Genomic DNA, 144,179 nt, shown 5'->3' with positions numbered 1-144,179 from the left:
ACATCATGCGGCAGGCCAGGAAAATCTAGGGCCATTTCAGAAGATCTTACACGGCCATGGCTCGCCTTGCTGACATTCAGCGGCGACACAACCTGCCCGTCAGACGTCTTATTTGTGACTGCCCGACGCGATGGAACTCAACCTTGTATATGCTTGATAGTCTGCTCCAGCAGAAGCGTGCAGTTAACGACTACCTGTACGAACTCTGCGGCAGGACAGGTTCGGAGAGCTTGTTTTTTTTCCACCGCGCTAGTGGCTGCTTATGCACTACGCATGCAGACTTCTGCGGCCATTTGATGAGATCACCAAACTGGTCAGTCACAGCCAGGGCGCCATCAGTGACATTGTACCTTATGCCTTCTTTCTGGAGCGTGCATTGCATCTTGTCATTGATCAAGCCGTCGAGGAGCAGGAAGATGAGGAAGTCGCAATGCTGGATGAGGGGGCAACATCATCTGAGACAAGTCAACAACAGGAGTCTGAAGAGGAGTCAGATGAGGATGGTGCCAGGGAGGATGAGGAGGAGCAAGAAGAGCATGCTTTAAACCTTTCTGCGATCCCTGGTGTTGTCCGTGGATGAGGGGAGGAGAACGAGGACGACATTATCCTGGATGATGAGCAGGAGCCAGGCCACTACACCGCTTCCAGTTTAGTGCAAATGGGGTCCTTCATGCTCCAGTGTTTTAAGAGGGCCCCCCGTATTAAAAGCATAAAAGGCAAGGACCTGTACTGGGTGGCAACGTACTTAGACCCCCGGTACAAACAAAAAATGGTGGAAATGTTACCACCATTACAGAGGGCTCCAGGCCTTGCTTCGAGAAATGCTGCATTCTGCTTTTGTGGGCGCTGGCAGAGGAATTTCCAATCACAGAGTACCAAACCAACAGCGCCTACAAGAAAAGGGTGGTTTGAAGATGTGTTGGTCACTTCTGATATGAGATCATTCTTTCAGCCGACCCATCGACAGCTGTCCTCCGGATCCAGCCTCTAGGAATGCCTAGACCGACAGGTGTCCAACTACATCGGGTTAACAGCTGATGTGGACACTCTGAGGAGTGATGAACCCCTGGACTACTGGGTGAGCAGGCTTGACCTCTGGCCAGAGCTTGCACAATTTGCAATGGAACTGTTGGCTTGCCCCTTGTCAAGTGTCCTGTCCGAAAGGACGCTCAACGCAGCAGGGGGGATCCTGACCAATAAGTGCTAGCTCACGACAGTGTTGACTACCTCACATTTCTAAAAATGAATGAGGCATGGATCTCGGAGGAATTCAACACATGGGACCATTAGACCATGTTTGATTCAAATTCCTTATGACAGCCCACAATTATCCGCGACCATCCATAACAATTTATGATCCCTGTCTTCGGTAAATACAGCGGCATAAAAGGCATTTTATATCCGTTGAATGCCTAATTTTTCGGGCCTGTAATGGACGACACTTATTTATCCTGTGAATGCCTAATGTACCACCAGCCACAGAATAAAAAATGCTTTGCTGTCAGGTGAACGCTTGTTGGCTAATTTTTGTGGCCTGTGATGGCCAAAACTTGCTTCTGTATCCGGCGAATGCCTAATTTACCACCAGCCACAGAATAAAAAATGCTTTGTTGTCAGTTGTATGCCTGTTGGCTAATTTTTGGGGCCTGTACTGGCCGACACTTATTTATCCTGTGAATGCCTAATGTAACACTAGCCACAGAATAAAAAATGCTTTGCTGTCAGGTGAATGCTTGTTGGCTAATTTTTGTGGCCTGTAATGGCCAACACTTACTTCTGTATCCGGTGAATGCCTAATGTATCTCCAGCCATCAAATACAAAGTTCTTTGCTGTCAGGTGAACTCCTGTTGGCAAATTTTTGGGGCCTGTACTGGCTGACACTTTCTTCTTTATCCTGTGAATGCCACATTTTTCAGACTGGAATTGAAAATCAATGGGTCTGTAAACGTTCCGCTAAATTGTGGAACGGATGTGGACCCATTTTACAGATGTGTGAATGGACCCTATATGTATTTGACATGTATTTACCGGCTGCTGTCAGTTCTGGCTGATTTAAGCCAAGCTATTACACGAAAACAGAGAAATATTACAAAAAACTAAACACACGTTATAACTGTATAAACGATTTACATAACTTATTAGAATTTTTTTTTTAAATGTATGGCAACTTTTTCAATAACAGGATCATCTCCTGCACCCCCTTCATGGCCTGGCGTTGCCTCTCCTCTCCTGCATGGCTCCTAAAAGGCCCACATATTGTTGCGCTGCTCCTTGTGCATTTTGGACAATTTGGCCTTCAATGTCTTCAGTACTGTTTTAAAAAACAAAAATATGAGCATTATTTGCAATTCTTATTAAACCTTTAAACCTTTATTTTGTGGTGCATCTGACTTTATGATCGCTTGCTATTACACCTTTATGTGATAAAAGTTGTCCAAAAAAATGCCTTTTATGAGAGTTTTAAATTTTTGTTTTTAAAGATGTCCACCTGAGGGGTTAGTTGGTATGATATTTTTATACAGCTGGTTGTTACAGATGCGGCAAGACCTAATATTTTTTGTTATTTCTATTTTACACAATAAAAGCATTGTTGAACTAAAAACAATTCAGGTTTTACTGTCTCCATAGTTTGAGAGCCATATTATTGTTTTTATTTGGCGATTGTCTAATGCTAGAGTCAAATTTTTGGCAGAATGAAATGCCAGATTGTTACTATTTTGGGGGGCATATGCCTTTTTTAAAAGCTTGGTGTTGCACTTTTAGTGATGTTAGGTGACTAAATTAGTATTTTTTTTTCTTGCTTTTTTTTCTATTTTTACAGTGTTCACCTGAAGGGTTAGATCATAGGATATTTTTATAGAAACGGTCCATATGTACACGGTGGTACTATATATGTCTGTTTGTCTATTTTTTTTACATTTTTTTTATTTATTTAAAGTCTTTATACACATTGACGATTTAAATCTCAATACGTTAGTTTGTGATATTTATGATGATTATATAGTTTATTAGTTAGTGATATTTCAGTACAGCATAATTTTATTTTGTTTGTTAGCTAGTGATAGTTTTATAGAGTTTAATATTATTTATTTGTTAAGTACAGGGGCGTAACTAGAAGTGACTGGGCCCCACAGCAAATATTTGTAAGGGCCCCCCTCAGCGCGCTTCGCACCTCCCTCCTCCTGTGTAAACCCCACTCCTTTGGCACAGTGTAGCGGTATACTGTATATTGTGTGGCACAGTGTAGAGGTATACTATATATTGTGTGGCACAGTGTAGCGGTATACTGTATATTGTGTGGCACAGTGTAGCGGTATACTGTATATTGTGTGGCACAGTATAGAGGTATACTGTATATTGTGTGGCACAGTGTAGCGGTATACTGTATATTGTGTGGCACAGTATAGAGGTATACTGTATATTGTGTGGCACAGTGTAGCGGTATACTGTATATTGTGTGGCACAGTGTAGAGGTATATTGTGAGGCACAGTGTAGCGGTATACTGTATATTGTGTGGCACAGTGTTGAGGTATATTGTGAGGCACAGTGTAGCGGTATACTGTATATTGTGTGGCACAGTGTAGCGGTATATTGTGAGGCACAGTGTAGAGGTATACTGTATATTGTGTGGCACAGTGTAGCGGTATACTGTATATTGTGGGGCACAGTGTAGCGGTATACTGTACATTGTGAGGCACAGTATAGAGGTATACTGTATATTGTGTGGCACAGTGTAGCGGTATACTGTATATTGTGTGGCACAGTGTAGGCTATATGTGTATAACATAAACATACTCCACATGAACACTTACAGTTACATGGCTTGGCCCTTGGGGATCTCGGACGCCACTTCCACACTTTGGCCGGGGGCTCGGCAGAGCTGATGTTGTGTTTTATCCTAATGAGAAAGATTTTATAATAAGGATTTGGAGAAGGGGCAGAGGGATAGCAGAGCAGGGAGAGGCTGGTGCCGCTACTAGGGGGTCATACCATGGGGCAGTAATAAAACCCACCATAATGCCCCCCCCCCCCCAGTAGTAATAATTCTCCTTATAATGTGACAGTGCAAAAAATACCCCCTTGTAATGCCCCCAGTTGAGCTAATGTCCCCATAGTGCCCCAAAAAATGTGCCAGTATAAAATACCCCTATATAGTGCCCCCAGTAACTTCCCCCATAGTGCTCCTCTCCCCCCTTCCTGCTAGTGCCCCCCCAAAATGTACCAGTATAAAATGCCCCATATATAGTGCCCCAGTAGATGCCGCTCAGTGTCCGGCCTCTGATAGGCTGCCGGCCTAGTGTCCCCCATAATGCCCCCCAATAATGTGCCAGTAAGTGCCCCTATCATGTGCCAGTATCAAGTGCCTCTCCCCCCCCCACATGTCCCAGTATCATAGTGCCATCTCCCCCCATGTGCCAGTATCAAGTGCCTCTCTCCTTCCCACCCCCCATGTGCCAGTATCAAGTGCCTCTCTCTTCCCCATGTCCCAGTATCATAGTGCCATCTCCCCCCCCACTAAAAAGTGCCAATATCAAGTGCCTCTCTCCCTCCCCCCTCCCTATGTGCCAGTATCAGGTGCCCCCCCCCATGTGCCAGTATCAAGTGCCAACCCCCCCTCTCCCCTCCAGGTGCCAGTATCAGGTGCCTCCCCCCCCCCCCCCTATGTCCCAGTATCATAGTGCCATCTCCCCCCCCCCCCACCACCACCACAAAAAAAGTGCCAGTATCAAGTGCCTCTCTCCCTCCCCCCCCCAATGCCAGTATCAGGTGCCAACCCCACTCCCATGTGCCAGTATCAGGTGCCAACCCCCCCCCCCCCCAGGTGCCAGTATCAGGTGCCAACCCCCCTCCCCCCATGTGCCAGTATCAGGTGCCTTCCGCTCCCCCATGGCAGTAACAGTCGGGTATTAAAAAAAAAATAATAAACACTTCTACTTACCTCCATGTCAGCGATGCGATGCAGCCTCTTCCTGTGTCCCGCCTTGTATTCTGTCCCGCCCTGTATGCCCTTATATGGAGTCAGTGCTTGTATTTCAGAAAAGAGTCTGCTGGGATTCGAACCCAGGACCTTCTGCTTCAGAGGCAGAGCAGCTATCCACTAGACCATAAGAGCTGCCTTGAGGCTGAGTGAAAAAATATGAGACTTCTACTGTTATAGCTGGCTAAGTGTACATCTATACACATGGCAGCTGTTCATATATAGAGATGTAGCAGAGCTGAATGTGCAGGGACAGCTGTCATATACAGATATAGCAGTGCTAGGTGTGTTTGGGCAGCTGTCATGTGTATAGATGTATTTTTTTTTTTTTTACAGTCAGTTGTAATGCAGCCTTTATGGCTGTGAGGGTAAATGCTTTGCCACTGATTCACTTATAGATTGGAGGTTGTGGGTTCGAATCCCAGACCAGGAGACTTTTAGCAGACAGTAAAATTAGATCACTCTAGCGGCTGTGAAGGGGCCCTGAACACGATATTTATCTAACTTGAAAATAAACTGTCACACACGCTGCTTGGGGCGCCGGGCCCCCTTGGCAGCCCGGGCCCCGAAGCAGCTGCTTCCCCTGCTTCCCCGGTAGTTACGCCACTGGTTAAGTAATGGTTTTAATGTAGATTAAAGAGTTATTTTTGTCATGTTTATGTACAGTACAGACCAAAAGTTTGGACACACCTTCTCATTCAAAGAGTTTTCTTTATTTTCATGATTAGGAAAATTGTAGATTCACACTGAAGGCATCAAAACTATGAATAAACAAAAAAGTGTGAAACAACTGAAAATATGTCATATTCTAGGTTCTTCAAAGTAGCCACCTTTTGCTTTGATTACTGCTTTGCACACTCTTGGCATTCTCTTGATGAGCTTCAAGAGGTAGTCACCTGAAATGGTTTTCACTTCCCAGGTGTGCCCTGTCAGGTTTAATAAGTGTGATTTCTTGCTTTATAAATGGGGTTGGGACCATCAGTTGCATTGTGGAGAAGTCAGGTGGATACACAGCTTATAGTCCTACTGAATAGACTGTTAGAATTTGTATTATGGCAAGAAAAAAGCAGCTAAGTAAAGAAAAACGAGTGGCCACCATTACTTTAAGAAATGAAGGTCAGTCACTCCGAAAAATTGGGAAAACTTTGAAAGTGTCCCCAAGTGAAGTCACAAAAACCATCAAGCGCTACAAAGAAACTGGCTCACATACGGACCGCCCCAGGAAAGGAAGACCAAGAGTCACTTCTGCTGCGGAGGATAAGTTCATCCGAGTCACCAGACTCAGAAATCTCAGGTTAACAGCAGCTCAGATTAGAGACCAGGTCAATGCCACACAGAGTTCTAGCAGCAGACACATCTCTAGAACAACTGTTAAGAGGAGACTGTGTGAATCAGTCCTTCATGCAGGGGCGTCGCTAGGTTAAAACATTCGGGGCCTGGGCCCCGGATGTTTTGTCCCATGCCCCGAATGTCCTGCCTGCCTGCCTGCTAGATGCAACTGTATTGCCGTACACAGAACGGCAAATACAATTGAATCTTATACTGGGAACAGGCGAAGGACCTTTGGTGACATCACAGGCCATGTGATCAGCAAAACAGGCTGTGATAGGATGACCTGGATGATGTCACCATCCAGGTCATCCTATCACAGCCTGTTTTGCTGATCACATGGCCTGTGATGTCACCAAAGGTCTTTCGCCTCTTCCCAGTTCAGGATTGGACCGGAGTCAAGAGGAGAAGGAGCCTAATAGTGATGTCTGTACAGGCGAGGTAAGTGAAGGGAGAGGTAGAGAAATGCTGGGAGTTGTAGTTATTTAACTGGGATGTATTTTAGGGCTGAAGGGAGGGATGTTATTGACATGGAACTGTGTGCTTGAGGTGGCTGGGGGAGGGAGGGATGTTATTTACATGGGACTGTATGTTGAAAGTGGATGGTGGGGGGGAATGATGTTTATGTACATGGGACTTAATGTTTAGGGTCCGTTCACACTTGCGTTTGGTGATCCGCTTGTGAGATCCGTTTCAGGTCTCTCACAAGCAGCCCCAAATGCATCAGTTTAACCCCAATGCATTCTGAATGGATGCGGATCTATTCAGAATGCATTCGTTCGGCTCCGTGCGGTCCCCCGTTCCATTTTGGAGGCGGACCTCAAAATGCTGCAAGCAGCGTTTTTTGTGTCCGCATGGCCTTGCGGAGCCAAATGCATCCGTCCTGACAATGTAAGTCAATGGGGACGGATCCCTTTGCATTGACACAAAATGGTGCAATTGTAAACGGATCTGTCCCCCATTGACTTTCAATGTAAGTCAGGACGGATCCGTATTGGGACTTAGAAATTAAAATCTAATATAAACAAATTGGTCCTGAACGGATGCATTCGTTTGTATTATATCGGTGCGGATCCGTCCTGTACAAGTACATGAACGCAAGTGTGAAAGTAGCCTTAGGGGGTGATGTTTACATGGGATTGTGCGTTGGAGGCGGCTGGGGAAGAGGTGATGTTATTTACATGGGACTGTATGGTGGAGGGAGGATTATAACTGCAGGGGGCACTGCAAATCCAGGGGAAATTATAGGCGTTCTTATTACTACTGGGGGCTCTATAGGAGGGTCTTGTAGATCTGCCTTATTTCTACTAAGCGCACTATGGGGGCCTTATTACTACTGTGGGGTCTGTAGGGAGCTTTATTGCCACTGGGGGAACAATAGGGGGCCTTATTTCTACTAGGGACTCTGTGAGGGTATTATTAATATGGGAGGGCATTGTTGAGGAGCATTATCACGGTTGGGGCAGTGTTACTAATAAGGGCATTCTAGAAGGGAATTACTATTGGTGGGACTATGAGGAGCACTATTACTATGGGGGGCAGTAATGTTTCTTTAGGATAGTATTTGGGGGTATGAGAGGGGGGGGGGGGTTGAGGTTTTGGCATAGAAAGCAGCAGGATAACACTGTGGGGACTCCAGTTGGGGGATAATGATAGAAAGTGAGGAAGCTAAGATGTCTGTGTGTCACACTCTGCAGAGACGAGGCGGCTGAGAGAAGTTGTCCAGACCGAGAAGATGATGACAGAGAGGAGACGTCACCTGGAGGCCCTGGATGTGACAGGTAAGTGCCGCTGTATAGCAAGTACAGCATAGTGCGGGGGAAGGGGGGCATATTTATTGGGGCTTGTGCCCCGGATCTTTTGAGACCCTAGCAACGCCCCTGCCTTCATGGTAGAATATCTGCTAGGAAACCACTGCTAAGGACAGGCAACAAGCAGAAGAGACTTGTTTGGGCTAAAGAACACAAGAAATGAACATTAGACCAGTGGAAATCTGTGCTTTGGTTTTATGAGTCCAAATTTGAGATCTTTGGTTCCAACCACCATGTTTTTGTGCGATGCAGAAAAGGTGAACGGATGGACTCTACGTGCCTGGTTCTCACCGTGAAGCATGGAGGAGGAGGTGTGATGGTGTGGGGGTGCTTTGCTTGTGACACTGTTGGGGATTTATTCAAAATTGAAGGCATACTGAACCAGCATGGCTACCACAGCATCTTGCAGCGGCATGCTATTCCATCCGGTTTGCGTTTAGTTGGACCATCATTTATTTTTCAACAGGACAATGACCCCAAACACACCTCCAGGCTGTGTAAGGGCTATTTGACCATGAAGGAGAGTGATGGGGGTGCAGCGCCAGATGACCTTGCCTCCACAGTCACCGGACCTGAACCCAATCGATTGGGGTGAGCTGGACTGCAGAGTGAAGGCAAAAGGGCCAACAAGTGCTAAGCATCTCTGGGAACTCCTTCAAGACTGTTGGAAGACCATTTCAGGTGACTACCTCTTGAAGCTCATCAAGAGAATGCCAAGAGTGTGCAAAGCAGTAATCAAAGCAAAGGTGGCTACTTTGAAGAACCTAGAATATGACATATTTTCAGTTGTTTCACACTTTTTTGTTATGTATATAATTCCACATGTGTTAATTCATAGTTTTGATGCCTTCAGTGTGAATCTACAATTTTCATAGTCATGAAAATAAAGAAAACTCTTCGAATTAGAAGGTGTGTCCAAACTTTTGGTCTGTACTGTACATATTATGGATACATAATCATATTGCTATGTGCACATATTTACCCTCCTGGCGGGGGCTGGTGATCGCCTCCTTTTCCTCCGAGTCCTGAGATGGGGTGGTGCTGGAGGGTCCAGCACTTTCCACCTCCACCTCTTTAAAGGAGTATTCCCATCTTAATGATCACTGTTAAATCTGTAAATGATTTAACAGTGATCATTTTTCTAAATATATTTAATTAACAAATTCCCACCCCTTAGAAGAAAATAAACATATACTTACCTGACTGTTGTCTTCCGTCTCCCCTGGTTACGGCCACCGCTCTTCCCAGGAATCGCGGTGGCCGCGCATGCACAGATGACTTCTTCTCTTCTCTCTTCTTTACTTGCCAGGGAGAAGTCACCAGGGCGCATGCGCGGCCTCGGCGTGCACGTTCAGTACAGCGCACGGCCCGGCCGGGAGAAGACATCAATCAAGATGGAGCCCGCCCCCTGCTGAGTGCCGAAACCAGGAAGTGGACAGCGTGCCGGGAGCAGGTAAGTATCAAATAGCGTGTTGATAATACCCCTTTAACTTCTCCCACATCTGGTGTGGGTGGCTCAATAGGCTGGGAGGGTCCGGCTTCCTCTTCCTCCTCAACCTCCACCACCTCCACGGCCTCTGCCGATCGCTTTCTCAGAATAGAGGGAATAGGAACTGTGATCACAGAATGTTCAGATTTTAGATAAAAAACTCTGAAATCTTAACAACATTAGATATAAAGAAATTTAAAAAAGTGGCTACACATTGTCTTGATGAAACAATAGGGCGAGAGAACACCCATGGGATGGGATTATCTCCTGAGTGTATCATAGGATGATCTACTTCTCTACACCAGAGTCGGCTACTTCTTAATCCCATCACTAACACAATCCTAGAGAGTCTCCGTGCAGAGTTAGCATTTATTACGTTTATGGATTCACACCATGCAACTTTAATGGGGAATAGGAAAGATGTGGCCTATAAACTCAACTAAAAAATAATGGTTTATAGTTCCTTCTAACCCAAATAGGTCAGAGTGGGGGTCTTCATAGTCCTGGGTCAATAGCCCGTAGGAAGGAGGCTAGCCCTCAGGCTTCTACTGCAGACACAGTGATGGTTCAGTCCGTCACTTGTCTGGCACAAAGCCAACGCATTACATCATTCAAAGAACACCATCCCCACAATGAAACATGGTGGTGGCAGCATCATGCTGTGGGGATGTTTTTCAACAGCTGGGACAAATTAAATGATGCAAATCCTCAAAAATCCATGTTATTTCCAGGGGGTGAGACAACAAAAAAAAGAACGACGTCAAGGGGGGTGAATACTTTTGCTTAGCACTGTATACATTACAGAGTGTTGGCAAAACATACAAAAGTTATTTACGCATCTACCTGGGCATTTTTCATCCCAGATTCTTTTTATAAACCGGGGCTGTCTTCGCTTCATGTCTGACCATTTTTTTATAATGGCCAGACGGCGGTGTTTTACACTCGTTTGGCGCCAGATCTCATAGGCCAGCTCCCGCACAATTCGCTGCTTCTCAGCGTGGGACCGGGTGCGGTCATATCCCCGCCCCAACATCCGCTGCAAGATAAAAATGCAAGCATATATTCCTAATTTTTAACAATAATAGTATTGAAAATAATTTACTCAAGTAAACTGCAAAAAGTATTTACTGCTTTGAAGTGGAAATATTAGATTTAGGCCGCCTGCACACGGGAGTGTTTTTTCACAGCTACGGACCGTACAAACCCGTCCTGCAGAGTGGACGAGTGCACGGCATTATTGGTTGATATGACGACGTGTACTTCTGGCCACCACCGCTGTACTGTGATACACTTGTAAGATCTATACAAGTGTATTAATGTACAGCGGTGGCGGCAAGAAGAGCACGGCATCATAGCGAGTTAGCAACTAATGACGCTGTGTGCTCGTCCACTCTGCAGGAAAGCACCCCGGGTTTTTACGGTCTGTAGGTGTGAAAAAACACCCGCGTGTGCATGCGGCCTTACTATTACGGTTAGAAGATGGGATTGTATTACGACTGTAGGTGGGTGGGGTCTGATCTATCAGATATTGTCCAGCTAAGCAGCGATGTACCTGTCTAGTGAAGTGACGGTAAGGTATGGGGTGTACAGCTGGTTCGCCTCCCCGGGATGCACCCTGGGTAACTCTAAATGAACCAGCAAATACTGGCGGTCTGACAAGGAAGGCTTCTCCTGAGTCCTGACCAACAGGATACAAACTATAATCTATAGACTCTGTGTATGTGTGCAGTATATAGTGTGTGTCTTTATGTGTGCGGTATATAGTGTGTGCGCGGTATATAGTGTGTGTCGTATATAGTGTGTGTGTGCGGTATATAGTGTGTGTGCGGTATATAGTGTGTGTGTGGTATATAGTGTGTGTGTGGTATATAGTGTGTGTGTGTGGAATATAGTGTGTGGCATGACAATGAATGTGCAATGTGCATGTTAAATATATTTCTATGCTTTCCATACAAATATGCTACTAACATAATGGGTGTGATGCAAAAATCTATAATATCTAGTGAGACCTTATAAAATGTGAAGTTTGGTGCACTTAAGAAAAATTTGAATCGCAAAAGGTCGCACTGGAGATTTTTTGATAACACTCTTTATGCATATAAAGCGATTGTTCAGACATGCAGGTGAAATCTAATCAAATACACTACTTTAATGTAAGATTACTTACAGTCACCAGGAGTTCCTCTTCGTCGCTGAACTTTGTTCCAACCATCGCATCCATCTAATTGCTAGTCGGTGCAAACCAGTTGCTGTAGGCCACGCCTTCCTAGCGCATGTGCTCTTGCGATTAATACTTTGCCGAAATTTTGCCGATAAAAAAAGAATGCTTGTCGATTGCAGATTTGCTTAATACTTCTGGTATGTCAGTGTCCATGTTGTGGGACTGTGTCTGCGCATCTACTAAGTATTTTGCGGCTGCAAATATGACCTGGAGGTTTTTCATGTTCTCCTGCCATTAAAATGAATGGGAACCTGCAGTTCGCGAGCATTTGAGCGAGTTTGAGCCATTGCGTTTGCGAACCGTCCCATCAAATGTTCGTCCATCACTATGTAGGAGTCCCACTACCTGAACAATTGTACCACAATGTGAATTAGGCCCTCCATTATGTGATATACAGGTTGTAACGGAGTGCCTCTTCCTTGTAATTTTTGGCAGCACTTGCACTTTATATTCAAGTAAATATACAGGAAATAAGGTTCCCTAACAATTTTTCCTCTAAAATCGATTTTATCTTTGGTTTTGTGCGTATTGTTGTCAGTCTGTAAAAGTGGCATACTACTCGGACAACACCGTTCCCAGACGTGACCTGGGAGTCCAAGAGGCATCCAGACATCCTTCCCCATGCTGTTCCCGAACCTTTTGGTGGTGTTTCCATCAATTTCTGACCTTTTCCTATGAACCAGACACCCTCCCCTCTTTAGAGCAGGGGGTGCCTGGTTTAATGCTCAGGTTCTCCCATTGACTTCCATTGTGCTCGGTTGCTCGGTAGAGCACCCGAACATCCTGAGGTGTTCGAGCACCCGAGCACTTTGGTGCTTGATCAACACTACTCTTTACTAATTCTCTTCGATCCCTCTCCAGCATTCGAGACTGTAGACCACTATCTACTCCTCACCATTCTCCAATCTATCGGCCTAAGGCCTAATGCACATGACCGTTGTTTTATTCCGTGTTCGTTGTTCCGTTTTTCGTGATTTTCTGCGGACCCATTGACTTTCAATGGGTCCGTTGAAAACTTGGCTAATGCACAGTTTGTCATCCGCGTCCATGATCCGTGGTTCCAGTCCGTAAAAAAAATATAACCTGTCCTATTTTTTTCATGGAAAACGGTTTGCGGACCCATTCAAGTCAATGGGACCGTGAAAAAACGCGGACGCACACAAGATTGTCATCCGTTTTTTTCCTATCATTTGCATGGCAAACATGACTTGAACCCCATTTTGCGGAACGGAACACAACAACGGTTGTGTGTCACGGCTGGGGATGGGGAAAACCCTCAGCCATGCGATGCCACGTGATGTTAGTCGCTGCTCGGCCAGGACGACAGAATTAGGGAGCAGGTCACCTCCTAACACATCCCTAATCCGACCCTAACTCCTAGCTGCATGAGCCGACCTTGAAGGTAGGAGGGCCCATGCTCAGGAACCTCGGATCCCTACTCACCCTCCGCCGATCCCTGAACTAGGAGCTGGGTAGACCACCTGTTCCTCCTGGATGCGGAGAAACAGGAGTCTAAAACTGTCCGAGCTGCAATGGGATGTAACCATAAACAGACTATGGATATGGCAGGAGAGTGAAAGAGTTCCACCTCTACCTGCCACAGACACACTGACTGGATCCCTGGGCACAAGTGCTTGCTGTCCACACACAAACATAAAAGGACACAATACACATAAACACACAGGGACCCAGAACCATAGCTGTAATAATAACAGACACCACATAGACATAAACTTAACATCACATAAACATATAGTAACACAATTTATGACCACAAGGGTGGCCCTCACTGGCAGATGGTATATGGGACCAGGAGAGTGCCTCCAGCTTACTACAAGGCTGGAGTACCCCCCAGACCTCTGCTCTCAACTGAGGCTAAATAGCCCATGTAGCCACACCCACGCAGACACACCCAGTGTTCACACAAAGAAGGAGTTAACCCTTCAACACCAGGCAAGGGATGGAAGCCACTTAAAGGGGAAGTGTCCAAATGAACAACACACTGCTGCTGTTACCGCAGGCAACGACATGCGTGGCAACTATGTCCTGGGAGTCAGCCAGAAGGCCGAGACACTGCCACCACATGTACACAATACCAAATGTTGCCACGGGCAGCCACAGTGAAGGGAAGTGTCACAGTGCACACCTACATAAACCTCGTGCACACCAGACATACAAAGTGCATACATACACACACACCCAATCAGGTGTAACCGCATGCACTTGACAGCAAGCTGCCTAGCCACAGCTCAGGCTGCTATACTGCCAAGTACAATCATGTTACCAGCGGCAACCACACGTGAGGCAACATACCTGCAGCCCTCACCATGTGGTTGACAATAAAACCAAACCGCAGGCAACTGCATGCGTATCCTGAGTCACGACCATGACCATGGTCGTGACATCGTGTGCATGAGGCCTTAAGGACACTGTTCTTTCCTGGGTTTCTTCTTATCTTTCTTACTGCTCTTTCAGTGTATCATACGCTGGTTCGACCTCCCCTCCTCTCCCTCTTGCTACTGGGGTTCCTCAGGGTTCAGTCCTTGGTACTCTCCTCTTTTCTTTCTACACAGCCCCTATTAGACAGACTATCAGCAGATTTGGTCTCCAGTACCATCTCTATGCTGAATACACCCAACAATATACTTCTTCCCATAATATCAGCCCTGCTGTACTACAGAACACCAATGTCTGTCCACTGTTTCTAACATCATGTCTTCTCTCCATCTGAAACTGAATTTTATAAAAACTGAACTACTGGTGTTTTCTCCTTCCACAAACCTAACTAAACCTGATAACTCCATCTCAGTGTGTGGCACTAGCATTACAAGTAGACAGCACACCTGCCTGTACCTGTCTCAGTGCTGTGTCTAACACAGATTTTTCCTTTGCCCCTATATTCAATCTTTTGCCCACTCATGCAGTCTGTGCCTCAAAAACATCTCTAGAATCCACCCCTTTCTTACTGTGGAAACAACAAAAACTCTCATTGTTGCCCTGATCCATTCCCATCTTGATTATTGTAACTCATTACTAATTGGCCTCCCCTCACCAGACTCTTCCCTCTCCAATCTGCAGTATGCAACCCTGCAGGGTGAGCGATGGTGAGGTCACAGGGGTAGTTACTAACCGAGGGTGTTTTTTGGTACTCACAGTTTTTATATACCCTGGGCAGGTGTACAGCAGTGATGGAGAGGCTGGCACATGGATCCTCTGGGGCACTCTCTATGTATAGGGACAAGGCTGGGTGGTAGGTGAGGTGCCCTGGGTGTTGCAGGTATAATGTTCCAGTGGCAAGATCCCTTTAAGTTTGTGACGCCAGTGCCGGTAACGGTGGCACACCGATTTATTGAAGTAATAATTGAGGAACACAAGTTGCAGTAAACCATAACTTCCTTTTACTGAAACAGTTCAACTATTTACAGTCTTTAGTTGGTTCCATATGTAAAAAGGTTGAATACAGGCAGGCTTTATATAAAATGGCAGGCAAAGTCTTTGCAAGATACTCAGAGGGAATAAACACTTACAGATCAGGCTGCACTTTTCTTCAGATGCTGTCTGGCTTACTCCAAGGCCTGTATGCCCTATTGCTGGCTTTATCCTTGGGTAGGGAAACCTTCCTCTGGTATATATATATATCCTTGCTGTAGAATATCCTTCTGCCCCTTAGCTCTCTGTTTGGCTAGAATAAACTTGGCTCTGCACTGTACTTTTATAGGAACTTGGTTTCTCAGGAGGCAAACTCTTCCCCTGGATGGCAACTTCTGAGCTTCTTCTGCTCAGGAAACTCAGGCAGGCTATACTGCACTAACTAGCCTCCTGGACTATACTGCACTCTCTCTTTCCTGTCTGGGCCTAACTATATATACTAGGGGTTCCCTAGGTCCCTCTACTGTCTAGGAGGAGGAACTACCCTTAACAGGCCTGATACAGGAGATAGCAGGAAAAACACATAAAAACATCATATAAAATACAATGACCATGTGGAGAATAACGTGGCCATATTGACCCTTGTGTAGTGCCCACATTTACCTAGTGGGACACTACAAATCTATCCTCAATGCAGAAACCAGGCTAATCTATCTGTCTAGCCGTTACTCTGTCATTGCACTGGTGGTCCATAAAGTACAGGATTAATTTTAAAATTCTCATTCCCACTCACAAAGTCCTCCCAAGTGCTCCACCAGCCTATATTTCTAACCCCATTTCTGTCTATTATCCTACCCATGCTCTCCATTTAGCTAATACCTTACTACTAATATCCACCATTATCTGAACCTCTCACTCTGATCTCCAAGACTGTTTTTCGAGCTGCACCAGTCCTCTGAAATGCCCGCCCCAAGCAATTAGGTTAATTCACAACTTTAAAATTTTAAAGCGCTCCCTAAAAACATATCTTTTTAGATTATCCTATAGTATCCCCTGACCTAACCTTTCTTTATTCATGCCCCACCCCCTTCCGAATTATTCCTCTAAACTTGATCAATCAGTATCCATCACACTCCTATGCACTCAGAGGCACAGATATTGGATGGTGACTCATTCCTGAAAATATTTGCTTCCACACTTCCTCAACTGTGCTCTTGCAAACCCCCCTCCTTTCCCCCTATCGTTGATAGGGTGACACAAATACTTTAGTCGGGGCTATCTTGTTATATGCTCTTTTGTATATACACACACATGTGTGTAAGCATGTAGTCACAGTAACAATAACCTACAGTGACATACTGTAAATGTAATTTTACTCTTTTACAAGCTGTCCTTCTAAGGACAGGAAGCATTTTTTTTTTCAGTGAAGCAAATTGTGCTACAATTGCCTTGAGGGCCATTAAGGTAATTTCTTTCCAGGACTGGAGCTGTTCAATACAACTAGGTCAACTAACCTCTTCATGCATTTGGACTTAACTGTATGTTCAAATTGCATTTAACTTAATGAAATAGGGTGCATAGTTATGTCCAAACTACAACCCAGGGCTTTCACCTAGACCAGAGAAATGGGAGAAACTGGCAAGGAACCAATCAGAGTACTCCCTTGCCGGCGAGTGGTCCAATTAGTTATTCTGTGCAGAGTAGCCAACAGCAGTGCGGCAGTGTTAAAATGCCGGTTTCAGGCTCTGATGTCAACTCTGGTGCCCCCAATACCTCCCATGCCACTGATATCCCCTATGCCCATGATGCTAAGATTAGGCACTGATCTAGGCCATTTAAAAAACGAAGTTAAAAAAATTTTTTTTAAATAAAATAAAAAATTATCTAAAAATTTTAATAAAAATAAAAGAAATTGCCTTTTCCCATATCTGCTCACATATGGCAAACTGTTGTAATTCCTACACCGTTCACCTGATTTGGATGCAAATTCCCTGAATTTAAAGCTGACAGTCTGCAGTTAAAGCACATCTTGTTTGTTTAATTTCAAAACCATTGTGGTGGTGTATAGAGCCAAAAATGTTAGAATTGTGTCGATGTCCCAATATTTATGGACCTGACTGTATGCATGGACAGCAGAGAAATTTCTCTCACATGCACATTGCACATTTATTTTCCTGCCACACACTATAACCTATACTATCTAACATTAACTATATAGATTATATATTTCAGCTAACTATCTCTATAACCTACACTACACCCTGCACTGGACCATATCAGCTATTCAGCTACACAATTCCCTATTACTATATAACACTAACTATCTGGAATATATATATGCAATTTGGAATGTAATTTGAAAAAGCACAGCACAGTGTTCAAGCTCCTCTGTCACGGAATGGGAAAGCATGCACAGTCTTGAGCTCAACCCACACCTCTGTCCCTGCCTACTTGCACGGTCCGCCCTAGGCGACGGTGTACAACTGGACAACATTCCATAAACTACGTGCTTGGCCTTAAAGGAAACAATGAAACTGGAGAAAATAATAAACAAAGTGACAGGCAGGCACGGAAGGGTAAATACACAAACAATGCAAATATAAGCAGCAGTCAAAATACAGGACGAAAGATACATATAAAAGAGTAAGCAAGGTCAAAACAAGCCGAGGTCAGTACAGGAGGTCACGTCAGTACAAAAAAAACTAAAACGAATATTCGTCATTACGAATATATAGCAAAATATTCTAAATATTTGCAAATTCTCTAAGTGACAACCCTCTAAGAGATTGTAGGCGAGGGACTGAAGGTGAGCTAACCCTGTAAAAGATTTTAGGTGCGGATCTGCTGGTGAGCTGACCCTCTAAAAGGTTGTAGGTGAGGGCCTTCAGGTGAGATGACTCTCTAAAACATTATATGCGATGGCCTGCAGCTGAGCTGACCATGTAAAAATTTTTATGCGAAGGGCATATATGTGAGGGCATTATATGCAACGAATAAGCATGTGTTGATCTAATGGAAGAGGAGAAGTAGGATGAGAAAAGGAAGATTCAACCATATACCCTTGTTTGTGGTGGAAGGGGTGCATGGGAATACAGTGTATTGAGTACATTATAAACAACACATTTAAAGTGCCTTTATGTTCAGCCGCTTTCCTCTGGTGGAGTTGAGAAGTCATGGTTAAACCAGGCCTTGTTCATTTTTATAAGAATCAACCTGTCAGCATTTTCAGTTGACAGGCAGATTTACTTATCAGTTATAATTCCACCAGCAGCACTAAATGCCCGCTCAGACAAAACGCTGGCGGCAGGGCAGGCCAGCACCTCTAAGGCGTAGAGCGCCAGTTCGTGCCACGTGTCCATCTTGGACACTTAGTAGTTGTAAGGTACTGAGGGATCATTAAGGAGGCTGACATCTTTCAAAATGTTTCCCTCATTGTGACACTAGGCTGCGCATCAGGGTGAGGGTGCTGGGGGGATGTCATGAAACTGGCCCAGGCTTTGGAGAGTGTTGCCCTGCATCTGTTGGAACTGCTGTGTGTTCTCCTCTTATCACCTCCTTAGTTGACCAAGGAACTACGGACTCTGCCGCCAATGCTGTCAGATGGAATTTTTTGGAGTAATTTTTTAACAAGGATCTTCTGGAATTGCACTATTTTGCTTGTCCTCTCCATCAGAGGAATGAGAGATGAGAAGTTCTCTTTGTAGCGGGGGTCAAGAACAACCAGTAATCCGTGTTGTCTAAAATGCGTAAAACGCACGGGTCGCGGGAAAGGCAACCTAACATGAAGTCAGCCATGTGTGCCAGAGTACCAAAAGGCAAGACCTCGCTGTCGTCATCAGGAAAATCCCTCTCAATCTCCTCATCCTTTTCCTCCTCTTCTGCCCACTCATGCTGAACAGATGGAATTAAACTTACATGGGGACTACCCTCTGTAGCGGAGGCAACCGTCTCCTGCTCCTCCTCTTCATCGTCCAATTCGCAATGAGAAGACAAACTGAGGGTGGTCTGGCTATCACCCTGTGTAATGTCTTCCCCCATTTCCACCTCTTCCACATGCAAAGTGTAGTCCTTAATTGTGAGCAGCGAGCGTTTGAGTAGACACAGAAATGGGATGGTTACGCTGATAATGGCATTATCGCACCTCACCATCTGTGTTGATTCCTTAAAGTTTCTTAAAACCTCACAGAGGTCAGACATCCATGCCCACTCCTCGCTTGTGAATAGCGGAAGCTGACTGGAAAGGCGATTACCATGTTGGTAATCAGCTGGTATTCCACTTCTGCCCTCTGCTCCTCACAAAGCCTGGCCAACATTTGGAACGTGGAGTTCCAACGCGTGCTCGCATCGCACAACAGCCGGTGAACTGGCAATTTCAAGCGCTGCAGCAGCGTTGACAGACCGGGTGAAGCTGTCGATGACTTGCGGAAATGTGAACACACGCGGCGCACCTTCACCAGTAGCTCAGGAAAATTGGGGTAGGTTTTGAGAAACCACTGAACCACAAGGTTGAACATGTGGGCTAGGCATGGGATGTGTCTGAGCTTGTCGAGGTCCAAAGCCAACACCAAGTTACGGCCATTATCAGACACAACCATGCCTGGTTCTAGATTGAGTGGCGAGAGCCACAGCTCAGTCTGGTCTCTTATCCCCTCGCACGGCTCTGCGGCGGTGTGCTGTTTGTCCCCTAAGCATATCAGCTTCAGCCCGGCCTGTTGCCACTTCCCCACTGCAGTGCTTCACTGCTTCCAGCTACCGACTAATGACTGAATGGTGCTGCACGCGGATAAATCGGAGGTGGAAGTGGAGGAGGAGGCGGTGTCACGACTATGCTGATGGTCGTGACTCTTAGACTTCGCATGCACTTGCCAGCGGTTAGTTGGTTGTTCACCGCAGCTGAGGGCTGTAAGTTGTTAGCCTCACGTGCGGTTGCCGCTGGTAACATGGTGTTTGGCACTGTAGCAGCCTGAGCTTGTTGCTGGGCTGCTCACTGTCTATGCATGCGGTTGCCTATGGCAACTTGTGTTATATGTGTGCACTTTCCCTGTTTGGTGTGCACGGGGTTTATTTGTGTCTGCACTTTCCCTTTAAGTGGCTTCACTACCCTGTTTGGTGTTGGAAGGGTTAATTCCCTTACCAGTGTGTGTCTGTGTGGGTGTGGCTACTTGGGATATTTAGCCTCAGTTGAGACCTGAAGCTGAGGGCTACTCCAGCCTTGTGGTAAGCTGGAGTCATCCTCCTGGTCTTATACCCTCTGCCAGTGAGGGCCACCCTTGTGGTCATAAAAGTTATGTGTGATCTTTATTTTATGTTTGTGTGGTGTCTATTATCACTGCAGCTATGGATCTGGGTTCCTGTGTGTTATGTGTGTGTGCTGTGTCCTTTATGTTTGGTGTGGACAACAGCATGTGAGCACGGGATCCATTCAGTGTGTCTGTGGCAGGTAGGTGTGGAAGTAGTTTCACTCATCTGCCAAATCCATAGGCTGTTTATGTTTCCCCTTCCTTGCAGTTCGGGCAGTTTAGACTCCTGTTCCGTGTCTAAGAGGAACAGGTTGTCTTACCCAGCTCCTAGCTCATAGGAGGTGACCTGCTCCCTATTCTGTTGTCCTGGCCGAGCAGCTTCCATATACGTGTAAAATCGCACGGCTGAGGGTTTCCCACATCCTCAGTCGTGACAGGCGGAGGAGGAGAAGTGGGGTTTGGAGCCACTAACGTATGTGCTGGCGGAAACCCTGATCGACATAGGGCTGGCAATCCTTGGCGTCGGTAGCACCTGTGCCATCCCAGGCTACGACTCGCTCCCGGCCTCCATAACATTCACCCAGTGTGCTGTCAGGAAAATGTAGCGTCCCTGGCCGAATGCACTTGTCCATGTGTCCGTGATTAGGTGGACCTTCCCAGTCACTGCATTGGTCATGGCACGTGTGATGTTATGGGACACATGTTGGTGTAAGACGGGGATGGCACACCTTGAAAAATAGTGGCAGCCGGGGACAGCGTAAGGCGGGACGGCAGCCTACATTACCCGTGTCCACATGCCTAAATGGCAACATTTCCAGGGCCAGTAATTTGGAAAGCTGCGCATTTAGTGCTATCGCCTGTGGGTGGGTGGCTGGGTATTTTTGCTTGCGTTCAAAGGCCTGGGATAAGGACATTTGGACGCTGTGCTGGGTCATGGAAGTGGATGCGATCGCTGATAGTGCTTGCGAAGATCCAGGTGCAGGTAGGGAGGCATCCAGGCCTGCACCTTTGACAGGGTTTGGCCAGCACGTAACGTAGGGGAAGAGGAGGCAGTGGTGTGACCCGCAGACACAGATTGTGGACACAGGCATTTGTCTCATTTATTATGGTGCTTGGATGCCTTGTGGCGGATAATGCTGGTGGTGGTGAGGTTGCTAGTGTTCACGCCCCGGCTCATTTTCGGATTGCATAGGTTGCAAACTACTATTCTTTTGTCTTCTGCACTGTCCTCAAAAAAGTGCCATACTGCGGAACATCTACCCCTTGGCAAGGGAGATTTCCACAAGGGGGTGCTCCGTGGAACAGTCGCAGGCCTGTTTGGTGTGGCCCGCCTTCTCCCTTTTGCCCACCCCACTGCATCTTCCAGCCTGTTGTGGTGCTGCAGATCCCTCCCCTTCTGTACTGTTGTCCTAGCTTGGCTTTCCACCTTCCCAGGTTGGGTCAGTGACCTCATCGTCCACCACTTCCTCTTCCACTTCCTCACTCTGATCATCCTCCTGATTTGGTGACCTAATCACAACCTCAGTGATTGACAACTGTGTCTCATCCTCTTCCTCAACCTCTTGAAACAGTAATTGCAGTTAACTTATTGGCAACTGTGTCTCACCATCATCCACCTAATTAAACACTAATTGCCATTCCCCACCGTCATGTTCTTGTAACTGTGGATGCTCAAGAGGTTGGGAATCAGGGCACAAGATTGTATGTCCTTCTTCAAGCGTGCTTGGTGAGAAGGCCCAATAATGGCAAAGAAAAGGCCAAGTAATGGCGAAGAAAAGAGGTCCTCGGATTATCCAAGTGTGGGATCACTTTTTTGGCCAGACTGTAGATGGTGAGAGGAAGGAGGATCAGTGAGGATTGTGTTGACCAGTCTCCTGGCTACTGAGACTGGACTTGGTGGAAGACAAGGTGGTGCTTAAACAACTGGAAGCATTATCTGCTGCAATCCAACCAACCACCTGGTCGCACTAGTCTGAATTGAAGAGTGACGTCCTGCACCGCCCTGCAAACTGGGACATGAAGCTAGGTATCGTGGATGATTGTTTTTCTTATGCTCTGGCAGCAGGCACAGTTTCTCCGCACCCACGGCCTCTGCGTGCACCATCAGCATCACAGCCACTTCCCCGTCCCTTACTGCTCGCCTTCTTCATTTTAAATGTGATATATGCTTGAAAGTATGTCACACGTACAGTAGCATAGGATTTGGAAATTTATGCGCCAAACAATTTACAAAGGTATTTGTGATTAGGAAACATTATATAGGACAGGTACCACAAGTATTTTCACTGTTTGCAGTGTCTATGGAAAAAGGTATACTGGATGTCACTGATATTTTAGGGATGTGCACACTTTAACCACTTCAGCCCCGTTAGGTGAAACCCCCTTCATGACCAGAGCACTTTTTACACTTCGGCACTACACTACTTTCACCGTTTATCGCTCGGTCATGCAACTTACCATACAAATGAATTTTACCTCCTTTTCTTCTCACTAATAGAGCTTTCATTTGGTGGTATTTCATTGCTGCTGGCATTTTTACTTTTTTTGTTATTAATCAAAATGTAACTATTTTTTTGCAAAAAAATGACATTTTTCACTTTCAGCTGTAAAATTTTGCAAAAAAAAACGACATCCATATATAAATTTTTCGCCAAATTTATTGTTCTACATGTCTTTGATAAAAAAAAAATGTTTGGGCAAAAAAAAAATGGTTTGGGTAAAAGTTATAGCATTTACAAACTATGGTACAAAAATGTGAATTTCCGCTTTTTGAAACAGCTCTGACTTTCTGAGCACCTGTCATGATTCCTGAGGTTCTACAATGCCCAAACAGTAGAAAACCCCCACAAATGACCCCATTTCGGAAAGTAGACACCCTAAGGTATTCGCTGATGGGCATAGTGAGTTCATAGAACTTTTTATTTTTTGTCACAAGTTAGCGGAAAATGATGATGATTTTTTATTTTTATTTTTTTCTTACAAAGTCTCATATTCCACTAACTTGCGACAAAAAATAAAAAATTCTAGGAACTCGCCATGCCCCTCACGGAATACCTTGGGGTGTCTTCTTTCCAAAATGGGGTCACTTGTGGCGTAGTTATACTGCCCTGGCAATTTAGGGGCCCATATGTGTGAGAAGTACCTTGCAATCAAAATCTGTAAAAAATGACCGGTGAAATCCGAAAGGTGCACTTTGGAATATGTGCCCCTTTGCCCACCTTGGCAGCAAAAAAGTGTGACACATCTGGTATTGCCGTACTCAGGAGAAGTTGGGGAATGTGTTTTGGGGTGTCATTTTACATATACCCATGCTGGGTGAGAAAAATATCTTGGTCAAATGCCAACTTTGTATAAAAAAATGGGAAAAGTTGTCTTTTGCCAAGATATTTCTCTCATCCAGCATGGGTATATGTAAAATGACACCCCAAAACACATTCCCCAACTTCTCCTGAGTACGGCGATACCAGATGTGTCACACTTTTTTGCTGCCAAGGTGGGCAAAGGGGCACATATTCCAAAGTGCACCTTTCAGATTTTGCAGGCCATTTTTTACACATTTTGATTGCAAGGTACTTCTCACACATTTGGGCCCCTAAATTGCCAGGGCAGTATAACTACGCCACAAGTGACCCCATTTTGGAAAGAAGACACCCCAAGGTATTCCGTGAGGGGCACTGCGAGTTCCTAGAATTTTTTATTTTTTGTCACAAGTTAGCGGAAAATGATGATTTTTTTTTTTCTCTTTTTTCCTTACAAAGTCTCATATTCCACTAACTTGCGACAAAAAATAAAAAATTCTAGGAACTCGCCATGCCCCTCACGGAATACCTTGGGGTGTCTTCTTTCCAAAATGGTGTCACTTGTGGCGTAGTTATACTGCCCTGGCAATTTAGGGGCCCATATGTGTGAGAAGTACTTTGCAATCAAAATCTGTAAAAAATGACCGGTGAAATCCGAAAGGTGCACTTTGGAATATGTGCCCCTTTGTCCACCTTGGCATCAAAAAAGTGTCACACATCTGGTATCGCCGTACTCAGGAGAAGTTGGGGAATGTGTTTTGGGTGTCATTTTACATATACCCATGCTGGGTGAGAGAAATATCTTGGCAAAAGACAACTTTTCCCATTTTTTTTTATACAAAGTTGGCATTTGACCAAGATATTTTTCTCACCCAGCATGGGTATATGTAAAATGACACCCCAAAACACATTCCCCAACTTCTCCTGAGTACGGCGATACCAGATGTGTCACACTTTTTTGCAGCCTAGATGCGCAAAGGGGCCCAAATTCCTTTTAGGAGGGCATTTTTAGACATTTGGATCCCAGACTTCTTCTCACGCTTTAGGGCCCCTAAAAAGCCAGGGCAGTATAAATACCCCACATGTGACCCCACTTTGGAAAGAAGACACCCCAAGGTATCCAATGAGGGGCCTGGCAAGTTCATATTTCCGCTAACTTAGGACAAAAATTTTAATCTTTCATGGACTCAATATGCCCCTCAGAAAATACCTTGGGGTGTCTTCTTTCCAAAATGGGGTCAGTTGTGGGGTGTTTGTACTGCCCTGGCATTTGAGGGTCTCCGCAATCATTACATGTATGGCCAGCATTAGGAGTTTCTGCTATTCTCCTTATATTGAGCATACAGGTAATGAGATTTTTTTTTCCGTTCAGCCTCTGGGCTGAAAGAAAAAAATGAACGGCACAGATTTCTTCATTCACATCGATCAATGTGGATGAAAAAATCTCTGCCCAAAAAAAAAAATGGAGGGGAAAGGCGTCTGCCAGGACATAGGAGCTCCGCCCTACATCCATACCCACTTAGCTCGTATGCCCTGGCAAACCAGATTTCTCCATTCACATCAATCGATGTGGATGAATAAATCATTGCCGGGATTTTTTTTTTTTTTTTTATATATATATATATATATATATATATATATACAAAGTGCTTGCCAAAGCATAGGAACGCCGCCTCCTCCTCAGCTCGTATGCCTCGGCAAACGTATCTGTCACTGCAGAGGAGAAAATCCCGTCTTGCAGCGCCGCATACACCGACTTGCGTGTAATCTGACAGCAGCGCAATGCTTCTGTCAGAATGCACATCGGTGCTGCAGCTAGTCAATCGGTTGGTCCACCTGGAAGGTAAAAAAAGAAAAAAAAAAAAAAAAAGAAAAAACCAGGCCGCAACGCAATAATTTTATTAACTTTGGAACAGAACATGTAACTTTAACTTTTTTAACTGAACATTAACGTGTTTGCTTACTAGTGTGTTTTTTTTTTGTTTTTTGTTTTTTTACCTTTATAGAACAAACCTCTCCTTCCCCATGGGTCAATGTGCAAAGCGCAAATCGCCCAAAGATGTGGCGAAGTGCGTTATGCACTTTGTCCCATGTGAAAGGAGACGTTTGCAGCAGCAGTGAGTGAATGGGCCCTAATAGCCCTGTGTGCCTGTCCTGGTGAGATGATCCCTATGCTAATAGTGTACCTGTGAGTGGTACTTCCGGAAACACTCTCCAAAGCATAGGGCAGGGTGGTCCGGACAGTCAGGACAGAAATAGCGGGTGTCACGCCTTATTCCACTCCTGCTACAGACACGACATCTTTTTCGGGGTGACGGTTGGGTTGAGGTACCAGGAACGACATTGGGGAAATGTCGCTCGTGTAGACGGCTAACTACACTGGTGGTTTGGGCCACGGAACCTCCTGGATACAGGAGGTTCTCGATGATCTCTTCCTGAAATTTGAGGAAGGATCCAGTTCTCCCAGCCTTACTGTAGAGAACAAAACTATTGTACAGAGCCAATTGAATTAAATATACAGACACCTTCTTATACCAGCGTCTGGTGCGTCGGGAAACTAAATACGGAGACAACATCTGGTCATTGAAGTCGACCCCTCCCATGTGGAGGTTATAGTCGTGGACTGAGAGGGGCTTTTCAATGACACGGGTTGCTCGCTCAATTAGTATTGTCGTGTCTGCGTGAATGGAGGAGAGCATGTAAACGTCACGCTTGTCTCTCCATTTCACCGCGAGCAGTTCTTCGTTACACAGTGCGGCCCTCTGCCCCCTTGCAAGACGGGTGGTAACGAGCCGTTGGGGGAAGCCCGCGCGGTACCACAGGCGCCAATCCGTTCTAGAAACAAATGCCTAAAGAGGGCCACACTTGTGTAAAAATTGTCCACATAAAGATGGTACCCCTTGCCGAATAAGGGTGACACCAAGTCCCAAACTGTCTTCCCACTGCTCGCCAGGTAGTCAGGGCAACCGACCGGCTCCAGGGTCTGATCTTTTCCCTCATAGACCCGAAATTTGTGGGTATAGCCTGTGGCCCTTTCACAGAGCTTATACAATTTGACCCCATACCAGGCGCGCTTGCTTGGGATGTATTGTTTGAAGCCAAGGCGCCCGGTAAAATGTATCAGGGACTCGTCTACGCAGATGTTTTGCTCTGGGGTATAAATATCTGCAAATTTCTGGTTGAAATGGTCTATTAGGGGCCGAATTTTGTGGAGCCGGTCAAAAGCAGGGTGGCCCCTGGGACGGGAGGCGGTGTTGTCACTAAAGTGCAGGAACCGCAGGATGGCCTCAAAACGTGCCCTGGACATGGCAGCAGAGAACATGGGCATGTGATGAATCGGGTTCGTGGACCAATATGACCGCAATTCATGCTTTTTTGTCAGGCCCATGTTGAGGAGGAGGCCCAGAAAAGTTTTAAGTTCGGAAACTTGGACTGGTTTCCACCGGAAAGGCTGGGCATAAAAGCTTCCCGGGTTAGCGGTGATAAATTGTGTGGCATACCTGTTTGTTTCGGCCACAACTATGTCTAAAAGCTCCGCAGTCAAGAACAGCTCAAAAAATCCCAGGGCCGAACCGATCTGAGCCGTCTCAACCCGAACTCCAGACTGGGCAGTGAAAGGGAAAACTACAGGTGCGGCTGAAGTTGGGGACTGCCAATCAGGGTTTGCCAGCACCTCTGGGATTCTAGGGGCTCTACGGGCACGTCTTTGCGGTGGCTGCGACGGGGTCACTACTGCACGTGCCACCGTACCAGCTTCAACTGCCCTTCTGGTGCTCGCTACTTCACCAGGTTGTACGGCAGTGCTGGTACTAGGTCCAGGGAGGGCTGGGCTGCTGGTGTATGCCTCACCACGTAATCCGACAGCACCAGCCCCACTCTGCTGCTCTTGAAGCGGATCCTGCGCAACCTGCGGTCTAGCGACACGGGGCCGGGTACGCCTGGTGGTATCAGGGACCTCAGCCTCCTCGTCCGAACTTTGGGTCAGAGAGCCACTGCTTTCTACAGGTTCGTATTCTGACCCGCTGGATTCATCAGATGAGGGTTCCCACTCCTCATCCGACTGGGTCAGAAGCCTGTAGGCCTCTTCAGAGGAATACCCCCCGTTAGACATGTGGGCAACTAAATTTAGGGGTATTCCCTGAGACTACCCAAGAAAAAAAAAGCAAGCCTGTCTTACAAATGGGAGGCTAGCGAAGTACCGGAGGCCGCTGCGGTTGATAAAAAATATCAAAACTGATTTTTTTATCGCCGCAGTGCGTGTAAAGTGAATGTGCAGTGATCAAAAAAAAATTTTTTTTTTGTCACTGCGGTGGGGCGGGTGTGGGCGAACGCACGTGTGGGCGACCGATCAGGCCTGATCGGGCAAACACTGCGTTTTGGGTGGAGGGCGAACTAAAGTGACACTAATACAATTATAGATCTGACCGTGATCAGTTTTGATCACTTCCAGATACTATAAAAGTACAAATGCTGATTAGCGATACGCTAATCAGCGAATAACGGACTGCGGTGCGGTGGGCTGGGCGCTAACTGATCGCTAACTACCTAACCAAGGGACCTAAACTATACCTAAAACCTAACGGTCAATAACAGTGAAAAAAAAAAGTGACAGTTTGCACTGATCACTTTTTTCTTTTCACTTGTGATTGACAGGGGTGATCAAAGGGGTGATCAAAGGGTTAATTGGGGTTCAGGGGGGTGATCAGGGGCTATAGTGTAGTGTTTGGTGTACTCACTGTGAAGCCTGCTCCTCTGCTGGATCCAACCGACGAAAAGAACCAGCAGAGGAGCAGGCAGCCATATAACAGATCATATTTACAAATATGATCTGCTATCTGGCACTTTGATTGGATTTTTTAAAAATCAGCAACCTGCCAGCCACGATCATTGGCTGGCAGGTTGCTGACGAAATACTTCTCGATGAAATGCCGGCGCGAACTGCGCACGCGCGGGCGCATACTCGCGTCATCTCGCGTCTCGCGAGATGACGCGTATATGCGTGACTGTGCGCAGCGCTGCCACCTCCGGAACGCACATGTGCGTTAGGCGGTCCGGAGGTGGTTAAACAAGAGATGTGGCGGAGATAAATTAACACTCTACAGCGGACACAGTCTACAGAAAAAGTGCACTGGATGTCATTGATATTTTAGTGATGCGCACACTTTAAACAGGAGATGTGGCACTGATAATTTAATTGTCCGCAGCGGACACCGTCTATGGAAAAAGATACACTGGATGTCACTAATATTTTAGGGATGCGCACACTTTAACCCCTTAAGGACTCAGCCCTATTTCACCTTAAGGACTTGGCCATTTTTTTGCAAATCTGACATGTGTCACTTTAAGTGCTGATAACTTTAAAACGCTTTGACTTATCCAGGCCATTCTGAGATTCTTTTTTCGTCACATATTGTACTTCATGACACTGGTAAAAAAAAAATACTTTTTATTTATAAAGAAATTGCAAATTTACCAAAAATCTGTAAAAAATTGCAAATTTCCAGTTTCAATTTCTCTACTTCTATAATACATAGTAATACCTACAAAAATAGTTATTAGTTTACATTCCCCATATGTCTACTTCATGTTTGGATCATTTTGGGAATGATATTTTATTTTTGGGGATGTTACAAGGCTTAGAAGTTTAGAAGCAAATCTTGAAATTTTTCAGACATTTTCAAAAACCCAATTTTTAAGGACCAGTTCAGGTCTGAAGTCACTTTGTGGGGCTTACATAATAGTAACCAACCAAAAATGACCCCATTCTATAAACTACACGCCTCAAGGTATTCAAAACTTATTTTACAAACTTTGTTAACCATTTAGGTATTCCACAAGAATTAATGGAAAATAGAGATACAATTTCAAAATTTAACTTTTTTGGCAGATTTTCCATTTTAATATTTTTTTTTACTTTTACAATGCAAGGGTTAACAGACAAACAAAACTCAATAGTTATGACCCTGATTCTGTAGTTTACAGAAACACCCCATATGTGGTCGTAAACTACTGTATGGGCACACGGCAGGGCGCAGAAGGAAAGGAATACCATATGTTTTTTGGAAGGCAGATTTTGCTGGACTGTTTTTATTTGCACCATGTCCCATTTGAAGCCCCCCTGATGCAACCCTAGAGTAGAAACTCCATAAAAATGACCCCATCTAAGAAAATACACCCTCAAGGTATTACAAACAGAATTTACAAATGTCATTAACCCTTTAGGTGTTCCACAAGAGTTATTGGCAAATGGAGATAAAATTTCAGAATTTAAATTTTTAGGCAAATTTTCCATTTTGATCCATTTTTACCAGTAACAAAGCAAGGGTTAATAGCCAAACAAAACTCAATATTCATGGCCCTGATTCTGTAGTTTACAGAAACACCCCATATGTGGTCATGAACAGCTGTACGGGCACACGGCAGGGCGCAGAAGGAAAGGAATGCCATACGGTTTTTGGAGGGCAGATTTTGCTGGGCTGTTTTTTTTGACACCATGTCCTATTTGAAGCCCCCCTGATGCACCCCTACAGTAAAAACTCAAAAAAAGTGGCCCCATTTTAGAAACTACGGGATAGGGTGGCAGTATTGTTGGTACTAGTTTAGGGTACATATGATTTTTGGTTGCTCTATATTACACTTTTTGTGAGGCAAGATAACAAGAAATAGCTGTTTTGGCACAGTTTTTTTTTATTTTTTTATTTACAACATTCATCTGACAGGTTAGATCATGTGATATTTTTATAGACCAGGTTGTCACGAATGCGGCGATACCTAATATGTATAAATTTTTTATATTTATGTAAGTTTTGCAGAATTATTTCATTTTTTAAGCAAAAAAATTCATGTTTTAGTGTTTCCATAGTCTGAGATCCATAATTTTTTCTGTTTTTGGGCGATTTCATTGGGTAGGGTATGATTTTTGCAGGATGAGATGATGGTTTTATTGGCACTATTTTGGGGTGCATGTGACTTTTTGATAGCGTGCTAATACACTTTTTGGGATGTAAGGTGACATAAAAAGGCTTTTTTTACACCGTTTTTATTTTAAAAGAATTACGGCATTCACCTGTGTCGGCAGATAAGAACCATTTGGCCCATCTAGTCTGCCCATATACTGAATACTATGAAAAGCCCCTGGCCCTGTCTTATATGAAGGATGGCCTTATGCCTATCCCATGCATGCTTAAACTACTTCACTGTATTTGCAGCTACCACTTCTGCAGGAAGGCTATTCCATGCATCCACTACTCTCTCAGTAAAGTTATACTTCCTGATATTACTTTTAAACCTTTGCCCCTCTAATTTAAAACTATGTCCTCTTGTAGCAGTTATTCTTCTTCAAAATATTCTCTCCTCTTTTACCTTGTTGATTCCCTTTATTTATTTAAAAGTTTCTATCATATCCCCTCTGTCTTGTCTTTCTTCCAAGCTTTACATGTTAAGGTCCTTTAATCTTTCCTGGCAAGTTTTATCCTGCAATCCATGTACCAGTTAAGTAGCTCTTCTCTGAACTCTCTCCAAAGTATCAATATCCTTCTGGAGATATGGTCTCCAGTACTGAGCACAATACTCCAAATGAGGTCTCAATAGTGCTCTGTAGAGCAGCATGAGCACCTCCCTCTTTCTACTGGTAATTCCTCTCCCTATACTCATCTTGAAACATAAGTGGTTGGGCATCGGTGCACTCAATCTCTTCCACTTCTGGGGCAGGTATAGGTGGATGGCCCTGGGGAACCCTGCTAACAGAGTCATCAAAAAGCAGAAGAGACTGCTGCATGACTTGGGGCTAAAACTGCTTGGCTGATTTGCAAGGGGGTGAGGTGAAAGACTGATGGATATGGGCTGCAGGTGCCAACTCTGATCTTTCAGCAGGAGACTGGGTAGGAGACAATGTGAAGGAACTGGAGGCACTGTCAACAACCCAATCTACTATCGCCTGTACTTGTTTAGGCCTCACCATTCGTAGAGCCGCATTAGGCCCGACCAAATACCGCTGCAGGTTCAGTCGCCTACTCGCACCTGAGGAAGGGGCTTCACTTGTGTGTGTAGCTGGCACAGATCGACCACATCCTCTCCCTGCAACAGGAGCTCCACCAGCAGCACCATGACTTGGGCCACGTCTCTTATTTGACGCTCTCTTCATATTTCTCGAATTTAGGATCTTAAACCTAAATGGGTGTTTAATTAATAGTAGAAAAGAACAACAGGTGTATGTACAGGGTGTATCTCACATGCCCTGAACCAGACTAGGCCTCAATTAAATTTGTTTGCCCAAAATGGCTGTATTTCAAATACCTGAATAGAACCCCTGTATATAAAAGGTCTATCTCACAAGCTCTGACCCACATTAGGCCGCAATTAAAAATTTATGTCCAAAATGGCTGTATTTCAAATAACTGAATAGAACCCCTGTATATAAAGGGTGTATCTCACACTCCCTGACCCAAACTAGGTCACAATTAAGGATTTATGCCCAAAATGGCTGTATTTCAAATACCTGAATAGAACCCCTGTATATAAAGGGAGTATCTCACACGCCCTGACCCACACTAGGCCGCAATTAAAGATTTATGTCCAAACCGGCTGTATTTCAAATAACTGAATAGAACCCCTGTATATAAAGGGTCTTTCTCACACGCCCTGACCCACACTAGGCCGCAATTAAAGATTTGTGCCCAAAATGGCTGTATTTCAAATAACTGAATATAACCCCTGTATATAAAGGGTAATTCTCACACGCCCTGACCCACACTAGGCCGCAATTAAAGATTTGTGCCCAAAATAGCTGTATTTCAAATAACTGAATATAACCCATGTATATAAAGGGTGTATCTCACATGCCCTGACCCACACTAGGCCGCAATTAAAGATGTATGCCCAAAATGGCTGTATTTCAAATACCTGAATAGAACCCCTCTATTTAAAGGGTGTATCTCACACACCCTGACCCACACTAGGCCGCAATTAAAGATTTGTGCCCAAAATAGCTGTATTTCAAATAACTGAATATAACCCATGTATATAAAGGGTGTATCTCACATGCCCTGACCCACACTAGGCCGCAATTAAAGATGTATGCCCAAAATGGCTGTATTTCAAATACCTGAATAGAACCCCTCTATTTAAAGGGTGTATCTCACACACCCTGACCCACACTAGGCCGCAATTAAATAGTGCACCAAATGGTGGTATTTCAAATGTCGGAATATAACCCAAATATGTAAAGGGTGTATATCACAATGACATCTGCAGCAAAGGCTGCCAAATATTTTTTTTTTGCCCAAACGGGTGTTTGTTTAATAACTGAATATGACAGCAGTACACTCACCTAAAAAATTATTAGGAACACCATACTAATACAGTGTTGGACCCCCTTTTGCCTTCAGAACTGCCTTAATTCTACGTGGCATTTATTCAACAAGATAGCATTCTTTAGAAATGTTGTCCCATATTGATAAGATAGCATCTTGCAGTTGATGGAGATTTGAGGGATGCACATCCAGGGCACGAAGCTCCCGTTCCACCACATCCAAAAGATGCTCTATTGGGTTGAGATCTGGTGACTGTGGGGGCCATTTCAGTACAGTGAACTCATTGTCATGTTCAAGAAACCATTTTTCCAGTCTTCAACAGTTCAATTTCGGTGAGCTTGTGCAAATTGTAGCCTCTTTTTCCTATTTGTAGTGGAGATGAGTGGTACACTGTGGGGTCTTCTGCTTTTGTAGCCCATCCGCCTCAAGGTCGTGCGTGTTGTGGCTAGAGTTGAGCGGACACCTGGATGTTCGGAACCCCAACCCCATTGAAGTCAATGGGGACCCGAACTTTTCGGCACTAAAAAGGCTGTAAAACAGCCCAGGAAAGAGCTAGAAGGCTGAAAAAGGCAGCAACATGTAGGTAAATCCCCTGCAAACAAATGTGGATAGGGAAATGAATAAAAATAAAATAAATAAAAATTAACCAATATCAATTGGAGAGAGGTCCCATAGCAGAGAATCTGGCTTCACGTCACCCACCACTGTAACAGTCCATTGTCAGATATTTAGGCCCAGGCAGAGGAGAGAGGTCCCGTAACAGAGAATCTGGCTTCATGTCAGCAGAGAATCAGTCTGCATGTCATAGAAGAGAATCAGGCTTCACAGTCAGCCACCACTGCAACAGTCCATTGTCATATATTTAGGCCCAGGCAGAGGAGAGAGGTCCCGTAACAAAGAATCTGGCTTCATGTCAGCAGAGAATCAGTCTGCATGTCATAGCAGAGAATCAGGCTTCACATCAGCCACCACTGTAACAGTCCATTGTCATATATTTAGGCCCAGGCACCCAGGCACAGGAGAGAGGTCCCGTAACAGAGAATCTGGCTTCATGTCAGCAGAGAATCAGTCTGCATGTCATAGAAGAGAATCAGGCTTCACGTCACCCAACATTGGAACAGTCCATTGTCATATATTTAGGCCCAGGCACCCAGGCAGAGGAGAGAGGTCCCGTAACAGAGAATCTGGCTTCATGTCAGCAAAGAATCAGTCTGCATGTCATAGAAGAGAATCAGGCTTCACGTCACCCAACATTGGAACAGTCCATTGTCATATATTTAGGCCCAGGCACCCAGGCAGAGGAGAGAGGTCCCGTAACAGAGAATCAGTCTTCATGTCAGCAGAGAATCAGTCTTCATGTCATAGCAGAGAATCATGCTTCACGTCACCCAACATTGGAACAGTCCATTGTCATATATTTAGGCCCCGGAACCCAGACAGAGGAGAGGTTCATTCAACTTTGGGTTGCCCCGCAATATAATGGTAAAATGAAAATAAAAATAGGATTGAATGAGGAAGTGCCCTGGAGTACAATAATATATGGTTAAGGGGGGGTAGTTAATGTCTAATCTGCACAAGGGATGGACAGGTCCTGTGGGATCCATGCCTGGTTCATTTTTATTAACGTCAGCTTGTCCACATTGGCTGTAGACAGGAGGCTGCGCTTGTCTGTAATGACGCCCCCTGCCGTGCTGAATACACGTTCAGACAAAACGCTGGCCACCGGGCAGGCCGGCACGTCTAAGGCATAAAAGGCTAGCTCTGGCCACGTGGACAATTTAGAGACCCTGAAGTTAAATGGGGCCGAACCATCAGTCAGTATGTGGAGGGGTGTGCACACGTACTGTTCCACCATGTTAGTGAAATGTTGCCTCCTGCTAACACGTTGCGTATCAGGTGGTGGTGCAGTTAGCTGTGGCGTGTTGACAAAACTTTTCCACATCTCTGCCATGCTAACCCTGCCCTCAGAGGAGCTGGCCGTGACACAGCTGCCTTGGCGACCTCTTGCCCAGGGGTAAGGACAAGCTGTCCTCTGTGGGAGGCGTATCGTCATCGTCCTGCGTTTCCCCCCAGCCACGCACCAGTGATGGGCCCGAGCTGCGTTGGGTGCCACCCCGCTGTGACCATGCTTCATCCTCATCCTCCTCCACCTCCTCCTCATTCTCGTCCTTCTCATCCTCCAGTAGTGGGCCCTGGCTGGCCACATTTGTACCTGGCCTCTGCTGTTGCAAAAAACCTCCCTCTGAGTCACTTCGAAGAGACTGGCCTGAAAGTGCTAAAAATGACCCGTCTTCCTCCTCCTCCTCCTCCTCCTCCTCCTCCTCCTCCTCCTCCTGGGCCACCTCCTCTTCCATCATCGCCCTAAGTGTTTTCTCAAGGAGACATATAAGTGGTATTGTAACGCTGATAACGACGTCATCGCCACTGGCCATGTTGGTGGAGTACTCGAAACAGCGCAGCAGGGCACACAGGTCTCGCATGGAGGCCCAGTCATTGGTGGTGAAGTGGTGATGTTCCGTAGTGCGACTGACCCGTGCGTGCTGCAGCTGAAACTCCACTATGGCCTGCTGCTGCTCGCACAGTCTGTCCAGCATGTGCAAGGTGGAGTTCCACCTGGTGGGCACGTCGCATATGAGGCGGTGAGCGGGAAGGCCGAAGTTACGCTGTAGCGCAGACAGGCGAGCAGCGGCAGGATGTGAACGCCGGAAGCGCGAACAGACGGCCCGCACTTTATGCAGCAGCTCTGACATGTCGGGGTAGTTGTGAATGAACTTCTGCACCACCAAATTCAGCACATGCGCCAAGCAAGGGATGTGCGTCGAACCGGCTAGTCCCAGAGCTGCAACGAGATTTCACCCATTATCGCACACCAAAAGGCCGGGCTTGAGGCTCACCGGCAGCAACCACTCGTCGGTCTGTTGTTCTATACCCCGCCACAACTCCTGTGCGGTGTGGGGCCTGTCCCTCAAACATATGAGTTTCAGAATGGCCTGCTGACGTTTACCCCGGGCTGTGCTGAAGTTGGTGGTGAAGGTGTGTGGCTGACTGGATGAGCAGGTGGAAGAAGAAGAGGAGGAAGCTGAGTAGGAGGGGGTGGCAACAGGAGGCAAAGAATGTTGCCCTGCGATCCTTGGCGGCGAAAGGACGTGCGCCAAACAGCTCTCCGCCTGGGGCCCAGCTGTCACTACATTTACCCAGTGTGCAGTTAGGGAGATATAGCGTCCCTGGCCGTGCTTACTGGTCCAAGTATCTGTGGTTAGGTGGACCTTGCCACAGATGGCGTTGCGCAGTGCACACTTGATTTTATCGGATACTTGGTTGTGCAGGGAAGGCACGGCTCTCTTGGAGAAGTAGTGCCGGCTGGGAACAACATACTGTGGGACAGCAAGCGACATGAGCTGTTTAAAGCTGTCTGTGTCCACCAGCCTAAATGACAGCATTTCATAGGCCAGTAGTTTAGAAATGCTGGTATTCAGGGCCAGGGATCGAGGGTGGCTAGGTGGGAATTTACGCTTTCTCTCAAATGTTTGCGAGATGGAGAGCTGAACGCTGCCGTGTGACATGGTTGAGATGCTTGGTGACGGAGGTGGTGGTGTTGGTGGTACATCCCCTATTTGATGGGCGGCAGGTGCCAACGTTCCTCCAGAGGCGGAGGAAGAGGCCGAGGCGGCAGCAGCAGAAGCGGCCGAGGCGGCAGCAGCAGAAGCGGCCGAGGCGGCAGCAGCAGAAGAGGTCGAGGCGGCAGCAGCAGAAGAGGTAGCAGGGGGAGCCTGAGTGACTTCCTTGGTTTTAAGGTGTTTACTCCACTGCAGTTCATGCTTTGCATGCAGGTGCCTGGTCATGCAGGTTGTGCTAAGGTTCAGAACGTTAATGCCTCGCTTCAGGCTCTGATGGCACAGCGTGCAAACCACTCGGGTCTTGTCGTCAGCACATTGTTTGAAGAAGTGCCATGCCAGGGAACTCCTTGAAGCTGCCTTTGGGGTGCTCGGTCCCAGATGGCGGCGGTCAGTAGCAGGCGGAGTCTCTTGGCGGCGGGTGTTCTGCTTTTGCCCACTGCTCCCTCTATTGATACGCTGTTGGCTCGGTCTCACCACTGCCTCTTCCTCCGAACTGTGAAAGTCAGTGGCACGACCTTCATTCCATGTGGGGTCAAGGACCTCATCGTCCCCTGCATCGTCTTCCACCCAACCTTGATCCCTGACCTCCTGTTCAGTCTGCACACTGCAGAAAGATGCAGCAGTTGGCACCTGTGTTTCGTCATCATCAGAGACATGCTGAGGTGGTATTCCCATGTCCTCATCATCAGGAAACATAAGTGGTTGTGCGTCAGTGCATTCTATGTCTTCCACCGCTAGGGAAGGGCTGGGTGGATGCCCTTGGGAAACCCTGCCAGCGGAGTCTTCAAACAGCATAGGAGACTGCTGCATAACTTAAAGCTCAGACAGTTTCCCTGGTATGCATGGGAGTGATGTGACAGACTGATGGGCTTGGTTTTCAGGTGCCATCTGTGCGCTTTCTGCAGAAGACTGGGTGGGAGATAATGTAAACGTGCTGGATCCACTGTCGGCCACCCAATTGACTAATGCCTGTACCTGCTCAGGCCTTACCATCCTTAGAACGGCATTGGGCCCCACCAAATATCGCTGTAAATTATGGCGGCTACTGGGACCTGAGGTAGTTGGTACACTAGGACGTGTGGCTGTGGCAGAACGGCCACGTCCTCTCCCAGCACCAGAGGGTCCACTACCACCACCACGACCATGTCCGCGTCCGCGTCCCTTACTAGATGTTCTCCTCATTGTTACCGTTCATCACAATAAGAAAAATATTATTTGGCCCAATGTATTGAATTCAAATTCAGGCCTTTTTTAACAGACACCTAACACTATCTGGCTCTCTATTTAGGTACCATATTACACTAATACAGGCACAGCAGTAACGACAGATTTAGCTAAATATAAATTTGAGGCCTATTATTTAGGCGCTGGGTGACAGGTATAGGTTTACTGACAGAATTAGACTTGGAAATGCACAGTAGCGTGTGTGTGAAGTTATTCAGAATGACCCTATGTGCACCTTGAATCTTATATACCCTTTTAGGAATAGATTTAAAATAGCTCTGATACAGCAGAAACCACTAAATTAGGAAATTGCTAAATTGGGAATTGTATTTCAACCCAGAACAAAAACTCTGCTTTGACGGACACTAAATACCTTGACCAGCCACAGCAGTAACGATAGATTTAGCTGAATATAAATTTGAGGCCTAGTATTTAGGCGCTGGGTGACAGGTATAGGTTTACTGACAGAATTAGACTTGGAAATGCACAGTAGCGTGTGTGTGAAGTTATTCAGAATGACCCTATGTGCACCTTGAATCTTATATACCCTTTTAGGGATAAATTTAAAATAGCTCTGATACAGCAGAAACCACTAAATTAGGAAATTGCTAAATTGGGAATTGTATTTCAACCCAGAACAAAAACTGTGCTTTGACGGACACTAAATAATTTGACCAGCCACAGCAGTAACGACAGATTTAGCTGAATATAAATTTGAGGCCTAGTATTTAGGCGCTGGGTGACAGGTAAAGGTTTACTGACAGAATTAGACTTGGAAATGCACAGTAGCGAGTGTGTGAAGTTATTCAGAATGACCCTATGTGCACCTTGAATCTTATATACCCTTTTAGGGATAGATTTAAAATAGCTCTGATACAGCAGAAACCTCTAAATTAGGAAATTGCTAAATTGGGAATTGTATTTCAACCCAGAACAAAAACTCTGCTTTGACGGACACTAAATAACTTGACCAGCCACAGCAGTAACGACAGATTTAGCTGGATATAAATTTGAGGCCTATTATTTAGGCGCTGGGTGACAGGTATACATTTACTGACAGAATTAGACTTGGAAATGCACAGTAGCGTGTGTGTGAAGTTATTCAGAATGACCCTATGTGCACCTTAAATCTTATATACCCTTTTAGGAATAGATTTAAAATAGCTCTGATACAGCAGAAACCACTAAATTAGGAAATTGCTAAATTGGGAATTGTATTTCAACCCAGAACAAAAACTCTGCTTTGACGGACACTAAATAACTTGACCAGCCACAGCAGTAACGACAGATTTAGCTGAATATAAATTTGAGGCCTAGTATTTAGGTGCTGGGTGACAGGTATAGGTTTACTGACAGAATTAGACTTGGAAATGCACAGTAGCGTGTGTGTGAAGTTATTCAAAATGACCCTATGTGCACCTTGAATCTTATATACCCTTTTAGGGATAGATTTAAAATAGCTCTGATACAGCAGAAACCTCTAAATTAGGAAATTGCTAAATTGGGAATTGTATTTCAACCCAGAACAAAAACTCTGCTTTGACGGACACTAAATAACTTGACCAGCCACAGCAGTAACGACAGATTTAGCTGGATATAAATTTGAGGCCTATTATTTAGGCGCTGGGTGACAGGTATACATTTACTGACAGAATTAGACTTGGAAATGCACAGTAGCGTGTGTGTGAAGTTATTCAGAATGACCCTATGTGCACCTTAAATCTTATATACCCTTTTAGGAATAGATTTAAAATAGCTCTGATACAGCAGAAACCACTAAATTAGGAAATTGCTAAATTGGGAATTGTATTTCAACCCAGAACAAAAACTCTGCTTTGACGGACACTAAATAACTTGACCAGCCACAGCAGTAACGACAGATTTAGCTGAATATAAATTTGAGGCCTAGTATTTAGGCGCTGGGTGACAGGTATAGGTTTACTGACAGAATTAGACTTGGAAATGCACAGTAGCGTGTGTGTGAAGTTATTCAGAATGACCCTATGTGCACCTTGAATCTTATATACCCTTTTAGGAATAGATTTAAAATAGCTCTGATACAGCAGAAACCACTAAATTAGGAAATTGCTAAATTGGGAATTGTATTTCAACCCAGAACAAAAACTGTGCTTTGACGGACACTAAATAACTTGACCAGCCACAGCAGTAACGACAGATTTAGCTGAATATAAATTTGAGGCCTAGTATTTAGGCGCTGGGTGACAGGTATAGGTTTACTGACAGAATTAGACTTGGAAATGCACAGTAGCGTGTGTGTGAAGTTATTCAGAATGACCCTATGTGCACCTTGAATCTTATATACCCTTTTAGGGATAGATTTAAAATAGCTCTGATACAGCAGAAACCACTAAATTAGGAAATTGCTAAATTGGGAATTGTATTTCAACCCAGAACAAAAACTGTGCTTTGACGGACACTAAATAACTTGACCAGCCACAGCAGTAACGACAGATTTAGCTGAATATAAATTTGAGGCCTAATATTTAGGCGCTGGGTGACAGGTATACGTTTACTGACAGAATTAGACTTGGAAATGCACAATAGCGTGTGTGTGTGAAGTTATTCAGAATGACCCTATGTGCACCTTGAATTTTATATACCCTTTTAGGAATAGATTTAAAATAGCTCTGATACAGCAGAAACCACTAAATTAGGAAATTGCTAAATTGGGAATTGTATTTCAACCCAGAACAAAAACTGTGCTTTGACGGACACTAAATAACTTGACCAGCCACAGCAGTAACGACAGATTTAGCTGAATATAAATTTGAGGCCTAGTATTTAGGCGCTGGGTGACAGGTAAAGGTTTACTGACAGAATTAGACTTGGAAATGCACAGTAGCGTGTGTGTGAAGTTATTAAAAATGACCCTATGTGCACCTTGAATCTTATATAGCCTTTTAGGAATAGATTTAAAATAGCTCTGATATAGCAGAAACCACTAAATTAGGAAATTGCTAAATTGGGAATTGTATTTTTACCCAGAACAAAAACTGTGCTTTGACGGACACTAAATAACTTGACCAGCCACAGCAGTAACGACAGATTTAGCTGGATATAAATTTGAGGCCTATTATTTAGGCGCTGGGTGACAGGTATACATTTACTGACAGAATTAAACTGGGATATGGCCAAAAGATAACCACATTATTGATGGTTAAATGCACTTGGTGTGACAGCTTGACCAACCACCCTATTGAGGGTTAAATGCACTTGGTGACAGGCTCAGCTTGCCCCTGATGTAGTATATGGCCAAAAAATAACCAGACTATTGATGGTTAAATGCACTTGGTGTGACAGCTTGACCCTGATGTAGGATTTAGCCAAAAAACAACCACACTATTGTGGGTTAAATGCACTTGGTGACAGCTTGCCCCTGATCTAGTATATGGCCAAAAAATAACCAGACTATTGATGGTTAAATGCACTTGGTGTGACAGCTTGACCCTGATGTAGGATTTAGCCAAAAAACAACCACACCATTGAGGGTTAAATGCACTTGGTGGCAGCTTGTGCTGGCGCACCACAAGACACAAAATGGCCGCCGATCACCCCAGAAAAAAGTGACTGAAAAACGCTCTGGGCAGCCTAAAAACAGTGAGCAATTGAATAGCAGCAGTTCAATCATCCACAGCTGCAGATCGATCTCTGAATGAAGTCTTTTGGAGGAGATAATCACTGCCTATTCTCGCCCTAACGTTGCAGCTGCAACCTCTCCCTATGCTGATCAGAGCAGAGTGACGGGTGGCGCTATGTGACTCCAGCTTAAATAGAGGCTGGGTCACATGCTGCACTGGCCAATCACAGCCATGCCAATAGTAGGCATGGCTGTGACGGCCTCTTGTGGCAAGTAGTATGACGCTTGTTGATTGGCTGCTTTGCAGCCTTTCAAAAAGCGCCAAGAAAGCGACGAACACCGAACCCGAACCCGGACTTTTACGAAAATGTCCGGGTTCGGGTCCGTGTCACGGACACCCCAAAATTCGGTACGAACCCGAACTATACAGTTCGGGTTCGCTCATCCCTAGTTGTGGCTTCACAAATGCTTTGCTGCAAACCTCGGTTGTAACGAGTATTTATTTCAGTCAACGTTGCTCTTCTATCAGCTTGAATCAGTCGGCCCATTCTCCACTGACCTCTTGCATCAACAAGTCATTTTCGCCCACAGGACTGCCAGCATACTGGATGTTTTTCCCTTTTCACATCATTCTTTGTAAACCCTAGAAATTGTTGTGCGTGAAAATCCCAGTAACTGAGCAGATTGTGAAATACTCAGACCAGCCCGTCTGTCACCAACAACCATGCCACGCTCAAAATTGCTTAAATCACCTTTCTTTCCCATTCTGACATTCAATTTGGAGTTCAGGAGATTGTCTCCACCAGGACCACAACCCTACATGCATTGAAAAAACTGCCATGGGATTGGTTGACTACATAATCGCATTAATGAGAAATAGAACAGGTGTTCCTAATAATTCTTTAGGTGAGTGTATAAAAATTTTAAACGTCTTGATACTGCAAGGGCGCAACAATTATGTATTTTGCCTAAAAAAGGGTGTTTTATTAGTAGAGGAATATAACCCCTGTATATACAGGGTGTATCTCACACGCCCTGACCTACACTAGGCCACAATTAAAGATTTGTGCCCAAAATGGCTGTATTTCAAATAACTGAATATAACCCCTGTATAGAAAGGGTTTATCTCACACGCCCTGATCCAGAATAGGCCTCAATTAAATTGGTTTGCCCAAAATGGCTGTATTTCAAATACCTGAATAGAACCCCTGTATATAAAGGGTTTATCTCACAATGACATATGCAGCAATGGCTTCCAAATAAACATTTTTTTCCAAATGAGTGTTTGTTTAATAACTGAATATAACAGCAGTATATAACCCTTGAATTTCACACGTGCTATTGATTCAAGGGCTGTAAAATGGTGTATTTTGGCCAAAAAGTGAGTTTTTTTTAAAAACCCAGAATATTATGGCTTTATTTCTAGCTTAAATTGCACACTGACTAATCCAGATGTTGTATATTGCCAAAAAAGTGTGTTTTTTTACTAACAGAATAGGAAAGCTGTATATATTAAACTTGAATTTCACGCTTGCTGTAAAATAGTGGATTTTGGCCCCCAAAAAAGTGTGTTTTTAAAAACCTAGAAAATGATGGCTGTATTTCTAGCTTAAATTGCACACTGAATAATCCAGATGTTGTATATTGCCCAAAAAGTTTTTTTTTTACTAACAGAATATGAAAGCTGTATATAACGTTTGAATTTCACGCGTCCAGATGCAGCTAGGAATTTAAAATAGTGTATTTTGCACAAAAAGGGTGTTTTAAAAAACCCAGAAAATGATGGCTGTATTTCTAGCTCAAATTGCACACTGACTAATCCTGCAAATGCATCAGATGTTGTATATTGCCAAAAAAGGGTGATTTTTTACAACCAGATTATTAGTGCAGTTTTCAAAGATTGGATTTCAATGTCACAAAAGCTCAGATGCTGCTGCACTGAGCTTGCATAAAATGGCTGCCGCCGCCGCCCACCTAGCTAACAGACAGATAAAAGGTGTTTTTTTCAGTCACTGGGCTCAGGGCAGGGTAAAAAGACTAAATGTATGTCGATCGCTGCGTTAGATTCACGTTCTGAACCAAAGATTCTCTCCTATTCTCTCCCTGAAATCACCAGCAGCATCCTCTCCCTACACTAATAACAGCAAAGTGACTACTACAGAGGGATCTGGATAGATTGGATGCTTGGGCAGATAAGTAGCAGATGAGGGTTAACACTGACAAATGTAAAGTTATGCAAATGGGAAGGAATAATGCAAGTCACCTGTACATACTAAATGGTAAAACACTCGGTAACACTGACATGGAAAATGATCTAGGAATTTTAATAAACAGCAAACTAAGTTGCAAAAACCAGTGTCAGGCAGCTGCTGCCAAGGCCAATAAGATAATGGGTTGCATCAGAAGGTGCATAGATGCCCGTGATAGGAACATAGTCCTAACACTTTACAAATCGCTAGTCAGACCACACATGGAGTACTGTGTACAGTTCTGGGCTCCTGTAAACAAGGCAGACATAGCAGAGCTGGAAAGGGTCCAGAGGAGGGCAACTAAAGTAATAACTGGAATGGGGCAACTACAGTACCCTGAAAGATTATCAAGTTAAGGGTTATTCACTTTAGAAAAAAGATGACTGAGGGGAGATCTAATTAATATGTATAAATATATCAGGGGTCAGTACAGAGATCTCTCCCATCATCTATTTATCCCCAGGACTGTGACTGTGACGAGGGGACATCCTCTGCACCTGGAGGAAAGAAGGTTTGTACACAAACATAGAAGAGGATTCTTTACGGTAAGAGCAGTGAGACTATGGAACTCTCTGCCTGAGGAGGTGGTGATGGTGAGTACAATAAAGGAATTCAAGAGGGGCCTGGATGTATTTCTGGAGCGTAATAATATTACAGGCTATAGCTACTAGAGAGGGGTCATTGATCCAGGGAGTTATTCTGATTGCCTGATTGGAGTCAGGAAGGAATTTTTTATTCCCCTAAAGTGGGGAAAATTGGCTTCTACCTCATAGTTTTTTTTTTTTGCCTTCCTCTGGATCAACTTGTAGGATAACAGGCCGAATTGGATGGACAAATGTCGTTTTTTCGGCCTTATGCACTATGTTACTATGTTATTCCTAATCCACTATATGTCTTTAGGTAAGATTTTTATTTTATTTCTCTGGAAAAAGTATCTCTGAAGAGTTTTATAGTTATGAGTTTAAGTTAGTTTTTGCAGATGTAAATGTCTTAGGATTCCCAATAGTATTTTGTGCCTTTTATCATTTTAAAAATGTCTTAGAAAGCCTCATATTTAAATTAGCCATTAACGTTACAATACAACTGCATTCATTATGGGTTGAGCAAATAAATGCATTCATGTATATACAGCAAATAAATCATTACAATTGTATTTTAAAATGTCAAATACCCTATTAGAGAACAATTTTCTTCTTAAAATGCAGTTGGAATATAGTACCGTTAATTTAAATATATTCAAGTTTTTTTTCTTTTTTTTCTTACACTAAGCAGTTTTTAACCTTTTGGGCATTACATTTAATTTTATTTAAAAAATTCTCATCAATTGAATGACTGCATGAAACACAAGTAATGTTTCTAATGGGTTTCAATGTTCATGTGACTTTATTTTGTGGAGTTCACTTGCCCATATTCCAGTTTTGCTCATTTTATTGTAATAACTTATAGCATTGTAGTATAGTAATGCATTTATTAGAGCTGTGAAGCATAAAAAAAATCATATTTAGAGATGAGTGAATCAAAGCTAACAAAGTGGAATTTGTTCCGAATTTTAAGAAAAATTCAATTCACACCGAACTCGAATTTCTTCGCATGTCGTGGTAACGAATCGCATTTTTTCCTAAAATGGCTGCTGCACATGTGAGGACATGGAGAAAGAAACTCTGGTAATATGGGGATCACCCATATTGCCATGCATGCAGCCAATCAGCAGCCAGCCAGCCCTGTGATGTCACAGCCCTATAAATAGTGTCAGCCATCTTAGATTCTGCCATTTACCAGCGTACATAGTGCAGTGAGAGATGTCTGCAGGCGCTAGGGACAGTCATAGAAAAGACTTGATTGTGGTAAAAACGATTAAGTGCAGGGAAAGGATAGGGAGGAATCATTCCACAGCATTTATGTAGAACAGGGTTCAGTAAGAGAGGTTACAGACTGGGTAATAGGAACAATCCTGTTACCCCTTGCTACACTGACAGGGGATCCAAATTGCCATTATACAGCTCTGTCATTCCAGCAAACTGCTCTTGTTATTGGGCTGCAAGTGCTGTTTGATATAGCCATTAAAACCCCTGGCCCTGCCTACTTGCCTCACGAGTCCTGATGACAGGGGACAACTGGACGTCAGTCCCTAACTTAGAATACATGTGGAAAGGACAGACAAGACAAATAACGGATAGTGAACGGACCGGGTCAAAACCAAGAGGACAACGCAGTACAGAGGGATGAGCAAAGAAAGGCCAGGAGAAGCCGGCGTCATAAATACCAGGAGAGTCGAGAAGTACCAAAGGAGTCCGCAAAGAATAGTCAGGTGGAAGCCGAGGTCAATATACCAGGAAGGATGCGCAGTACAGGAGGAGCAGGCAAAGGATTGTTAGGGAACAGGATCAGGTAAGTACACAGGTATCCAACAACTGCCAGGAACCTAAATTTACAGGCAACCTGTGGCCAGCAGGCTGCCTGTATTTATAGTGGGGAGTGAGGGCTATATGACGTGGCCAGCGGCACATGACCGACAGACCGACCAGTCGAGCACCGAGTGATGAGCTCGGCGCTCAAGGCAGACCTAGGAGCAGGGAGCCTCCCAGCTAGCAAAGCCGCCCTGGGAACGAGGTCAAACACAGATCCTCCCTCCCGAAGCTAAGCAGCAGGTCTGCAGCTGATGGGAGACCGAGTGCACCTTCGGAACCCCGTTACACAGTAAGAGAGGTTACAGACTGGGTAATAGGAACAATCCTTTTACCCCTTGCTGCACTGACTGGGGATCCAATTTGCCATTATACAGCTCTGTCATTCCAGCAAACCGTTCTTGTTATTGGGATGCAAGTGCTGTTTGATACAGTTATTAACAGGGTTTATTACAAGGACATATTTCTACAGTACATCTTAATTGCCCTTGTGCACTGCAGTTATATGTTGTAAAGCCCATTTTGCTGTGTATTAGTGGCAAAAGAAAAATATATTTGCCCTTGTGCGGTACAGTGGCATATTCTACAGCCCTGTTTGCGGTGTATTTGTGACAAAATAAAAATATATTCGCCGTTCAGTGTTGCACTTATCTGTTGAAAAGCCTTCTGTGTAGTGTAAAAGTAGAAAACAATTAGGTCCTAATTGCCATTCAGCGGTGCAGTGATATATTCTACAGTCATGTTTGCAATGTATTAGTGGCAAAATGAAAATATATTTGCCGTTCAGCATTGCACTTATCTATAGAAAAGCCTTTTGTGTTGTGTAAAAGTCGAAAAAAATTAGGGCCTAATTGCCGTTCAGCGGTGCAGTGATATATTCTACAGCCCTGTTTGCAGTGCATTAGTGGCGAAAAAAATATATATTCGCTGTTCTGCATTGCAGTTATCTGTTTAAAAGCCCTTTTGTGTAGTGTAAAAGTAGAAAAAAATTATCACAACCAGGTGTTGAATGTCAAGATATTTATTAGAAGACAACGCGTTTCGGGGTTCAGCGGACACCTTTTTCAAGTCTAAAGGAAGGTATAAACTAGAATAACATGCTAATAGAAAATAATAAATAATAATATAAATATTCACTAATAATTACATAAAAAATATAATATAAAAAATATAATATAAAAATAGGCACGATTATATAATATTAAAAAAATTATATATATATATATATATATATATATATAAATTCAAGAGAATCCACGGCACTTCCTTGCATAAAATATGCAATTTATTCACCAAACAGCAACGTTTCGGTTCGCACACTGGAACCTTTCTCAAGCAGTGATACAAAAAGGGGAGGTGCATATAGTGTATATATAGCATGTTACATATCAATTAATCAGTGAACATAATTAAGTATAAAGCTTGATAAACTTCATAATATCTGCTGACAGAACATGAGTGGCAGATCACAATTGTGCACTAAAAGGGTCTTCAACATCTGATGACATCGCTAAACATCACCAGTTGTATCAGTAGGTGGCTCAGGCCATACCGCACTTGTCCCCAAGCTCAAGTATTGTCGCGCCAGCCAACCCCCCATAAAAGCGCAGAGTTAAACTGTAAAGACAGAGCGGAATTGCCCCAATGCCTATCTCTCCGAACTAAGTTCAGAGAGAATATCAGACGGCCATATCCCAAACTGTCCAAAGGGGATTGTTTAGAGTGCGCAAGACTCCCGTTCCTAGGAGCTCCTGCCCACATCATTTGCATCCCACTCATTGCTATAGTAGTTATCTGCCACTCATCCCAGTCAGAACCAGGTACAAACCATACAAGACTAAGTCCAAGATTCCAAGGAAGGAGCACCCATATATAAAATTGTTATCATATGTGTGATCTTGTCAATGGTATACATTCCCATTTAACAAGTGTCCAGCATCTTCATATGTTGCAGGGATACCAATCGGTATTTTTTTATCCTCCAAACGCCCAACTGTACATCATCTGCAAGTAAAACAAAGTAAACCATTTAGAAAATATATATATTTTTTTTAAATATCTTTATTAATATATAATGGAAATACACAAAGAAGAAATTTGTATATATACAAATTATACAATTAATACCTTTTTTTTTCTTATCCCTCTTTTGGTGAGGGGGTTCTGTTTAAGGCCTCTTTCACACGACCGTTTTTTTTTTCCGTTTTGCGGGCCGTTTTTTGCGGTCCGTATACGGTCCGTATACGGAACCATTCATTTCAATGGTTCCGCAAAAAAAACGGAATGTACTCCGTGTGCATTCCGTTTCCGTATTTCCGTTTTTCCGTTCCGTTTAAAGATAGAACATGTCCTATATTTGGCCGCAAATCACGTTCCGTGGCTCCATTAAAGTCTATGGGTCCGCAAAAAAACGGAATGCATACGGAAATGCATCCGTATGTCTTCCGTATCCGTTCCGTTTTTTGCGGAACCATCTATTGAAAATGTTATGCCCAGCCCAATTTTTTATATGAAATTACTGTATACTGTATTTGCCAAACGGAAAAACGGAACGGAACAACGGAACGGAAACGGAACCACAACGGAAGCAAAAAACGGAACAACGGATCCGTGAAAAACGGACCGCAAAACACTGAAATGGACATACTGTCGTGTGAAAGAGGCCTAATTAAGCTGCATATGTGCATGATTGCTGCAACAATACCTAAGGTGTGGCAACAATTTACCTGTGTGTATTAAGGTGAAATTGAACGTCAAGTCTCAATTGTCTGTTTATTTAGTTTCCACATGGTCACAATTTTTTTTTTTTTGGCAGGGTTCAATATAGTTAAGCTGCATATATACGTGAGTACTGTAGCAATACCTAAGGTTTGGCAGCAATTTATCTGTATGTATTAGGCCCCTTGCAGATGAGCGTGTCCGGATAGGGTCCGGATACGTTGATGCAAACCCACGCGAGTAGGTACCCAATTGCAGTCATTTTTGACTGCGATTGTGTTCCTTTGTTCAGTTTTTATCGCGCGGGTGCAATGCGTTTTGCACGCGCGTGATAAAAACCTGAATGTGGTACCCAGACCCAAACTTCTTCATTGAAGTTCAGGTTTGGGTTAAAGGTTGTGTAGATTGTATTATTTCCCCTTATAACATGGTAATAAGGGAAAATAATAGCATTCTGAATACAGAATGCATAGAATAATAGGGCTGGAGGGGTTAAAAAAATTAAAAATTATTTAACTCACCTTAATCTCTTCTGTCTTATTCTTTGAGGAATAGGACCTTTGATGACGTCACTGCGCTTATCACATGATCCATCACATGATCTTTTACCATAGTGATGGATCATGTGACGGACCATGTGATGAGTGTAGTGACATCACCACAGGTCCTTTTCCTGTGCACAGCAAAGATGAAGACAGAAGAGAAGCCGTGCTGCGCGAGCAAATGGATTAAGGTGAGTTAAAAATTTATATATTTTTTTTAACCCCTCCAGCCCTATTGTACTATGCATTCTCTATTAGGAATGCTATTATTTTCCCTTATAACTATGTTATAAGGGAAAATAATAATGATCGGGTCCCCATCCCTATCGTCTCCTAGCAACCGTGCATGAAAATCGCACCGCATCCGCACTTGCTTGCAGATGCTTGCGATTTTCACGCAGCCCCATTCACTTCTATGGGGCCTGCTTTGCGTGAAAAACGCACAATATAATACATGCTGCGATTTTAACGGCAACGCACAAGTGATGCGTGAAAATCACTGCTCATGTGCACAGCCCCATAGAAATAAAAGTGTCTGGATTCAGTGCGGGTGCAATGCGTTCACCTCACGCATTGCACATGCGTGGAAAACTCACCCGTGTGAAAGGGGCCTTAAGGTGAAATTGAACATCAAGCCTCAATTATCTGTTTACATATACAGGTCCTTCTCAAAAAATTAGCATATTGTGATAAAGTTCATTATTTTCTGTAATGTACTGATAAACATTAGACTTTCATGTATTTTAGATTCATTACACACCAACTGAAGTAGTTCAAGCCTTTTATTGTTTTAATATTGATGATTTTGGCATACAGCTCATGAAAACCCAAATTTCCTATCTAAAAAAATTAGCATATTTCATCCGACCAATAAAAGAAAAGTGTTTTTAATACAAAAAAAGTCAACCTTCAAATAACTATGTTCAGTTATGCACTCAATACTTGGTCGGGAATCCTTTTGCAGAAATGACTGCTTCAATGCGGCGTGTCATGGAGGCAATCAGCCTGTGGCACTGCTGAGGTGTTATGGAGGCCCAGGATGCTTCAATAGCGGCCTTAAGCTCATCCAGAGTGTTGGGTCTTGCGTCTCTCAACTTTCTCTTCCCAATATCCCACAGATTCTCTATGGGGTTCAGGTCAGGAGAGTTGGCAGGCCAATTGAGCACAGTAATACCATGGTCAGTAAACCATTTACCAGTGGTTTTGACACTGTGAGCAGGTGCCAGGTCGTGCTGAAAAATGAAATCTTCATCTCCATAAAGCTTTTCAGCAGATGGAAGCATGAAGTGCTCCAAAATCTCCTTATAGCTAGCTGCATTGACCCTGCCCTTGATAAAACACAGTGGACCAACACCAGCAGCTGACATGGCACCCCAGACCATCACTGACTGTGGGTACTTGACACTGGACTTCAGGCATTTTGGCATTTCCCTCTCCCCAGTCTTCCTCCAGACTCTGGCACCTTGATTTCCGAATGACATCCGAAAAAAGTACTTTGGACCACTGAGCAACAGTCCAGTGCTGCTTCTCTGTAGCCCAGGTCAGGCGCTTCTGCCACTGTTTCTGGGGAATGCGGCACCTGTAGCCCATTTCCTGCACACGCCTGTACACGGTGGCTCTGGATGTTTCTACTCCAGACTCAGTCCACTGCTTCCGCAGGTCCCCCAATGTCTGGAATCGGTCCTTCTCCACAATCTTCCTCAGGGTCCGGTCACCTCTTCTCGTTGTGCAGCGTTTTCTGCCACACTTTTTCCTTCCCACAGACTTCCCACTGAGGTGCCTTGATACAGCACTCTGGGAACAGCCTATTCGTTCAGAAATTTCTTTCTGTGTCTTACCCTCTTGCTTGAGGGTGACAATGATGGCCTTCTGGACAGCAGTCAGGTCGGCAGTCTTACCCATGATTGCGGTTTTGAGTAATGAACCAGGCTGGGAGTTTTTAAAAGCCTCAGGAATCTTTTGCAGGTGTTTAGAGTTAATTAGTTGATTCAGATGATTAGGTTTATAGCTTGTTTAGAGAACCTTTTCATGATATGCTAATTTTTTTAGATAGGAATTTTGGGTTTTCATGAGCTGTATGCCAAAATCATCAATATTAAAACAATAAAAGGCTTGAACTGCTTCAGTTGGTGTGTAATGAATCTAAAATATATGAAAGTCTAATGTTTATCAGTGCATTACAGAAAATAATGAACTTTATCACAATATGCTAATTTTTTGAGAAGGACCTGTATTCAGTTTCCACACAGTTGCAATTCAAATGTTTATAGATTTTTATTTATTTTTTGGGGGGTCAATTTAATTAACATGCATAAATACTTGATTACTACAGCAATACTCAAGGTGTGGCAGAAATCTACCTAAGTGAAATTGAGCGTCAAGTATCAATCGTCCGTTTACATATATTCAGTTTCCACATGGTTGTAATTAAGCTGAATATATAAGTGATTACTGCAGCAATACCCAAGGTGTGGCAGCAATCTACCTGTGTTTAGTAAAAGGGTTTTCCGAGATTTTTTTTACTGGTGACCTATACTCTGGATAGTTCATCAGAATCTGATCAGTGGGAATCTGACACCTGGGACCCCCTCACCAATCAGCTGTTTTGAGAAGGTAGCAGCACCTTCTCAAAACAGCTTGCAGCTTACCAAGCACAGCTCCATACATTGTATTGTAGCTGTGCTTGGTATTGCACTTATTCCCATTCCCATGTATGGGACTAAGCTGCTCCTAGGCCACGTGGTCGATGAATGTGTCCTCACTAGCCTACCAAAGGTAGAGAGAAGGCTCACAGGAGCGCCGATGCCTTCTCAAATAGCTGATCGGCGGGGGTGCCGGGTTTCGGACAACCACCTATGAGGCACTGATGACCTATTCTGAGAATATGTCCTCAGTATTAAAATCTCGGAAAACCCATTAAGGTGAAATTAAGCGTCAAACTTCAATCGTCCGTTTATGTATATTCATTTTTGGGGGGTGATTAATTTAATTATGCTGCATATATACGTGATTACTGCAGCAATACTCAAGGTATGGCAACAATCTACTTGTGTGTATTAAGATGAAATTAAATGTTAAGCCTCAATCGTCTGTTTATGTCTATTCAGTTTCAACACTGTTAAAATTTTTAATTTTTTTGGGGGGAGTCAATCTCTTTATGTAGCATAAATGTATGTGAATCATGCTTTAATACCGACATTTTCTGAAACCTGGGGCTGATTCTGATAAATACACCTTACCCGTTGCCCCATTGTGCCACTATTGCTGTCTGCCTGCCTACCATCATGTTCTGTACGGCGGCATCATGCTAGTAATGCCTCAATCGTCAGTTGAAGTTTATTCAGTTTCCTACGGTAATTTTTTTTTGGGGGGGGGGTGATTTATGCCTTAATACCAACATTTTCTCACAATTCAGGTTGATTCAAATGAATACACATTGCCTTGCTGGTGGTGTCCCATCTTTCCAATATTGTTGGCTGCTGCTGCTATGGCCTGCATGATGCCACTAATAATTCAATCGTCAGTTTATGTGAATTCAGTTTCCACAGTTGAAATTAAAAAAACAAAAAAAAAAAACTTGGGGGGGTTAAATTTCATTAAGCAGCATAAATGTGATTCTTGCATCAATATCGACATCTTCTTAAAGCTCAAGATGATACTGATGAATAGACCTCGCCTTGAAGACTGTGTCACATCTTGCCACTGTTGCTGTCTGCCTAACTACCATCATGTTCTTTACGGCTGCAGCTGTGGCCTGCATTGAAATGTACAATTTTTTTTAGGGGGTTTACATTTCTTTAAGCAACATAAATGCACGTTATTCATGCATCGATACCGGAATTTTCTCACAGCTGAGACTGATTCTGATGAGTACACATCTCCTTGCTGGCAGTGCCCCACCTTGCCACTGTTTCTGTCTGTCTGCCTAGCATCATGTTCTGTACAGCTGCATGCTACGGCCTGCATCATGCCACAAATGCCTCAAGTGTCCGCTTACGTGTATTTAGTTTCCACACTGTTGAAATTTTTCTGGTGGGCTTCAATTTAATGAGTAGTGATGGACGAACATCTGCCGGGACGGGAATCAAATGTTTGCGAACCGCAAGTTCGCGGCGGGTCCCATTCATTTTAATGGCAGGCGAACCTGAAAAACCTTCAGCTCATATTTGCAGCTGAGAAATAATTACTAGAAGTGCACAAATAGTCCCACAACATGGACAGTGACATACCAGATGTATTATTCAAATTTGCGATCTCCATTCACAATTTTTTTCAATGCAAAATATTGGCAATATAATTTTCGCGTACGCGCATGCGCAAATGCACTATCCAGTACCCAAATGCACTATAAAGAAAGTATATTGGAATATAACACCCCGCTTCTATCAGTTTTTTGGGGGGACGACTGGTATATCACACCAGTAGAAATTATTTGTTCCAATAACGCTTGTCCCTCTATATACCTGCAGTATCACAGCAGAACCGCACACAACTGCCGCACAATACAAATGCACTATAATATACTTTCTAACATAGAAAGTATATTATAACATTGTACAAGGAAGGCAATCCATTAGAATATACATAAAGATAAAATGTAACCTTTAATAATGTTACTATGAGGGTCCATTCACACCTCCGTAAGTGTTTTGTAGATCCGTAAAACACGGACACCGGCAATGTGCATTCTGCAATTTGCGGACCGCACATCGCCAGCACTATAATAGAAAATGCCTAATCTTGTCTACAATTGCGGACAAGAATAGGACATGTTCTATTTTTTTGCAGAAACAGAAGCACGGATGTGGAAGTGTGGATCCGCAAATGTGGATACGGACAGCACATTCCGGCCCCATTAAAAATGAATGGGTCTGCGACCCATTTTGCAGATGTGTGAATGGAAAAGATATCCCTCAAAATGAAAATAAATTAAATTATTAAAGTTAAGCAAAAAGCATAGATGTGGTAGGCAATAACAAGTGCTCGGTGGCACTAAATCAGGTGCTCTGCGGCACCAACTGAGAAACCATATGTCCTACCACAGGCTGATAGCCTAACCACAGACCACCTGCCCTGATAAGAGCGACCTCGTCTGGAACCTTACCCTATATAAAATGGCCCTAGTAAGTCCTAGGCCCCGGACTTCCAGGTGATCACTATATAGATCTATGTGTTTTTGACTCATTATCAAAGTATATTATAAGTATATCGCACCCCTCTGTGTATCACACCTATCGATAGCACACCTATACTAGTCCTTAAAATGACTTTTGTGGCCCTATTAGCTAGTGTTTGGTGTCCCTAACAGCCTGTCCCTGCTCCACACAGCACCCTCTCCCTACACTGGAAAACACTGAATGTAAAATGGCGGCCAGATCAGGTTTACTTATAAGGTAGGGTGTATGTCCATGTGCTGAAATGTCTCAATTGGCTGTCCTGTACCACCTGATGGATGTGTCATGGGTCAAAGTTCTTCACAATGTAAAAGAATATGGCAGGCGCGAATATCTCCATATGTTCACATCTTCGGTGAATTGCGAACACGCAAAGTTCGCCGCGAAACGACTGCCTGGCGAACCGCGAGGCCTTCTCTCCATCTCTATTCATGAGGCAGCATATGTACTTAATTACTGCATTAATACTGACATTTTCTCACAGCTCAGACTGATTACGAGGAATACACATTGCCTTGCTGGCGTTGCCCCATCTTGCTACTGTTGCTGTATGTTTGCCTAACTACCATTATGTTCTGTAAGGCTGCTGCTGTGGCATACATCATGACACTTATGCCAACCATCAAGTTCTGTATAGCTGCTGCCACCGTCTCGATCATGCCACGGCAACGCTATACTGCTCATGCTGCTGCCACTCTTGTGGCCACATGCCATTTTATCCATACCCTATGTAAAAATAAGTGGGCACACCTCCACCTGGATATATTGGACCAGACAATTCACATTAAATATAAACAATTTAATAGTTATGTACAATAAGCAGCAGCATGCTTGCTGATCACAAATTCTTATATAAAAATATATATAAAAAATAGCTCTCGTATATGGTATGTCCTTGTTGCAACAAAGTCTTAAATAACATATGATATTTTTTTACCACCTAGAGCTACCCAATCCTCCCATTTAGTTATTATGTAGCTGATCCAGTCCCTGATAAGGAGCAATTTTTGGAAGGGACAGTGCGGTGTGTTTTTATCACACACTGTATGATAACGCTGTCAAACATGCATTTACCCATAGCTATGTTTGTCAGTCTCACTCAGAAAGGGGGATGGTGGAAGGGAAAAAAAATCAGTAAAAAATGAATTAAAAGAGATAACAAGTTTTCCTAAAAAAATATGAGTCCTAGGAGGCTAGAGGGGGTTATACAGTATACCAACTTTCAAGGCAACTGGAACAACTTTGATTCAGCAGAAATTAATTCATGTCCAAACTGAACTTTAAAAAAATGTGGCGAACCGGACCAGAAACAAATCTCGACTGGATCGCTCATCTCTAATTCTCATATCATACTTTGAAATACCATCTGTGCCAAGGACTTTATAACCTGGCACCTGGATGGTACTCCTCCTATTGTAGTGCGGGTGGATAAAGCTGTGGCACATAATGCAATATTAAAGAAGATCCTAGCACTAAAAATTATTAATTTAAATTATTTAGCTCTTTTTTTAAAGCCTCTTTTTATTAAAATATTGCAAATACAGGGTAAACATACAACAAAGTTGCTTCTAACAAAAGGTTAAATCTTTCCCCCTTCCCCCTCCCATGCAGCTTCGCAATGACAATAATAATGATTAATAAGAGTAATAATTCACCTAAGTGCATATGGTGTCTCATAGTATTCTCCGTCTTCCCAATGTGCCTTTGAGGTCCTCTGCCTCTTCGGTATGTCGAAGAAGTTCCATATGAGAATGTGTCTCTTTCCAGTGAGAGGTAAAGTCTCCATGTTCTAAACAAGGTAGTACTTTATGTTGAAGAAGGTGCATCCAATCAAGTTATAGAATAATTTTTAAAGGGAACCTGTCGCCTCCCAAAACCATCCCAAGCCGCCAGCAGTACCTGCGGGTAGCCAGCAGTGTGTTTCTGATGACGTCTTTCTTCCTGAAGGCAGATGCAGCAAAAGTACTGAAACCGTTGTTTTATCCCCTGTCCGGCACACTTCTCCACACATGCTTGAAGTCAAGGGGGCAGTGGCCTCCTTGCTTCAAGTCACGGTAACCACACCACCCTCCCTGCCCCTTCGCCTGTGACTAACAGCGCTCATGCACAAGAGTTTGGCTGCCTTTGCCGAACAGCCGGCTGTCAGTCACAGTGAAGGGGCAGGGAAAGAGTTGTGGTTACTGTGACTTGAAGCAAGGAGGCCGCTACCTCCTTGACTTCAAGCATGTGTGAAGAAGCGCGCCGGGCAGGGGATAAAACAATGTTTTCAGTACTTTTGCTGCATCTGCCTTCAGGAAGAAAGACATCATCAGAAACACGCTGCTGGCGACACGCAGGTACTGCTGGCGGCTTGGGATGGGTTTGGGAGGTGACAGGTTCCCTTTAAGTAATTCTATCACAAAGTTTTGAGATCTCTGTGTTATGTAATATGGTGTCTGAGTTGTCAAATAGCAAATAACCAACATGTTTTGGAGTGGACACTTGAATATACTGACATGTATAATCCCCGCAAGTTCCTCCCAATATTTAGTTAATTTGGGACATAACCATAGACCGTGATAAAGGCATTTCGGACATTGTGTAAGCCTGTCAGGCTTTTTTGACGTACAGTATATGGGAGATTGATAACATATATAGCATGATAAATAAACTTTACATGCGTTTCCCTCCAATTTTCTTTGACTTCCTGTTTCCTGAGTGATCGGAGTCCTTGTCTGAATTTAGTTTGGACATTGGACAATCCCAGTAAGCCAGGACTTTCCTTGAATTCTGGATCCCAGTTAGGCCTCATGCACACGAACGTATTTTTTAACGTCCCGCAAAACGTGGTTCCGTTGTACCGTGATCCGTGCCCGTTTTTTCTTCCGTGGGTCTGCCGTGATTTTTGGAGGATCCACGGACATGAAAGATGAAAAAAAAATCTAAGTCAAGTTTGCCATTGAAATGATAGGAAAAAACGGACACGGATCACGGACACGGATCACGGACACGGATGACAATCTTGTGTGCATCCGTGATTTTCACGGACCCATTGACTTGAATGGGCCCGTGAACCGTTGGTCGTGAAAAAAATAGGACAGGTTATATTTTTTTCACGGCCTCGAAACACGGGTCACGGGCGCGGTGTAAAAAGGGTGCACAAGCCGAGTTTTCTACGGCCCCATTGAAAGTCAATGGAGCCGCAGAAAAAAAACGGAAAACGGCACAACGGCCACGGGTGCACACAACGGTCGTGTGCATGAGGCCTAAACCAGGACTTTTCTTGAATACTGGATCTCTATTCCAAGTATTCAATCCCTGAGTGAAGAATAAAGGGTTGAAATAGTCGGTTTACCCTTGTGAATGAGAAGTGTATCAGAGGCATTAGTTTTCCACTTTTGTGTCATATCTGCTACTTTGCTCTTTTATTGCTTCAGCAGATACACATGGCTCATTTCAGCCCATTCCTCAAGCCTTTATCAATTGCATAAACATACACAACAGAATGTGTGGAATAAATAGCTACAGAGTCGGTCGTTTATTTATGGCACCAAAAGCCGTTATCTCAGCAATGAAAATAAATAATACTCAGGGCGACATTAGCCGATGCGCAGCATCCATACCATAATAGATAAATTCCTTCAGTTCAGCGATTCTGCAGGGTCTAGAAGTAAAAGGAAAATTTGAAGTAATACATAGCAATGTAATGCTTTGCATCATAATGTTAACCACGATAATTTACCATAACATTTTACTGTGACATATGAGCTATTTCATATTCCTGATTTAACCTATTGAGTCCAATGTTTGCAATGTGTACATCCGCAATGCCTCTCAGTAAATTAATTGTCTGTTCAATAACTAGGCTCCTGAGTTTCAGTAAAAGGAAATCTAAACGTTTTACCATACTAAGGCATTTTGGGCAATTGTATGCTTCCAACTTGCAGAAACAGTTTGGGAAAGGCCCTTTTCTGTTTCAGGATGAGTGGGCCCCCATGCAGAAAGCAAAGTCCATAAAGGCTTGATTGGGTGAGTTTGGTGTGGAAGAACTTGACTGGCCTGCATAAAGCCCTGACCTCATCTCCATTGATCCCCAATGGGATGAACTAGAATGAAGATTGCGAGCTAAGCCCTCATATCCAACATCAGTATTTGACCTCACAAATGCTCTTCTGGAGGAATGGGGAACAATTCCTGCAGACAAACTCCAAAATCTTGTAGAAAGCCTTCCCAGAAGAATGGGAGCTATTTTAGCAGCAAATGGGGGAGCATCTCCATAGTAACTCCAAGGGGGCAATATAATTTGTGACAACTTAGAAAATAAATGTGCATCCTGTTTAAAAGGGATTTTTTTTTTTCATAAATGCGTTTTTGCAGCTAGAAGGTATTGGTTGGGTGGTTCCCTTAAGGTACTTTCACACTTGCGGCAGGGGATTCCGGCAGGCAGTTCCGGACGCAAACTGATAGCATTTGTCAGACGAATCCGGATGCTGATCCGTCTGACAAATGCATTGAAATCCCGGATCCGTCTCTCCGGTGTCATTCGGAAAAACGGATCCGGTATTTTTTTTATTTTTAAAGGTCTGCACATGCGCAGACCGGAAAGCCAGGTCTGTTTTGCCGGAACACTTAATGCCAGATCCTGCACTAATACACTTCAAAGTAAATTAATGCTGACATTCCGGCAAGTGTTCAGTATTTTTGGACGGAGATAAAACTGCAGCATGCTGCGGTATTTTCCCCATGCAAAAAACGTAAAAGGGACTGAACTGATGCATCCTGATGCATCCTGAACGGAATGCTCTCCATTCAGAATGCATTAGGATAAAACTGATCATTTTTTTCAGGTATTGAGCTCCTGTGACTGAACTCCATACCGAAAACAAAAACGCTAATATGAAAGTACCCCTATTACTGAAGTAGATAGAAAGTGGTGGCTTCCCTTTCCATGGAAGCAATAGTTGTCATTAGTGTAATAAAAAGCTGATTATGGAGAAGAAGCAGGGAAAAGTAGCTGATGCAAACCATGCTGTTACTTCTGGTGTGGCCATTCTTTTCATCATTTTTTGTATGACTTTATCAGTCTCTCACAGCATTTTGGAGGAAAGAAAGCCTCTACCTTCTGCAAAGAACATGGCAACTTGGCTTAAGTTTCCAATATTGCATCTGAACAAACCATAAGACTTATGGAAAATATCCTTTGGGCAGAAAAGACCAAAGTGTAGATGTTTGGCCATAATGCACAGCACCAAGTTTGGCGACAAAATTGGGGTTTGACAAGACTCCCCCCAATGTGTCCTCACTATTGTTCACACAGCCTGACAGAGAGCCTGCAGCTTGCTCCATCCCCTGGTTTTGCATCTGACTGCTAGTAGTCAGCAGGGGGGGGGGGGGTCAGCAGACAGTGGGGATACACAGGAGAGTAATAACACTGTCCTGCCCTTCCCCCATGGTCGCCCTCAGCTGAATTCCTGGGATGTCTGGATTTAGATGTTCAGCCATCTACAGGAATGGTAAGCGTAATGTGTGTGTACCGTGTCATGTCTATATGTGTGTGTATGTGTAATATGTATGGCACAGTTATAATATATCAAGCCGACTGCTGAACATATTACCCGGCCCTGACAGTCTTGTGCCTGCGCTGCTGCACTGAGTAGTGGTGCAGACGCTTGAGGCTCTACTTCAGGAGCAGTGACTAGTGTTGAGCGAACTTGTGTTTTAAGTTTGGTGCCCAAAGTTTGGGTTATCTAAGAGTCCCGTTATGGATTTCGCTACCACGGACCTTAACGGAATTCTATGACGGCATGCACCACGGAAGCCTATAAGAGACATTCCGTATTGCATTCCGTCATAATAGAAGTCTACGCTGATCAGATGCATGGCAGGATAGACTTCTATTATGACGGAATGCCTCTCATAGGCTTCCGTGGTGCATGACATCATAGAATTCCATTATGGTCTGTGGTAGCGAAATCCATAACGGGACTCTTAGATAACCTGAACTTTTAAACCTCCCTTTTTTTCAAACAAATAATAAATAAATACATTTCTATAAATGTGGATGGGTATCGCAGACCACATTTAGAGTAAATCGGTCCTATATCTGCATGCGGTGGTCCCACAAACAGATGATACACAATGAATGTTAAAAAGGGACACATAACAAAAATTCAAAAGAAAAATACACTTCACATTCAAATATTACACTATACACACTTATTACACTTTTTTAACTGATTCCTTTTTTTTTACCTTTTCAACTAATATTTTTCCTTCTTTTTTCATCTTCAAAAAGATTTGTCATCAAAATTGGGTCCATGTTTGCCATCTTCTCTCAGGCGCAACTGATAATGAAGTAAATCTTGCGACTTTTCTGTCAGAAACCTATAAACGTGCAACATTTTTAAAACCACTTACCAAAGGATAAACTGCTACCGTCAAACCACATTTATCACAGTATTAAAGGACCATTAATAAATCTGACTTAGCCAAAAGTGACTTTGGACATATGTACAAGTGGAGTAAGATGTAAGTGTAATGATAAATCTGGCCCTGGGTCTTGCCAAAAGAGGGCATAAAAGTGCTTCCTCCACTTCCCTATAAAAACACTCTCAGAGGATACTTTTGGATAAAAGTAAGAGGAAAATAGGGGCTGGTAGAGCAGGCTTTATTGGTGGCAAAAACTATGTATTTTGGGATTTCAACAATCCCTTTATCAAGTCAGACAAAGGAATTGGTACATTTTCCTCTTAGTTTTATCCACTTAAGTTCCGGATCTGCCCATGACCGGAGGGACAGCAAGTAGCAGACAAAACTCTCATACCTTGTGCTGCAGACTGTTATGCCTTGAGCCCAATTACTAAAAGTAAATGGTCACTTTAGAATTGTCATACATTTTCAGTCCTGCCTATTATGCTCTCCTATTATTCTATCTTATGAGAGGATATTTTTGGGTAGTGAATAGTGATCCTCTTGGTAAGAGATTGTTAACTGACCAGCTGACAGACTTTGAGACGAGCAAACCACAGAGAGAAGTAGAATGTGCATCTCAATGAATTGCCCACCATCTAGGTTTTCCGAAATACCTGTGAGAAGGTGTTGGGAGCAGGTATTTTGTAGAGAGGGTTGGTAGCATTTGGGATCATTCATTAAAAATGGACCAAGAAAGCAGACCTGGCCAGTATTTGTCCCAGATGGAAGCCCCAGACCCCCCAAACTAAGTAGTACTGAGGTGGTGACACATGTAAAAAGGTGAGATCACAAACAAGAAGGTAGAGATTATATTTCAGATATTGCTCACCTATAAGCTAAAGTTTTTTAGGGGTGACCACAATATAATAAAGTTGGTGTTAAAGAGAGGCTTAGAGTAAGTAATAAACAAAAAAAAAGTGATAAAAAAATATTGATCCAAAATATTGTTTGCTCACTTCACTGGGGGGGAGGTGGGGTTGCCGGATAAGCTCAAGACACCAGCAGAACCTACTACCCCCGTAGCCAGAATTGCTTATAGAGTGACAGGTATTGATGGCAGCCAGTTCACAGGTAGCTTCAAATCAATTCCTTAATTGTAAATTCGGCTCAACGCATTTTGGGGTACAGAAATGGGGACCCCTTCTTCAGGAGCTTTACATATATAATAGTGGTGAATACACATACCTTAATATATATTGCTTAAAATTGCCACCAAAAAGAAGAGGGCATCGCTCAGGGCCTGGCCAATGTGCGCTGTTGCTCAGTTCCGGTCCCGTGCCATGCTTGTCACGTAACTTCCAGTTTCTATGCGTTCCACCGTGGAACGCATTTCCTGCAATCATACCATATTTGAGGGGCAACATATAAAACTGTTTAAAAGATAGATTATTTGGCTACTTGGTTTAGAGGTCATAACTCAATAAATACATATTCTCATTACTAAATAAATCTTTGTAGAATGTGGGGGTTATAGGATATATATAAAAACATATATATAGAAACATAGGTACAATTTTTTTTATATATATATATATATATACACACACACACACACACACAATAAAATAGAAAATCTATGGACTATTCTTTGAAGAATAGATATGTATCAAATTATATATAGAAGACACATATACAGAAAATGCATAATAACATGATGGAATAAATAGATAAGTATAAATAAATTCATATATACATATTTAATACTCTATACTCAAGGGTATTTCTGACTCATTCAAAGCGCTCCCTTATTATATAAAAAAGTCTAAACACCCCTGGAAAAATGTCAGGTTTCTGTGCTGTAAAAACATTAGACAAAGATAAATCATTTCTGAACTTTTTCCACCTTTAATGTGACCTATAAACTGTACCACTCAATTGAAAAACAAACTGAAATCTTTTAGGTGGAGGGAAGAAAATAAAAAATAAATAAAATAATGTGGCTGAATAAGTGTGCACGCCCTCTTATAACTGGCGATGTAGCTATGCTCAGAATTAAAGCAATCACATTCAAAATCATGTTAAATAGGAGTCAGCATACACCTGCCATCATTTAAAGTGCCTCTGATTAATCCCAAATAAAGTTCAGCTGCTCGAATTGGTCTTTCCTGAAATTTTCTTAGTCGCATCCCACAGCAAAAGCCATGGTCCACAGAGAGCTTCCAAAGCATCAGAGGGATCTCATTGTTAAAAGGAATCAGTCAGAAGAAGTGTACAAAAGAATTTCCAAGGCATTAGATATACCATGGAACACAGTGAAGACGGTCATCATCAAGTGGAGAAAATATGGCACAACAGTGACATTAACAAGAACTGGATGTCCCTCCAAAATTGATGAAAAGACTAGAAGAAAACTGGTCTGGGAGGCTACCAAGAGGCCTACAGCAACATTAAAGGAGCTGCAGTAATATCTGGCAAGTACTGGCTGTGTGGTACATGTGACAACAATCTCCCGTGTTCTTCATATGTCTAGGCTATGGGGTAGAGTGACAAAACGAAAGACTTTTCTTATGAAGAAAAACATCCAAACCAGGCTACATTTTGCAAAAACATATCTGAAGTCTCCCAAAAGCATGTGGGAAAAGGTGTTATGGTCTGATGAAACCAAGGTTGAACTTTTTGGCTATAATTCCAAAAGATATGTTTGGCGCAAAAACAACACTGCACATCACCAAAAGAACACCATACCAACAGTGAAGCATGGTGGTGGCAGCATCATGCTTTGGGGCTGTTTTTCTTCAGCTGGAACTGGGGCCTTAGTTAAGCTAGAGGGAATTATGAACAGTTCCAAATTCCAGTCAATATTGGCACTCGTAATGTTTGGGTTGTGCGACCTACGTAGTATAAATTACAGGGACACTGCAATAGATATATCACATTCGTGCTGCAATAATTCATATGATGTTATAAAGTGATTAGATTTTTTATATGTAATAGTTGGATTTCCCCGGTTGTACAATTAATCATCTTGCAACATTTGCATCTACGTAACCCACTGTCACAACCAGACAGCTGAGAAGCTCTGACAGAGGCCTTTCAGAGCCTCCTCCTTGAGTTTCTGTGTTGTGGTATTCAGCTCCTCCTCTCGTCAGCCTCTCTCAGCTGTTATGTGTTGGACTTATTGCTTCCCTTTAAATTCTTCCCCAGAAGGCTTTTCTGAGCGGCTTAAACTACTTCCTGGAGTGTGTGTGCACGCTGATCTGTCCTCCTGTTTGCTTCAAAGCTAAGTGTACCTTTATCTGTTAATATCTGTTTGCTGGATCCCAGGTGACCCTGACTCCCTCCGTATCTTGTGTAGGGAGCCGGTGGTCGTGTCCCCTCACTATTGTAGGGTGCTCAGGGCTTTATAGTCAAGGTTCGTGGATATGCAAACCTCCACCATTCGGATCTTTGCATAGGCTGAGCAGCCAGGGAAAGTGCCAGGTCTTCTGCAGGGGTCTCCCTTGGTTCCTTAGTTTTCGGATCCAGCGAGTCGTTTATACATGTTGCTTTGCCTTATTTCCTGTACACCGTCCGTGACATTATAAGCCGCCATAACCGTCTCAAGCATGGATCCGGTTTCACTTTTGGCTGAACGCCTTCAGGGTCTTTCATTGGAGGTAGCTGATCTCCGCAGGACTTTTTCTCAGCTTCAAGTGACCGGTTCAGCTGGCGTTCATGGAGTTTGCTCTGAGCCTAAGATCTCGCTCCCGGATACGTTCTCCGGGGGTAGTGAGAATTTTGTGCGTTTTAGAGAGGCTTGCAAACTCCATTTTCGCCTTCTTCCCCAGTCTTCTGGTGATGAGGAACGGAGGGTGGGGATCATTATATCGCTGCTCAGGGGTAACGCTCAGTCCTGGGCCTTTTCGCTGCCGGAGGGGGCACGGCCCCTCCGTTCAGTGGATGAATTCTTTTTAGCCCTGGGTCAGATATATGATGATCCGGATCGTATTGCTCTGGTGGAGTCTAGACTACGTCTCCTATGCCAGGGTAAACAATCCGCAGAAATATACTGCTCAGAATTTCGGAGATGGGCAGCTGATACTGGTTGGAATGATGCTGCACTCCGAAGTCAATTTTGCCATGGTCTTTCAGAGGGATTGAAAGATGCATTCGCCTTTCATGAAAGGCCTATTTCTTTGGACTCTGCTATGTCTCAGGCCGTTCGTATTGACAGGCGTCTTAGAGAGAGAGGAGAGATCTCTCCTTCCTGTCATACTCGGTCCCAGGACTGTGCAGCGGTCCCATTCTCTGCGCAGGGGTCTCAGTCGCTGTCAGCCCCTTCTGAGCAGGAGCCCATGCAGCTGGGGTTGATTGCTTCTGACAATAGAAGATTCAGCCCGCATGGGAGGGTTTGTTTTTGTTGTGGAGGTATTAATCATTTGGCAAATATTTGTCCCTCTAGGAGATTCAGGCAGTTCTCTGGGTATAATAAAGAAACAAAGAGGAAAAAATCTTTGAAAAATGTTCCGTCTGTTACTATTGGCAGGGTTGAGGCGGAGATTGAAGGTTTTCCGTTTGCTTGTAGTTCCCGTTTTGTCCTGCCGGCTAGGGTGGCGCTAGAGAGCAATAACATTTTTTGTGAGATTTTTGTGGATAGTGGAGCAGCGGTCAATCTCATTGATAATCACTTTGCGATAACTCATGGTTTCCAGGTGTGCGCTTTGAGAAAGGATATTCCTGTGTTTGCTATCGATTCCGCTCCACTTTCTCAGAAATCATTAAAGGGCATAGTTCACAATATCCGTTTAATTGTGAGTGATGCTCATGTTGAGGATGTGTCATGTTTCGTCCTTAGCGGTTTGCCGACTCCTCTAGTGTTGGGGCTACCCTGGCTCACTAAACATAACCCCACCATTGATTGGCAAGCGAGGCAAATAAATGGTTGGAGTGACTTTTGCAGAGAGAATTGCCTCACGACATCTGTTTCTGAGGTTGCTACTAAGACTGTACCATCTTTTCTCTCTGAATTTTCGGATGTCTTCTCTGAGAGTGGAGTTCAGGATTTGCCCCCACACAGGGAGTACGATTGCCCTATTAATCTCATCCCAGACGCCAAGCTGCCTAAATCTCGTTTATACAATCTTTCCCAACCTGAGAGGATCGCTATGCGTGCTTATATCTCTGAGAGTCTGAGAAAGGGACACATACGACCCTCAAAGTCACCTGTTGCCGCTGGTTTTTTTTTTGTTAAGAAAAAAGATGGTTCTTTAAGACCTTGTCTGGATTTCAGGGAGCTGAACAATATCACAATTCGTGACCCTTATCCGCTTCCTCTGATCCCGGACCTATTTAACCAGGTTGTTGGGGCTAAAGTCTTTTCCAAATTAGATTTAAGAGGGGCATACAACCTGGTCAGGGTCAGAGAAGGGGACGAATGGAAGACGGCCTTCAATACCCCTGAGGGCCATTTTGAGAATTTGGTTATGCCTTTTGGTTTGATGAATGCCCCAGCCGTTTTTCAGCATTTCGTGAACAGCATTTTTTGTCATTTGATGGGAAAATTTGTATTGGTGTATTTGGATGACATTTTGATTTTTTCTCCCGATTTCAAAACTCATAAGGAACATTTACGTCAGGTCTTGCTCATTCTGCGGGAGAATAAATTATATGCAAAACTGGAAAAATGTGTGTTTGCGGTTCCAGAAATTAAATTTCTGGGGTTTCTTCTCTCCGCTTCTGGTTTTCGCATGGACCCCGAGAAGGTCCGCGCTGTGCTTGAGTGGGAGCTTCCTGAGAATCAAAAGGCGCTGATGCGTTTTTTGGGCTTTGCCAATTATTACAGGAAGTTCATTTTGAATTATTCTTCTATTGTTAAACCACTCACTGATATGACCAGAAAGGGGGTAGATTTTTCTTCTTGGTCAGTAGAGGCGCGTAAGGCTTTTTCTGATATCAAGGAGAGTTTTGCTTCCGCTCCCATCTTGGTGCAACCTGATGTTTCGTTACCCTTCATAGTTGAGGTTGATGCTTCTGAGGTGGGTGTGGGGGCGGTCTTGTCTCAGGGTTCCTCTCCTGCCAATTGGCGACCGTGTGCCTTTTTCTCAAGAAAACTCTCCTCCGCAGAGAGAAATTACGATGTGGGAGATAGGGAATTGTTGGCCATCAAGTTGGCTTTTGAGGAATGGCGCCCTTGGCTAGAGGGAGCCAGACACCCTATTACCGTATTTACTGACCATAAAAATCTGGCCTACTTGGAGTCAGCCAAGCGTCTGAACCCGAGACAGGCCAGATGGTCGTTGTTCTTTTCTAGGTTTAATTTTGTTGTCACGTTCCGCCCTGGAGTTAAGAATGTGAAGGCAGATGCCCTGTCACGTTGTTTTCCGGGAGGCGGGAATTTTGAAGACCCGGGTCCCATTTTGGCTGAAGGTGTGGTGGTCTCTGCTCTTTTTCCTGAATTGGAGGCAGAGGTGCAGGCAGCCCAGTCAGAGGCTCCTGATCTTTGTTCTCCTGGGAGGTTGTTTGTGCCTCTCGCTTTAAGACACAAGATTTTTAAAGAACACCACGATACGGTCCTTGCTGGGCACCCGGGGGTAAGAGCCACACTGGATCTCATCGCTCGGAGATTCTGGTGGCCTGCGCTTCGTAAGTCGGTTGAGGGTTTTGTGGCAGCCTGCGAGACTTGCGCTTGTGCCAAAGTCCCTCATTCACGGCCATCAGGTCCTCTCCTTCCCTTACCCATTCCTTCCGTCCTTGGACACATCTGTCCATGGACTTTATCACGGACCTGCCTCGTTCCTCGGGGAAGACTGTGATTCTGGTGGTGGTGGACCGTTTTAGCAAAATGGTGCATTTCATCCCTTTTCCTGGTTTGCCCAATGCTAAGACGCTGGCGCAGGCATTTGTTGATCACATTGTCAAATTGCACGGTATTCCTTCAGACATAGTCTCTGATAGGGGCACGCAGTTTGTTTCCAGATTCTGGAAGGCTTTCTGTTCTCGCTTGGGGGTTCAGTTGTCATTCTCTTCTGCTTTCCACCCGCAGTCGAATGGCCAGACAGAGCGCGTCAATCAGAATCTGGAGACATATCTGCGTTGTTTTGTGGCGGAGAATCAAGAGGATTGGTGTTCTTTTTTGTCCCTTGCTGAGTTTGCTTTAAATAACCGTCGTCAGGAGTCCTCTGATAAGTCACCATTTTTTGGTGCATATGGGTTTCATCCACAGTTTGGGACTTTCTCGGGAGAGGGGTCTTCTGGTTTACCTGATGAGGACAGATTCTCCTCGTCTTTGTCATCTATTTGGCAAAAGATTCAAGATAATCTAAAGAGCATGAGTGAGAGATATAAGCGTGTGGCTGATAAGAGACGTGTGTTTGGTCCGGACCTGAATGTTGGTGATCTGGTGTGGTTGTCTACCAAGAATATCAAATTGAAGGTTCCTTCCTGGAAGTTGGGTCCTAGGTTTATTGGGCCTTACAAAATCCTGTCTGTCATCAATCCTGTTGCATACCGTCTTGATCTTCCTCAGACTTGGAAGATCCATAATGTTTTTCATAAGTCCTTATTGAAACCTTATGTTCAACCCATTGTACCCTCGCCTTTGCCTCCTCCTCCGATTATGGTTGATGGGAATCTTGAATTTCAGGTATCTAGGATTGTGGATTCTCGTCTTGTCCGCGGTTCTCTTCAGTACCTTGTTCAGTGGGAGGGGTATGGTCCTGAGGAGAGGATGTGGGTCCCAGTGACGGACATTAAGGCCTCTCGTCTCATCAGGGCTTTCCATAGGTCCCATCCTGAGAAGGTGGGTTCTGAGTGTCCGGGGTCCACTCGTAGAGGGAGGGGTACTGTCACAACCAGACAGCTGAGAAGCTCTGACAGAGGCCTTTCAGAACCTCCTCCTTGAGTTTCTGTGTTGTGGTATTCAGCTCCTCCTCTCGTCAGCCTCTCTCAGCTGTTATGTGTTGGACTTATTGCTTCCCTTTAAATTCTTCCCCAGAAGGCTTTTCTGAGCGGCTTAAACTACTTCCTGGAGTGTGTGTGCACGCTGATCTGTCCTCCTGTTTGCTTCAAAGCTAAGTGTACCTTTATCTGTTAATATCTGTTTGCTGGATCCCAGGTGACCCTGACTCCCTCCGTATCTTGTGTAGGGAGCCGGTGGTCGTGTCCCCTCACTATTGTAGGGTGCTCAGGGCTTTATAGTCAAGGTTCGTGGATATGCAAACCTCCACCATTCGGATCTTTGCATAGGCTGAGCAGCCATGGAAAGTGCCAGGTCTTCTGCAGGGGTCTCCCTTGGTTCCTTAGTTTTCGGATCCAGCGAGTCGTTTATACATGTTGCTTTGCCTTATTTCCTGTACACCGTCCGTGACACCCACATCTAAAAGAGACATTTTTATTTATCTCCCCACAGGGCACTATCTGGGTCTGAGTTTTTTGTGATGGTTTTGGACATAAGAGGGTTAATATATTTTTTTGAGTTTTAGCTCTGCGGAAAGTTAGTTTGGGTTGTGTTGGAATATATTTACCCAAAATAAGATATTTTTGTAGGATTGGCCAATGTCTAGTTAGAATTTGTCTAATCAACTTGTGCCTAGAATTGTATTATGTAATCAGGCCAACATTCGATGGGTGTAATGTGTTGTGTTTCATTTTCTGTTTTAGACTGTCCTTATGATTTTCCTTTATAATTCTATTTTTTGATTATTTTATGAGCTGTGGGGGGTAACCCTTTTCAGCGAATCTGGTGCTCAAAAGTTCTATCTGTTTTATCATAGTTGCATTGTCTGAGCAGTTTCTCCTGGGAGCAAGGAGCCACACTCGCAGTGAACAGGTTTCAGACAACATAGACAAACCACCAGAGAGGAACTGAGCAGCACCCACAGTTTCATTGTCCACCATCCAGACACAGGTGGCACCTTCATTACATACCCCTGTCGATGCTGAATCATTATCAGATGCTTAGCAGAAGTTCATTATCAGGTGCTTAGCAGAAGTTAATTTGATGTCATGGTTCCCATTACATGTCTTGCGAATGACAGTCACAATTGCTTTTGTTTGCAGTGATGTAATGAATAAGAATCCTGTGCGGCTACAGACTGGAATAGTATTTTCTTTTGCAATGAATCCAGGTTCTGCTGGTGTAATGATCTGGGGAGCCATCGCATATGACAATTGGTCAACCATAGTAGTGATATGAGGGACACTAACACCTCAGCAGTTCTTGCAGGACATGATAGCCTCTTATGGCAGGGCTTCTTCATTAAAAACATATTTCATCAAGCTAATGCCTGCCCACATGCAGCAAGGGTTTTGCAAGAATGTCTCTGCTAGATTGCATCAGTTCTTTCACCTGCCCATTCTCCAGATTTATTGCCAATCGAGCATTTATAGGACAAGCTGGGATGCCAGCTTCAGCAACCTACAAGTGTGCAGGATCTATAGACCCAGCTGCAACATCTGTGGGCAAATGATCTGCAGGATACCATACAGAACCTGGTTGCCTCTATGCCCATCTGTATCTCATCTTATATCCAGGCTAGAGGCGGCCCAACAGGATACTAGAGACTCCTTTCCGTTGTACAGTTTTCCCCAATAAACTTATCTTTTCACTCTAATATTGTAATTACTTACATAAATCATCATTGCATTCACACCAAAAATTGAATTTGATTCTAACAACTCCTGTGTGGTGCAATATTTATTTATTTTCTTTTTTCATCAATGAGCATGTATTGAGAAATATGGTGTTCAGAATGAATGCTCTATTTATGAAGCAGCAGTTTTGTTTTTTCTGACCTAGAAGGAGGATAAAGTGGGTGAGGAGGAGGACAACTTTTTTTAAATTAGTTTTAATTAAAATTTCTAAAAGGGAGTCTGTCACCTCTTTTTCACCAATATATCTAAGAGCACTGTACCACAGAAGATTGAAAACGCATTCCAAGCATACCTGTGTGCACTTTGTGTCTGTATTCCATGTCCAGGAAAAGCACTTTTATTCTGCTGGAAAACGGCTCCTAAGTGCCCAGCTCTGCTGTTCCAAGTGCCCAACGCAAACCAGACTGAAGAGGGGAGGGCTGCTTTAGCTGCTCATATCTTAGGATTGGTACCAGCTAGAAACATGGCCTTAACCTGATCTTGTATGAAAGCTGGCATTCCAACCTTTCAAGCTATACAAGAACCACAGCATTATATCCAAAATATCAGAAGATATAGCCGTTAGAAATCGAGTCAGGAGTGAAAGCTGTTTTTGCTTTCACTTTCAGCTGGGCACCCTCTAGCTGTTTTTTTAGCAGAATAAAAGTGCTTTTCCTGGACATGGAATACATATAGTACACACAGGTATGCTTGAAAAGCGTTTGCAATCTTCTATGGGGAAGTGTTGTTAGTTATATTAGTGAAAATGAGATGACAGACTCCCTTTAAGTAAAAAAAAGGAACTTTGCCAGAAATCTGCACTTTTCTTCTGTGTTGCTTAGGTGTTTTGCTATAGGGCCCTTGAGATCTGTGTATTCTCCAGGCTCCTGACTCTTCTGACAGATGATCTAAATATTTTCACCTGATCTTTCAGTTCTCCCAACTGACAACACAAAACACTTGGCCAAACTGAACATGTATGTGTAGAGACGGAGTCAGGAGAAAGTCAGGAGAGAATGAACATTCGGCTGATACCTATTAAATGCCACTTGCTGAAGTGAGACAAATCCTTTATCATGTAGAGAAAGTTAATACAAGACACTTACTAATGTATGGTTATTATCCATACAGCTACCTTTGCTGGCTTGATTGAATTTTTCATCACATTATACACTGCTTGTATCCATGCTTACAACCACCCTACAATCCATCAGCAGTGCCCTTTCTATAGTGGCACACTATAGGAAAAAGCACTGACCTCCCTGGTGGCTGGGACTATGGGAGCGCAAATAGGCTGGTGCTTTATCCTATAGTGTTCAAGCACGGCCACCACTGCTGGATTGCATGGTGGATGTAACCATGGATACGAACAGTGTATAATGTGATGGAAAAATTAATCAAGCCAGCAAAGAAATCAATATGGATAGTAACAATATATTAGTAAATGCCTTATATTAACTTTCTCTGCACGATAAATGCTATTTGCTGAAGTGAGAAAACCCCTTTAACACCTTGGTGAGCACCCATACATGATTTTATGGTTGTCACTAAGGGGCCTCTTACAGCCTGGACTGGCAGGAGTGCTGATCCTGGCTAATAAACACTTTACATGCCGCAGGCAATGGCACCCGCCACATGTAAAGTGCTGGCAGAGGGAGTGGACTCCCTCTGTCTCCCATCGGCATCCCGCAAATGCTATTGCAGGGTGCCGTTGTGTGTGAAGGCTGGCTGGGGTCTCATGTGAGCCCCAGACCTGCCTTGAGTAATTTCCAGCAGGCTGCACCTCTCTGGCGCAGCCTGCTGGTCAATGTTGGACTAGCATTGCCATTATAAGCATAGTGCAATGCATTTTAAAAGCAATCAAAATGCTGTCTGTTATAGCCCCCTTGTGGGACTATTAAAGGGGTTCTCCAGGAATTAAGAAAATGAAAATACTTAAATATTACTTTATTATAAATATATACCGAAATACATTTCATTAAGTATGATTGCTAATTTTGTCTGGGCAGCAATCATTAGGGGAAATAAAATGGACACCACCCTATTAGTAGACACAAAACCCGTCCTAATCACACAGGAGGACAAGTTACTTCACAACACTGAGGTAAAGAGCTGCCTCATCCTCTCTGCTCTGCTTCTCAGGGATTATGGTCCTGAATACAGATGATAAGATCTTCAGCTGAATCTCTGTAAGAATGGAGTTTATGAAAAGACATGAAATACAAAGGGGACGGACAGGACAGACTGTGGTAATGGAGACTGCATACAAGTGCTTCTGCTCATTACCCCCACCTTCTCTCCTCAAGAACTCCATTCCCAAATATTCATCTGAAGATCTTATCAACTGTATTCAGGACCATAATCCCTGACAAGCAGAGCAGAGAGGAGGATGAGGCAGCTCTTTATCTCAGTGTTGTGAAGTAGCTAGTTCTGCTATGTGATTAGGACAGGTTTTGTGTGTACTAATAGGATGGCGGCCATTTTATTTCCCCTGATGATTGCTCCCTAGACAAAAAGAGCCATTATAACTAATGAAAGGTATTTGGGAATATATTTACATTGAAGTAATATTTAAATATTTTCATTTTCTTAATTCCTGAAGAACCCCTTTAAGTGGCAAAAATAAAATAAAAAACACATTAAATAAAAAATTCCATTTAAAAAACACTTTTTTCCATTGAAAATGCGCTTTTCAATTAAAAGAATTGCAAAAACAAAAAAAACTCCCCCATATGTTTGGCATTGCCGCATCCGGAACAACCTGGACTATATAAATATCACGGAAATTATCCCCTACGTTCAATGCCATAAAAAAATATAATAAATTGCTATTTTTTTCTTATTTTCCACCAAAAAAACTTAATAACAAGCGATCAAAAAGCATCATTGCTATAGACTTGCTGAGGGTCTTTGTTACACTTTCCTGGTAAAATAGAAATTTACATAATTTTCATCTCAATCCTGTATAGTGTGTGTCAGTGAAACCCTAGTGTGAGAGCATAATTTTTATTTAAATGTTGAACAGAGAAATATTTCCAAGCTTTGATTTATTGATTATATAGGTGAGCAGAATCTAGTTCAGCTATGATTAAGTACATCTTAATTGCTCTTTGAACTCTATCTTCTTATTTCCTCCCGTCGCTGTTTTATTACTTAAAGATACAACTGTGCACAGCAGGAAAAGTGTTCTCACGCTTTCCGTTTAGCAAATGATATTTTGCACTTATGTCAAGATTTAACAGAGAAAGTTATCAAATAGGCTAATTCTGTTCTCGTACGAGTTTTTAGAACTCATGATACTATACCTCCCACCTTCTACATCAATGCAGTTAGAAACAATTGCATGGAAAAAAAAATATTATACACCAAAAAATTGACTTAGAATTTAACTTGTGGAAATCAGCAAGAATTACATGTAAAGACATGAATACTACTAATAATAGTAATTATAGTAATGCATTATTATTCTTTTGGCATACGCAACAAAAACTGTATTATTTTGTAGTGGAAAATTGACACGTGGTATAAAATTAATTTACTAATTCCTTCGAAGGTGCCTTCTGCTGATAGTATAAAAAATACGCTTTTTTTTCATTGAAAATATTTCCCATATGTTTGGTATTGCCACTTGTGATAACAACCCAAACTACATAAATATAATGGAAATTACCCTCTATGGTAAATGCCATTAAAAAAAAAATATAATAAATGACAGAATTGCTAATTTATTCTTAGTTGCCACCAAAATAACTAAATAACAAGCGATCAAAAAGTGTAATTTGCTTGAAAATGATACCAATGAAAAATACAAGTCGTCCCACAATAATTAAGCCCTCACACAACTCCATAGAAATAAAAATAAAAATCGGTCTTGGAAAGCAGCGCTGCATTTTTTTTTCCATTTTAGGAGTTTTATTGCAAAAAGTAGAAAAACGTTAAAAAAAACTATATACATTTGGTATAACAACCATACTGAAAAATTAACTCCGTAAAATTTATAACATAAAAATGCTGAGGTAGAATTGCTGTTTTTCCCAACTCCCTCCCAGAAAGAGTTAATAAAACTTAATCATAAATGAGTACCCCAAAATTGTGTGATTAACCTCTTGGGGACACATGACGTACCGATACGCCATGATGTCCTGGTACTTAAGGACACATGACGTATCGGCGATTGCTGCAAACCGCAGGTCAATTCAAACCTGCGTTTTGCAGCGCTTTCGGAAGTTTCTGATCCCTGCGGTCAGGATGGCCGAGCGGTTAGCCAAGTGTCAGTACATTGCTGACACTCTGCTTGAAACGACTGACATATGCACACAGATGTCATCCGTTTAACCCCTTCCATGCCGCGGTCCGGAGGGAGCTCCCTCCCTCTCCCATCGGGGGCTGAAATAACACAGCATTAACATACAGCTGACACTCTGCTTGATAACTCCTTTCATGCTGCGGTCCTTAGGACCTTTGTATGGAAGGAGCTAACCATTGTGCCTGGAGAAGGAGCCTGATCAGGCTAAGTGTACTTTGCAAATACACTGCAGTACACTATACAGTGTACTGCAGTGTATTGTAGATGCATCATACCAGGGTCGGCTCCAGGTTCATGTGGGCCCTTAGGTGATAAAGTCTCAGTGGGCCCGCTTGTGGCATTTTGCACGGCGCTTACAGCAATGAAACTGCATGTATTATAGATTAAATACCTTACACAGAGCTTGCTACAGAGCGGATATATGTGATTCAGTCCTTATGTGCCTACTTTTATTTTTTACCAAGTGTTTCAGTCCCTCAGGTCTACTCATAGATGTGTGTCCCCTCACAGTAGATATGCCAAGATATGTGCCCCCTTGCAGTAGATATGCCAAGATATGTGCTTCCTCACAGTAGATATGCCAAGATATGTGCCCCCTCACAATCACATATACCAAGATATGTGCCCCCTCACAGTACAAATGACAAGATGTGTGCCCCCTTCACAGTAGATATGCTAACATATGTGCCTTCTTACGGTGGATATGCCCAGATATGATCCCCCTTCACAGTGGTTATGCCCAGATGTTTCCCCTTCATAGGAAGTGAAAAAGCAAACAATAAATACTCCTCGCCACAGTAACTTGGCTTCTGCCATGATCTGCGCTACCCATCAGCAGCAGAAGGATACTGTGACACATTGTGCTGCTCTGTAGTAGGAGTAGAGACTGATTCCCAGCCTGCCACACTCCTCCTCCTACACACATCAGTAGGACGATATGCGGGGACATCCTGCTGCTGTGGAGTGATGGCGGCTCAATGGTGGAACAGGGAGCAAATAGTTCCCTGCTTCAGTGGCGTGCCTACTGTGTTTGGCACCCAAGCCGGGTCCTTTCTCTGGCACCCCACCCCAATGCTTTAAAACTAAATTACCCCCTCACAGTAGTATTGCCAATTATTGTACAACCTTCACAGTAGTTTTGTACAGATGTGTTCCCCCTCACAGTAGATATGCCCACATTGTGCCCTCTCACATTTGTTATGCCCTCTGTGCCCCTTTTGCAGTTGTAATGCCCTCTCTGTGCCCTCTTCACTGAAATAATCCCCATTGTGCCCCCTTCATAGTAATAATCCTCATTGTGCCCCCTTCACAGTAGAAATCCCCATTGTGCCCCCTTCACAGTAATAGTGCCCACTGCGACCCTTTCATTGTAGTAATGCCCTCTGGCTCTGTGCCCCCTCCATAGTAGAAATGCCCATTATGCCCCCTTAACATTAGTTATGCCCTCTGTTCCCCCTCTAGAGTAGTAATGCCCTCTGTCCCCCCTGCATAGTAATAAAGACCTCTGGGACCCCTCCATAGTAATAAAGATCTCTGTGCCCCTCCATAGTAATAAAGACCTCTGTGCCCCCTCCATAGTAATAAAGACCCCTGTCCCCCCTCCATAGTAATAAAGACATCTGTGCCCCCTCCATAATAATAAAGACCTCTGTGCCCCCTCTATAGCAATAAAATCCCCTGTGCCCCCTCTATAGTAATAAAGACCTCAATGCCCCCTCCATAGTAATAAAGTCCTCTGTGCCCCCTCCATAATAATAAAGTCACCTGTGCCCCCTCCATAGTAATAAAGTCCTCTGTGCCCCCTTCATAGTAATAAAGCCCTCTGTACCACCTCCAAAGTAATAAAGTCCTCTGTGCCCTTCCATAGTATTAAAGCCCTCTGTGCCCCTTCCATAGTAATAAAGTCCTCTGTGCCCCCTCCATAGTAATAAAGTCCTCTGTGAACCCCTCTGTATTAAAAACAAAAAAACACAGTAACTACTCACCTTGTCCCATTCCTGAAGCTCACATACAGTACCTCTCTTCCCTGCAGACACAGATCGCTCTGCAGCAATGTGTGGGCGTAGCTTATGCAGATTACCGGGCTGTAGGCTCTGCCTACACTGGCTGGCAGCGCGATCTGTGCCTGCAGGCTGAATGGTGGGGAGGAGTGCTGGAAGCTGAGTGGTGAGTGACAGGACCCAGCTCCCAGCAATGAGCGCTTCTATGAGTAATGAACAGCGCCATCTATTGGTTTCATAGTCTTTTTTTCTTAAATACATTTTATTAGGTTTTAAAATAATTTGTACATTTATATTCAAAGGTACATATTGGATCAAATTACAGGTCATATCCCTTTTTTAGAGATATGTGCAGTGAAAACATTACAATAATCCTTTACCTAAACATTTCCCTCCCCCCCAACCCTCCTCCCTTCTATACAGGTGATGTGGTTTAAAGTTTTATTTTTATTATAGGTATTTCTGGAGGTGTACAGTGTCTCACTTCAGAGTTCATGTGGATTTATTGTCATGTAGTCTCATGGTAGTGCGTCTTTATGTAAGGATTGATGAAGCTTTATATGTTATTGGTTTCACAGTCTTATGACAAGACTATGAATCCAAACGATGGCGCTGTTCATGAGTAGTGTAGATTGCGAATATTCTAATCACAAATTTTTATCGCAAATTTTCCATGCAAGTGGTTTTTCAGCTGAAAAATAAGGCAGGTTCTGCTCATTTGCATGTCTTTCCCATATGTCCATGTTTATGCAAATGAGTTTACATGACAAAACTGTATAGAAAGGTTATTGAATATTATGTTAGGACAATCAGAAAACTTTTTGTCAACCTAATGATAATGAACTAGGTGTGCAGGTCCACCCAAACCATCCAACAGTTATGAAGCAACTTTGAGGCTTACTGGCTCTCAGACGAGAGTTGTTTTTGAATGTCTCATAGTGCACAAGGCTGCTATTGTAAGGTATGCGGACTGTGTCTGTCTCATGGATAGATTAATGGCCTTTGTGTGGTTGTCTATTATATGTCATAGGTAATGGGAGTCCAAGATGCATCCAGACATCCTCTCCATACTGTCTCCAAACCATTTTGGTGGTGTTTCCACCAATTTTTAACCTTTTTCTGTGAACCAGACACCCTCTCTTCTTCAGAGCAGGGGGTGCCTGGTTTAATGCTCGGATCTCCCATTGATTTTCATTGTGTTCAATTGTGCTTGAGCATACACAGTATTTGGCCGAGCACTGTGATGTGCCGAGCATAGTGATGCTCGAACTGAACTGCTGTTGGGCCGAGCATGATTGCTCAACACTAATGGGCAACTAAGCCAGTTCTACCTTACACCAGTTTGATAAATGACCCCATATTTGTATACACTAGTCCTGGCATGGTAGACACCAGAGGTCGCAATTTTTTTTTCCGAAGAGTAAAAATACTCCTCTTACAATTTTTGAGGAGTATTTTTATCCAGGGAGGAGTACTAATTTTGCAGTAATTCATATACAGTACAGACCAAAAGTTTGGACACACCTTCTCATTCAAAGAGTTTTCTTTATTTTCATGACTATGTAAATTGTAGATTCACACTGAAGGCATCAAAACTATGAATTAACACATGTGGAATTATATACATAACAAAAAAGTGTGAAACAACTGAAAATATGTCCTATTCTAGGTTCTTCAAAGTAGCCACCTTTTGCTTTGATTACTGCTTTCCACACTCTTGGCATTCTCTTGATGAGCTTCAAGAAGTAGTCCCCTGAAATGGTTTTCACTTCACAGGTGTGCCCTGTCAGGTTTAATAAGTGGGATTTCTTGCCTTATAGATGGGTTTGGGACCATCAGTAGCGTTGAGGAGAAGTCAGGTGGATACACAGCTGATAGTCCTACTGAATAGACTGTTAGAATTTGTATTATGGCAAGAAAAAAGCAGCTAAGTAAAGAAAAACTAGTGGCAATCATTACTTTAAGAAATGAAGGTCAGTCAGTCAGCCGAAAAATTGGGAAAACTTTGAAAGTAAGGGCTATTTGACCATGAAGGAGAGTGATGGGGTGCTGCGCCAGATGACCTGGCCTCCACAGTCACCGGACCTGAGCCCAATCGAGATGGTTTGGGGTGAGCTGGTCCGCAGAGTGAAGGCAAAAGGGCCGACAAGTGCTAAGCATCTCTGGAAACTCCTTCAAGACTGTTGGAAGACCATTTCAGGGGACTACCTCTTGAAGCTCATCAAGAGAATGCCAAGAGTGTCGAAAGCAGTAATCAAAGCAAAAGGTGGCTACTTTGAAGAACCTATAATATGACATATTCTCAGTTGTTTCACACTTGTTTGTTATGTATATAATTCCACATGTGTTAATTCATAGTTTTGATGCCTTCATAGTCATGAAAATAAAGAAAACTCTTTGAATGAGAAGGTGTGTCCAAACTTTTGGTCTGTACTGTATATTTACATATATAATACATAGGCCCACATAACGTTATGAGGCTGCTATTTCTGCAGGGAAAATGTCTTCTGTGCAGAAATAGCAAATGTAGACAATTTTACATTTATCCAACATCATACAATAAACATAATTCCACTGCTGCTATAACACTGCCATACATAGTGCCCACATAATGCTGCCATACACAGTGCCCACATAATGCTGCCATACACAGTGCCCACATAAAGATGCCATACACAGTGCCCAGATAACGCTGCCATACACAGTGCCCACATAACATTGCCATACATAGTGCCCACATAACACTGTCTTACACAGTTCTGCCATAACGCTGCCATACACAGTGCCCATATAACGCTTCCATACACAGTGCCCACATAATGCTGCCATTCACAGTGCCTCTATAACGCTGCCATACACAGTACTGCAATAACGCTGCCATACACAGTGCCGCCCTAACACTGTCATACACAGCACTCACATAACGCTGCCATACACAGTGCCCACATAACGCTGCCATAAACAGTGCTTCCATGCACAGTTGCCCCTGGTGATGATTTTGTATGCAGTGCCCCCTTAACAGAGCCATAAACAGCGTTCCCAAGACTATTCTGTAATTATTTAGCTATAACTGCCCAGTTACTATAACAGACCCAGTCACCCCACCAGGGCTTATAGATCTACCAGTGCCCACACTGCCCACAGCATCTCTTACAAGAGGCTGCTAACCACACCAGGCCGCCACTCCACTAGCATTAACTAGTGTTAGTGAAGATGGCAGTCCTACCGTACAGGCATCCTCCACGGAGTGGCACAGCAAATGGCCCAGCAGCCCACCAGAATTGACAAATCAGCAGCCAATAAAAAAGCTCAATATGCAGCTCTGCTATGTATCGAGCATATACATAGCTCTACTACAAGATCATTGCACACATAGCTCTGCCAAATGGTGCATATTGCACACACAGTACTGCCACACGGTGCCCATTGCACACATAGCACTGCCATATGGTACATATTACACACACACAGCTATGTCACATGGTGCCCATTGCACACACAGCACTGCCATATAGTGCCCACTGCATATACAGTGCTGCATGTTGCTCATTACACACACAGCCCTGCAACATGGTGCCCACTGCACACAAAGCTCTGCCATATGGTATCCAATACACATACAGCTCTGCCACACGGTGCCAATTTTGCACACAGCACTGCCACGCGGTGCCCACTGCATATTCAGCTCTGCTGCATGTTGCTCAATTGCACACACAGCTCTGCAACATGGTGCCCACGGCACACATAGCTTTGCCACATGGTACCCACTGCATATACAGCTCTGATGCATGTTTCCCATTACACACACAGCACTGCAACATGGTTCCCATTGCATAGATATCTCTGCCACATGGTGCTCACTGCATACACAGCTTTGCTGCATGGTGCTCACTGCATGCACAGCTCTGCCGCATGGTTCCTACTACACACATAGCTTTGCCGCATGGTGCCCACTACACACACAGTTCTGCTGCATGAATCCCATTAGACATAGCCCTGCAACATGGTGCCCACTGCATACATAGCTCTGCTGCATGGAGCCCACTGCATAAACAGGCCTGCCACATGGTGCCCATTGTACACATATGGTGCTCACTGCACACATAGATCTGCCACATGGTGCCCACTACATGCACAGCTTTGCTGCATGGAGTCCACTGCACACATAGCTCTGCCACATGGTGCCCACTGCTCTACATAGCATTGTGCGTCTTATTCATTCACTAAATTGTCACACTATACTAAACTGTGTGGGAAAAGTGACTGCACACAAATACTGTATTCAGAACAGAGTGCATGCTGTGACCACGTGAGACCCTTCAATAAATGAGATCTATATCCTGCTTATAACGCCATGATTCTGACTGTAGATCGCTGCACTACCGTTATCAGCAGAAATATGTATTGCTGTCTACAAATAATGGACTTTCTACAGAATGGAAAGTGATAAAAAGATCTTCTGATTACAAGCTGTAGCATGCAAGTGGCTGATAGCCGTGCTGGGTAACAGGATGTGGGGGCGTGCATCTGAAATCCACAGGAACGCCCACAGAGCTGAGGAGACATGGGAAACAGTGAGTGAATCTCATAGTAGAACATTTCTGAGTGCATGTAAACAAACAAGTGCAATTTTATTATGTGCTGAATTACAGTAAGATATGGGGTTATTGATTCTTACTGTACAAAGGTGTCCATAGCCTTTAAGCCAGAATTATGACAAGTTTTCCCCATTGTGCCATGAAGCCTTGAGGGTAAAAGTGAAATTGCTCATGTAAGGCCCCTAGATCTATTTATTTTATTTATGTATGGCTCATCATAGCATTAATATTAAACCCTTCTTTTTCTGGCTCTGTGGAAACAGTAGCCATATTGAAACTCTATTCTAATATCAGGTTTGCAACTCTTACTATAGATTTGAAGGTCTGTGTTACACTTTCCTGGGAAAATAGAAATTTACATCATTTTCCTCTCAATCCTGTATAGTGTGTGTCAGTGAAACCCTAGTGTGAGAGCATAATCTTCATTTAAATGTTGAACAGAGAAATATTTCCGAGTCTTGATTTATTGGTTATATAGGTGAGCAGAATGTAGTTCCGCTATGCTGCAGTACGCACTCATCTTAATTGCTCTTTGAACTCTATCCTCTTATTTCCTCCCATCGCTGTTTTATTACTTAAAGATACAACTGTGCACAGCAGGAAAAGTGTTCTCACTCTTTCCGTTTAGCAAATGATATTTTGCACTTATGTCAAGATTTAACAGAGGAAGTTATCAAATAGGCTAATTCTGTTCTCGTACGAGTTTATAGAAGTCATGCTACTATACCTCCCACCTTCCACATCAATGCAATCAGAAACAATTGCATGAAATAAAAATTATTATACACCAAAAAAAGGACTTTTTTAGAATTTAACTTGTAGAAATCAGCAAGAATCTGCCATAGTAATAGTACAAACAATAATTTTAAAGACATGAATACTACTAATAATAGTAATTATGGTAATGCATTATTATTCTTTTGGCATAAGCAACAAAAATGGTATTATTTTGTAGTGGAAAATTGACACGTGGTATAAAATGTATTTACTTATTCCTTCGAAAGTGCCTTCTGCTGATATGATAGTATAAGGCAAGGGTATATAAAAAAAAGTATTGACTATGTTTAGAGCGGATCCTGTCCCAGATTTGACTTTATTGCATACTTTTGTTTCATAGTAACTCCACACAGTGTCGGACTAGCCCACCAGAGTACCAGAAGATCCTCTAGGTGGCCCAGTGTCTGCTTTTGGAGACAATATATAAATTGCCACAAGAGTCTCTTTTTTATTCAAAACCTGTAAGACTTTATTGATGATATCAAGGTAGTTGGGCCTTGAGAATTATTTTCTCTGGTGGGCCCAATGAGTCCCATTCCAACCCTGACTCCACACACTTTTATACTGGGAGATGCTTACATATAGACCTGTCAGGACGGTACTTTTTAGGTGTGTGCCACCTGTGTAGATGCACAGGATACAACATGAAGAGGGCACTGTTTGTTCTCCATCTGATTCATAAGTGAGTGTGTCTGGTGGCTGCAAAGGGCGAGAGAAGGAATTGCAAGCAGGAACTGGCAATCTATCAGTTTACAGAGAGGTCCCTTTATTTGCCAGCCACCTGCATGCTGCTAAGAAGAGGGTATAACCCTTCCTTCTAACTCTACCCCTGTTTTAAAAATCCTGTCCTGTAGGGACCTCCCACTAATTCTGGTTTTGGACAGGAAATAGATGTGCATTTCTTGCTTCAACCAGAGCTACCAGAAAATTCCCAAGAAGGACAGCCAAAGAGAACATATTTCCATGAATCTGCAAGAAAAGCTAGAATTGTCTATCTATCTATCTATCTATCTATCTATCTATCTATCTATCTATCTATCTATCTATCTATTTAGTCTGTCTGCCTGTCCATCATTCCATTCATCAATTATATATCCCTTTTCTATGTATTTGTGAATCATTACCATGGGCAGAGTTTGACATTTGACACCCTTTTCATTTGGCTTTCTAATCCATCTCTAAAATTGTATATTCTCTTATAAAGAGTTTTGAGTTATGTTATGTTTTTACCAAAGCTTTGTGTAATGACCGGCAACACGCACAGGGAGGAAAACAGGGAAAGCCCTGCCCAAGGGAGAGGGAAAGGTGGTGACCCCTAACTCACCTTGCAGCTGGCACCTGCCTGCCCTGACGTCCCTAGACGGGTTCCTCACCCGTGCGGCGATCACGTGCCTAAACCCTGGCTTTCCCTGAAATGAGCCCTAGATAATGAACGGGCCGGTGGGATCGCTAGTCCTCACCACTGCACTAAGAGGGAAACACCAGGGAGAGGACAGACAAACACAGACAAACACAAACACCCAGGTGGACGGCAACAATTGTCCACAAAGGTCCAACAGGGATCCGGAGGGTAGCGTTCTAAGGCAACACTCAGAGAACGCAGCAACACCGCTCCAGTGGGTCAGAATAGATGTCCAGGCAGGAAGCTCTATATCTGGCAACCAGAGAAGTGTGAGAGGGGAATATAAGGAGGATTGGGAGTGCTGGACAAGGAACAGCTGAGAGAAGGAGCTACGGATCCCTGAGTGAGCCAAAAGGGTTTGTAAAGCAAACCCAGAAAGCTACAATAAGGAAACTTCCCTATCTGACATAGAGCGTGCAGCCAACCGCTGCGACCTCCTGACCCCGGGTACAACGGAGTCAGGCGTGGCTCTTGACACCCTCGTGACACTTTGTGTGTGTTTTTACTCATGCTTTGTGTGTGTATGAGGGGGGAGCAATACAGAGTCTCGCACAAAGCAACATACAACCCAAAGTAAGCCCTGAACTTAGTAAAACTAAATTAAATAGCATTATTTAACTTCTCAGTGAAAGGGGCAGACAATTCCATCTACACAACCAATTTGTGGTGTCCCTGCTCAAATTTATACTAGAACACAATGCGTTCATGTTTGATTGTCTCCTCTTCCACCAGCTCAGGGGTGTGGCCATGGGTAGCCCCTGTGCCCCTACATATGCCAAACCTGTACCGGGACTGGTGGGAGATAGAGATCTTCTTTGGTGAAGACATGGCGAAGTGGTCGGCTCTGATTGAGCTCTGAGCCAGGTATTTTGATGATATACTTATCTTCTGGAGAGGGTCTAAGGGGGAATTTGTCAGTTTCATAGGGGCCTGAATAACAATAACCTAGGCCTGTTTTTCACCTCTAAAATACACAAAACCACCATTACGTTCCTGGACCTACGTATCATCAAATCGTTGGATGGTCACGTGGTGACTGACTTGTTCCGGAAGCCTTCCGCTACGAACAACCTACTAAGGTGGGATAGCTGACACCCACAACCATTAAAACGCGGCTTTCCAAAAGGCCAGTTCTTAAGAGTCTGACAAGGAGATGAATGGCACAATCCGTATCGTGGGCACATTTGATGCGGCTTACTAGGAAGTGCGACAGATACTGGGACAGTATTGGGGCATTTTGCAGGCAGACCCACAAATTGGTCATCTGGTGGGGCCAATCACATACAGACCGGGTCGCAACTTGCGTGACCACCTGTTACACAGCCTATATGAGTCATCTACCCCTAGTACCTGGCTTGCCCATGGCCTGACTGGCACTTTTAGGTGCGGTAATTGTGTGGCCTGTGAATTAATTGGCACTGGCAACTCTTTCACGGGTACATCTGACTCTAAAGTGTACCACATACGGTCCTTCATTAATTGCAGAACTGCAGGGTTGTTATATCTGATCTACTGCATCTGGGGGGTCAAATTTGTGGGCAAGACTATCTGTGAATTTAGATGCAGGATTGGTGAGCACCTCGGGGATGTTCGTAATAACAAAGATATACCTCTGTTGCGCAACACGTCATAAGTTGCCATGACGGTGACGCTAGGGTGTAGCGCTTTCAGGGGATCGAAAAGGTACAGCCCTCTCCCAGAGGGGGCGATTATGACAAATTTCTTCTCCAGATAGAAGCACAATGGATCTTTAGACTACATACCATACAACCCGTTGGGTTGAATGAACAGATCTGTTTTGCGTGCTTCATCTAGGAACTGCCCATTGTGTGCATTATTGGTATACTGTCACAGGCAGCCCCTTTTTTTTGCTGTCCCTGGCCACCTTGTGTGTTTTTTTTCTTCATACTATTTTTGGATAGGTTGACCCGTGCCTTTTCATGGCTGGGCCTTCATTTTTTTACTATTGTTGGTTCATCTGTCCCCCCCTCCCCATCCTCTTTTTGTCCTTGCTGTCCCGATCACCCCTGTGACTTTATTTACGCCACTTTGGTTTCCCCTATTTACTTAGGTACTCTCACCTTATCGAGAGTGCTCACACTGCTGGGCATGGACTGGGGGGGTGGAGCTTATGGAGGCCTGTCCCGCTCCCACTCCCGGCTGGCTGCAGCTGTGCTTCCCGCTCCGCCTGGGGCCGGGCCTTTTTGTTTATCAGCTGGCTGTGGTATGTATCACTTAGGTTGTGACTGCTAGTGCTCCCTGTAGCATTTCTGTAGGTGCATTGTGATTATTGTGCGCTTTTATGAATGTGGCTATAGTTGAAGAGTGGTACATAACTTTCCACTTGGCCCTTTGCGTACTAATTACAGGTATGCAGTAGCCTGAATAATCCAATATCACCTTTTGGTTTCTCTAACTATACACCTACCCCACACCAGGGGTTAAACGTCTGGTGTTGGCCTATTTTTGGGTGTTACCCACATTTTAACCAGAATTATAAGTAAAGATGTATTATTTTGTTTTTTAGCGTCTATTTCAGGCAATGATTAGTATGAATGAGGGGGAAGCAATACAGAGTCAACCCAAAGTAAGCCCTGATCATAATAAAACTAAATTAAATAGCATTATTTTGCATATGACCTTTGTTCATTTCATGAATGGAGTGTTTTGGACCTTTATTACCAGAGTAAAGTTTCACCTTTTGGATTGCTACATTCTAATAGTGATTTTTTTTGTTTCTCAGTCTACCCCAAAATGTTTTATCTCTTTTTTTAACATTAGGGTCTTTCTTATTATTACAATTGGAGAGGATAAAAAATAAATTTTAGAGCTTATTCAGGGAGAAATGGTCAGCTATAAGAAAAGCACAGCTTTTTCTCATATTCACATGCTATGTTTTAAGGTAGCTTGCTCAAATATGTTTAAATTGTGTAATGTGTGACATTGCTATAGTGCTAAAAAGAAAAACCCTATTTTAGCTTTACATGGATCGCCCTCTCTCAACTTTGCAGACTTTCTACATAGACAGTAATCATCCAATTACAGAATGTATTTTTTTAGATGTGGCAGGAAAAAGCAAGCTAAATTGGAAGTCTAGGGTATTTATTGCTAATATATACATATTAACATATCTTCTGCCTTTCAGGAACACACTGACACCTAAGTTAAACCCATTTGTGTCACATAGGGGACATGAGGAGGTACTTTTTTATTTTTCCCTTTTTTATTTTTTGTACTCATTTATAAATAAATTATTATTATTATTATTATTATTATTATTATTATTATTTTTAATATGGGTTTTCAACTATTGTACTCTGTACAATGTACATGTACTCTGTACCATGCTAGCTCAATTGCTGCACTTCCTTATTAGACAAAAGATTATTTTAGTGCACATGGAGAAACAACAAAAGAAATGGAGGAATGGAAAAAAAAAGCTATAGCATCAGACAAGATGTGAATTAGTAAATTAAATATATTACAAAGTTTTTTTAATCGTACAAATTTGAGTCCAAATATGTCCATTCTTAGATCTAGGAAAATCCCTTTAAACATATATATTATGTGGTCCAACTTGACAGAGTATATATTACAATATCACAATATAGAAATAAACATCACAGTCTACTGAGAAGCAACTTAAAATATCTAAGCAAAATGTGCCTGAAAAAATGTGCTTCAGTTAAAATTTAACAAGTATACAAAATATTTCTACTCTGAACAGGTCTTTGAACTGAAAGTGTGATTTTAAAATGTCATCATTTTGCATCAATAATGCGAAAGGGGCAGGGGTGATTGTACAAAATAAAAGGTCTTCCAGCATGTAGCTGTTGAATATCATTTACTTAACTGGAGCTTTTGAAATGTGTATAATTATCATAGCTAAAAAGGTGTAGTCTTTAAACTAGGGGTGCATTAATTTATTGAACTGATTCTTAAGCATATTTGGTTTGCAGCTTTTACAAACTGCAGAGAACTGGATTGAATTTAACTTTTCAAAGGAGTAGTTATTCCATCCAAATGACATTTATTTAACGTAATGCTATAGCTATTATACAAAACACAGGTCAACATGTTGACATTATTTTGTCCTAAACCAGGAATCTTTGCCTTAACCACTTACCGCTCTGTGACTTACATCACAAAGAGCAGGTACTAAGAGTTCTTGTGCTGCAATTGATTACTGCAGGTGCTGGCTGTATTATATAGAAGGCACCCAGCTCTCACTGACGTGATTGAAGATAACTCTAATCCTAGCAGTTTTATCCCTCAGATGTCAATACTGACTGTAGCATCTAAGCACTAGGAGGGAATTCCTTCTGTCCACCGATCAGCATCCTATCAACACAATTATGGGGTGGTCAAGTACTAGGCATGACGAGGGGGCGGAGCCTGCGCCGGTCTGTGATGGCCGCACTTTGCTGAGCTCCTGCACTACCGCCGTCTAAACCTCTAGCAATCTGCAGCTATCAGCCTCACTATGGTGAAAATTGGCAACCCTAAACTCGGTGAGCACCCGACTCAGCAAAAAACCCTGCCAGCGAGCGGAGAAATGGACAAGTTTATTAAGAAAGCGGCGTCCTCGTTTGTGGCGCGAGAAATCAAGATGGCGCCGACTCAGCCCGCACAGCCCCACAGAGCCAGCGTGCAGGAGAGGTCCGATGATGAAAGTATCTCCGATGAGCCGCAAGGTAAAGGGACTCTCCCCATAACCCGGCACTATCTGAAACAGGCCCTGTGCAAAGCCATGGAGCCTGTCCTGAGCGAGATAGCAGCGATGCGCCAGGACATGAGGCAAGTGGGAGATAGGGTGGAGGCCCTCGAGACACAACAGTTCATAGTGCTGGAACATCAAAGGGCTACGTCTACTTCACTACAGAAGTGCAGCGCTTACCTCAATGAGCTGCATAATGCCCTGGAAGACCAGGAGAATAGGGGGCGCCGCAATAACCTCCGGATACGTGGGATTCCTGAAACGGTTGCCCCAGGTGACGTCCCAAATGCGGTCAGACACCTCTGCGTTTCACTCCTCGGCCCAAATTTCACCCCAGAAATAACACTGGAGAGAGCACACAGGGCTCTACGCCCTAAGCCCAAAGCAGAAGATCCCCCCAGGGACATAATTTGTAAATTTCTGAACTTCCAAGTGAAAGCTGCAGTTCAAGAAGCGGCCAGAAACCGCCCTGATCTCGTTTTTGAAGGAGCGCAAGTTTCCATTTATCAAGATTTAGCTCCCTCCACGCTCAGAAAGCGCCGGGTCATGAAACCCCTGACAGAATGGCTACGTGCTAATAGGATCCAATATAAGTGGAACTTTCCGTTTGGCATATCTTTTTCCCATGATGGACGTCGTTTCAACATTTCTTCACATGCGGATCTGGATGCAATGTATGACGTTTTGCAAATCCCTCCCTTCCAGATTGAAAATTGGGACTTATTTCAAGATGTTGCTGCACTTCCAGAGATTCCAACCGTTACGCCCTTCACCGTGATGCATACCCCTAAAGCCCATAAAACGGGTAAGAAGGGGAGGCAGATGACCCCAATGAGACTTACCCAAGACCGGTGAACTTTCTTTGGCCCATTCCTGTCTCTCGTCCGGTATATCCTGACTGCCAGAATTTCATCTACATTTGAACGAATAACAGCGGACGTCTCACGGAACGGACTTGTCTCACCGAAATCCAGGGAAGACCCAGCCATTTGATGTAACCTATTGTCTGTCTGTCTTCCAGTATGTCTTTCCTCCCCCACTTCACTTTTGTCCCTTTACCACTGTCTCATGTCCAGTCCTTATTCTCTCGCTTTCTATCTAATTGGTCTGTTAGCTCTGTCCAATTTCCTAATACAAGATTTGCTCAGTCCTTGCCACTAGTTAGCTAGCCTTTTCGTAAATAGTCAACAACTTCTCCCTTAGTGGAGGGACCTTTTATTCCAAGTAGGCTGCTTGTTAATGTACTAGACGGCACACAATTCGGTCACTAGACCTTTTCCCCCCAAGATGACTAGCTTAGGGGTGACCCTATGCTTGAAATGTTTTTTTCCTGTTCTAATGTTTTCTTTTTTTCCCCAGTTTGTTCTAAGGTACATGATTCTATTGTCACAACTCAGTAGAGGTTTCCACTCTAGCTTATGGATCCCATCCTTTTCTTCTGACCAGCTGACTGATACCTCACCGGTAAGTGCTCTCCCCTGGGGGACTGACACATTGACGCGCCTTGATCCCCACTCTCTGAACGATCATGGCTGATCTACACATTGCTACATACAATGTGAGAGGATTTAACTCCCCTTCTAAGAGAAGCCAAATTTTAGCAATGCTACGCAAAGAGGGATCAGATGTGTTGCTTCTCCAGGAGACACACTTCCGGTTCAACCATTACCCCAACCTGGAATTTTCACATTATCCTGTGTGGTTCCATTGTGGTGGTAATTCGTCGGCTTCCAGAGGTGTCAGCATCGGTTTTAAAAGAAAAATCCCTTTTAAATACTCTGAACACACTCAAGACCCAGAGGGGAGATATCTTTTAGTGAAAGGGAATATAGGCCCTCAGACATACACATTTATCAACCTGTACGCTCCCAACAACAAACAAATATCCTGGTTTGCCAGCTTGTATAAACTCATTGAGTCCTTTAAAGAAGGTATTGTGGTGCTGGGAGGCGACTTTAATATTGCGCTCGACCCCGGGCTAGATGTCTCTTCCCATAAATCAGCTCACTCCCTGAACTCACTGAGAAGGGCGAGAGAGGGTTTCTGGAACTTGCATCTGGTTGACTCTTGGCGTTCTCTTCATCCTAGCGATGTAGACTACACCTTCTTTTCACATGTTCACAATACGTACCACCGTATCGACTACTTATTTGTGTCCAAGGAGCACCTCCAGCACTGCTCAGAGGCCAAGATCGGATCTATTCATATTTCCGATCATGCACCTGTTTTTCTCACGGTCACGTCCCCTACACGCAATTTCCCATGTTTTAATTGGCGCCTGAACGAATCCATTATAGGAGACCCCAAAATCATTACAAAAATCTCTTCCTTACTAGAGGAGTACTTTAAAATGAATAACGACCCCTCTATATCCCCTCAAACTCTCTGGGACGCACACAAACCTTTCATAAGGGGACACTTCATTAGTATTGGATCACACATTAAGAAAATTAGAGAACAGAAGATAACATCTCTTCTTACTAGAATTAGAAAGCTAGAGACCCAACACAAACGTTCCCTAGCCGATTCTCAGCGTCAAGACCTTTCTAGTCTTAGGGCAGAACTAAAAGCTTTATTGGATGCTAAATCCGCCAAATACTATCTAAACTCGCAGCATAAATTTTATGCTCATGGCGATAAGACTACTAAGTTCTTGATGAATAGAATTAAGGCAAGAAGAGACAACAATTACATACATCAACTAAAGTCCCCAAATGGCGACACAATTTTTGCCACAAACCAAATAGCTACCCAATTTAGAAAATTTTACGAAGAGCTTTATAATATCCCGCCCCCTTCATCCTCTGAGGCCCATCTATCTTTAATCTCCTCCTTTTTAGAGGCGAACACCCTCCCTCAGCTCGCCGATAATCAGAGAACTTTACTGGCAGCTCCTTTCTCTATCGAGGAACTTTCCGTAGCTCTCTCCCAACTACCCCTGGGGAAAAGTCCTGGCCCTGACGGCCTCCCGTCAACATATTACAAAGCCTTTAAGACCCAGCTACTCCCACACCTCCTTAATGTATGCAATTTTGCATTGCAGGGTAATGCCCTATCTAGAGATATGACGACTGCACACATAGCATTGATCCCCAAGGAGGGAAAGGATCCCACACTCTGCGCTAATTACAGACCCATTTCCCTCCTGAATTTGGATCTCAAACTGCTAGCTAAAATGTTGGCCAACCGACTGGCAAACTTCCTTCCCTCTTTGATACATGGGGACCAGGTGGGCTTTGTCCGCAATAGAGAGGGCAAAGATAATACTGCGAGAGTTATCAACGCAATATGTCATGCCAAGCACAATTCCTCCCCTCTCCTTCTACTCAGCACCGACGCAGAAAAAGCGTTTGATAGGATCAATTGGATATATTTAAGACAAGTTCTTCTGGGCTTTGGTCTGCCTGGTCCCTATGTTCAAGCGATCTTTGCTATGTATGCACAGGCCACTGCCCTGGTAATGGTTAATGGCAGTCTTTCATTGCCCTTTCGCATACACAATGGCACCCGCCAAGGCTGTCCCTTGTCCCCCCTCCTTTTTGTTTTGGCTATGGAACCCCTTCTATCCACGTTTAGGAATGATCATAACATCAGAGGCTTTGCTTTGGGAGGAAGGGACCACAAAATTGCGGCATTTGCCGATGATGTTATGATCATGACAACAAACCCAACCACTTCCCTGTCTTATATACAAAATCACCTACAACAATATAGTTCTATTTCAAACTTTAAGATAAATGCTAGCAAATCGCTGATCATTACGCTTGGAATATCCACTCATACCAGGTCCCAACTGATGAAAAATTCCCCCTTTAACTGGTCATCCCCAACTATCACTTATTTAGGAGTCAAGATCAGCCCCCAAATCTCGGATCTCTTTTCACTAAACTACATCCCCCTTAAAAACTCTCTATTTTCAGCCATAGACAATTTACAGACCAGGGCGCCAATGTTATCCTGGTTTGGGCGTAAAAACCTCCTTACCTCTTTGATTTTACCGCGCCTGACGTACCTGCAACAGGTCCTCCCAATACCTATACCCAATTCATTTTACACATCCCTGAAACAAAAGTTTAGAAACTTCATATGGAACGGCAAAAAGGCCAGACTTTCCTACAAACTCTTGGCCCATCCACGCCAGCTAGGCGGCATTGGCCTCCCTGACCCTGAACTGTATGGAAAAGCGATACTATTAGCTAGAGCAATAGATTGGCTCCGCAACCCCATTGATAAACCTTGGGTTAGCCTAGAACAAAGCATACTAGTCACTTCTTTTCGGACAACCCTACTAGGACACCAATTTCCACCACATATACCACTGCCTAACTATCCAATTCTAAAAGCAACACTAGATGCCTGGAGATGGCTGAACTCTTCCCACTACTCAATTCCCTTCCCTTCCCCTATCCTGACGATTGCAGATATCTTAGGTGCATCCTCTCCATTATTACTGCAATCTTCCTCTAAACATATCAAATCCTCCTCTTTGCCCATTAGAAACCTCTTGGACCTCCCTGGGAAACCACTAGAGACTGCAGCCATACATACTCTGCTTAACCCAAATCCATGCGACCTTACCTTGATTCCTCATATTAGGTCCTTTCTAATAAGAAACAACACTGAAGGTGAACTCCTTCGTCCAATAGGTTGGTTTGAAGCCCTCATCATCAGCCCTAAACCCCCGAGGAAAATAATATCGCAAATACATGGCAAATTGCGCACCCCACCACTTATCGCTAAGCCATCTTTTATACACAACTGGGAAAGAGAAACCGGGTTAACTATACCCTTCAATGATCTGCCCGACTTATTTAACACCCCCCATAAGGCTTCCCGATGCGTGCGCATCCAGGAAAATGGATACAAAATACTGACCCAATGGTATATTACCCCATCTAGATCTGCACACTTCGCTGTGTCTTCCTCGGACAGGTGCTGGAGGTGCTCCGAGGGGACTGGGACCTTCCTCCATATTTGGTGGAACTGTCCAGTTATTAGCAAATGGTGGGCAGATATCTTTCGATTAAGCAACCAAATTTGCCGTGAATCGGTAAAGATGTCTCCACTTGGCGCATTGCTGTCCCACTATACAGACGCAAATCAACCCTCTCCAAGTTATCTTTTCAAACAGCTCTTGATTGCAGCGCGTCTACTCGTCCCCAAACACTGGCTCCAGACCTCGTTGCCGACAATTGAGCAGTGGAAGCTTAAGGTGGACCAGCTTTATCGTTTTGAAGAACTATCTGCTTGGGAATCTCGCACACACCCGACCTTTTTGAAGCGTTGGTCACTCTGGTCCACCTTTAGATTCTCCAATAGCTCATAGGCACTTCCCCCCCCCCCTGGTTGTTTACACATCCTTTCTCATATGCTCTGTTGTCATATCCCACACATACCTCGAGCCTTCTAAGCTTGGATTGCCCCTCATGCAGGGGTTTGCTTCCAGCATCTCGACCCTAATGACATTTAGGCTACTCTAGACTAAACAGCTCCGCGCATAGTTTTATGCTCCAAACCTGAGAAAATTCCTCCACACACAGGTAGTTGTGAATATGGTCAGAATGTTCGTACAATGTACCTGATTTGCATATGTAGGTCATCTGAGTGCGTGCTTCCTCTACATTGATGCCTTGATTTCAAAATTGTTGAAGATTATGTACCTTTCCATGTTACATTTTACCCTGTAACCTACTGTCATGCTTTACGGCTTTGAAAACAAAATAAATATGTTTAAAAAAAAAAAAAAAGTACTAGGCATGACAGTCAGGGGATTTTTGAAGGATCCAAAGCCTGCCATATCCTATTCACTGTTGTATGTTTTCTCTGTCAGGATGTAACAGCTTGCTTGTTGAATGACTATGCACTGAAATACAGAAGTTTTAGAAGTCTCCTATAGGGAGTAAAAAAAGTGAAAAAAATCAAATAACATTTAAAAAAATATAAAGAATAGATTAAAAATCTTCTCCCCAAGATATATATATATATATATATATATATATATATATATATATACAGTACAGACCAAAAGTTTGGACACACCTTCTCATTCAAAGAGTTTTCTTTATTTTCATGACTATAAAAATTGTAGATTCACACTGAAGGCATCAAAACTATGAATTAACACATGTGGAATTATATACATAATAAAAACGTGTGAAACAACTGAAAATATGTCATATTCTAGGTTCTTCAAAGTAGCCACCTTTTGCTTTGATTACTGCTTTGCACACTCTTGGCATTCTCTTGATGAGCTTCAAGAGGTAGTCACCTGAAATGGTTTTCACTTCACAGGTGTGCCCTGTCAGGTTTAATAAGTGGGATTTCTTGCCTTATAAATGGGATTGGGGCCATCAGTTGCATTGAGGAGAAGTCAGGTGGATACACAGCTGATAGTCCTACTGAATAGACTGTTAGAATTTGTATTATGGCAAGAAAAAAGCAGCTAAGTAAAGAAAAACTAGTGGCCATCATTACTTTAAGAAATGAAGGTCAGTCAGTCTGAAAAATTGGGAAAACTTTGAAAGTGTCCCCAAGTGCAGTCACAAAAAGCATCAAGCGCTACAAAGAAACTGGCTCACATGCGGACCGCCCCAGGAAAGGAAGACCAAGAGTCACTTCTGCTGCGGAGGATAAGTTAATCCGAGTCACCAGCCTCAGAAATCGCATGTTAACAGCAGCTCAGATTAGAGACCAGGTCAATGCCACACAGGGTTCTAGCAGCAGACACATCTCTAGAACAACTGTTAAGAGGAGACTGTGTGAAACAGGCCTTCATGGTAGAATAACTGCTAGGAAACCACTGCTAAGGACAGGCAACAAGCAGAAGAGACTTGTTTGGGCTAAAGAACACAAGGAATGGACATTAGTCCAGTGGAAATCTGTGCTTTGGTCTGATGAGTCCAAATTTGAGATCTTTGGTTCCAACCACCGTGTCTTTGTGCGACGCAGAAAAGGTGAACGGATGGACTCTATATGCCTGGTTCCCACCGTGAAGCATGGAGGAGGAGGTGTGATGGTGTGGGGGTGCTTTGCTGGTGACACTGTTGGGGATTTATTCAAAATTGAAGGCTTACTGAACCATCATGGCTACCACAGCATCTTGCAGCGGCATGCTATTCCATCCGGTTTGCGTTTAGTTGGACCATCATTTATTTTTCAACAGGACAATGACCCCAAACACACCTCCAGGCTGTGTAAGCCCTAACAGTGAAGAAAAAAGGCTGGGTTGTTATGGAAAACTATGTGTATGTCAGTGAGGCTAAGATATACTAGTGTTGAGAGCTATATATTCATATTCGCGAGTAGTGTTGAATATTCTAATCACAAATTTATCGTGCATATGTTACATTGGCGATTTTTATGCAATCAAGTAAACAATGACTGGAGATCACAAATTCTCGAATTTGTGAATTTATAGCGAATATTCGGCCAAAAATGTGCAAAATATTGCTAATTCGAATATTGCCTATGCCGCTTATCACTAAGCTATACCAGTGAGAGTAAACATTAAGGACCTGCAAACTTATATCGGCTAATACAGGTCATAAATAGCTGGGTTGTTATGGAAACCTGGTGTAAAAGTCTGTCTGCGAGTCTACGACTGATGGACATGTGAGCTTTTATTGGCTAATACAGGTCGTGTGATGGTGCCATATTAGCTTTTTTGTGAGTCAATAATGCTAGGTCCTAGAGAGCTGAGGTCTGGTCCAAAACCTTGCTTTGTGTCTGATTTATCTATATGCCACATTTGGTGCAGATTAGTTGTGTGTAATTTAATCTCAGCTTAATTACAGCTGTTCTGTAAAGGCCTTAGAGGTTTGTTAGACATTGCAGTCCATGTTAGGCCTCTTTCACACTTGCGTTGTCCGGATCCGGCGTGTACTCCACTTGCCGGAATTACACGATGGATCCGGAAAAACGCAAGTGAACTAAAAGCATTTGAAGACGGATCCGTCTTCAAAATGCGTTCAGTGTTACTATGGCAACCAGGACGCTATTAAAGTCCTGGTTGCCATAGTAGTAGTGGGGAGCGGGGGAGCAGTATACTTACAGTCCGCGTGGCTCCCGGGGCGCTCCAGAGTGACGTCAGAGCGCCCCATGCGCTTGGGTCGCCCTGACCTCACTCTGGAGCGCCCCAGGAGCCACACGGACGATAAGTATACTGCTCCCCCGCTCCCCACTACACTTTACCATGGCTGCCAGGACTTTAGCGTCCCGGCAGCCATGGTAATCATTCAGAAAAAGCTAAACGTCGGATCCGGCAATGCGCCGTTTAGCTTAAGGCCGGATCCGGATCAATGCCTTTCAATGGGCATTCATTCCGGATTCGTCCTTGCGGCAAGTCTTCAGGATTTTTGGCCGGAGCAAAAAGCGCAGCATGCTGCGATATTTTCTCCGGCCAAAAAACGTTCCGGTCCGGAACTGAAGACATCCTGATGCATCCTGAACGGATTTCTCTCCATTCAGAATGCATTAGGATAAAACTGATCAGGATTCTTCCGGCATAGAGCCCCGACAACGGAACTCTATGCCGGAAGAAAAGAACGCAGGTGTGAACGAGCCCTAAACTGACAGCTCAGGTAAGGAGAGCACTAATTAGAGAAGCAGCCAAGAGGCCCATGGTCAATCTGGAGGAGCTGCAGATATCCACAGACCAAGTGAGAGAATCTGTCCACATGACCGATATTAGTCATGTAATCCACAAATCTGGCCTTTATGGAAGAGTGGCAAGAAAGCAAGCCATAATAAGTTCCATTTGCAGTTTGCTACAAGCCATGCAGGGAAAACAGAAAACATGTGGAAGAAGGTGCTCTGGTCAGATGAGACCAAAGTTGAACCTTTTGACCTAAATGAAAAATGCAGAAAACTAACATTGCACATCACCCTGAAAACACCATCCCTACCATGTAACATGGTGGCAGCATCATGCTGTGGGGATGTTTTTCTTCAGCAGGGACAAGAAAGCTGGTCAGAGTTGAAGGATGGATAGAGCTTAAATACAATCCTAAAGGAAAACTTATTAGAGACAACAAAATATTTGAGACTGGGGTGGAGGTTTACCTTCCAGCATTCATATTTTGCTTTTTATTGATTACAAACCCTCCCTTCCTTTCATGTTTTACCTGACTTTATATACGACTAGACATTATACTCTACATCAGGCTACTGCCCCATCCATTAACCATAGCTTAATAATACCTCTGTTGATCCTCCTATATAATTAGTACTCCATTAACCCCTTCACGCATTTTCACGTTCATGTGCCCGGCTGTTACTGATAGCTGGGCCCCTGCTGCATCCGCCGGCATCGCTGTATGTGGTGATGCTGGCAGATTAACCCTTTCACATGCCGCGGTCTGCACTGACAGCAGCATTTGCGATGTTTACAGTTGGAGGGGGCTCCCTCTGACTCCATCGCCCCCCTGCGCTGCACTGACAGGGTGCCAATAGTTGCCATGGCAGCCCCGATGCCTTACACAGGCATCAGGGCCTGCCAGCTACGGAAGCCCAGAAGATCCAGCCTGAGGGCTGGGTATCTTAGGCAACTGTTAGCATCTTACTGTGTAATACACTGACAGTTCAATTCAGTACAATGCAGAATGTATTGTACTGAATTGAAAGAGGGATCAAACCCTGAAAAGGTGAAGTCCCATAGTGGGACAAATATAAAAAGAAAAAAAAGTGTTTTTTATAATAAAAAAATTAAAGTTTCAAGTAAAAAAAAAGGCCCCCCTCACCATAAAATTGTGTTTAAAAAAAATAAAAAACAGACATATTAGGTAATGCTGCCTCCGTAACGACAAGCTCTATAAAAATGTCACATAATCTACCACCTCAAGTGAACGCTGTAAAAAAATAAAATAAAAACTGAGCCAAATTCCATTTTTTTTTATCACCTTGGATCACAAAAAGTGTATGTAACGGCTGTGTCTCGGTCTCTGTGTTGTTTGACGTGACACGTTTGCCGTGCATGCTGGTTGCCTAGGGAAATGTGTAGTTATGCAACATGTGTGTACACTTCCCTGTCTGGTGCTTGTGGGGTTAACTACCTGGCAGAATGTGCCCACTAGGTGCTTATATTGCCTGTGGCTGGTAGCCTGGAGTTTAGTTGTACTCCAGCTTCTGTTCATGCTGGAGATATGCTCCTGTCCTGGGTATTCCATCTGCCCAGTCCTTGAGGGCCACCTTGTGGGACATCAATGTCATCCCATTGTTACCATGTCTTCCTACCTTACCGGTTTCTATGTATGGTGTGGTTTATGTTCAGGGTTTGTGTTATATGCCTAGTTGTTGTTCCATGTCTGGTCTGTCTTTGGTGTGTACGGTCCTGCATAGATACTAGAGACTTCCCTGTCTGTCTCTGCATTCGGTGAGAGGGCTCCAGGGATACCTGGAGGGGGAACAACAAGTCAGTGAGCAGCTTTGCCTGGTGCCACCATGCACCCTGTCCGCGTGGGGGTCCAGGCAGTTACTGGTGTGTTGATATTTGTTCCAGATGCTTTTCACTGTCTTCCCCTTTCCTTATTATCTAGGCCGGTGGGAGACTACTGTTCATCCATATCTTGGAGGAACAGTTTATCTCTAGTCCCTGACATTATTTTCAGGGATCATCAGGGCGACTCAGGTTCCGAGGTTACGGTGTATGAGCCGTCCTACTATCTAGGTCCACTCATATGGATAGGAGTCAGGACTAGGTTGAGGTTGGCAATAGAAGGTGCCCTGCTCGCTTTCCCCGGTGTACAGGCCTAGTTTCTATCCTGTTTACCTTCGGTGTTTGGTGGGGAGTTTAGCCCCACTCCCCACCATGACAGTGTAATTCTAAGCTATAAAAAAGGCATATGTACCTCAAAATATTACCAATCAAACCATCATCTCATCCCGCAAAAAATGAGACCCTACCTAAGACAATTGCCCAAAAGAAAAAAAAATATGTCTTTCAGAAAATGGACACTTGAACATGATTTATTTTTCTTCAAAAATACTTTTACTTCTAAAACTGAAATAAATATAAAAAAGTAGACATATTAGGTATAACCACGTCCGTAATCATCTGCTCTATAAAACTATCACATGAACGCCGTAAAAAAATAAAATAAAAACGGTGTAAAATAAGCCATTTTATGTCACCTTACATCACAAAAAGTGAAGCTATCAAAAAGTCATACGCACTCCAAAATCATAATAATCAAACTGTCATCTCACCCCACAAAAAATGAGAATCTATCTAAGACAATTGTCCTAAATATAAAAAAAACTATGGCTGTCAGATTAAGGAGACACTGAAACATGATTATTTTTTTTTTCAAAAATGCTTTTATTGTGTAAAACCTAAATAAAAAAAAGTATGAATATTAGGTATCGCCATGTCCGTAAGTCCGTAAACACCGCAAAAAAAATAAAATAAAAACGGTGTCAAAAAAGCAATTTTTTGTCATCTTACATTACAAAAAGTGAAGTGCCAAGCGATCAAAAAGTCATATGCACCCCAAAATCATACCAATCAAACTGTCATCTAATCCCGCAAAAAATGAGACCCTAACTAATGCAATCGCCCAAAAAAAAAAATATATATGGCTTTCAGAATATAGAGACACTAAAAAAATCATTGTTTTCAAAAATGATTTATTATGTAGAACTGAAAAAAATATATTTTGTATTGTGTCCGCAACAACCTGCTCTAAAAATACCACATGAGCTAACCTGTCAGATGAACATTGTAAATAACAAAAAATAAAAACGGTGCCAAAACAGCAATCTTTTGTTACCTTGCCACACAAAAAGTGTAATATAGAGCAACCAAAAATCATATGTACCCCAAAATACTACCAACAAAACTGCCACCTTATCCCGTAGTTTCCAAAATGGGGTCACTTTTTTGGAGTTGCTACTCTAGGGGAGTGCATCAGGGGGTCTTCAAATGTGACATGGCAACTTAAAATTATCCCAGCGAAATCTGCTTTCCAAAAACCATACAGCGTTCCTTAACTTTTGCCCCCTGCTGTGTGCCCTTACATCAGTTTATGATCACAAATGGGGTTTTTCTGTAAACTATAGGATCAGGGTAATAAATATTGAGTTTTGTTTAGCTGTTAACCGTTGCTTTGTTAGCAGAAAAAAATGATTAAAATGGAAAATCTTCAAAAAAAAGTGACATTCTGAAAATGTAATCTCCATTTTCCTTTAATTCTTGTGAAACACCTTAAGGGTTAAAAAATGTTTGGAAAATCAGTATTTAATACCTTGAGGGTATAGTTTCTAAAATGGGCTATTTATGGGTGGTTTCTATTATGTAAGCCCCAGAAAGTGACTTCAGACCTGAACTGGTCCTTAAAAATTAGGTTTAGGAAATTTTCTTAAAAATTTTAAGATTTGCTTGTAAACTTCTAAGCCTTCTAATGTCCCAAAAAAAGAAAATGTAATTTGTAAAATGATCCAAACAGTATACATATGGCAAATTTAAGGTAATAACTATTTTAGGAGGTATCACAATCTGTTTTAAAAGCAGAGAGATAGAAATTTTTAAAATTGCAAATTCTTTTATTTATTTTTGTAAATTTGGCATTTTTTATAAATAAAAATGAAATATTTTGACTCAAATTTACCACTGTCATGAAGTACAATATGGCTTAGATAAGTAAAAGCGTTTTAAAGTTATCACCACATAAAGTGACACATGTCAGATTTGCAAAATAAGGCCTAGTCCTTAAGCTTAAAAATTGCAGTGTCTTGAAGGGGTTAAACATTATATAAAGCACCTTTACCAACCCCTTGAACTTATAGTAACACTATACAGTGGGGCAAAAAATTATTTAGTCAGCCACCAATTGTGCAAGTTCTCCCACTTAAAAAGATGAGAGAGGCCTTAACTTTTCATCATAGGTACACTTGAGAGACAGAATGGGGGCAAAGAATACAGGAAATCACATTGTAGGATTTCTAATGAATTAATTGGTAAATTCCTCGGTAAAATAAGTATTTGGTCACCTACAAACAAGCAAGATTTCTGGCTCTCACAGACCTGTAACTTCTTCTTTAAGAGGCTTCTCTGTCCTCCACTCATTACCTGTTTTAATGACACCTGTTTGAACTTGTTATCAGTATAAAAGACACCTGCCCACAACCTCAAACAGTCACACTCCAAACTCCACTATGGCCAAAACCAAAGAGCTGTCAAAGGACACCAGAAATAAAATAGGAGACCTGCATCAGCCTGGGAAGATTGCATCTACAATAGGCAAGCAGCTTGGTGTGAAGAAATCAACTGTGGGAGCAATTATTAGAAAATGGAAGATATACAAGACCACTGATAATCTCCCTCGATCTGGGGCTCCACGCAATATCTCACCCCGTGGGGTCCAAATAATCACAAGGACAGTGGGCAAAAATCCCAGAACCACATGGGGGGATCTAGTGAAGGACCTGCAGAGAGCTAGGACCAAAGTAACAAAGGCTACCATCAGTAACACACTACACTGCCAGGGACTCAAATCCTGCTGTGCCAGATGTGTCCCCCTGCTTAAGCCAGTACATGTCTGGGCCCATCTGAAGATTGCAAGAGAGCATTTGGATGATCCAGAAGAGGATTGTGAGAATGTCATATGGTCAGATGAAACCAAAGTAAAAACTTTTTGGTAATAACTCAACTCGTTGTGTTTGGAGGAGAAAGAATGCTGAGTTGCATCCAAAGAACACCATACCTACTGTGAAGAATGGGGGTGAAAACATCATGCTTTGGGGCTGTTTTTCTGCAAAGGGACCAGGATGACTGATGACAGGAAGAATGAATGGAGCCATGTATCGTGCGATTTTGAGTGAAAACCTCCTTCCATCAGCAGCAATGACATTGAAGGTGAAATGTGGCTGGGTCTATCAGCATGACAATGATCCCAAACACATCGCCCGGGCAACAAAGGAGTGGCTTCTTAAGAAGCATTTCAAGGTCCTGGAGTGGCCTAGCCTAGTCTCCAGATCTCAACCCCATAGAAAACCTTTGGAGGGAGTTGAAAGTCTGTGTTGCCCAGCGACAGCCCCAAAACATCACTGCTCTAGAGGAGATCTGCATTGAGGAATGGGCCAAAATACAAGCAACAGTGTGTGAAAATCTTGTGAAGACTTAAAGAAAACGTTTGAACTCTGTCATTGCCAACAAAGGGTATATAACAAAGTATTGAGATTAACTTTTGTTATTGACCAAATACTTATTTTCCACCATAATTTGCAAAAAAATACTTAAAAAATCGGACAATGTGATTTTTAAAGAACTTGCACAATTGGTGGCTGACTAAATACTTTTTTGCCCTACTGTATATGTCTGTACTTCTTTCCTTCACCCACAACACGGTAGGTGTTACTGGACAAACTGTTAGTGATTGTGTTGGTTGTCCATAGTCACTGTTTTGTAGCACAAAACTTCTGATCCATGGCGTCCCATGTGTGAGCGCTTACCTCTTTTGGAGCGGGTAGAGAAGGCAGGACCAGCCGATGGTGAGTCTTTGGTGTCTTGTGTATGCCGCTCTAACTCCCGCGAGATGAGAGGTTGCCTTTCCGCTGGTATCAAGTTGTTTCCTCTCTTGGAGCTCATTTACATCGAATGTATCCCAATACATAGACACCCTATTACAACCAGTGGTGAGGGAAGTTAAGTCTTATATAAGAGACACAACACATATCATCCAAACATTTGAGAATTTAGAGGTCCAGTCGCACTAGATTATAGGGACACTTAACGCCCAGTTCCTCTACACTATTATAGATAATAAAAAAGGCATGTCCGCTATGAGGACACACCTGGAAATAAATGGCACTCTCTGTACAGAACAGATTGACTTTCTAGTGGAAGGGGTAAACCATATCCTCACCCATAACTATTTTTATTTTGAGAGAGATTACTATTTACAAAAATGCGGGACTGCCATGGGTACCAGGTTTGCCCCCAGTTATGCCAATCTATTTTTGACCCAATGGGAACACCAACATATTACTCCAAACTGGGGGCAGACCTGGTCGAATGGCGGAGATATATAGATGACATTTTGTTTATTTGGAAAGAGGGAGAACCACAACTAAAACTGTTTTTGGATGAAATTAATGACAACCGATATAATTTGAATTTTTCATCAAATATTAATAAAGAATTCACTGAATTTTTGGACTTACGAATTACCACTAATGGGAATAAATTTATTTGTAATACCTTTCAAAAACCAATTGCCAAAAATAGTTTTATATTATTTTCAAGCTGCCATCTGACGAAATTGGCTTATTAATATCTCTTTAGGACAATTCCGACGAATCAAAAGAAACTGTACCACCAATTAAAAATTTAAAGATGAGGCTATTAAAATGAAAGAGCAATTAAAAAATAAGAATTATCCTGAAAAAAATATAGATGAAGCATTAGACAAAGTAAGAAAAATGGAGAGAAAATCCTTTTTCTTACCAGAAACCTATCACATAAAACACAAAAAGAAGTAGAATTAAGGATAATCTTACTCTACAATGCACAGTTTAAACAAGTACAATATATCATACGGTAAATCAACATTGGGACCATATTTTAAGGGACAAAATAATAGGTCCCTCAATATCAACAACACCCCTGATCACTTTCACAAGGGCACCAAATTTGGGTTTAAAGGTGCCCCCTTCTGTAAAACATCACAACAAAAAGACAGGATCATTACAGAATTGGGCAAATATTTGTGGATTCTATAGATGTGGAAAATGTATTTGTTGTAGAAACACATCATTTCCAAGAAAAACTAGTAAAATCATGTCAACACAAAATTCATTTCTTTGGAAATAAAAGATTTCCTGACATGCAATTCCTCCAGTGTTATCTATATTATCCAGTGCCCTTGTTTTAAACAATATATTGGAAGAACAAAGAGACCTCTCAGAGTGAGGATAGCAGAACATTTGACAAACATCAAGAAAGGACATAAGAAACACTCAGTGTCCAAACATTTCAAAGATTTTTATTATAAAGACTATAGTGGTTTAACCTTTGCGGCACTGGAGGAGATAGAGAGACACTGGAGGGGGCAATCATATCTTAAAAATGTCAAGGGCAGAATCTAGGCGTATTTACAATTTCGGGAGTCTCCTACCTGCGGGGTTAAATGCTGAACTTGAAATTTTTATTTTTTTAATGAATTTTAATAATGGGGGGTGCCCTTCGCCGACGAGAGATCGCATGTCTGGCTGTCTATCAGCACTGCGATGTCTCCTTACCGATGGGCCCCCACCCTCCGACCTACATTGACAGGTAAGTTAAGATGAATATAGAATAAAACACAAAAATCAATAAAATTCCTGTATACAGAACCCTTAAAGGGAACCTTTCACCAGTTTTATGGTGTCCTAACTAAGGGCAACATAAATAAGTGACTGATTCTCTTAGCAAAATGCTCTTTCTTTAATTGACCCAGTCAATCTGCCAACATCTTGTATTGAAAAGCTCTAGCTGATAATGATGAGTCATGAATATTTAAGAGCTCCTGACTATCCCTGCCTACCGGCTGCAGATTGACAGTTTTTTTCCATATGAATCAACAGCAGGTGGGCAGGGGAGTGGCTATAGCTCTGAATTAAATAAACGCTGGACTCAATGACATCTTGCTGGACTCAAATCAGCTCATTAGCATGCTGCATGTGGCATCTTTGTGTGTATGTTATGAGGTAATCATCTGTCACACCAGTAAGTGAATACATCTAAGGCACATTTTAGTAGTTAATGATTGTATATAATTAGTTAGATTATAATCAAATATCCACATGACAGGTTCCCTTTAATTTTAACCAATATGAAAGAGGTCCATCTATAAAGATTGTGCAACACTTTTTTCTCAATTCTATTTTAACTTTTATTTCTTAGGGTACTTTCACACTAGCGTTTTTATTTTCCAACACTGAGCTCCATCATAGGGGCTCAATACCGGAAAATTACTGATCAGTTTTATCCTCATGCATTCTGAATAAAGAGAAATCCGTTCAGGATGCATCAGGATGTCTTCAGTTCAGTCACTGAACTGCGTTTTGGATGGAGGAAATACTGCAGCATGCTGCAGTATTATCTCCGTCCAAAAATCTGGATCAGTTGCCGGAATGTCAGATCCAGGATTAATTTACATTGAAATGTATTACTGCTGGATCCGGCATTAAAAATACTGCAATGCTGGATCCGTCCTAAAAATGTGCAAAAAATATATAATGGATCCGTTTCTCCGGATTCTCCGGATGACATCCGGAGAGACGGATCCGTTTTTGCAATGCATTTGTAAGACAGATCTGTATCGAAGATCCGTCTACAAATGCTGTCTGTTTGCATGCAGATTGCCGGTGACGGAACTGCTTGCCGGATTACTCTGCCGAAAGTGTGAAAGTAGCCTTATCATTTTATTATTTATTTGCCATTTTTATCTAATATATTTATTGTAATACTTTTCTGCTATGAATATCTGGACATTGAGCAACTATATACAAAAAAACTCATAGATATACAAAAATCGCATCTAAAACGCATGAATACTGCAATGGGGAGAATTTGGAATATAGAATCCAATGATCCATTCCAGACATTTGCATTGATAAGATTGAGTATAAATAACCAGGATTCTTTATTGCAAGTGAAACCACTGAGGAAGAAGTAGGGATCTACTTCGAAACGCGTCTGGTAGCAAAGCATTCACCCGAAAAAGTCCGGGATAAGAGGAGCATGGCCATGCACTATGGAAGAAGTTGAAATATGAACTAAATGGACTCATATGAAATACTTCCACAATTGTAGGAAACAACGCAATACCAGTGGAAAGATAACTTCTCATCTTGCGGGAGTTAGAGCGGGATACATGAGACGCCAAAGACACACCATCGGCTGGTCCTGCCTGCTCTACCCACTCCAAGAGAGGTAAGCGCTCACACGTGGGACGCCACGGAGCAGAAGTTTTGTGCTACAACTAACACAATCACTAACAGTTTGTCCAGTAATTTTATACAGCTAGGAAGTATCAACAATATATGGACTGAATACTAACTACTTACCATTATCTATATGGTTTCAATATTCTCCTACCAACTTTGAATAGGCGACTTTTTAGATCCACAGCATAAATTAAAGATCTGGATCTGGCAAAGTCTTTATAACTATGCAACTATACCAGTATATTCCTGGACTGTTTTATATAAAATATTGATTGTCCTATGGAACAACTGATTTAGTCCATAAAAACCTGTACAGGATTCATTGGTGACGATTTACAGTAATACTGCATAGTCAGAAAATGAGAGACACCAGCATACTGTTGTGATATTTTTATATAAGAAGCCAATACACGTTTTATTTATTATTTTTATGAAAGGAGCTAACATATTGCTGTGACATATTTTCTATGGTATTTTATTTTTGGTTTTAATTGCTTAATTTTTATATAGTATTTGTATATATCTTTTGTATATGTTTAGGAATATATTAAAGGTCTCTTTATTCTAAATACCCCTACATGACTTTAATATAAATATCCAATGTATAGAAGAATATAAGCAAACATTTGTAGATACTTTCACTAAAAAAAACATAGTATTTTACTGCATTCTGATCACTATTTTATGTAAGCATGGGGAGTTGGTCTGATTTAATGTTCAGAATAGTCGCTATTCAAAGGTCAAGTAAAGGTACAGTAAATTGACCAATAGAACAGAAAAGGAATACTGTGTCTTGTATTGTAGCTTATCCCTCCTTAATGGGTTGCCCCAGAAAAAATATTCAGCATTTTTCAAACTGCAACTGGATATTAATACTTTTGTAATTGCATATAATTAAAAAATTTAGTGCAGCCACTAAGTTATTCAATGAATGCTGTGTAATGTCACCTACTGAAGGTACTTTACCTATTTTTCTGTGTTTGCACATGCTCAGTTCTATCCTTCAAATGCCACCAGCCATATATTTTGTTAAAAGCGATGACAATTAGGGCTTGTTTACACCAACGTATGTGTTCTGTTTCCATATTATGGACCAGATACAGTATGTGGATCCACAATACACAGACACCGTTCCGTGTGCATTCCGCATCACAGATTCACTTCAATGGGTCCACAAATCCAGAGATGCGGAACGGAAGCACGGAACAGAATGTTACAAAAGCACTACGGAGTGCTTCCATGAGGTTCCGTTCCGTACTTTAAATCTTCAAAAAGATAGAACTTGCTCTATCTTTTTGCGGAACAGAAGGATGCAGACCCATTCAAGTTGAATGGGTCTGGATCCGTCCCAGAGCCTGCACAAACTTTCTCCATGCATTGGGGACCGCAAATTGCAGTGCCAAATGCACGGAACGGAACACATAGGTTCATGTGAACAAGCCCTAACAAAGAGACAGCTACAGCCTAAAGGACACAACCTTTGAAAAAGAACATACTCTCTGAGCTGTGATAGAGAGAGAGCTGCAGCAGAAAGGACACATCCCTGAGAAGGACACATCCCTGAACTGCCATCTTATAATAAATCTAGCAGAACAATTGGAGCAATGAATAGGGATAGCTCTGGATCCATGTGAGGTACTACGCTAGTTGTAACTTTGTTAGAGATTGTCATGTACAATATGATATCTGATTTTCATTTTTTACTTTAATCATGGGAGAACCTCTTTAAGTGAATACAATAATATAGACCATGGGTGAAAGTATTACTGCCTCTAGAAAAATGTAGACTTTTTTTTCTAATATTATAAACCTTTTTAAAGATTGTTTTTTCCTTGAAGGACAAAGAACAAATAGATCATTAGTGATATGAGGTGATCTCCTTTGCCCTGTTTGAGTACCTTATTGATGTCAGCTATTAATGCGCTGTCCACAATAATCTGTTATCCTTATCATCTTTTATAAAGAATTTTATATCATGACCTGTCATACTGTCAAATCAGAAAATGATACACACAATGACATTTTGCCAAATGGCCTTCAGAAGATTATCACTGCACCCATATTGACTTAAAGTACACATGTTGATGTGCCTTGCAGAAAAAAATAATAATCAACAGTTTGATCCTATGAACATTTCTGAATGTTGTCTAAATATATAAAACTATCTACCACTTAACAATGACTCTTATTTATATCCTTGAGACATGTCAGAAGATGTCAGTGGTGGGGGTTTAAGCCCTTGGATTTCTATTAATTCCACAATGGTTATATCTGGTCATCCAATAAGGTGAAGTTAGCCATATAATGTTCTTTGCTTTGCTATGAAAAGATGGAGTGTGCAATGCTAAAATAAACCAAAATATATTTGTAAGCACAATGAAAATGTTGGACTATAATCACTGAAATGTGACAGGAAATCGGTCACTTAGCAGAATAGGTCCAATTGAATGTGTAATTAAATCGAGGAAACTCAGTAAAGGGCTAATGAAAAAATTATCTGCTGGCCTAAACAGATAAAACTGATTCCTTATGTTTTAAGCGAGCGTTAAAGGTCTTCCCAGTTTAATAGAGTCACCTAGTTTCATTTGCATTAAAAGGACTTCTCATTCAATTTACTCGTTCATAGTAGGTAACGTTCTACAGAACAGTGCTAAAGGCCACCATTATATGTAAGGAAAATTAAGATGATGTTCTTGGTTGCTTTACAGTTCTTCTAGTTCAACTACTCCAATAAATGAACATGTACAACAAGCCGAAGGGCTTTTTATTACAAATTTAATTCATTTCTCTAGACAACTGTGAAATTTGCCATTGACATTAGTCATTACCCCAAGGCGAACTAAAAGATGATCTCAGTTAATAAATGATCCTTAACAAGGAATGCTTCTTATTTTCTGTGATATTGGCACAGGCACCTTTTATTAATGTAGCACTAGCTTCCTGTCACAGGAACAGAATTCACCGCAGTTTTTTGTGGCTGTCTCTTCTTCCTGTTTCCAATATTAATAATTATGCAGCAGCATAATTAGCAATACAAAGAGACATCTTTTTCAGCTGGTGTCTAGCATTTCTGTCCAGTAACCTTAAGGGAAATACATAAAGTAGAGATAAAATATCTTGCCAAATGGCCAGTGCAGGTTGATTTCATAGTGTGTAATAGGCTAATTATCTGTGAAAAATCTGACCTCCTGTGGATATATTGTACACTATACTGAAATTCTTGGTTATACAAGTGTAAAACTCCAAAATTCTTGCAGCTATTTCAGACGACTTTAATAAAAAAAAGTAAATAATACGCATAGGCAAATCCCAGCACGGATGTGACTGTTAAACAAGAATATTTCTGCTCAGTTGCACATAGCAGTTAAGAAAGCAATAGCAGAATAACATATAGTACTTTACTGTTTGACTGTAAATACAGTGATTGGCATTATAGGCAGAGATAGGTTAAGTGCATTTATTTGCTCAAGATAAGGCGGAAAGATCTACTGTAATAAATGTTAAAAACATTACATTGTCTCTGCTTGCTGTGTCTTCTTTCTTCTGGTTACATGAATGTTTATCCACTAGCCGTAATAACAAACCCCCATTTTGTCCTGGAAAAAAAAAAAATGGTATTTGTAAAAAGTAGAGGCATTATATAGTGTGTTAAAATGCAATATTCCCATTTTCTCGTCAGACTTCCAATTTATTGAAGTAACAGAGCAGAAAATACACTGACAGCTGTTACATTTTATTGCGAATTAGTATATACATTTTATATCCTGTGAGCAAATGCATGATACATTGTATTCTAGTAATTGCCACTCACTTTCCAAATGGAAACGAAATGATCTTAGTGCAATTACACTCTGGAGAGTAAAATGTAACAAGCTGCAGTTTTACAATCCAGTACTTTAACAGAGAAAAGAGTTTCCCTAGATTTTTACCTCCTTCTCCAAAGGTCAAATTGAACCTGAAAATCCACAATAGAACATGTTCAGTCTTTTGTGTCAGGGAAGCCACTGCACATAACTATAGCATGCATGCAAACTCCCAACATTGTACCTTTTCTTATTTATTATTTTCGATGAACAAACCTAATGTCATGATTTCTCTACTCTACAGTCTACATGTTTACTCCATTTTTTAGCTATCTAATACTTGTTGCCTGCTTTAATTGGTTTATTTTGGATGGCATGCCTCTTGCATAAACTAATCAAGTAAATACACAAATTAAAAGGAACACAAAAGAATAGAAAGGGTATTCTACTTAAAGAAAGTGACAGTATATTACACACATATGCTAACACCTGCTCATCATTGAGGGTAGACTACAGAATGCCTTATAGCAGACAGTGTGCAAAGAACAACACTTCATCCATTTCAGTAAATAAACCTAATTTGCAGTACCTGCACAGTGCCTGGGCAAAAGTGGCACAGTGTAAAGAAAAATTCTGATGGAGTAGACCCATATCATCTTTATACTGTACTTTAATTTAATCTTTGGAGGCTCCTATGGTTTTACCCCTACCAATGAGTAAGTAACTGACAATCCTAACATTTCTGGATTCATGTTATATCTCTTTTTAGTGGTCTGTTGAACCATTTTCCAAATATTTTAAATTTAAATTTTGTCCAGGCACTGTGCAGGTAGTGCAAATTAGGCCTATTTGCTTATTTCAAGTCAACAGCCTTGCTCAAAGAAAGCTTTTACCAAGACCTCATGCAGATGGCTATGTTGTGCGCTTGGACATGTATGATGGTCTTTATTTTGGACATATAGGCACATTATGTGCCATCGTATGATATTGTTACGTAGAAGCAATGCGATAAGTGGAAGGTGACAGAGCAAGCAATACAGCTGAAATATCTGAGATTTTGGTTTTCCAAGAGGCTTGGAATAGGGCAGAACCCACAATTAATTTCTAGAAGGAATCAATTAGATGAATTCATAATGGCATACATATACACCATACAACATTACACTAACATTGCATTTTTTTTTTTGTGATAGATGCTATTTTATTTTGATAATTATGACCTTAAAGGCTATGGACACCCTTGAGCATAAAATAAATGCATCACCTTTAAAAATAAATAAATCAATGTCTTACTCTAATACAGCACATAATAACATTGTACTTGTTTGTTTATTGGTATCAGCTTTGCTTCACATGCACTCAGAAATGCTAATATATGATTTTTACTCACTCTTCTCATCTCCTCTGAGGCAGTGTGGGTGTTCCTTTTGCTCTGGTCACATGACCTATCCCCTGTCTGCTGATTTTATATGCTCCCGCACAGCTCTGCTCCCCCTCCCTTCTCGTAGATAACAAAGCCCCGCCCCCACATCTTGTTATATAGTTCATAGCTCCAGTATCTCCTTGAATAACTTTTAACCACTTACATACAGACTGCTGGAACAATACCAGAGTCTGCTCCCCCTGAATTATACTGGCCAGATACAGATCCACTAGGTAATAGTAGATCTCCTGCATATAGTGATATGTTATATACTACTATATATGCACTATATGCATGATATCTGTAATGTATACACTATTGATGCACATTTTATGCAAGATATATACTATATATTTTGTACATATAGTAGATCTTCATTTAGTGCATATATAGTAATATATGTGCAGGATATCTACTATATGTATACTACTTTAATGGTGTAAAGTAGAACTGGCTCAGTTTCCCATAGCAACCAATCAGATTCCACCTTTCCAAAGGAGCTATGAAAAATAAAAGGTGGAATCTGGTTGCTATAGGCAACTAAGCCAGTTCTACTTTACATCTGTCCGATAAATCTCTGTATATATAGTAGATATCCTGCACATATACTACTATATATGCACTAAATGAAGGAGATTTGCTATACATTATACACTATATAGTAGTGATGGCGAACCTTTTAGAGACCGAGTACCCAAACTACAACCCAAAACCCACAAATTTATTGCAAAGTGCCAACATGGCAATTTAACCTGAATGCTATAGTCCAATATAGTATATCTTCCATGCACTTTATCATTTATCTATAATAGCCTGACTTCATTCAATCCAGACTCCCCCCCCCCCCCAGGCAGGCCCCCTGTTCAACATATCAGCATATCAAAAGTGTTGATAGCGGTTATCCCAGCTCTGAGACCCCAGCTGATCTTTATAATGAGCACTCTGAAGCACTCAGCAGAGTGCTACTTCTCTTCATTGCTGAGCAGGGTGGTGAAGACGTCCTATAGACTTTATATTGAGACTGTCTTCGCTACAACGCACAGCAAATACTATTAAAATACTAGCCGGCACATGCCACCTGCACCTCAAAAACAGTTGTAGAATTTGCTCCTTTCTTACTATGAAAACAAAACAAAAAAAACTTTCATTATGACTGTGATCCATTCTTATCTGGATTACTAAAACTCATTACTCACCATCTCCATTTATCATTTATGCACCAGCCAAGCTCATCTATCTGTTTAACCGCTGTTCTGATGACTCTGCCCTGAGCCAGTCATCTGGCACTGGCATTGGGCTGGCTGCCCAAACAGTAAAGGATTCAATGTAAACTGCTCATTTCATCCACAACACTATCCACAGTGCTACACCCATTACATCTCCTCCTTCATTTCTGTATACCACCCTAACCTTGCTCTCCGTTCAGCAAATGACTTAGAACGGACATGCACCTCTCAATCCTGTCTTCCAGGTCTCTCTCCAGATGTGCCAGTTCTCTGGAATTTCCTACCCCAATTAGGGGAATTCAAAACATACACAGTTTTAGGTGCTCATGAAAAACTAATATTCTTAGGGTGGCCTATACCATCTCCCAACTCTTCCCCACTCATCCCCTTCAACATCATTCTTCAGAGCCTGATCCATCGTCAATCACTATCCAACACACCTCATGGACTCAGAAGCACTGTGTAATGTATCATTTTGTTTGTACATAAATCCCCTGAATTGTAAAGCACTGAGGAATATATTGGCAATATATAAATAAAGATCATTATTATTATTATTATTGTGGCAATGGGAGGTCAACATTAGTGTGTGTTACCATACATCCACCATTTCTCAACTGGATCCGCCACTAGACACCCACATAAAGGAAACCACCACTATATAGGGCATTACAGATCTTTGATCCTGCTCACTTCATCGATATAACATAGTAACATAGTTTGTAAGGTTTAGAAAAAAAAAAAGATATCCGTCCATTCAGTACAGCCTGTTATCCTGCCAGATTGTAATCATAAGATAAAATGGCCAAAAGACTAAAAACATGTTAATTGAATTGTCTGACCAGTTTTACCATTATGGCTTCCCCGGATGTCCTGTCTTTATTATGCTTTATGATAGGCTAACAACCTGCAGCTATTTCTTTTCCCATCTATACCTCTGATAACAGTCTCATGTCTAAAAATTATACTGTTCTGTTCTGTTGATTATCGATGAGCAAAGCGAGCTTCAGATGTTACATCCGAAGTTGTTTGGTTCAATACTTCAGATTATTATTGTACGGAGATCCATCTCCATACAGTATTAGAATGTATGGACTCAGATGAGCCGAAGTTAGTTATCCATGAAGTTGCAGGTGACTTAGTTGAATTACTTGGGTAATTGATTTGTAAAGTGAAAAACCACTTGGAACCATTCGGATGGATCTCCGTACAGTATTAATCTGAAGTTTTGAACAAAGTGACTTCTGATGTAACATCTGAAGCTCGCTTTGCTCATCACTACTATTCATCACAATTAAAAAAAATACCTGTTAACATAAATGTATCAAAATGTTGTGTTGAGTTATGATCGAATCAATTCTCCAGGTTCCTGATTCAGAAAGAATCAGGGTGATTCATGTTTTGGAGAATCAATAGAAAAGAGAAATGCTACTGCCAATCTTTGTATTATCTGACCATAGACATCTTTCTGCATATACAGACGTGGACAAAATTGTTGGTACCCTTTGGTCAATGAAAGAAAAAGTCACAATGGTCACAGAAATAACTTTAATCTGACAAAAGTAATAATAAATTAAAATTCTATAAATGTTAACCAATGAAAGTCAGACATTGTTTTTCAACCATGCTTCAACAGAATTATGTAAAAAAATAAACTCATGAAACAGGCATGGACAAAAATGATGGTACCCCTAGAAAACACAGAACATAATGTGACCAAAGGGACATGTTAATTCAAGGTGTGTCCACTAATTAGCATCACAGGTGTCTACAACCTTGTAATCAGCCATTGGGCCTATATATATGGCTCCAGGTAATCACTGTGTTGTTTGGTGATATGGTGTGTACCACACTCGACATGGACCAGAGGAAGCAAAGGAAAGAGCTGTCTCAAGAGATCAGAAAGAAAATTATAGACAAGCATGTTAAAGGTAAAGGCTATAAGACCATCTCCAAGCAACTAGATGTTCCTGTGAGTACAGTTGCACATATTATTCATAAGTTTAAGATCCATGGGACTGTAGCCAACCTCCCTGGACGTGGCCGCAGGAGGAAAATTGATGACAAATCTAAGAGACGGATAATCCGAATGGTAACAAAAGAGCCTAGAAAGACTTCTAAAGAGATTCAAGGTGAACTTCATGCTCAAGGAACATCAGTGTCAGATCGCACCATCCGTCGTTGTTTGAGCCAAAGTGGACTACATGGGAGACGACCAAGGAGGACACCATTGTTGAAAACGAATCATAAAAAAGCAAGACTGGAATATGCCAAACTACATGTTGACAAGCCACAAAGCTTCTGGGAGAATGTCCTGTGGACAGATGAGACAAAAATCGAAGTTTTTGCCAAGGCACATCAGCTGTATGTTCACAGACGAAAAAATGAAGCATATCAAGAAAAGAACACTGTCCCTACTGTGAAACATGGAGGAGGCTCTGTTATGTTCTGGGGCTGCTTTGCTGCGTCTGGCACAGGGTGTCTTGAATCTGTGCAGGGTACAATGAAATCTCAAGACTATCAAGGAATTCTAGAGAGAAATGTACTAGCCAGTGTCAGAAAGCTTGGTCTCAGTCGCAGGTCATGGGTCTTGCAACAGGACAATGACCCAAAACACACCGCTAAAAACACCCAAGAATGGCTAAGAGGAAAAAATTGGACTATTCTAAAGTGGCCTTCTATGAGCCCTGACCTCAATCCTATTGAGCATCTTTGGAAGGAGCTGAAACATGCAGTCTGGAAAAGGCACCCTTCAAACCGGACACAACTGGAGCAGTTTGCTCATGAGGAGTGGGCCAAAATACCTGCTGAGAGGTGCAGATGTCTCATTGACAGTTACAGGAAGCGTTTGATTGCAGTGATTGCCTCAAAAGGTTGCGCAACAAAATATTAAGTTAGGGGTACCATCATTTTTGTCCATGCCTGTTTCATGAGTTTATTTTTTTACATAATTCTGTTGAAGCATGGTTGAAAAACAATGTCTGACTTTCATTGGTTAACATTTATAGAATTTTAATTTATTATTACTTTTGTCAGATTAAAGTTATTTCTGTGACCATTGTGACTTTTTCTTTCATTGACCAAAGGGTACCAACAATTTTGTCCACGTCTGTATGCTCACGGCTGTAATTTCTCTTTGAAATTATGGAAACCATTATTTTCTTTCCAATGTTTCTTTCCATCTCTTGCTCCCTCTCAACAGTATGTATACACAGATGATTCAGGTCTTGAAGTTGAAAAATTTGCTGTCAGTCTTATCCACTATATTCCAGAACTGTAAGGGTTACATAGTATCATAAATCAATATAATGCTATGTAACCCCGGCAATGTTGGGAGTTCAGGCCGGGAGCTGCGCTGCGGACTTTCAGTGAGACACACGCATGTCTGCAAGGGGCCTAAGGAGGATGTGATCAATGGGTAGATTTCTAGATAAAAGCATGTCTTGTGGGTTGTTCACTAAATGCTATGGTTAGAACCAACTTTTAGCACTGAGTGTAGAAGTGACATCCCAGGGTGCCCCTCAGATATGATGGCGGTGCAATAGCCAATCATCATCCAGTCAACCAGTCATTTTTTTGTTCAAATAGCTAGTTTTTGTATAACTTCTAAAGAGCACAGTGACTTCCAAGGCAGGGATGGAATACTGATACTAAGATGCATTTGACAGGCAATTAACCAATCTCTAGCTGCTATTTGAAGGAGGAGTCAGTGTGGCTAGTACATTTGAAAGGCTAGAAGGTGTAGTGCCAAGCTGCAGTGTAAAGAGTAAAGGGCAGATTTATCATCTCCGTGCACCAGAAAACTGGCCAACAAAAATGCAATTTGTGTGTTTGTGACTTCTAGAACTCCTTAAAAAACTTTTTGGTCCAGCTCCAAATGATCATGGTATAAATCTTTATTCAAGCAGTTTAAAAATATTCCATACAGGTACACTTGTGTTATGCGTTTCAGACCATAATCAATAAAGGTCCTTCCTCATGACACAACTACACTCAAAAAGAGTGCAAGTTATATGCTGCACCCACACCTGACCATGAAATCAGGAAATTGCGTGGCCCCGACATAATCAGTGCAGTTGGATGCACATGTAATGATTTACTAAAAAAGCACATATCAAAACATATTATAGTAAAATAAAACTATGTACAGCTTCACTACTATTAATAAAACCTATTATTTACTGATAGCTGGATAATGAAGATTCATTCAACATAGAAGCATCTGTCTTAATACTGCAGTATAAGATCGCACCCCCATTGTGCAATTTTCATTAGCCGACATTAGCTATTTGCTGAGTGCAATCATACATGTCCTACCTTTGTCTGTGGCTTATTTCTTGTAAAAATCATACTTTTATCATATGCAAATTTCTTCACTACCTGTAAGTTGGGCGTCTACTTATCATCATGTGTGCCTATTTTCTAGTGAAAATGAAGACAGGAATTTACAGAAGTTCAGAGCTGCCATAGATTTAACTCTGGTATATGGACATGGGTGCGCATAATTTATGACAAGGCCTGCGCCTCAAATACAAAAGCCACATCCCCTGGCAGGGCAAGAGATTTCATAAACTGACATAAAATGTTGGTCTCTGATATATCTCCCCTAAATATCCGACAAAGAAGTTCAATGGCAAAGCCACTGCAATTAGGACCAATCAAACAGTACTGTATCTACCCATTGTCTAGAAGCAGCAGAGGAGGCTCAACACTGGGGGCATAAAATGAAGGCCCTTTTTCTCTGCCTCATTACACCACTCTGTATTTATACATTACTGGTCAATTTATTACTGTTATTTTTATACAATACCACTATGAAGGCCTGGCTTGATGCATTACACAGTGACTTAATGTGGAAACAAAAGTAATGTGATCAATGTTGTTTTAGGTCATAAAACTCTGTCATGATTGTGAGGCGACTCTGAGGTCTGATTGGTGGGGTTCCAACCACTGAGACCCATACTGATCATTAAAATGGGGCTTCCATGCAACCCTGTTTGAATTTAAATGGCAGACCTGTCAATTGTGAGTCACTGCTGGAGATAGCTAAGCACCATACTTGGCTATTTTGAAAAGTCCCATAGAGCTAAACAGAACAGCAGTGGCATGCACAACTACTGTTCCATTCAAACAATTAAACATGGGTCCCCAGTTCTCATGATCAGCATTAGTGCCATATTCAGACAGCTATCAAGGTGTAGCACAGGCAAATGAGTAGCCAAATATGAGATCCCCCACTGTCAAGGACTGTCAGAGACCCTAAAGAGAAGTAGATTTTCACATATACAGTGATTAATGAGTTCTGTTCATAGAATAGAGGCAGTGACAGCCATTGGTCCCAGTGGTCTTTTTACTGATCACAATTGTGAAGATGCCAGTATTAGAAGGCTTCTGCTGGATTTTACACCCAGTGGTTGTTTATGACCTTAAAGCAACAGTATGAAACAAAATAAACTAAAAAAATATTTTTTTAAATACAGTATGCGCAAAATACTCCCAATAGCTGTTGTACCAGTGGTCAAGATCAAGATCACTGGTCAAGAATAGAGTTGAGCGGACACCTGGATGTTCGGGTTCGACGGGTTCTGCCGAACTTCCGGAAAAAGTTTGAGTTCGGGACCCGAACTTGAACCGAACTTGACCCTGAACCCCATTTAAGTCAATGGGGAATTTTTGAGCACTAAAATGGCTGAATAAATGTCATACAAAAGGCTAGAGGGCTGCAAATGTCGTCAAAATGTGGCTAAAAGCATGGCAAGTGCTCTTCAGACAAATGTGGATAGGGAAATGACTTAAAATAACATAAAATACATACAAATAAAAAATAATAATCTTGATCTAGGAGGACCAGGTCCATATGGAGAAGCAGGTTGAGGAGGCGGTGGATGTGGCGGTGTAGGTGGAAGTGGCGGTGGAGGAGGTAGCCTACACTGCTTTTTGGTTTTAAATTTATAATTTTTTTAAATTAGGGTACACCCCAAAACATTGGGATATATAACCCTCCAGTCGTGCTAAACACACACGTTCAGACAATGCACCGGCTGCAGGGCAGGGCAGGCCAGCACCTCCAAGGCGTAAAGGGCAAGCTCAGGCCATGTGCCCAATTTGGAGACCCAGAAGTTTTAGGGGCTGACCCCTGTCAGTTAGTTTGTGTAGGCGTGTGCATACCTACTGCCCCACCCACCATGTTGCACGTCCCCGTGATGTTTACAATCCAATTTGATATCTGCTCTTTCAACTTTCGATGTTCTTTTATGCGCCTACCATGGTGATTACGGGTGGTGGGGAATCAGGGTTCCAGGCTGGAGAGGGAGCGTTAGAAAAATAGACCAAATTTAAGGGAGACTTTTATTTAAAAAATTTGGGATCAAGAAAAAATGTGGGAAAAGTTATTGAGGCGCAAATGTGGGACAAATTACAGAAGCCCAAATGTGGGCCAAAAGAGTCAAGCGGAATTGTGGGAAAAGCTATTGAGCCGCAAATGTTGGCCAAAAGAGTATAGCGGAAATGTGGGACAAAGTATTGAAGCTTAAATGTGGTACAACTTGCTTACATTTAAGCATTGAATCAAAGGAGGTGGTGCGCATCAATTAAAGAAGCATTTCAGAAATTTTATTTCATGTCACCTATGCAGAGCAGGGGTTTATTCATGTCTAAAATTGTATAATGTCAACCCAAGAATGTAACAGAAAAATTACAGAAATTAATTAACCTGTCTACTTGGTAGAGCAGGGGTCTATGACAGAAAACAATTGTTTATTGTCCCCCGAAAATGTAAAATAAAAATTATTGAAATTTATAAAGCTGTCAACTAGGTAGAGGGAGGGGTATATTACACCCAAAAATTGGTGGATTTGAACCTAAAATGTAACTCACAATTTTGTTTTAGTTTTTTTTACTGGTCTAATAGGTATAGCAGTGGTACATCACACCAAAAAATTGCAGAATTTCACTATAAAATGTAACTAGCAATTTTTTTTTTTTACCAGTCTACTAGGTATAGCAATGGTACTTCACACCAAAAAAAATGCTGAATTGCACCAGAAAATCTAACAGAAAAATTATTTTTGGGGTTAACTGGCCTACTAGGTATAGCAGTCGTACATCACACCCAAAAATTAGTGAATTTCACCATCAAATGTAAGAGACAAAAATAGTTATTGTTTAACCCTTCTACACGGTATAGCAGTGGTACTTCACACCCAAAAATTGTTGAATTTCACCAGAAAATGTTAATTACAATTTATTTTTATTTTTTAACCAGCCTACTAGGTAGAGCAGTGGTACTATACACCCAAAAATTGGTGAATTCCACCAGAAAATGTAAATGACAAAGTAGTGAAATGATATAAAATAAAACACGTACAAAAAAAAAAGGATTTATGAGGTAGAGTTCCATATGGAGTAGGAGTTTGAGGAGGCGGTGGACGTAGCGGTGTAGGTGGAAGCGGCGGTGGAGGAGGACGAGATAGCCAACACAGGTTTTTGGTTTTAATTTAATTTTTTTTAAATTAAGGTACACTCCAAAAGAGTGTGAAATATCCAACATACAAACATGAGCAATTGCACTGCAGTATAACAATGGCTGCTTAGTGCCGGTATACATGTCTATTCTGCACAAGCTACGGACAAGTCCTGAGGGATCCATGACTGGTTCATTTTAATGAACATGAGCTTGTCCACATTAGCTGTGGACAGGCGGCTGCATTTGTCTGTGATGACACCCACTGCCATGCTAAACACACGTTCAGATAATACCCTGGCTGCAGGGCAGGCCAGCACCTTCAAGGCGTAAAGGGCAAGCTCAAGCCATGTGCCCAATTTGGAGACCCAGAATTTGAAGGGGGCAGACCCATCATTCAGTACATGTACGCGTGTGCACACATACCGCTCCAGCATGTTGGTTAAATGCTGCCTCCAGCTAAGACGTTCCATATCAGCTGGTTGTTGTGGCCTGCTGACAAAGCTTTTCCACATATCGGCCATGCTAACCCTGCCTTCTGTGATTCTGGCGGTGCCCCAGCTGCGTTGACGACCTCTTCCTCATCTTCTGCCTTCGCCTTGTGCTTTCACTGTGCCCCTGCTGTCAGGTGGGAATACCACCAGCAGCGCGTCTACCAGCGTGTGCTTGTACTCGCGCATCTTACGATCACGCTCCAGTGACAGAATTAAGGACGGTACGTTGTCCTTGTAATGGGGATCCAGCAGCATGGCCACCCAGTAATCAGCACAAGTTAGAATGTGGGCAACTCGGCGGTCGTTGCAGAGACACTGCAGCATGTAATCGCTCATGTGTGCCAGGCTGCCCAGAGGCAACAAAAAGCTGTCCTCTGTGGGGGTTGTATCGTCTGTGTCCTCTGTATCCCCCCATCCACACACCAGTGATGGCCATGAGCTGGTCTGGGTGCCACCCTGCAGTGAACATGGTTCCTCTTCCTCCATCTCCTCCTCCTCATCCTCCACCTCATCATCCTCCAGAGGAGGACAATTGTGTACATTGAGTTTGTGGGTGCAGGAACCCACCCTCGGAGCCACTTGGGAATGGCTGGCCGGAAACCCTACGAAATGATCCCTCATCCTCCTCCTCCTCCTGTGCCTCATCCTCTTTCATCATCGCCAGGAGCGTTTTTTCAAGGAGGCATAGAATTGGTATAGTAATGTTGAGAGCGACGTTATCGGCACTGGCCATGTTGGTGGAGTACTCGAAACAACACAACAAGGAACACAGGTCTCGCATGGAGGCCCAGTCATTGGTGGTGAAGTGGTGCTGTTCCGCTGAGCAACTCACCCGTGCGTGCTGCAGCTGGAACTCCACTATCACCTGCTGCTGCTCGCACAGTCTGGCCAGCATGTGCAAGGTGGAGTTCCACCTTGTGGGCACGTTGCATATGAGGCGGTGAGCGGGAAGGCCGAAGTTACGCTTCAGCGCTGACAGGCGAGCAGCAGCAGGGTGAGAACACCTAAAGCGTGCACAGACGGCTCGCACTTTATGCAGCAGCTCTGACATGTCGGGGTAATTTTTAAGGAATCTCTGCACCACCAAATTCAGCAGATGCGCCAGGCAAGGGATGTGCGTCAAACCGGCTAGTCCCAGAGCTGCTACGAGAATTCGCCCATTATCGCACACCACCAGGCCGGGCTTGAGGCTGACTGGCACAAACCACTCATCGGTCTGTTATTCAAGGCCCGTCCACAGCTCCTGCGCGGTGTGTGGTTTGTCACCCAAACAGATACATTTTAAAACTGCCTGCTGTTGTTTACCCCTGGCTGTGCTGAAGTTGGTGGTGAAGGTATTACGCTGACCAGATGAGGAGGCGGTAGAGGATGAGGAAGTGGAGTAGGAGGAGGAAGCAACAGGAGGCAAAGAGAAATGCCCTGCAATGCTCGGTGGGACATGCGCCAAACTGCTATCCGCCTCTGACCCAGCCACCACTGCATTTACCCAGTGTACTGTTAGGGAGATATAATGGCCCTGACCGTGCTTACTGGTCCAAGTATCCGTAGTCAGGTGCACCTTGCCACAGATGGCGTTGCGCAGTGCACACCTGATTTTGTCCCCTACTTGGTTGTGCAGGGAAGGGATGGCTCACCTTGAAAAGTAGTGGGGGCTGGGCACGACGTACTGTGGGACAGCCACCGCCATAAGGCCTTTAAAACTTTCCGTCTCCACCAGATAGAATGACAGCATTTCAAATGCCAGTAATTTAGAAATGCAATAAAAGTGTATAACGAAAACCGGCACTATACACTTTTATTGCATACCTCCCTTCTCTGATTGGGTGAATCAGTCTAAACCTAGAGCACCTAGACATTGTATTGGTCAGGGGTACTTCCTCTTCCTCTCCAGAGTTTGGGATAAGGAGAGCTGAACGTTTGTGTGGGACATTGTGGAGATGCTTGGTGACCCAGGTGTTGGTGTTGCTGTCAGATTCTCTGTTTGCGGGCTGCCAGGTGGCACTGTAACTCCAGAGGTGGATGATGAGGCTGAGACTGCAGCAGAAAAGGAAGCAGGAGGAGCCAGAGACCTTTCTTGGTTTTTGAGGTGTCTACTCCACTGCAGCTTGTGCTTTGCACTTAAATGTCTGGTCATGCAGGTTGTGCTCAGGTTGAGAACGTTTATGCCTCGCTTCAGGCTCTGATTGCACAGCGTGCAAACCAATCATGTCTTGTCGTCAGCACATTGTCTGAAGAACTGCCAAGCCAGGGAGCTGGCTTTGGTGTGCTCGGTCCCTTGCTGCGGTGGGCAGTAGCAGGCGTACTGCCTAAACGACGGCCGCTCCGCTTTTGCACTCTGCTCCCTCTTATGCTGTGCTGGTGGCTCTGTGCGACCACCGCCTCTTCCTCCGAACTACATAGGTCACTCGCATGATCTTGATTCCATGTGTGGTCGAGGACCTCATCGTCCTCCACATCATCTTCCACCCAGTCTTCACCCCTGCGTTCCTTGTCGGTCTGCACACTTTCGAAAGCCCCAGCAGTTGGCACCTGTGTTTCATCATCATCCGAGACGTGCTGCGATGTTCCTCCCATGTACTCATCTTGAAAGATAAGTGGTTGGGCATCGGTGCACTCAATCTCTTCCACTTCTGGGGCAGGGCTAGGTGGATGTCCCTGGGAAACCCTGCTAACAGCGTTATCAAAAAGCAGAAGAGACTGCTGCATAACTTGGGGCTCAGACTGCTTGGCTGATTTGCAAGGGGGTGAGGTGAAAGACTGATGGACATTGGCTGCAGGTGCCAACTGTGGTCTTTCAGCAGGAGACTGGGTGGGAGACAATGTGAAGGAATTGGATCAACTGTCAGCAACCCAATCTACTATCGCCTGTACTTGTTCAGGCTTCACCAATTGTAGAGCAGCATTAGGCCCGACCAAATACTGCTGTAGGTTTTGTCGCCTACTCGCACCTGAGAAAGGGGTTTCACTTGTGCGTGTAGCTGTCCAGCAGCATCCCGGCCTGGGGCACGTCCCTTATTTGACACTCTCCTCATATTTTTTTTTAAATTTAGGATCTTGCCCTAAATAGGTGTTTAATCAATAGTAGAATAGAACAACAGTATGTAAAGGGTGTATCTCACATGGCCTGAACCAGACTAGGCCTCAAAATGGCTGTATTTTAAATGCCTAATTTAAACCCCCGCATGTAGAGGTGGTATTTCACAGGGCCTGAACCTCTGTAGGCATGAAGTAAATATATCTTTGCACAAAAAGGTTGTATTTCAAATGGCTGCATTTCAAATGCCTAATTCAAACCCCTGTATGTAGAGGTAGTATCTCAGAGGACCTGAACCTCTGTAGGCCTGCAGTAAATATATCTTTGCACAAAATGGCTGTATTTCAAATGGCTGTATTTCAAATGCCTAATTCAAACCCCTGTATGTAGAGGTAGTATCTCAGAGGGCCTGAACCTCTGTAGACCTACAGTAAATATATCTTTGCACAAAATGGCTGTATTTCAAATGGCTGTATTTCAAATGCCTAATTCAAACCCCTGTATGTAGAGGTAGTATCTCAGAGGGCCTGCACCTCTGTAGGCCTGAAGTAAATATATCTTTGCACAAAATGGCTGTATTTCAAATGGCTGTATTTCAAATGCCTAATTCAAACCCCTGTATGTAGAGGGGGTATATCTGAGGGCCTGAACCTCTGTAGGCCTGCAGCAAATATATATTTGCACAAAATGGCTGTATTTCAAATGCCTAATTCAAACCCCTGTATGTAGAGGTAGTATCTCAGAGGGCCTGAACCTCTGTAGGCCTGAAGTAAATATATCTTTGCACAAAATGGCTGTATGGCTGTATTTCAAATGCCTAATTCAAACCCCTGTATGTAGAGGGGGTATCTCATAGGGCCTAAACCAGTGTAGGCCTGAATTCAATATTGGTGCACCAAATGGCGGTATTTAAAATCTCTGAATGTAACCCAAATGTATTAAGGGTGTATCTCACAATAACATCTGCAGCAAAGGCTGCCAACTAAATTTTTTGTGCCCAAATGAGTGTTTGTTTAAAAACAGAATTTGACAGTATTATATAAGCCTGTAATTTCACACTTGCTGATGCTGCAAGGCCTGAAAATAGTGGGTTTTTTTTGTCAAAAGAGTGTGTTTTTCAAACCCCAGAAAATGATGGGTGTATTTCTACCTTAAATTGCACACTGACCAATCCAGATGTTGTAGATTGCCAAAAAAGTCTTTTTTTGCTAACAGAATATGAAAGCTGTATATATTAAACTTGAATGTAACACTTGCAGATCTGGAAAATACTGTTTTTGGAGAAAAAAAGTGTATTTCTACCTTAAATTTCACACTGACTAATCCAGATGTTGTAGATTGTTAAAAAAGTATTTTTTTTGCTAATAGAATATGAAAGCTGTATATATTAAACTTGAATTTAACACTTGCAGATCTGGAAAATACAGTTTAAAAAAAAAAATATTGTGTTTTTAAAACCCCAGAAAATAATGGGTGTATTTCTACCTTAAATTGCACACTGACTAATCCAGATGTTGTAGTTTTCCCACAAAAAATGTTGATTTGCAATGTCCCAAAAGCTCAGATGCAGTGCTTGTGCACTGAGCACACATAAAATGGCCGCTTGTTGATTGGCTGCTGTTCAACCTTTCAAAAAGCGCCAAGAAAGCGCCGAACACCTAACTCGAACTTTTACGGAAATGTTCGGGTTCGCGTCCGGGGTCCAAAAATCTTAAAGTTCGGTACGAACCCGAACTTTGCAGTTCGGGTTCGCTCAACCCTAGTCAAGAACTTTCCAATAGATAATGAAGAACAAAAATAAAAGTCAATGTTAGGATAATAGTATACTGCCAGGAAAATTGCAAAAATTTAAAAAATATGCGGGACATATATTAAACCTGGAAGCCAAGTTTTTGGTGTGGAGTATCTATATTATACTTCCGCTAAATTTAATGATACTGCGTGCCATATTCATAAATTTGGTGCAGGTACATATAGTGACTCCTATCTAAAAACTCACCTCAAATAAACATACAATGATAAATTCCCCCCTTAAAACTGTAAAAGAAAACAACTAATTATATGTATAAAATGATATTAAAAGAATTCTACGTTATTAATTTAAAAACTATAAACAAAACACACAAATAAAGTTATAGCCATTAAACTAATACATGCAGAAAACTGTGTCTAGTCCTGAAGACCTACAGTAAATTATGCTTCACCTTAACTGGTTAATAAGTTATAGTAGCTAGTGCAGAAGCTCTCTTTAATTGATGTCTTCAATTGATGACATATGTGTTATGATTAGTGTTAAGTGCGAATATTCGAATAGCCAATTTTTATCGTGAATATCGCTACTTCAAGAATTTGCGAATATTTAGAATATAGTGCTATGTATTCGTTTTATTGAATAATCAGCATTTTTTTTTCCATCTGAACACATGAATCCTCTCTGCTTCTTGCTTGTGGGCCAATGAGAAGGAAGCAATGTCAAGTTCATAGCAATACTTAGTGCACCAATCAGTAATCTGTAGTCAGACCCGCTAAAATGTGAAGTTGCACGTAGTGCGAAAAAATATTCTAATCACTGCCGATTAGCGCAATCGTGAATATATTGGAGCACTTGACTCTATCTGCATATAAAGCTATTCTAATGTTCTGCCGTGCTAACCATTATCTCCAGTCTCAGGAGAAACTCATGAAACTACTAGCAGCTTGAAAAATGTAGCCAAAGTGACCCACGCCTGTATTTTGCATTACAAATTCACATTACGCAATTTTTACATTGCCGATTTTTTACATTTAATAAAATAATCTAGAATTTTTAAATTTGCGAATATATGATGAATATTCTACAAAATATTGTGAAATATTGTGAATTCGAATATAGCCCCTGCCCCTCATCACTAGTTATGAAATTATACAGCAATGGAGTGACGGTGAGTTATGAAATATGATGTTCTGCAGCAGTTGAAATGGAGGTGAGTATTATGAGGTTCTGCAGCCTCTGAGTGGAGTATGATACAGTTCTTCTGTAGCTGAGGTATGCTTTATGATGTATTAATATATGGAAGTGTAGAATTTTATTACATATCTATTTATATTTGATCTACGTAGAATGGAATTAAAATACCCATTTAACCAACCCCTTTGTAAAGAGGGCCTGTCACTACGAAAAGTAGTGCAATTTGAAGGCAGCATGTTATAGAGTAGGAGAAACTGAGCTAATTGATATATAGTTTTGTGGGAAAAGATTCAACAAATATTGTCATTTACAATGCATTCAGAAAGTCTTCAGATCCTTTAGTTTTTTCACATTTTGTTATGTGTCAGTCTTGTGTTAAAAAAATAATAATAATCAATTACAATGTCAAAACAGAATGTTCAAACTCTTTGCTAACTTATTGAAAAGGAAAAACTAAAATCTTGCACTAACCTAAGTATCCAAACCCTTTTCTCAGTACTTTAACCACAATTACAGCCTCAAGTCTTCTTGGGTATGATGCCACAAGGTTTGCACACCTGAATTTGGGCATTCTCTTCCATTCTTTTGTGCAGATGCTCTCAAGCTCTGTCATGTTGGATGAGGACCGTTGGTGGACTAGACAGCCATTTTCAGGTCTCTCCAGAGGTGTTCAATTGGGTGCAGGTCAGGGCTCTGGTTAGGCCACTCAAAGACATTCACAAAGTTGTGTCTAAGCAATTCATATGCTGTCTTGGCTGTGGGCTTTAGTGTAGAATTTTCAATGTAGCATTGTATGTCTCCACATAATCCTGTCTCTGAGCTCTACAGGCAGTTCTTTCCTCCTAATGGCTTGATTTGTGGCTTGATATGCATAATTAGCTGTGAGACCTTATATAGGCAGTTGGTCTTTCCAAATCATGTCCAAGCAACCGTATTTACCACAGGTATAGAAACAACCCAAAGATGATCAAGAGAAATGTGAAGCCCTCAGAGTTAAGTTGCAAGTGTCATAGCAAAGAGTCTGAATACTTATGTCCATAGAAAATTAAAGTTTTTCTGTTCTAATAAATTTACTAAAAATTCTAAAATTCTGACTTCACGTTCTCATAATAGTATATTGAAAGCAGACTGATGGGTAAAACTGAACTGTTTTTATTTTAGCACAAGCCCACAACATAACAAAATGTGAAAAAAGTGAATCTGAAGATTATCCAAGTTCAATGTATACATTTAAATCTCTGCTCTTTCTCAGTAAATTTGTACATAAGGGCTGTCTTACCAATGACTTATAGTTATCTATGTATGCACACATGATTATCTATCATTGATAAGACAGCCTCCATTTATAACTTAACTCAAAAAGGGCAGAAATTCTAATGTATAAATTACAACTTTTTCCTGAATCTTTTCCCACAAAGCTATCTTCTCAACTCCTCCTGCTCTATAACATACTGCCTGCAGACTGCACTGCATTTTGTGGTAATATGTCCAATTCAATACCTATACCATAACTTTTTGGGTGTCACTATGATAGGTAAAATATTGATGGACTACACCATGTTGATTGCTTCTCTATTTAATTAATTGGTTTCCCCTTTTCTCTTAGTATAGGTCCCACAATCAAATAGTGGACTTGTATATGAACTTCTACATAGACCTGATGTACATTGTAATAAACTAGTTTAGTTTGTCTAAACTACAAAAAAGTAAATGGACACCAGCGCTGTCACCATAAAGACTTCACCAAGTTACAAATTGTAAACTCAGTCGCTGCTGGGTTCATGAGGGTAAACTGCCAGTACCTTTAATGTTGCAAAAAACGAATAGTTATAACAGCAGAACCTGCACTGACTATAAATAGATCCAACCAATTTATATAGAGAACACGATCAATACTTGCCATTGGTGATGTGAAATAAATCCTGTCCGAATTACTTTCGTTTTCACTATCGCTATAAGGGATAGCGCTGTCTTCATCTTCCGCCTACTCCAGCACAGCTTTGGCTGGTAGCTTGCGCGCATGAGGGGAACCACACTATAGTTTCAAGGAGAACAGACCTTCAGTTTGACGTCACATGCTCGTGTCTACGGTTGCCTCCTGAATACACACTTCCTCCAACGTGTTTCGGAATGCTCGGATTCAGGGATCAGGGATAAGTGTGCTTCTTACTACCTGAGGTTTTATAGGCGTCTGTCTCCATGGTAACCAGTCCATTGAATAGGAAACATACTCTGGTACAAGTTACCCATAAGCTCTTTGCCTCTCTCCCTTTGGGATGTATGTTATCCCTCCCTATGTGATAAAAATATAATATAATATGTATATATATATATATATATATATATATATATACACAGTACAGACCAAAAGTTTGGACACACCTTCTCATTCAAAGAGTTTTCTTTATTTTCATGAATATGAAAGAGAATGCCAAGAGTGTGCAAAGCAGTAATCAAAGCAAAAGGTGGCTACTTTGAAGAACCTAGAATATGACATATTTTCAGTTGTTTCACACTTTTTTGTTATGTATATAATTCCACATGTGTTAATTCATAGTTTTGATGCCTTCAGTGTGAATCTACAATTTTCATAGTCATGAAAATAAAGAAAACTCTTTGAATGAGAAGGTGTGTCCAAACTTTTGGTCTGTACTGTATATTGTTTGGATCTATTTATAGTCAGCTTGTGTTCTGCTCTTTTAACTATTAGTTTAATTAGGATTACAGCATTTACTATTAGAAAATACTAGCCTGAACTACCAAGTCCAGTCACTGACATTTACCACTTTAAGGCTAACAGTACAATATAAAACAAAAATATAATTATGAAAAGATTATAGATTTCTCAAACTCAATATTCATAACAGCTGAACTGGGCAATACATTTTTTATACTGAGTTACTTATATTATCAAAATTTGATTCATATGAATTATAGGGATAAACAATATACATTTACTTCTAGCACTTTTACATGGGAGAACACAGGTGAGGGTTTGTGAATAGCAATACATAACTACAATTTTTTTTTTTACCAAGGCTTAATCAACACTCTCACACTGACAGAAATGTACCATTTCAACATCTTATTATTGACTACATTGCAGACATGTCATAACTTGTTTTATTCTTACAGGAATAATAATTCAAATAAATACAGTTTCTACAGTTGATTTTGTCAGCTGCTATGCTTTTTTAAGAGTTGCTAATTTTAAAAAATTTTGTTAAGTCACTTTTAATTAAAATCAATATGCACTAAACTAAAAAGTCTAGGAATAATAGAATTTGACACAAATTTTCAAGAAACACATTTATCTTAGATAAATATTATTGTGTATATATTTATATATATATATATATATATATATATATATATATATATCCATAGAAAAGGTCAGGCAGCACTCCTTTAGTTATACAGCTGTAGCTATGTGGTGCCCGCGGTGGTCCGTCGATTCAGGACTTAAGCAGCAAAGAAAATCTGCAGCACTCCTTGAAGTATAAAAAAAATTGTAGTTTTATTCACACATGTCAAAAATAAGACAACGTTTTGGTTCTCTCACAGAACCTTTCTCAAGTCATATATATATATATATATATATATATATATATATACTCCTCAACATTAAAATTGCAACAAACTGGACAAGCCATAAGGTTATGGAAATCGAGGAAGTAGCAGGTATTGCTAGCATCTGCAGATGATCACATTTTGAGAGGGGCAAAAAATCCAAATTGAAAGCAGATTTTTCTTGCCACATGAAACCTCAAGAATTAAATCAAGTCGTGTGAGATTATGGTGAAATTCCTCGTGTTCGTGAACGTACCAGAGAATCTTTGAACTGAGAAACCTTGTTTTTTTCCCTCCAGCAGATCGTTATGCATCTAGAATGAGAATGACAGCAAGAGTTGCACAGAGGCAAACTTCTGCATAGATGAATTGTCTGATTAAAAGAATAGCACAAAGTGATCCATTCAGTACTGCAATTGAAATTGGACATCACAACCCAAGCCTATGATGACAAACAATGTCTGAACAAACCATTAGAAGGCCTTTGCCCAACATTGGGCTACAAGTCAGACATCCTGCTACCGGTCTTCCGTTGACTTCACACCATCAATATCAAAGCGCCACCACTGTCATGGTGCATAACAAAATGGTAACGGAGGCTGGAAGGGAGGTCTGTTCTCTTCAGCATTAAATACTACTTTTCTCTAAGATGCAATGATAGCTGGAAATTGCGCTTAAAACCATGTGGACAACGCATAAAAGGCATTAAAAAGGGAAAGTCACACCTGTTTTACTGCTAGAATTATGGTATGCGATGGCATAATATATGGTAACAGAACTTCTCTAGTATTCATTACAGGTACACTCGGCATTACATTGGTCTTGGAACCAGGGGTATGGCTATTTCTGCAGAGTGTCCCAGGAGCCATTTTTCAACCAGACAATGCCAGGCCACATATTGCTTGTGTCACTGTGGGCATCCTGCATGGCCTAACTGTGGTACCATGGCATTCAGAATCTTTAGAATTGTCTCCCATCAAGCACATCTGGGACATCATAGGTTGGCAGTTATATAGGAAGCTGCCAGCAGTGGATATTGATCATTTGCATGCTGAAACGCATTCATCATGGCTAATCATAGCTTAGACAACCTATAATAACCTTATTAATAACAGCCTATTGGGCACTAAAAGGTCATATCTGTGGAAAACCTACAATTTTAATTTTACACAGTCCACTGCTCATTAGTTTCTGCAAAACACATGTGATGTCAAAATGCTCACTCTACCCCCTTGATAAATAACATAAGGGTTGCTCACTATACCTCTTGGTAAATGCTGAGATTGGGGTCACTTTTTGGGGGGTTTCTTTTTTTATTTAACCTCAATGCCTCTGTAGTTGTTGGACAATGGTGTATAAGTCACCAAAACATGCCTCAATTACACATGGTGCTCCTACTCCTACTCTTCTGAGCCCTACTGTGTACCCATATAGTAGTTTACAGCCACATAAGGGCTGTTTGTGGGGTCCTTTTTCTCCTGTTACACCTTGTCAAAAAAAAAATCACGGAATTAATCAAGATTTTATTGGAGGAAATAACATTTTTAATTTTCAGAGCCAGGTGTTTTTAAATTCTATGAAAGGCCTGTGGGGTCAAAGCACTCACTACACCACTCGATAAATTCCTTCAGGGGGATAGTTTCCAAAATGGGGTTACTTTTTTGGTGGTTTCCATTGTAGGGGTATGTCAGGGTCTGGCACCCAAAAACCATTTCAGCAAAATCTGCTTTCTAAAATCATAAGGCACTCTTTCCTTTCTGAGCTCTTCAGTGTGTCCATACAGCAGTTTATGACTATGAAGTGTTTCTATGAACTGCAGAAGGGTAATACATTTTGAGGCTTGCTTTACTGTTAACTCTTGCTATGATACAGGACAAAATGTATTAAAATGAAAACTCTTTTTAAAAAAAGTAAAATTTTCAAATATCACCTCCCTTTTCCTTTAATTCTTGTGGAGTATCTAATGGGTTAAAAAAAATTGAGCAATCGGTTTTAAATATTTTGCAGTGTTTATTTTTTTTAAATGGGGTCATTTATGGGTGAGTCCCTCAAAGTCACTTCATAACTGAATTGGTCCTTAAAAAAGTTGGTTTTGGAAACGTTTTTGAAAATTTATAAAAATTGCTTCTAAAATGCTAAGCCTTCTAACATTCAAAAAATAAATTGTCATCTAACATAAATTAGACATATGGTGAATGTCAATTAATAACTATTTTATAAGGTAGCACTATCTTAAAAACAGAGAAATTCAAATGTAGAAAATTTGGTATTTATTCAATTTTCAGTAAATTTAGCTTTTTTAGGGCTCTTTCACACTTGCGTTCTTTTCTTCCGGCATAGAGTTCCATCGTCAGTTTTATCCTAATGCATTCTGAATGGAGTGAAATCCGTTCAGGATGCATCAGGATGTCTTCAGTTCTGGAACGGAACGTTTTTTGGCCGGAGAAAATACCGCAGCATGCTGCGCTTTTTGCTCCGGCCAAAAATCCTGAAGACTTGCCGGAAGGCCGGATCCGAAATGAATGCCCATTGAAAGGCATTGATCCGGCATTGCCGGATCCGACGTTTAGCTTTTTCTCAATGGTTACCATGGCTGCCGGGACGCTAAAGTCCTGGCAGCCATGGTAAAGCGTAGTGGGGAGCGGGGGAGCAGCATACATACCGTCCGTGCGGCTCCCGGGGCGCTCCAGAGTGACGTCAGGGCGCCCCAAGCGCATGGATCACGTGATCACATGGCACGTTATCTATGCGCATGGGGCGTTCTGACGTCATTCTGGAGCGCCCCGGGAGCCGCACGGACTGTAAGTATGCCGCTCCCCTGCTCCCTGCTCCTACTATGGCAACCAGGACTTTAATAGCGTCCTGGGTGCCATAGTAACACTGAAAGCATTTTGAAGACGGATCCGTCTTCAAATGCTTTCAGTACACTTGCGTTTTTCCGGATCCGGTGTGTAATTCCGGCAAGTGGAGTACACGCCGGATCCGGACAACGCAAGTGTGAAAGAGGCCTTAAAGACATTAAACAGGTTGAACTAGATGGGCATATGTCTTTTTTCACCCTTAAAAACTATGTTACTATGTAAAATAAAAGTAATACACATTGACCCAAATTTACCGCTAATATGAAGTACAATATATCGCAAAAAACTCTCTCAGAATTTGTTTTAAAAGTAAAAGCATTCCAAAGCTATTATTGCATAAAGCGACACGTGTTAGATTTGCTAAATTTAGCTTCGTCCATAATGTGAAAAATGGCTGAAAATTCCCTGCTGTTTCTTTGAGGGACCCTCACTATTTTTTTTATATCCCTGGAGCACTGACATGCCATACAGTCAGAGACTAGCAGCAGTGGTCATATGCCCCTGTAATGTGTTATTGTTCCTTAAAGATGTAAGCAAATACTGGTAACCATCTATGCTAGATCACTGGATTTAACAAATGATTACTGCCAGTTGCTAGTTTTGTATTTCAACCTCTATAATTTCTGCATACCTTGCCCCAACAAAGATGATTGACCTATTTGGCATAATTTTGTCTAAATTATTCCCTATAAGTGTCAAGTCCTATGATATTATGTCAAAAATTATAAGTAAAGCCAAAATTAGTGTTGAGCAAAGTGAAACATCCAAAGTGGAATTCAGTCTGAATTATAAGAAATGATGCCAATTTTCCTTGCACTCCGTGGTAACAAATCATTTTCCTAAAATGGCAGCTGAAGTTGTCTTCATGTTATCATACTGGGACTATGCGGTGACGTCATCAAGCTCAGTGCCGGTCGTTCGGCAGCGAACAAGTGGATGAGGTGAGTGATTTTTTTTTACCTGCTTACCGGTAATCCGAGTGTGGCTCAGGGTCACATTACACTGCAAGCAGCGGTAACCCTGAGCCACACTCCGTACCATCATGAGTTAATTTGAACGGTGCAGGGATGGATGCGGACAGCACACAGTGTGCTATCCGCATCCGCATTTCCGGAGCGTGGAGCGAGCTTCCGGCCGCACCCTGGAAGTTTTTACCGCTCCGGGTACAAAATGAATGAAGATATCGTACCGCCAGGGAGGTTAAACAAAAAGGCCATATTACACTAGTGTATTACCATCTTTAACGGTCATTAGACAGGTGCACTTCTTTCTAAGCGACAGTTAAAAATGCTCCCATTGATTGATAGGCTGAATGTAGTTTTAACATAGCGATTTATTACAAAATAGTTCTTAACTAATCAAATTTCTTGTCAAACTTTCAAAACTTCACTCATCTTTAGCCACAGTATTTCAAAATTGTGATACTGCTTTGGCTTTTTGATCAAGTGGCACGCTATTAGTGCTTGTAAATGCACCCTGAGACCTTGCCTGCTGAATTAAGAACTTCATAAGAACTCCTAGAAAAAGTTTTCCTTGTGTGAAAACTTGTCAATCTAGTTCAAATGGTATATTAGTCCACTTTGAGGCTTATTAGCACAAGAAAATGTCATGCCATATGAGAGCACAAAAATAGCATTTGCCTAAACACAAGAGTGAAGAAAGGAAAAAGTAGAGATAGGCAAACTTCCTGAAATCTATTTAATGTCTGATTCATCGAGTTTAAAAAAAAAAATTTGATTAGTGTTTGAATCGATTCTTCACAAGTCAAAGTTGTTCCAATTGGCCTGAAAATTAGTAAATTGGTATATGACACTCTGGAGTCTCCTAGAACTAAATTTTATATGTATCTATATATCTTCACTATGTCTTTTTATTTAATTATTTTTACAAATTGTTGCTGTTTCTCTACTCACTCCACCCTAAGATCTTGAACGCAATGACAGCAATAACAAATAATGTGTAAGGATAGGGCAACTAACATCACACTCAAACCGGAATAGTGCAGCCCTAAAACTTTCTAGACTCACTGTCCCTACCTACTTGCATGGTCACCCTAGGAAGTGACCTCACAACTGGTCACAACAAATGGACAAACACCAACAGTGGTTGTAACGGATCTCCTAGCACCCCGACCGGGTACCTCCGTCGAATGATGCTCCTAGTGCTTCCCGAGGACTCCAAGCACTCCACTTGACACCGTAAGCGCTGCAGACCCCACGAACTGCCGAAGCTTGGTTGAGGTCTCACCGTCTCCTACCCACCCTGGACCTACGACAAGGCTTCAGGCTCCAGTGGGTGAACCTCTCCTAAATCCAGAGAGCAGGAACAGCTCTTACAAGAGCTAGTAATTATGCCAGGGGAGTATAGCAAATCTTCAGCGTATAGCAATCCCCCAGTGTCGATCAGTTACCCAAACACCAGCCTCAACTTGGTAAAGGGTAAACCAGGAACTCTTTATTTGAACACACAGCATTGATTTATGCACATCTTCCAACAAGGTTACCACCCACAGGGTTTTGTAAAAACAGCCAATCACATGCATTTACAGTATTGACACCTTCCCAGCAATTGTACACAAAACCCCCTTCCCTCTGTCTGTAACGCAATCAACAAAGATTGTCTTTGACGCAATTAACTAACACACTGGCATTGTCTGAGACGCAATCAACAAAATACAATTACCAAACGTAATGAGCTAACTTAATCACTCACAGACAGAAACCACACATTTTCCCAAAACACAGAAAACACCTCAAAACTAGAGTTGAGCGAACACCTGGATGTTCGGGTTCGAGAAGTTCGGCCGAACATCCCGGAAATGTTCGGGTTCGGGATCCGAACCCGATCCGAACTTCGTCCCGAACCCGAACCCCATTGAAGTCAATGGGGACCCGAACTTTTCGGCACTAAAACGGCTGTAAAACAGCCCAGGAAAGGGCTAGAGGGCTGCAAAAGGCAGCAACATGTAGGTAAATCCCCTGCAAACAAATGTGGATAGGGAAATTAATTAAAATAAAAATTAAATAAATAAAAATTAACCAAAATCAATTGGAGAGAGGTTCCATAGCAGAGAATCTGGCTTCCCGTCACCCACCACTGGAACAGTCCATTCTCAGATATTTAGGCCCCGGCACCCAGGCAGAGGAGAGAGGTCCCGTAACAGAGAATCTGTCTTCATGTCAGCAGAGAATTAGTCTGCATGTCATAGCAGAGAATGAGGCTTCACGTCAGCCACCACTGCAACAGTCCATTGGCATATATTTAGGCCTAGCACACAGGCAGAGGAGAGAGGTCCCGTAACAGAGAATCTGGCTTCATGTCAGCAGAGAATCAGTCTGCATGTCATAGCAGAGAATGAGGCTTCACGTCAGCCACCACTGCAACAGTCCATTGGCATATATTTAGGCCCAGCACACACACAGGCAGAGGAGAGAGGTCCCGTAACAGAGAATCTGGCTTCATGTCAGCAGAGAATCAGTCTGCATGTCATAGCAGAGAATGAGGCTTCACGTCAGCCACCACTGCAACAGTCCATTGGCATATATTTAGGCCCAGCACACACACAGGCAGAGGAGAGAGGTCCCGTAACAGAGAATCTGGCTTCATGTCAGCAGAGAATCAGTCTGCATGTCATAGCAGAGAATGAGGCTTCACGTCAGCCACCACTGCAACAGTCCATTGGCATATATTTAGGCCCAGCACACACACAGGCAGAGGAGAGAGGTCCCGTAACAGAGAATCTGTCTTCATGTCAGCAGAGAATTAGTCTGCATGTCATAGCAGAGAATGAGGCTTCACGTCACCCACCACTGCAACAGTCCATTGGCATATATTTAGGCCTAGCACACAGGCAGAGCAGAGAGGTCCCGTAACAGACAATCTGGCTTCATGACAGCAGAGAATCAGTCTGCATGTCATAGCAGAGAATGAGGCTTCACGTCACCCACCACTGCAACAGTCCATTGGCATATATTTAGGCCTAGCACACAGGCAGAGCAGAGAGGTCCCGTAACAGACAATCTGGCTTCATGTCAGCAGAGAATCAGTCTGCATGTCATAGCAGAGAATCAGGCTTCACGTCAGCCACCACTGCAACAGTCCATTGTCATAAATTTAGGCCCAGCACCCAGGCAGAGGAGAGAGGTCCCGTAACAGACAATCTGGCTTCATGTCAGCAGAGAATTAGTCTGCATGTCATAGCAGAGAATCAGGCTTCATGTCAGCCACCACTGCAACAGTCCATTGGCATATATTTAGGCCTAGCACACAGGCAGAGGAGAGGTTCATTCAACTTTGGGTAGCATCGCAATATAATGGTAAAATGAAAATAAAAATAGGATTGAATGAGGAAGTGCCCTGGAGTCCAATAATATATGGTTATGGGGAGGTAGTTAATGTCTAATCTGGACAAGGGACGGACAGGTCCTGTGGGATCCATGCCTGGTTCATTTTTATGAACGTCAGCTTGTCCACATTGGCTGTAGACAGGCGGCTGCGTTTGTCTGTAATGACGCCCCCTGCCGTGCTGAATACACGTTCAGACAAAACGCTGGCTGCCGGGCAGGCCAGCACCTCCAAGGCATAAAAGGCTAGCTCTGGCCACGTGGACAATTTAGAGACCCAGAAGTTGAATGGGGCCGAACCATCAGTCAGTACGTGGAGGGGTGTGCACACGTACTGTTCCACCATGTTAGTGAAATGTTGCCTCCTGCTAACACGTTGCGTATCAGGTGGTGGTGCAGTTAGCTGTGGCGTGTTGACAAAAGTTTTCCACATCTCTGCCATGCTAACCCTGCCCTCAGAGGAGCTGGCCGTGACACAGCTGCCTTGGCGACCTCTTGCTCCTCCTCTGCCTTGGCCTTGGGCTTCCACTTGTTCCCCTGTGACATTTGGGAATGCTCTCAGTAGCGCGTCTACCAACGTGCGCTTGTACTCGCGCATCTTCCTATCACGCTCCAGTGCAGGAAGTAAGGTGGGCACATTGTCTTTGTAGCGTGGATCCAGCAGGGTGGCAACCCAGTAGTCCGCACAGGTTAAAATGTGGGCAACTCTGCTGTCGTTGCGCAGGCACTGCAGCATGTAGTCGCTCATGTGTGCCAGGCTGCCCAGGGGTAAGGACAAGCTGTCCTCTGTGGGAGGCGTATCGTCATCGTCCTGCCTTTCCCCCCAGCCACGCACCAGTGATGGACCCGAGCTGCGTTGGGTGCCACCCCGCTGTGACCATGCTTCATCCTCATCCTCCTCCACCTCCTCCTCATCCTCGTCCTCCTCGTCCTCCAGTAGTGGGCCCTGGCTGGCCACATTTGTACCTGGCCTCTGCTGTTGCAAAAAACCTCCCTCTGAGTCACTTCGAAGAGACTGGCCTGAAAGTGCTAAAAATGACCCCTCTTCCTCATCCTCCTCCTCCTCCTCCTGGGCCACCTCCTGTTCCATCATCGCCCTAAGTGTTTTCTCAAGGAGACATAGAAGTGGTATTGTAACGCTGATAACGGTGTCATCGCCACTGGCCATGTTGGTGGAGTACTCGAAACAGCGCAACAGGGCACACAGGTCTCGCATGGAGGCCCAGTCATTGGTGGTGAAGTGGTGCTGTTCTGTAGTGCGACTGACCCGTGCGTGCTGCAGCTGAAACTCCACTATGGCCTGCTGCTGCTCGCACAGTCTGTCCAGCATGTGCAAGGTGGAGTTCCACCTGGTGGGCACGTCGCATATGAGGCGGTGAGCGGGAAGGCCGAAGTTACGCTGTAGCGCAGACAGGCGAGCAGCGGCAGGATGTGAACGCCGGAAGCGCGAACAGACGGCCCGCACTTTATGCAGCAGCTCTGACATGTCGGGGTAGTTGTGAATGAACTTCTGCACCACCAAATTCAGCACATGCGCCAAGCAAGGGATGTGCGTCAAATTGGCTAGTCCCAGAGCTGCAACGAGATTTCGCCCATTATCACACACCACCAGGCCGGGCTTGAGGCTCACCGGCAGCAACCACTCGTCGGTCTGTTGTTCAATACCCCGCCACAACTCCTGTGCGGTGTGGGGCCTGTCCCCCAAACATATGAGTTTCAGAATGGCCTGCTGACGTTTACCCCGGGCTGTGCTGAAGTTGGTGGTGAAGGTGTGTGGCTGACTGGATGAGCAGGTGGAAGAAGAGGAGGAGGAAGCCGAGAAGGAGGAGGTGGCAACAGGAGGCAAAGAATGTTGCCCTGCGATCCTTGGCGGCGGCAGGACGTGCGCCAAACAGCTCTCCGCCTGGGGCCCAGCTGCCACTACATTTACCCAGTGTGCAGTTAGGGAGATATAGCGTCCCTGGCCGTGCTTACTGGTCCACGTATCTGTGGTTAGGTGGACCTTGCTACAGATGGCGTTGCGCAGTGCACACTTGATTTTATCGGATACTTGGTTGTGCAGGGAAGGCACGGCTCTCTTGGAGAAGTAGTGCCGGCTGGGAACAACATACTGTGGGACAGCAAGCGACATGAGCTGTTTGAAGCTGTCTGTGTCCACCAGCCTAAATGACAGCATTTCATAGGCCAGTAGTTTAGAAATGCTGGCATTCAGGGCCAGGGATCGAGGGTGGCTAGGTGGGAATTTACGCTTTCTATCAAATGTTTGTGAGATGGAGAGCTGAACGCTGGCGTGTGACATGGTTGAGACGCTTGGTGACGGAGGTGGTGGTGGTGGTGTTGGTGGTACATCCCCTGTTTGCTGGGCGGCAGGTGCCAACGTTCCTCCAGAGGCGGAGGAAGAGGCCGAGGCGGCAGCAGCAGAATAGGCCGAGGCGGCAGCAGCAGAAGAGGTAGCAGGGGGAGCCTGAGTGACTTCCTTGGTTTTAAGGTGTTTACTCCACTGCAGTTCATGCTTTGCATGCAGGTGCCTGGTCATGCAGGTTGTGCTCAGGTTCAGAACGTTAATGCCTCGCTTCAGGCTCTGATGGCACAGCGTGCAAACCACTCGGGTCTTGTCGTCAGCACATTGTTTGAAGAAGTGCCATGCCAGGGAACTCCTTGAAGCTGCCTTTGGGGTGCTCGGTCCCAGATGGCGGCGGTCAGTAGCAGGCGGAGTCTCTTGGCGGCGGGTGTTCTGCTTTTGCCCACTGCTCCCTCTTTTGCTACGCTGTTGGCTCGGTCTCACCACTGCCTCTTCCTCCGAACTGTGAAAGTCAGTGGCACGACCTTCATTCCATGTGGGGTCTAGGACCTCATCGTCCCCTGCATCGTCTTCCACCCAGTCTTGATCCCTGACCTCCTGTTCAGTCTGCACACTGCAGAAAGACGCAGCAGTTGGCACCTGTGTTTCGTCATCATCAGAGACATGCTGAGGTGGTATTCCCATGTCCTCATCATCAGGAAACATAAGTGGTTGTGCGTCAGTGCATTCTATGTCTTTCACCGCTGGGGAAGGGCTAGGTGGATGCCCTTGGGAAACCCTGCCAGCGGAGTCTTCAAACAGCATAAGAGACTGCTGCATAACTTGAGGCTGAGACAGTTTCCCTGGTATGCATGGGGGTGATGTGACAGACTGATGGGGTTGGTTTTCAGGCGCCATCTGTGCGCTTTCTGCAGAAGACTGGGTGGGAGATAATGTGAACGTGCTGGATCCACTGTCGGCCACCCAATTGACTAATGCCTGTACCTGCTCAGGCCTTACCATCCTTAGAACGGCATTGGGCCCCACCATATATCGCTGTAAATTCTGGCGGCTACTGGGACCTGAGGTAGTTGGTACACTAGGACGTGTGGATGTGGCAGAACGGCCACGTCCTCTCCCAGCACCAGAGGGTCCACTAACACCACCACGACCATGTCCACGTCCGCGTCCCTTACTAGATGTTTTTCTCATTGTTATGGTTCACCACAACAACAAATATATTATTTGGCCCAATGTATTGTATTCAAATTCAGCGGGATATAAATTTGAGGCCTAGTATTTAGGCGCTGGGTGACCGGTATGGATTTAGTGACAGAATTAGACTTGGAAATGCACAGAAGCGTGTGTGTGAAGTTATTCTGAATGACCCAATGTGCACCTTGAATATTATATACCCTTTTTGGGATAGATTTCAAATAGCTCTGATATAGCAGGAACCACTAAATTATGAAATTGCTAAATTGGGAATTGTACTTCAACCCAGAACAAAAAATGTGCTTTGACGGGCACTAAATAACTTTCCCAGCTACAACAGTACAGCGGTAACGAGAGATTTAGAGGGATTTAAATTTGAGGCCTAGTATTTAGGCGCTGGGTGACAGGTATGGGTTTAGTGACAGAATTAGACTTGGAAATACACAGTAGCGGGTGTGTGTGAAGTTATTCTGAATGACCCAATGTGCACCTTCAATATTATATACCCTTTTTGGGATAGATTTCAAATAGCTCTGATATAGCAGGAACCACTAAATTATGAAATTGCTAAATTGGGAATTGTACTTCAACCCAGAACAAAAAATGTGCTTTGACGGACACTAAATATCTTGCCCAGCAACAACAGTACAGCGGTGGGTAACGAGAGATTTAGAGGGATTTAAATTTGAGGCCTAGTATTTAGGCGCTGGGTCACCGGTATGGATTTAGTGACAGAATTAGACTTGGAAATGCACAGAAGCGTGTGTGTGAAGTTATTCTGAATGACCCTATGTGCACCTTCAATATTATATACCCTTTTAGGGATAGATTTCAAATAGCTCTGATATAGCAGAAACCACTAAATTATGAAATTGCTAAATTGGGAATTGTACTTCAACCCAGAACAAAAAATGTGCTTTGACGGACACTAAATATCTTGCCCAGCAACAACAGTACAGCGGTGGGTAACGAGAGATTTAGAGGGATTTAAATTTGAGGCCTAGTATTTAGGCGCTGGGTGACAGGTATGGGTTTAGTGACAGAATTAGACTTGGAAATACACAGTAGCGGGTGTGTGTGAAGTTATTCTGAATGACCCAATGTGCACCTTCAATATTATATACCCTTTTTGGGATAGATTTCAAATAGCTCTGATATAGCAGGAACCACTAAATTATGAAATTGCTAAATTGGGAATTGTACTTCAACCCAGAACAAAAAATGTGCTTTGACGGACACTAAATATCTTGCCCAGCAACAACAGTACAGTGGTGGGTAACGAGAGATTTAGAGGGATTTAAATTTGAGGCCTAGTATTTAGGCGCTGGGTCACCGGTATGGATTTAGTGACAGAATTAGACTTGGAAATGCACAGAAGCGTGTGTGTGAAGTTATTCTGAATGACCCTATGTGCACCTTCAATATTATATACCCTTTTAGGGATAGATTTCAAATAGCTCTGATATAGCAGAAACCACTAAATTATGAAATTGCTAAATTGGGAATTGTACTTCAACCCAGAACAAAAAATGTGCTTTGACGGACACTAAATATCTTGCCCAGCAACAACAGTACAGCGGTGGGTAACGAGAGATTTAGAGGGATTTAAATTTGAGGCCTAGTATTTAGGCGCTGGGTCACCGGTATGGATTTAGTGACAGAATTAGACTTGGAAATGCACAGAAGCGTGTGTGTGAAGTTATTCTGAATGACCCTATGTGCACCTTCAATATTATATACCCTTTTAGGGATAGATTTCAAATAGCTCTGATATAGCAGAAACCACTAAATTATGAAATTGCTAAATTGGGAATTGTACTTCAACCCAGAACAAAAAATGTGCTTTGACGGACACTAAATATCTTGCCCAGCAACAACAGTACAGCGGTGGGTAACGAGAGATTTAGAGGGATTTAAATTTGAGGCCTAGTATTTAGGCGCTGGGTGACAGGTATGGGTTTAGTGACAGAATTAGACTTGGAAATACACAGTAGCGGGTGTGTGTGAAGTTATTCTGAATGACCCTATGTGCACCTTCAATATTATATACCCTTTTAGGGATAGATTTCAAATAGCTCTGATATAGCAGGAAACCACTAAATTATGAAATTGCTAAATTGGGAATTGTACTTCAACCCAGAACAAAAAATGTGCTTTGACGGACACTAAATATCTTGCCCAGCAACAACAGTACAGCGGTGGGTAACGAGAGATTTAGAGGGATTTAAATTTGAGGCCTAGTATTTAGGCGCTGGGTCACCGGTATGGATTTAGTGACAGAATTAGACTTGGAAATGCACAGAAGCGTGTGTGTGAAGTTATTCTGAATGACCCTATGTGCACCTTCAATATTATATACCCTTTTAGGGATAGATTTCAAATAGCTCTGATATAGCAGAAACCACTAAATTATGAAATTGCTAAATTGGGAATTGTACTTCAACCCAGAACAAAAAATGTGCTTTGACGGACACTAAATATCTTGCCCAGCAACAACAGTACAGCGGTGGGTAACGAGAGATTTAGAGGGATTTAAATTTGAGGCCTAGTATTTAGGCGCTGGGTCACCGGTATGGATTTAGTGACAGAATTAGACTTGGAAATACACAGTAGCGGTGTGTGTGAAGTTATTCTGAATGACCCTATGTGCACCTTCAATATTATATACCCTTTTAGGGATAGATTTCAAATAGCTCTGATATAGCAGAAACCACTAAATTATGAAATTGCTAAATTGGGAATTGTACTTCAACCCAGAACAAAAAATGTGCTTTGACGGACACTAAATATCTTGCCCAGCAACAACAGTACAGTGGTGGGTAACGAGAGATTTAGAGGGATTTAAATTTGAGGCCTAGTATTTAGGCGCTGGGTCACCGGTATGGATTTAGTGACAGAATTAGACTTGGAAATGCACAGAAGCGTGTGTGTGAAGTTATTCTGAATGACCCTATGTGCACCTTCAATATTATATACCCTTTTAGGGATAGATTTCAAATAGCTCTGATATAGCAGAAACCACTAAATTATGAAATTGCTAAATTGGGAATTGTACTTCAACCCAGAACAAAAAATGTGCTTTGACGGACACTAAATATCTTGCCCAGCAACAACAGTACAGCGGTGGGTAACGAGAGATTTAGAGGGATTTAAATTTGAGGCCTAGTATTTAGGCGCTGGGTGACAGGTATGGGTTTAGTGACAGAATTAGACTTGGAAATAC

Source organism: Bufo gargarizans, chromosome 3, assembly GCF_014858855.1.
Source record: "Bufo gargarizans isolate SCDJY-AF-19 chromosome 3, ASM1485885v1, whole genome shotgun sequence".
NCBI classification, from domain to species: domain Eukaryota; kingdom Metazoa; phylum Chordata; class Amphibia; order Anura; family Bufonidae; genus Bufo; species Bufo gargarizans.
This window is presented reverse-complemented; position numbering follows the sequence as displayed.